We start from the raw sequence: 113,163 nt of genomic DNA on the forward strand, positions 1-113,163 counted from the left end.
AATGTGGGGTTTGTTTTATGAATAAGGTAATGTGGGAGTTTGTTTTATGAATAAGCAAATGTGGGAATTGTGGTTTGGAATGGAAATAAAGATGAGTTTGAAATATATGAAGTAGAAAATAAGGAATATGGGGTTTGGGGTTTCGGGTTTTGGATTCTAGGGATTTAAACATAACACTCGTTAATTCCACGTAAGCTTAAATCGTCGTAAAGTCCTCGTATTCCAACGAGTAAATAACGACGAAGGACTCGTTAATTCCACGTAGGACTAAATCGTCGTAAATACCTTGTAGGATGAATTCGTCGTAAAAACCACGTAGGATGAAATCGTCGTAAATATAACGTAATACAACGAGGAAATAACGACGAAACCTAAAAATAAGTATGGGGTTTGGAATATATGAAGTAGAAAATAAGGAATATGGGGTTTGGGGTTTCGGGTTTGGGGTTTCGGGTTTCGGGTTTGGGTTTCGGGTTTCGGATTTCGGGTTTCGGATTCTAGGGATTTAAACATAACACTCGTTAATTCCACGTAAGCACAAATCGTCGTAAAGTCCTCGTAGTATGAAATCGTCGTAACTACCACGTAAAATGATTTAAACAAAACACTCGTTAATTCCACGTAAGCAGAAATCGTCGTAAAGACCACGTAAACGGATTTATACATAAACCCGTTAATTCCACGTAAGTACAAATCGTCGTAAATATCTCGTAGTGTACAAACTTGAAAAAAAAAGAAAAGGAGAGAAATACCGGATTAACATGTGGCAAGACTTCCAGCAATTATAATACGTAAGTCTCGCCCACATGAATTCTAATATCTTCTCCTTTTCCTATTTTTTTCAAATATTTATAATTTGAATAGGATTTTTTTGAGGATTGTGATTTGAGATAAGGTGTGATTTGGGAGTTTGTGTGTGGTTTGAGAGTGAGAGTTGTGGGTATATTTATAGGAAAGCAAGCCTCGTTAATTCCTCGTAAGGTAAATCGTCGTTAATACCTCGTATAAAAAAACACGGGCCTTTGTGATTCCTCGCAATTTCCTCGTAAAAAAAAGACGGGCCTTTGTAACTGCTCGCTATTTCGTCGTAAACTTACGAGGAATTTGCGACGATATGTAATCTTATATATACACCCGAGCGCTCACTCTTTCTTTCCTCTCTACTTCCTCTCTACTTCCTCTCCATTTCGCAGCAATGGTTAGCCTCTCTGATTCCTCTCTAATTTGGTTAGTTTATGATAGATTAGGTGGTTAGTATAGGGAATTTAGATAGGTTTGCGGATTTTGTGTTGTTTAGTGTTGATTATGTGGATAATGTTGGGAAATATATTGTTGATGTTAATTTTAAAAATTTCATTTTTTTTCCAGGTTCGAAAAGGAAGACTTACTGCCCATTACAGAGAGATCTTCGGTGAGCCGGGTAGTCGTTTAGACCCGGCCTCTTCTTCCGCTCCCAGTTCTTCGGGCCAGGAGACTGTCCCCGAGACTCAGTACACTCAGAGAGTCTCTGGGTCTACTTCTTCTACTGCACCATCGGCTCCTCATGTGCCTCCTCCGATGCCTCCTCCTGTGCCTCCTCCGATGGCACCTCCGATGGCCGCCGATATTCATCCTGATTTGATGGTGCCTCCGAGTGCTCCTTACTCGCAGTACACTGTAGAGGACATTCTCAGTCTGCCAGGCAGAGAAGGTTTACCAGTCATCGACCCAGACCGACCGGACGGAACTTTGTGGTATGTTGCATTAATTTTTTTTTAATTCGTTTAAATTTCTTTTATAACATTAAAAAATAATTTATATTTTAAATTTGTATTTTCCAGGTGGGGGGTTGACGGATGTCTTGCATCGGACGTAACCGACACGATCAAGGGTTACTTCTCCATGCCACATCCAAACTGGAGTAAGACGCCTCACTACGTCAGAAAGACGTGGTTCAAAATTTACGCTGTAAGTTTCTATTAATTAATTATATATACTTTAATTTTTTCATGATTTATATATATACTTTCTAAAAAACTAATTGTTAATTTATTTTTCCAACAGCAAAAATATACTTGGGCCTTGGGGATCACTGAGAGGGTGAGGAAGAAGTTTAACGCGAAGGCGAAAGTTCGCTTGTTGGACACGGTCTCCAACTGGAAGGGTGACTGGATCGTGAAGGGGTATGAGCGTGGCAAACCCGCTGAGCTCACCACGGATGTGTGGGATGGCCTCATCCGTTATTGGCGCCTTCCTGATTCCATTAGAATCGCCCAGGCTTGCTCTAACTCCCGTAACACGGTCGATGAGCACGGGAACGGGCCGATGCTTCACACTACGGGCCAAAAATCCCACGCCGGTGTCCGTTTGGAAATGGTAATTAAATATTTTATTAAATAATTTTTTTAATATATATATTAATTTATTCTAACTTTCTTAACTGTTTTTAGGCCAAAGAGACGAGACATCTCCCTTCTCTTATGGAACTTTACGAGAGGACCCACAAGAACAAGGCGGGCGTATTTGTAGATGGCAAGTCCGAGCAAATCTACAACGACGTAGTTGCTCGGGTTGAAGACCGCCAGACTCAGCTGACCCAGCAGTCTACCGACGGATTACCCGTCACCTTATCCACACTTGACGTGGATAAGATTTACGAGGAGGTAAATTTTCAAAAAAATTAATTTTTTATTATTCATTTAATTTAACTTTAAATTTTTACTTACAATATTTATTTTTTGTTTTTAAGGTTGTCCCTAAAAAAAGGGACGGACGTTGGGTATTGGTTCCGTCAACGATGTTCCGAGAGCGACATCGTCTTATGGTCAGCGACGGGATGATGAAGTCACTGAGCTGCGTAGAGAGTCCGCTCAGCTGCGTAACGAGTTGACCGCGACAAAATCTCGTATGGGTGGAGTCGAGGGTTTCTTGGACGTTATTGCGGCCACAAATCCGGAATGGGAGTCCATGTTGAGGAACATGCGACAACAACATCCCATTCAAGGCGAGTCATCCGACGTACATAACGAGGCGGATGTTACGAGGAGGAGTGATGAATTCTACCGGGCGATGAACGACCCTTAGTTTTTTTTTTGGTTGTTGTATTATATAAATTCAAAACTTATTTATATATAAAATATTTTCATTTTGATTTATTTTTATTTTAAATTTTAATTTATTATTAAATTAAATAATTTTAATTATTTTTTAATTATATTTTTAAATTCTGTAAAAATAATAAAAACGAAGTAAATTCGTAGCTAATGTACGACCTCTTTACGTGGAAACCTTACGAGGAAATGACGAGAAACAATTAACGACTATTTTACGAGGAAACATTTGCGAGGAAATAACGAGGAAAAGTTTACGAGTATTTTACGAGGAAATCGTTTTGTGGTTGTTACGTGTATTTTGCGAGGAAACTCTTTCAAGGTATTTACGTGTAGGTTACGAGGAACTCATTTCGAGGTATTTACGAAGAATTGTAGCGACGTCTTTGCGTGGAATATTGACGTGGTCTTTACGACGAATCGCCCTACTTCGTCTTTACGACGAAATATATTCCTCGCTAAGTTACGACGAATTAGCGAGGAAATATGTGTTACGACGGACGAGTAACGAGCAAACGCGTTTCCTCGCTGCTTTACGACGAAATAACGAGGAAAACCGCCCTCGTTAAGGTGATGTTTTCTTGTAGTGTTGATTCGAAAGTTTACGGATATCCGGAATTTTCGGATCGAATTGAAACGAATAACGAATCGAATCAAATTTAACGGATAAAATGTCCAGCCCGGGACAACGAAGAAAATAAAGCTAAAATATTTTGTCAATAAACCCAAATATCTAATAATTGCTATGTTATTTCAAAAACAAAACAAAAATTCAAATAAAAAGATCAAGAAGACCGAGCACTCGTTCAGACCAAGTCAAACTCAAAAACAAGGTCAACCTCACCAACCAAAACCCTCGCTCACGACGCAACAAGACATAAACTGAGTCTTCTGAAATAAAATTTTGAGAATCCATGGAAAATGACCAAAACATCCTTGTATTAGTACACATTTATTCGACACGCAAGGGTATGTTCGTCATGTAAACACACACCAATTCCTTATAGAGAACAGATCAACTACGCTGCTTCTTGCAGACGATAACGTCAACAAACACCATACCAAACAAACCCCCAATAGTCTCAAAGACATCTCAAAACCCACAGAGAACAAAAAAAAAAACAAGATAACAAAAAGACGTTACCATTCATTGATCTCAGCTCTCTGCAAATGAGTTAATCCTCCATAGGCTGCCATGTTGAAGCAGCCATGGCCACCGCTTCGTCTCCTTCCTCATCTAACCCTGCCTTTCCTCTCCTTGATCCTCCTTCTCCCTTATCATTCCTTTTCTCAATCAGATTCTCCACAAAACATCGAAACCTTCTTCCCAAACGAAACCCTCACCGCTCCGCCTCCCTCTCCGGTTCCTCTGCCGCAGCAAAACCCACAATCACAATCACAATCACCACCATCATCATCATCAGACAGAGAAAAGATCACGAGGGCTATACTAATAACGGCGGCAAGCACCTTACTCGTAGCGGCCGTGTTCTTCCTCTTCGTACATATTTACACCGTGAGGCGGCGCCGACGGAGAGACAGAGTCAACGTCGCGGACACCCTCCCGCCGGCTCCTCCGCTTGCGGAGGCCGCGTTAGCTCGCGAGGGGTTCACGAGATTCGGAGGAAACGTCAAAGGTTTGATCTTGGATGAGAACGGTCTCGATGTGTTGTATTGGAGAAAGTCTCAGAGTCAGAGAGACAACAAAAGCGGAAGTTTTCGGAAAGAGATCGTTCACGGAGACGACGACGAAGAGAAGAATGTGATTTATTCGAAGAACAAGAAGAAGGCGGAGATGCCTCTTCTCAGAGGAAGATCCTCCACTTCTCACAGTGTAGTCCACAATCATCCTCCTCCGGTAAAGTCAGAGTCTTTCGAGTTTGCTAAACCGGATCCACCACCTCCTCCTCCGGTTAAACAGACCGCACCAGCACCTCCTCCTCCTCCCTCTAGGTCTAACGGTCCTTCTCCGCCACCACCTCCGCCGTCCAAGAAGACGGCAGCTCTGTCAAAACCACCGCCGGCTCCTAGAGGATCATCTTCAGGGGAAGGCTCAAGCTCCGAAAATGGCCAGGTCAAGCTGAAGCCTCTTCATTGGGATAAAGTCAACCCTGACCCTGATCATTCCATGGTCTGGGACAAAATCGACCGTGGCTCGTTCAGGTGATGTACCGTAGCCCCCAAGCAACTTCCATCTTTTAGGGCTTTTTACAAACCCTAATGTTTTCAAGTTTTGTTTTGTTTTTTTCCTCAGCTTCGATGCTGATCTAATGGAGGCTCTCTTCGGCTACGTAGCCGTGGGAAAGAAGTCACCGGATCACGAGAAGCCAAGCTCAACCACTCCTTCACAGATCTTCATCCTCGACCCTAGAAAATCTCAAAACACAGCCATAGTGCTCAAGTCCTTAGGTATGACACGTTACGAGCTAGTCGAATCTTTAATGGAAGGAAACGATTTCCATCCCGACACACTCGAGAGGCTCGCGAGGATAGCTCCAACGCAAGAAGAGCAATCAGCGATCCTCCAGTTCGACGGCGACACGACAAAGCTCGCTGACGCTGAGTCCTTCCTGTTCCATCTCCTCAAAGCGGTTCCCAGCGCGTTCACTAGGCTCAACGCGCTGCTCTTCAGAGCTAACTACTATCCAGAGATCGCTAACCATAAAAGCTCTCTCAAGACGTTGGACTCTGCTTGTACGGAGCTTAGGTCGCGTGGCTTGTTCGTCAAGCTTCTCGAAGCGATACTTAAATCCGGAAACAGGATGAATGCTGGAACAGCTAGAGGAGACGCTCAAGCTTTTAATCTCACAGCGCTGTTGAAACTCTCCGACGTGAAGAGCGTCGATGGGAGAACGACGCTGCTTAACTTCGTGGTGGAAGAGGTAGTTAGGTCAGAAGGGAAGCGGTGTTTGATCAACGTCAGAAGAAGCTTAAGCAGAACCAGTAGCAGTTCCATCTCAGAGGTTATATCAAAGGAGGAGCAAGAGAAGGAGTATCTTCGACTCGGTTTGCCTGTTGTCGGAGGGTTAAGCTCTGAGTTCTCAAACGTCAAGAAAGCTGCATCTATAGACTACGACACGGTCTCCGCGACTTGCTTGGCTCTCACGTCAAGAGCTAAAGAAGCGAGACGAGTGTTGTCACAATGCGGAGGAGACAACAGGTTTGTGGAGAAGATGGTTGAGTTTCTCGACGCGGCTGAGGAAGAGGTGAAGGTGGCGAGGGAAGAAGAGAAGAAAGTGATGGAGCTTGTGAAGAGGACAACGGAGTACTACCAAGCGGGAGGGCCTGCGAAGGGGAAGAATCCACTTCATTTGTTTGTTATCGTTAGAGATTTTCTTGCTATGGTTGATAAAGTATGCGTAGAGATCGCGAGGAACTTGCAGAGGAGAGTAACGGGAAGTCCTCAGCAGCAGAGGAACGCTGTTAAGTTTCCTGTTTTGCCTCCGAACTTCATGTCGCATAGGTCGAGAAGTGATTCTGGTGGATCAGATTCTGATATGTGAATGAATGCCTGAGATTTGTTTGGTTTTGTATATAATAGAATCAATTTGGGTGTTGATTATGTTTTTTTTTCATGGAAAAGTTTTTGAAGTGTTGATATGTTAGTTCAGAGTTTTTACATTGCTTATTAATGAAGATTCAGTGTACATTATGTCTTTATGAGCTTCTTCAGGTAGAGCAGGCTGGGTTTGCAGAAGGCTACACAGAGGCATATTACCGCATCCAGCATATACCAGTGGTGACCAATGAGAGTCCTAGAAACAAGAACATAGTTCGTGTTCTTGTCTACTGCTTAAATTTATAGGTGTTTACCAAAAGATAGCTTTAACAGATACCTCTACCACCAACCATAAGAGTCAGACTCTTCAAGCTAGGCTTGCCTTGTTCACATGCGATTGTAGCCATTGGCCAACCATGTCCAGCGTTAGTTATGGACAATGTTTGGCTCAAATTCCTCACAACTTGCTAGGAATTGATAAAAAGATCAAACCAAAGACGGTGGACTCATCCTAAGAAACTGCAGGACTTGAAATTCTAAGTGATATAGATTGTAGAATTATTGAGATTGGTTTGATTCTAAATGATTTGATTTGGTTCAAGATTTTCTCATATTGAGATAAACAACATGATCCAACGTAGTCTATACACATACATATGAATGCAAATTACAACTATTCATCATACCCTCATGGATATTAACATTAGGCTCATTACATGATACTAGAGACTCTTCTATATAACAAAAAAATATAACTTGACTCTTAACCTCAACACTAACGGATCAAACAACATCGGTGGCAAAGATCACATTAAAACCAGAAGGATATAGCTATCACAACATCTTGTCTGAAGAGCCTTTTGGTAAGGTCATAACCTAGAATATATCTCGTTTTTGGAGTAAGCAAATGTGAGGCACGACCAACTCAAGGATGAAATACAACAAGGAACGCAGGTTACATGGCAACTCCAAAACCAACTCCCACTAACCATAGTTTTATCACTAGATTAACTTATACAAGAAATATCTCCTAGACTTCCTTTTACTGTTTCACCAACTCAGTTTCCTTCAAGTGATGTGATAAGGTTTAGCTACCTCGATCTATAGAACTTTGTAAATCTCTTTATAAACTTGAATAAGAAAAGGAATACAACTTTGAGTATGAAATCTACAACACTCTCATGGCGAGAATTGTAGAGATCATCAGTCTCATAGCGACTGTAGAGTATTGACTCATATCGCCAAATACATTTAACATCAAAGCATGAAGAAGATGGAATGAACTTGACAAGTATTTAAAAGTTGAACTTCATCTAACTGCAAAGCCTCTGTGAGATACATAGGGTCTTCTCTTTTATTTAAATCTCATCTCCAACGTTCCCTTCCACGTCAGCATTACTATATTTCCCTCCTATAGTCTTTTTCTTGCGAAAGTAGGTCTTCTGATACTTATCAATACCTCGCCCATCGAAACCGAGCTTGCCCTCAAGCTCGAAAGAATGAAAACACGCAATAAACTCCTTTGATAACATCCAAGAATCGTCCGCAGCATCCTTCCCTTTCCAAGTCACCAACAACTCTAACTCTCTACTCGCCGAATAACGCGTAGCCAACACATCCAATGGTTGCAACGGAGCTTCAGTCTCAGTAGAAAACACCGGTGGTAACACCAACACCTCAACATCAGTCCCCACCGCTTTCTTAAGCTGTGACACATGAAAAACATCATGAATCTTGGACCCCTGAGGCAACTGCAACCGATAAGCTACCTTCCCAATCTTCTCCAAAATTTTGTACGGCCCATAATACTTGGCTGCCAGTTTCGGATAGAAACGATTCGCCACTGACTTCTGTCGATAAGTACGAAGTTTCAGAAACACCAATCTAGCACCTCAAAGGAAACATCTCTACGATGTTTATCCCCATGACCCTTCATGAACTCTTGCGCTCTTTCCAAACACCCCTTCAAGTGACCCAACATCTCATCTCTTAGCTTCAATGACTCTTCCAACTCGAAATTATTAGTTAAGCCCTCCTCAAATGGTAACAAAGCAGGAGGGTCTCGACCATAAACCACTACAAACAGAGAGGTCTTGAGCGAAGTATGGTAACTCGTATTGAACCAAAACTCTGCCCAACACAAGAATTTAGACCACAAACGAGGATGACCCGAAGCAAAGCATCTTAAATATGTCTCCAGACACCTATTTAAGACCTCTGTCTGACCATCTGTTTGTGGGTGAAACGAAGTGTTGTACTTCAACTGCGTACCAGCCAACTTGAAACTCTCCTTCCAAAAAGCGCTTAAGAACACCAGATCTCTATCAGACACAATACTTCACGGAATCCCGTGTAAACGTACAATCTCCTGAACAAATTTCAACGCAACATCCACAGCTGTAAACGGATGTTTCAAGCTAATAAAATGTCCATACTTTCTCAAGCGATCGACGACAACAAGAATAACATTCACTCCTCTAGACAAAGGCAACCCTTCAATAAAGTCCATACTAATATCTTCTCACACTCTATTCGAAATTGGCAATGGTTAAAGTAAACCAGCATGAGACAATGTTGAATGCTTATGCATCTGACAAACTTGGCAAGCTGCAACATAACCCTGCACAAGTTTCTTCAACCCCTCCCATGTAAAAGATTGATGGATTCTCTTAATGGTTTTTAAAACCCCAGAATGACCGCCTATTTTAATGTCATGACACTCTGCCAAGATCAGTGAAATAAACTGCGAGCTTTGTGGAATCACCAACCTCTTCTTCAACCACAACCTCCCATCGCGAACCATCAACTTCCCCTTCACCGAGGTACCCTTTTCTAGCACCTGAGAAATCAACTTCTGAATCCCCGCATCATCAGCTATTTCCTTATACAAGTCATGCCACTGCAAGGTTGTAGGAACTGTTAGAGTCAACACCAAGGAAGCCATCGACATACTCCGAGAAAGGCCATCTGCTAGTTTATTCTCACAACCTGGTTTGTACATAATGTCAAAGTCAAAACCCAAAATCTTGTCAACCACCATTGATACTCCATATTAACTTCTTTCTCATCCAACAAATATTTAATACTGCGTTGATCAGTATGAGCCGTGAAATGTCTCCCCAAAAGATAACGCTTCCACTTCCACACTGCCGTGACAACCGCCATCAATTCCCTCTTATAAGCTGGCTTCAACTGTTCACGCTAAGTTAAGGCATAGCTAAAGAAAGCCACTGGTTTGTTAACTTGTGTTAACATAGCTCCTAAGCCCACACCAGACGCATCAGTCTCCACCACAAAACGTTTCTGAAAATCTGGTAAAGTTAAGACTGGAACGTTAACCATAGCAGACTTCAATTTCTCAAATGAATTCTTAGCCTCCGAACTCCAAGCAAACCGATCCGTCTTCATCAATGATGTGAGAGGCTTAGCCATTAACCCATAACTTTTGACAAACCTCCTGTAATACCCTGTCAAATCGAGAAACCCCCGCAATTGCTTCACAATTTTAGGTGTAGGCCACTTAACCATAGCTTCAGTCTTCGCAGCATTCGTAGCCACCTCTTCTTTGGAAATGATATGACCGAGGTATTCAACTTGAGTAGCCCCAAAAGAACATTTCTTCTGATTGACAAAGAGTGATTGTTCCCGAAGTACTTGTAACACCTTCCTCAAATGCTCTTCATGAGCCTCCAAAGAACTATTATAAACCAAGATATCATCAAAGAAGACAAGAACAAAATCACACAGAAATAGTTTGAAGATCTTGTTCCTAAGAGCTTGAAAAGTGTCAGGGGCATTCGTTACCCCAAATAGCATAACCAGGAATTCGTAATGGCCCTCCACTGTTCGAAACACCGTCTTCTTAATATCATTCGTATTTGATGATACCCAAACCTGAGATCAAGCTTCGAGAAGACTACTGCACCATACAACTCATCAACTAGCTGATTAATAACGGGAATCAGATACTTGTCTTGTATAGTAGACTTGTTCAGAGCTCTATAATCAACACAAAACCGAAAACCACCATCTTTCTTCTTCACCAGTAGAACAGGACTAGAAAAGGGGCTCACACTTGGTCTGATGATACCCACCTCTAACATTTCCTGAACCTTCTTCTCCATAACTACTTTCCTCGCGTGCGGGTATCTATAAGGATGAACCGAAATAGCAGATACTCCGGATGTCAAGTTGATAGCATGCTCCTGCCCTCGTTGAGGAGGTAAAGCAGTAGGTACAGCGAAAACGTCTTCAAATCAACAACGCCGCCATACGAGGTTCCAAACTAGTGGTAACAGGTGGAACCACAACAGACATCAACAACATATCAGAGCCACCAAACGGGTCATAGTAAACTGGTGGTAGGGACTTCAACAAAAGTTTCTTGCAATGAAGTGTTGGATCACCATATAAAGTCACCCGCACACCTTCATAGAAGAAAGAAAACTCTTGCAGCCTCCAATCAACCTCACACTTTCCCAGAGTTGCCAGCCATTGAACTCTCAAAATAACATCCACACTTCCCAACTCCAAGGCTATAAACTCCAAACTAAAAGTGGTTGTATTCAACTGAAACTTCACCGCTGTACATAATCCAGCTGCCTTCACCATCACTCCATTACCTAACAACACATCAACACCACTCGAATCTTCCATCCCAACCTCAATTTACTAGCTACCTCTAGGGAGATGAAATAATGAGAAGCTCCACTATCAATCATAAAGACCAACTCCCTCAGACCAATCCGTCCTCGTAACTTCATAGTCTTCGGAGAGTCAATCCCCAAGAATGAATCCATAGACAAGGTTCTCACTTCACAGCACACATTATGATCCACTTCTTGTAAAACGACATCTTCTTCCTCCATAACTTCCATCTCAATCCCATGCACCACAGTCATCACCCTAATCTCTCTATTAGGACATATATGAGTCCTAAACCAAGGAGCTTTGCATTTGAAACAAATTTGATCTCTTCTCATTGGATCTACCTCAACATCAGTGTATTTCAACCTTGGCCTTTGAACAGACTGTTGATCACCTCCATTCTCTTTACCCCCACTTGAATCACCTCTCTTCTTATCCCAGACTTTACATCCATTGTTATGACGAGCACCACGATGCGTATTAGTGGCTCGAGTAGCACCCACAACTTCATCAGGACCAACCTTGCTCACCACCTTGTAGAAAGCACTCTTCTCCATTCTGAGGCCGGCTGCAATGAAGTTTCCTAGGCCTTGTGGATCCTTCATCTTAATCACTTCCTTCATCTCAGTACTCAAGCCATTATAAAATATCCTCTCCAAATGTCTATCTTCAATGCCTGGTACCTGAGTTGATAACTCCTCAAACTCGCTCACATAATCAGCTACTGATCCCGTCTGTTTGATGGAAAACAATCTTGTGCTTGGTTCCTCATCAATGGATTTTGTAAAACGCAAAACCAATTCTTGTTTGAACTACAACCAATTGCGGAATCCACCACGGCGCAACGCCCAAGCAAACCACTTCTTCACTCGTCCTTCAATGCATAGCGGAATCAGATCTAGTCGTTCATGATCATGAAAGCGACCAACGACAAAGAAGTGTTCAATATCCACTAACCAATCAGATATCTTCGATCCATCACAACTCGGAATCTCGATCTTCTTAAGCATACTATCGCGAGTCATCAGATTCAAATCTCCAGAACGAAAACCAGGTGAGGTATTGTTCCGATTCATCTCCGAGTTACGAATCGGTACCTGAAACGTCGGACTCGAAGACTCTGGAGCTTGCGAACGAAGATCGTCATCGCACTCCTCCACCGGACGCTTATCTAACCTCTTCAAGATCTCCTTCAAGCTATCCTCCACCGTACCAAACCTCATCTCATTCAGCTGATTATGAAATATGATCCGGGACTAATTCCTGAGACATCGACTTTGTTTGCTTAAGACCCCTCGTTAGCATAGCAGGATGTCTTTGTAAGAAAGCGGATTCTTATGACTTACCCTGCTTCACCCTCCCTTCATGATGAGGAACATTATATAGAAAGCGGATTCTTATGACTTACCCTGCTTCACCCTCCCTCCTTTACTATTGCTTCTTTTTCTTTTCTTTCTATAAAATGTTCCTCAGTAGCATTGATTCTTGATAACATAGATATATATATATATATATATATATTGGTGGCTTTTTCTTTCGTTGTTTGAAACATTGTAGTTGATAAAATATACTATCATATATACTTCTGCTTGAGTTTGAAAACTAATTTAGGGTGCTGATTACTCTTCGATGTTTTCCTCATCAAAAATTTGTATGATTCGTTCAAAAACTCCACCTCCTTCCGCATCGAAACATCTTCCTCCGACGAATCTGGCTGATTTGAAACCTCCGATGGTGACGAACTTCGAGAAGGCATCGCGATCGCGATCGACTCAGAACCAGTTTCACCGCACCAATGATAAGGTTTAGCTACCTCAATCTATAGAACTTTGTAAATATCTTTATAAACTTGAATAAGAAAAGGAATACAACTTTGAGTATGAAATCTACAACACTCTCATGGCGAGAATTGCAGAGATCATCAGTCTCATAGCGACTGTAAAGTATTGACTCATATAGCCAAATAAAATTAATATCAGAGCATGAAGAAGATGAAATGAACTTCACAAGTATTTAAAAGCATAACTTCATCTAACTGCAAAGCCTCTGTGAGATATAGAGGGTCTTCTCTTTTATTTAAATCCCATCTCAAACGTTCCCTTCTACGTCAGCATTACTCTGTTTTCTTCCTATAGTCTTCTTCTTGCGAAAGTCTTCTGGTACTTATCATGATGTCATTTGATTGTAATCGTTGGAGCACTTGGTTTTGTTTGAGAAAAAATTAACTTTGTCAACAGAATCTGCCCGGCTGCAACAGCAACAACACAATACGTGTATGTCGTTATGCTAGATTGATTTTTGTAGTTTTGTATCTATCATTTTTGGCTTCTGAACTATTCGGTTTAAAGTCCAATTATGTTTGGCTATCTTTTTTTTTGCTTTCATTTCTTATGCATGTTCATAACGGTTTAATAATATTAATATTTTATATAATTATAAAATATAGAAAATTATATTATTACAGCAAAATATAAAAATTATATTTATAAATCATAGTATTAAGATTTTTTTTTATTTTTTGGGTTCATATATATATATATTAAATTTTATAATATAAATTACTTATTTTATTTTTATTTTACATATTTAAAAAAGAAATTATTCATTTCTGCCACAGCCCGCAACCGTAACGTTAGCTGAACCAGATTTTAGTTTTGAGAAGTTTGGAATCAGCTTTTGTAATTGTTACATAAAACACCAGGAACAACTATTATCTGATAGGGGCAAAACCAGTCAAATCCTTAGCCCACAAAACCTCCAGAAATCTTAGAAAACACCTCAGCCATTTCACACATCTTTCCACACGACATTACGCAAACCAAATGAAGATTCTTGTTGATGATGGGCTTTAGTGTGTGATACATGTAAGGAGTTGATTACACTAAGGGACACTTTTTGACTTTCTATTACATCTAGAGACACTTCTTACATGTGACACACTTTGTTGTGGGCCAACAACAGATTGTGGACAATTTTGCCCTTAATGAAAACGACACTTATGGACACGTAATATGTGGATGGATGATTTGTGAACGGGTGATGTGTGGTTGGGTGATTTGTGGACGGGTGATGTGTGGATGAGTGATGAGTAATGTTTGGAAATGCGATGTTAATGTGTTTATAGTAGATAACGTGGACAAACTCTCGGTTTTGATTTCATAATATTATACAACAATACGTGGACATGGACTCATGTTACTAAAATTATACTACAAAACATGGACACAGACTCTCTTATCAAAACCCTCACCAAAAAAAAGATTTTGTCCATACCTAACTTCTTTTTTTTGATACCACAAATTGTGGACTGATACAAAGCCAATACATATGTTTATGATATAGTTGGTTGTCACTGTACCATTGATTTGCATAGAAACTCCTCTGTTTTTCTTATTCTTATCTCCCGTATGAACCTCCTGAGATTCATTACAAAAGATAATATTGAAGTTCCCATTTTACTAAAAATCCCACTAACCAACTATTTGAACGGTGTTCTCCTTAGATTTAGTACCACCACCAACGAGAGATGAAACATTGGCTTCGTCGTCTCCAACACGAGCACTTGGCTTATTCAGCCCAATTGATAAATTATTTGTAATTAAACTTCAATCAAGATGAGAAAGAGATGATATTGTGAGTATGAGCGGAGTTAAAAATTGAAGAAGCGTTTACCTTCTGTCGGAGAGTAATAGATTTTGCATGTCAGAGATTTTCGATCTAAGGGATATGTGCTTCGTCATGATGTGGATGAATGCAAATTTGATTAGAGTTGAATTTAGATCCCAAGATGATGAATGGAATTGAAGAAATATTGTCTATGTCCACAACTTGTTTATAACTAATTTATAATTATATTAAGATGTCCATGTCCACAACTAATTTATAATTCTGTTATCCACGATTTGGTGTACACGTCCACATTTAGTTTTGTTTACACATTAATATATATAATATATATATGAAAATGAATCTCAAAAGATAGATAATTTTATATATAGTTTATTATGATAATTATTTTTGTTTAATATATTTTAGAACTTGAGATAAAAGTAAATGAAAACATAAAGTACAAAAGGAAAAATAATAAAATGAAATAAGAAGAGGAGAGAGATTTTCTTTAGTTTAGGGTCATAAGAATCTTTTTGACAAAGAAAAGTGTGTTTCAAGTGATAAGTGTATTGTACTGTAATGTAATTGGAACGTGAGAAAGTGTCTCTAGATGTAAAAAAAATTACATGTAAGGTCTTCTGTTAACTAAACCAATATATACGTGACCACTTTGTCTTTGTCTGTGACCGTCCTTCACGTTACCAGGTCTGCAAATTGGCACTCCACAAACATTATGTGCATGTCGTTATATGCTAAACTAATTTATCTAGTTTTGAAAATACGTGAGAAATTTCGAACCGATGTCTTTCCAATCAATTTTTTTTTTCTGTTAAACTATTTTGATCCAACTTACACGCAAGAAAAAAATAACTAACGTGGATTTCACTTCATGATATGAATGGAAATTAGCCATACTGTACCCCAATCTAGAATACATAGACTTCACTTAGCTCTAACTTCTTCCATAAGTCAAGTTGCCTGGGTGACGTAGCTCAAGTTGAAACCCACGTATCTTTATTTATAGGATTTTAAACCTTAAAACCTAAAAACTAAGTATTTAACGAAAAAAATCTTCGTTAGTCGAGTTTTTATATCAGCCCTGTTTTTTTTTGAGACGCGGCAGCAGCGTCAACGTTTCAAAAATTGTAAAGGAAATGACTAATTTTCACGGCATCGTCATTTAATAACAGTCGCTGCCAACTCATGCTAATGCTCTTTCTTCCGCTTTAATGGCCGCCGTAAAAAACAGCGACAAGCCGGCGGCAATTGTTTCGTCTATGAGTTGAATTGCGACGTCTTCAAACGAGCTGTTTTTAATTAGTTGCTGACGTGGCCTTTGATATTTTTTGATCGCACATTGTTGTCTCCGCGTCTAAGAAACGAACAGGGCTATTAAAAATGAAAAAAATCAAAATTTTATAATATTATCTAAAATTAGTAACTTAAATTTTTAAAATTAGCATTTTTATTTTTTTGTAAATATATGAGTTTGATGTGTTTTAACATCAACATTATATATATGTATAAATTAAAAATGTAAAACCAAGAAAATATAAGAAAAATTATCTAAAGATTTATTATTAATTTTTTATTAGATAAGATATAATTTTTATTATATTTTCTTGTTTTTAAATTTTAATATTTTAGTAATTTTATTACAGGTAAATCTTTAGATAATTTTTGTTATATTTTTTCGGTTTTTACCTTTTTAATTTATACATATATAATGTTGATTTTAAAACAAATCAGACTCATATATTTACAGAAAATTTTAAAAATGCTAATTTGAAAATTAAAGTTACTAATTTTAGATAATTTTATTATATTTTGATATTTTGATTTTTAATGGTAAACCTCTCAATTATGTTTACTTAATGTAGAAACTCATAAACTGAAAATTTACCGGTTGTAATAGTAATTATGACATGCGAAAGTTTAATTCATTAAATAAAATTAGTTTGGAAGAGTTTTTCGTTAAATACTTAGTTCAAAGATTTTTACCCAAAATAAACTTATTTATAGGGCCAACCATCCCTCTCACTTTTCTTAAACCAAAACAATTCTTCCTTGAAAAGTTTTCATAAAGACCATGTCTGAATCTCGTGTGCGTTTGCATTTTCTCTTGTTAATCTTGCTCTGTTTTGTCTCCCCTTCAAGCTTCTTCGATTTAAACATGGACTATAGTAGCTATGTTGCTTGTCCTCCCCCGTTGCTTGTCCTCCCCCTCAGATTCAAGCTCTGACTGAGTTCATGAACGAGTTTGATAGTAGCCACTGCAACCTCAGTAATCCCTTTAATGGAGTCTGGTGCGATAACTCGACCAGTGCCGTCACAAAGCTACGACTCAGTGCCTGTCTCAGTGGAACTCTAAAGCCCAACAGTAGCCTATTCAGGTTACATCATCTTCGTTACCTTGACCTCAATCAAAACAACTTCATCTCATCTTCACTTCCTTCTGAATTTGGCAATCTCAACAGGTTAGAGTTCTTATCTCTTTACAATAATGGCTTCGTAGGCCAAGTTCCTTCCTCGTTTAATAACCTAAGCCTTCTTTCCCATTTAGACCTTTCCGAAAATGAGCTCACCGGTAGATTCCCACCTGTAGGGAATCTAACAAAGCTCTCGTATTTATATCTCTATCAGAACCATTTCTCCGGAATTCTGAATCCCAACAGTACTGGCCTGTTTGAATTGCACCACCTCCGTTACCTTTATCTAGCTAGCTTACAACAACTTCAGTTCATCACTCCCTTCTGAGTTTGGAAAACTCAACAAACTTGAGATCTTGTCTCTTTCCACCAATGACTTTGTCGGGCGAGTTCCTCCCACAATTAGTAACCTAACCTCGTTAACCGAATTATACCTTGAACATAACCAGTTCACTGGTAGTTTCCCACTGGTACAAAATCTTACCATGCTTTCATCTATAGACGTCAGTTACAATCACTTCTCTGGAACCATTCCTTCTTCTCTCACCACTATGCCTTTCTTATCAAATCTCAACCTGAGATTAAAAGACATGATGATAGAAGAGGTTACACTCGCTACCAACCTGCTTCGCGGTCAAACCAGGCACACAATTAGGAAGATAGAGGTTGACGTGCAAATGAGATTGTGTTTGCACATGATACCTCATCTCGTACCCAGAGAAGAGAGGGACCTTCCTCTGCCCAACATGACCGTATGGATCCTCTCTCCACTCGTAGAGACATGTCGCATCCTCAGAGGATGGATCATAGTAGGGAGCTATCGAGCGGTAAAATTGTCAGCTCCAGAGAGCCTCATCCTATTCGGGATCTTTCGGTGGGCTATACCTCAAAGGTAAATGACTCCCAATCCTCTCACACTCCCCCATCGCGTCCTATACGAGAACGGATGGACCTTCCAAATGAACCTACCTCTGAAAGAACCCTGTCTACCTCCAGGGAACGTCGCTCAGCCCTGGAAAGGATCGCAGAGCCTGACCTCAGACACCCCCCCCCCCCTCTTTTAAATTCCTCCTTGAGAGCTGGCCACCATATCTCACAAGACACGTCAGCAAGAAAGGTCGCCACTCAGCGAAACACCTATCATGCTCTAGGGGACGTCGGAGGAAGCTCTGCAGTCCCACGTGTTCCAGCCTCGCTCAGACCAGCCTCGCTCAGACTGCAAGAACCACTTACGGAAGTGGAAAATGTTAACATTACTATCCCTCTGGCAATGAGTAAGGCGGTGGGGAAACGCAGAGTGGCCGGAACACCTATAAAGAAGCGTGTTGCTAGAAGTCCTATGCAAACGTTGAAGCTCAGGAAAACCGCTGCCTCTAAATCTTCAACACCCCCCCCCCCCCCCGCAGGAAGTTATGCTTGGATAAGGACTACACTTTGCCTTGTGATAAGGCCCGCTCAGGTGTCATACCTAGGAGTACTACTACGAGGTCACAGCAGAGGAGAAGAACAGAGGGGCAGGATTTTCACCCTCATCCTCCTTCTCTTCCTTAGCTCTCATGAGCTGGAACTGCCAGGGGCTGGGAAACCCCCTGACAGTTCGGCGAGTGAAGGAGATCTGCAAAGATATTTCTCCGGATATCATGTTTCTCATGGAAACAAAACACGATGATGATTATGTGCAGAGTAAATCGCAATCTCTACAGTTTTCGCATTACTCCTCAGTCCCGCCAATTGGACTTTCTGGTGGTTTGTCCCTATTTTGGAAAGATGGAGTCGATCTGAGCATACTTGAGACTTCCCCTAACCTTATTGACACACAAGTCACACACAAGGGAGTTACTACCTTCATCTCTTTTATCTACGGTGCACCTGAAATGGCGAACCGAAGCTCCTTCTGGTCTAAACTCGCGGAGGTTGGTCAGGGAAGAGACTCCTCTTGGCTAATTACCGGCGATTTCAACGACATCCTCAACAATGCAGAGAAAACAGGAGGGCCACTTCGGTGGGAAGGATCTTTTGTAGCCTTACGGTCGTTTGTATCTGAACATGGGCTATGGGATTTAAAACACTCGGGTAATCACTTGTCTTGGCGGGGAACTAGATATACTCATTTTGTAAGGTCAAGACTTGACCGAACTATGGTAAATTGTGCTTGGAATGAAACGTTCCCAATGGGAAGATGTTGTTACTTACGGTTTGAAGGATCTGATCATCGGCCACTTATAACTTATTTTAACAAGACTGGAGGCAGAAAACGTGGGATGTTTCGATTCAATCGAACCCTCACAGAGAACCAAGAAGTAGAGACGGTCGTTCAGGAAGCATGGCATCACTACCCTCTTGACTCAGTTATCTCGAAACTTAATGCATGTCGCCGGAAGATCATCCAATGGGCCATGGACCAAAACCAGAAGAATAACGTGCTTATACGTCAATATCAGGATGCTTTAGAAGTAGCTTTATCGGCTAGCTCCCCCAACAATGAGGATATCAAAGCAATTACCAACTCTCTTCTCACAGCATATAAAGAGGAGGAACTCTTTTGGCAACAACATAGCAGAGTCCAGTGGCTCAAGAGTGGAGATAGAAATACCGGGTTTTTCCATGCTGCAACCCGCCAACGAAGATTAATTAACACTCTCTCGGTCTTAGAGGATGAAAACGATAACGAGGTGTACGAGGAGGATCAAATTTGCGCGGTTATAGCCAGTTACTTCAACAACATCTTCACTTCAAATGGTAACTCGGACTTCAGCAAGTTAACTAGCATCCTCCCAAGGAAGGTTACTCCTGATATGAACCAACAACTGATTAGTATACCGAGTGATTCAGAGATAAAGTCAGCAGCCCTCTCTATTAACGGTGGAAAGGCTCCGGGACCGGATGGTTTCTCTGCAAAGTTCTATCACGCATACTAGCACATCATTGGGCCTGATGTGTGCAGCGATATCAGACAGTTCTTCCTCACGGGTGAACTCCAACCCCAACAAAACGAGACACATGTTCGGTTAATTCCGAAAATTATGGGAGCCAGGAAAGTTTCAGAATATCGGCCCATAGCTTTGTGTAACACCCATTACAAGATTATTGCGAAGATCTTGACGCGCAGGCTGAAACCCCTTCTCCCAGGCCTGATCTCTAAATCCCAATCAGCTTTCGTTGCAGGGAGGGCAATAGGGGATAATGTGCTGATTACCCACGAAACCCTCCACTATCTTCGAACGTCCGAGGCTAAAAAGTATTGCTCTATGGCGGTGAAAACAGATATGAGCAAGGCGTATGACAGGATCGAGTGGGGCTTTCTCCAAGCTGTCTTATCCCAGTTGGGTTTTGATCCGACCTGGGTCTCTTGGATCATGCGCTGCGTTGAATCTGTCTCGTATTCATTCCTCGTCAATGGCTCTCCAATGGGTTCTGTCACTCCATCCCGTGGTATACGGCAAGGAGATCCGCTCTCGCCCTATCTATTTATACTGTGCACTGAGGTACTCTACTCTTTGTGTGAGAAAGCCCAGATAGATGGATCACTTCCCGGCATTCGAGTGGCACGTGGCTGTCCGTCGGTAAATCATTTGCTGTTTGCCGACGATACTATGTTCTTCTGTCGCTCCAGTTCATCCAGCGTGGCCGCTCTACTAAAGATACTTCGAGATTATGAGGAACTGTCGGGACAATGCATTAATTTTGCTAAGTCGTCTATCTCTTTTTCGGCGAGAACTCTCATAGAAGTCAAGACACAGGTGAAAACTACCCTCCAAATTGAAGCTGAAGGTGGTATCGGAAAGTATCTCGGTCTTCCCGAGAACTTTGGGAGGAAGAAGCGGGATATTTTTGCGTCCATCCTGGATCAGATCAAGCAAAAGACACTCAGCTGGACAACCCGCTTCCTTTCTGGTGCAGGTAGACATGTACTTCTGAAAGCAGTTCTTACGTCTATGCCGGCATACACTATGTCTTGCTTCAAACTACATGTGTCCCTATGCAAACAAATTCAATCCCTTCTCACGAGATTCTGGTGGGATGCAAATCCGGAAAAGCGGAAAATGTGCTGGGTAGCTTGGAACACTCTCACTCAACCTAAGTTCGCAGGCGGGCTGGGTTTCCGAGATATAGAGACCTTCAATGACGCCCTTCTCGCCAAGATAGGCTGGCGACTGATCAAGCAACCAGACTCCCTAGTAGCCCAAGTACTTTTGGGTAAGTACTCTCGATACTCCTCCTTCCTTGACAGCAAACCGCCGGCGAGTATGTCACATGGATGGCGCGGGATCTTAGCTGGAAGAGAGATCCTGCGCAAAGGTCTTGGGTGGATAGTGGGCAGTGGAGACAACATCCGAGTATGGACGGACCCTTGGCTTTCATGCTCATCCCCAACGATCCCTATAGGGCCGCCAAACAAAATGGACGCTTCTCTGTTAGTCAGCGACCTGCTTTGCCCTATTTCAAATACTTGGGACAGAGATAAAATTCAGCAGTACTTACCTCAGTATGAAGAACACATCCTCAGCATTATTACAAGTTCTGCGCCTTCCCAAGACTGCATTGCGTGGCTGCTAGACAAATCTTGTGAATATACCACAAAGACGGGGTATGGAGTTGGATTAAAATTATCTTTTGATGAAGCCTCCCCGACTACCTTTGATTGGCTCAAGCATATTTGGAATGTTAAAACATCCCCAAAGATCAAGGACTTTTTATGGAAGGTGGTGAAAAAATCTATCCCAGTTAGCTCAAACTTGACGTCTAGAGGAGTTCCCGCTTTCAACTGCAATATGATCTCCATGTTTTCTTACACTGTCACCTTGCATCCCAAGTTTTGGACTTAGCCCCACTTGTGTCACGACCTTCTAACCTGCTACCCTCCATGGTTTCCCTAATCTCAAATGGGATGATGCTAAAGGTTCTTCCCCCGGTCGGACTGTATGTACCTCTGTGGCCGTGGATCCTATGGAACCTGTGGAAGGCCAGGAACAAGCTCTGTTTCGAGAACAGGACATTTTCCGCTATGGAAATCATTCAGAAGTCTATTGCAGACGCTAAGGAATGGCAACAAGCTCAAGATCATACTGCTATCCCGCCTAATGAACCAGTTGCACTTCCTTCTCGATCCAGTACGATCAGAACCCCTACTGCACTGCCAACCACTGTAATCTGTAACGTTGATGGCGCCTGGGATGCGCGTACAAAGAACTGTGGTGTGGGAGGAGTCTTCTCTGGTTGGTACCCGCGAAAGAAGATAGACCCGATATGCGATTCCCGCAGACTTGTTTCGTCGGCGTTAATGGCTGAGGCCCTCGCCATCCGTTCGGCGGTTATGTATTCCGCCTCGTTGAACATCAAATCCCTGATGATACTGTCAGACTCTCTTACCTTGGTGAAATTGCTGAAGGAAAGAGGATCATTGCCAGCTTTGTTCGGAATTTTGTTCGACATCTATCACTTTAGTTCTTCTTTTGATGTAGTCTCCTTTTCGTTTGTTCCACGTTTAAGTAATGGGCTGGCTGACTCTGTTGCAAAGTCAGCCTTGTCATTGCTGAACTCAAACCCCTCTAATGGGGTGTAAACTCTTTATGATGAATGAATGTGTGTGTGTTTGCCCAAAAAAAAAAAAGAGATTAAACGATCTCATCGGTTCTATTGATTTTCCTAACAACTCCTCTACCCCATCTAGGATCGAGTACTTGTACCTTGGCCATAACCGTAACCATTTTGAAGGAAATATCATTGAGCCTATCTCAAAGCTCATCAACCTCAAGCTTCTTGACCTTTCTTTCCTTAACACAAGTTACCCGATTGATGTAAGCCTCTTCTCCTCGCTATAATCTTTGCTGCACCTTGATCTTTCCGGTAATATCCGGCCAGTTTAGATACAAACTTAGACATCCCAATAAACCTGGAGATATTGTTGTTACAAGGTTGCGGCATCCACGAGTTCCCAAATATCTTAAAGTTCCTTGACAAGTTGGAGAATATAGACATTTCAGGAAATGTAATCAAAGGGAAAGTCCCTGAGTGGTTATGGACGCTTCCTCGTCTAAACACGGTGTTTCTTTCAAACAATTCGTTTCATGGTTTCCAAGGTCCAGTGGATGTTTTGGTCAATTCATCGGTGAAGAATTTATTTGTGGAGCAAAACTATTTTGAAGGAGCAATTCCTATTCTGCCACTCTCCATCAACGTTTTCTCTGCGTTAGACAACAGATTCACAGGGAGCATACCTCTTTCAATTTGCAATTATAGGTCTCTGACGCTTTTGAGGCTACCTCACGGGACCAATTCCTCGATGCTTGAGTAACTTGACGTTTGTGAATCTTCGGAAGAACAACTTGGAAGGAAGTATTCCTGACACCTTTTATATCAGTTCTTCTCTACGATCACTTGATGTTGGACACAATCGATTAACCGGGAAGCTTCCAAGATCTCTTCAGAATTGCTCATCTCTAGAGTTTCTAGTTGTTGACCACAACCGAATCAAAGACAAGTTTCCTTTTTGGCTCAAGGCTTTACCAAACTTGCAAGTCCTTATCCTCAGTTCAAACAAATTCTATGGCTCTATATCTCCTCCTAATCAAGGTCCTCTCGGATTTCCAGAGCTGCGTATATTTGAGATATCTGATAATAAGTTTACTGGAAGCTTGCCACCAACATACTTTGTCAACTGGAAAGCATCATCACTTATGATGAACGAAGATGGTGGTCTATACATGTTATACACGAAAAATACTTATGGGATAATATCCTATATCAATATATAAGCTATAGATTTGCAATACAAAGGTCTATCAATGGAGATATCTTCGTTCATCACTTAGGAGATATCTTCGTTCATCACAAAGGTCTATCAATGCAATACAAAGGTATATCTTCGTTCATCACTTATGATGAACGAAGATGGTGGTCTATACATGTTATACACGAAAAATACTTATGGGATAATATCCTATATCAATATATAAGCTATAGATTTGCAATACAAAGGTCTATCAATGGAGCAACAGAGGGTCCTTACCTCCTACGCTACCATTGATTTTTCCGGGAATAGAATTGAAGGACTGATTCCTGAATCAATTGATCTTTTGAAAGCATTGATTGCACTCAACTTATCTAACAACGTCTTCACAGGCCATATTCCTCTGTCTCTCTCCAATCTTGGCAAGCTCGAGTCACTTGACCTATCAAGCAACCAACTCTCAGGGACTATTCCTAATGGACTTGGGAGCCTCTCGTTTTTGGCGTACATAAACGTGTCTCAGAACATACAAACGAAATCCTATTTCGTTTTCTATAAAGTAAGAAGGGTGACTTTTTTTAAGTCAATTTCATGTGCACCTCTCTTTTTCTACTGAGTAAAATGGCAAAAGCAAGGAAATGGTGAAAGGTTATATTGGGGTTTAGTGATATTCAAAATATTAGATTGATCACACTCGGACAAGAAGAAGCCAACTCCAAGAAACCGTTGATTACTAATAGGATATAGAGATAACTAATATATCCAATGGTCGTTTTGTATAGAAAAAGCTTTGTGATTGGGTCACTTATTAATTTGGAGTTGGTTGTGCCAAGTTTCAAGATACTACAAAATACAGTATTGATCGTAAATGAAAGCTACTCATTCAACAGAACGAAACGGCAACTTATAGTTACAGGAGTAATAAGCAGTGGCTATACTGAGCCTATATAGGCTAATATGCTCTTGGAGTCACAGTAGCATAAGTCATTGCTTCACAGTCGCAATAGTAAAGCCTGTCTCAGTTACCAAAAAAAACTGATTCTGTATACGGAAACGAAGCAGAGGAGTAAGAAAAACATGTTGATTTTTCAAGACTACAAAAATGCAACCGACAGGGAGTTTCACTGAATTCAGAAATTTACTTTAACACTTAAAAAAAAAAAAGATGCCATCATGTTGATAAATGAAAGAAGTAAAAACAAAATTCATTACTTCATTGATAAAACAAAGTCAACTAGGCTTGACTTCTACAAAGAAGGGCAAAAAGCAGAGTATTAAAAACATATCTAAAAAATGAAGGGGCAATTCTATTCTACCACTCTCTATCACCCAATCTGGAAGGAAGTATTCCTATCAAGTTCAATGTTGGTGCCTCGTTTCAGACATTTAAAGTTGGATAACCGGCTAACCGAGATTATTCGAGAAGCTTGAAAGGCCTCTTGTAAAGTGCTTGTTTCTTATCCTTGAAAACAGCAAAAAAAAACAAAATCAATGAAAACAGTCCTGAGTTTTAACTGTGTAAATAAAAACAGATTCCACAAAGACTTGGAATCCTCTGGTTTTTGGAGTAAGAAAATGTGTGAGGCACGACCAACTCAAGGATGAAATGCAACAAGGAACACAGATTACATGGCAAACTAATCTTCCTTTGAACTTCAAAGTCTACATCAAGATGGTTGAGTTTCTTGATGCGGCTGAGGAAGAAGTGAAGGTGGCCAAGAAGAAGAGAAGAAAGTGATGGATGGAGCTTGTGAAGAGGACAACAGACTATGAAGGGGAAGAATCCACTTCATTTGTTTGTCATCGTTAGAGATTTTCTTGCGATGGTTGATAAAGTATGCGTAGAGATCGCGCGAGGAACTTGCAGAGGAGAGCAACGGGAAAGTCGGAACGCGGTTAAGTTGCCTCCGAACTTTATGTCGTATAGATGGAGAAGTGATTCTGGTGGATGATCAGATTCTGCCTGAGATTTGTTTGGTTTTTTTGTATATAATAGAATCAATTTGGGTGTTGGTTATGTTTTTTTCCATGAAAAAAGTTTTTGAAGTGTTGATAATGTTAGTAGCACAGGTTTTTTTTTACATTGATTATCAATGAAGATCCACTGTTCATTAGTCTTTTAGGTGTCTTAGACACAAGAACTTAGTTGGTCTTCTTTGCTACTGCTTAAATCTATAGCTGTTTACCAAAAGATAGATTTAACAAATACCTCTACCATCAACCATAAGAGTCTATAATTACTGTGTCAACACAACAACAAGATTGGTTCAAGATTTGCAACATGATCCAACGTAGTCTATACACATACACATGAATGTAAATTATAACTATTCATAATTCCCACAGGGAGATTTTAACATTAAGGCTTATTACATGCTTACTAGAGAGTCCTCTATATAACAAAAATATAATTCGACTCTGCACCTCGAGACTAATGAAACAAACAACATTGGTGGCAAAGATCACACTAAAACAGGAAGGATATATAGCTATCATAACATCTTTTCTGAAGAGACTTTTGGCAAGATACGTACTGGTTTTGCTTTCGGATTCAGAGACTCCCTCTTTGTCTTGGCATCAACTACTCCACCCTGCTAAAACAAGAAAAGTAATGAGACCAGAATATATATATTTACTGGACTTTAAAAAGTGAAGAAAAAAAAAAAAAAACTATGCAAACCTTTGGGTTCTTCTGCAAGCGTGTCTTGTCTACAGGTCTTGCACCAGAATTGGAAAGCTGAACACCGTGGAAGAAAGCATTAGCACAAGTTCATAGAAGATACTGTTTAGAGTACACACCTCTCATGTTTAGCTTGTTCATGAGAGAGTGAAGTTACCTCTTTTTGTTGTTTCTCAACTGTCACATTGCTTTTCAACCCACGAGATGCAGAATAATCATGACCGCTAGTACTGCTTCTCTTTTCCATGCCACTTGCTTTTGCAGGCCTGTTTAATTTTTTTTAGGACAGAACAGAACTTTACGACTCGAAACAATACAATGATGATGAATTTATGTAACCTAAGCAAGAAACCACAAGTTACATACCTGCCGTTTTCCTTATGCCGTGTAGCCACTGATGGAATACTTGTTGTCTTTGCAGGATTCTGGTATTTAAGTAGCTGATCAGTGAATAATAATCCTTCACAAATTATGAAACGCAATAGCTATACCTGTTTTAGAGCTGGCTTTTGCTCATCCACAGATGCTCCAAGGTCATAACTCTTTTGAAATGACTTAAACGCCCGTTTCACAATGTCTTTATCTCCCATACGCTCCATGATCAACGATTTTCTAGTGCTTGTAAGAGCACTAGGATCAGAGGCAGATGATGGACCAAGACTCATAGACATATGCAATGACTTTGGAGCGGTTTGTTTGTTTCTCAGTAGAGACGAGGGCTTCTCCTTCTTCACAGAAGACTGGGAAGTAGACAATGAAGTGACTTTTGAAGCTGGCTTGTACACTCTTGGAGTTGAAAACCCTGGTGGAGCTTTTGAGACAGGTGCTGCTGGTTTCTTGGTTGGTTTCACCATGTTCTTGATCTCCTTGCTTGGTGGAGTTTTCTTACTTGTTACAATCTTGTTAGTTGCCGGTTTTGTCTTCACCTGATCAGGCTGGAGACAAGAAAGTAATGAAGACATAAGAAGGAAGCTCTCTGTGTTTCAACACATCCGAAGAAAAGAAGACAAGAAAGGTTACCTTGGGAGAATTTCTTGTACGGTTGATCCCCACGTTTCCACCCTTCTTGATTAGTTTTTGAGTTTTCTCTTTCTCCATCTCCTTCATTGGAGTTTCATTCGTATTGGCAGTAGTATCAACGTTCTCTCTCACCTCTGTCTCTTCTTTCTCATCCATTAGTAAAACCTCCTCTTCTGGTTTCTCCAATCTTGGACTATCCAGACTGTTCTTGACTCCTTCTTTCACCTCATCAACCGAGCTTTGACATTCCTTGACAATGATAGTTTCTACATTAACACTCAGCTCCTTCACTTCAGCAGCAATGTCAGTCACATGCTTATCTTCTTCAGTATCAACCACAGACTCTGTCACCGACCCGCCAACTTCGCCTCCCATACTCCATTGATCTGTAACGACCGATCTAAAAGAAGCCTTCTTGTCGTCCATTAGTTTCTCCTGATCCATGATCTCAGCTTTCCTCTCGGCGATCTTCTTGTAATGAGCTTCAAAATAAGCCTTCTTTTGAGCTACGGAACCTGGAGTAGCACACTTTCCAACTTCCTCCAAGTACTTGTTCGGAGAGAAAGCAGAGAACTTCTCCCATGAAAGTGAATCATTCTCAAACCTTCCAAATGAAACCGACACTTGCAGAGTTGGGTTCGATGAAGCCCCCGGTTTATCCTCCATCATGCCATAAAAGCCCTGAAAATCAAGAATCCATATGAGAAAATAAACAATCTTGTCAATAACTTGGAAGATCTGTAGAAAACTAGAGACAACAAGTATACCTTATCGTCAATATTGGCAACACCAACTTGCATATCCCCCATTAATCCTCAGCACAAGAACCTTTATATTCACACAAAATCAACAAGTTTTGTATTAACCACCATAGCCATTTCATTTTTAAGTAAAAGAAGGATCTATTTGCTACTTTCACTTTCTTGTAAGCTCTTTAATGCAATACAAAACCCTCTTGGTGAGTACATCTCAGATTCTTGCGAGAAGTGTACTTAAATGATTGAAATAATTGAAGAAACAAAGAAAGACCACCAAATCTTCTTCTTCAATGATTGAAAGTAGTCAAATCTCACTTTAAAGGAGAGAGAATCTATAAACAAATTTAGATCTACTACAAATCTTACCAGAAGGAAAAAAAAAGTGAAGATAACCCACAAAACAAGATTGTTGTTAGCTCCCAATGATGATCCCACCTTTTTCAGATTTCTGCTTCTAGTGGACACACACACACAAAAGTTGAACACACAGTTTGTCTAAAAGTAAAACACCAATGTTTTTCAAAGCTGAAGACGACTTTGACGAAAAGAGAAAAAGGAAGACCTTTCAAAGATTGAATTATTAAATAACTTTTATCACTCAACTGAAAAAATCTTAAATGCAGATTTAACAAGAGAGAGAGTAAAGCAAAAGGAAGAAGAAGAAGAAGAAGAGATGAGAGATTAGAAGAGTCAGATCGGCAATGAAGACAAGAGTCGGTGGGACCAGTGATTGAAATAAATAAAAAAGTAACGTGGAAGTGATAACTTCAAGGGCGATCTAGATAGAGATCAGAGGCAATGAACACTGTACTACTTAAGTATCCTACTAGTTACGAGTTTTTCCCTTTTTAATCACCAAATTAAAGTTGAACCAAAAAAAAACAAAGCACCAAATTAATTAAAGACAATATTTAATGCTTGCCTCCACTTCTCAGGACACCTGTGAACTTGCGGGGACCACATAGATTCATTTCTTCTCAAGGTCATCGGTGAACCACAACGAAAGTTATGGATACAGAAAACCGTATTTGGGCTTTCAGCCCTGCCAGCCCATTAGTAATCCCATAAAAACGTTGTGTTGTTTATCATCATAATGTACTGCTCATATGGTTTGACAACGAGAACTATTTTTCCTTTAATAAAAAACGAGAACTATATGTACTACATATATGACGATTGCCCGGGAATAATATCCGTAACCTAAAATTCAAATTGAACCCAAACCAAAAAAATCGATCCGGTCCAAAATATTAAAAATACCCGAATGGGTCTTATAGACATATTCAAACCTGAAGTGTTATTAACCGAACTCCAACGGATAATAGAAAAAAACCGAAAACCCAAAATAATATCCAAAGAAATCGATTCGAATATCCAAATTAATATGAAATAAAATTATTTGAAACATAAACATATACTTCAAATATCGATTATTTTTTATATGATATCTACGGATAAGTATTTAAATTTTACATAAATACCTTATATATCCCATTATATATATATATATATATATATATATATATATATATATATTATTTTTTTCTGTTTTATTTTTAAAGTTTAGATTTTACTTTGGGTTATCCAAACCGATCCGATATAACTTGAATCCGAATGATGTATGATTACTTTATAAGTTTTAGGATATGATACAAATTTGAACTGAAACCGATTTGTTATATCCGAACCCGACCCGTACTCACAAATTTACTAGAATGGATCTACAGTGTATTATAATTAGAACCGAAATCCAAAATACCCAACCCAAACACTAATGCCTACTTATTAGTATTGCAAGAATACTTGAATGAAATGTCAAAACCTAAAATAAGATTCCCAACTTTTAAACGCCATTAAATGTAATGACAAACCTAAGCACTGATCATATTCTTCTTCGACATTTCAAACATGTACATTTTAGTGTTTGATTGGTAATCTTTTGTCCCAAAAAACAATCCATATGGTCTGAATGCAAAATCTCAAGAGGCACTTCAAGATGAGTTTTTATTAGGGAACAAGAAGATTGGAAACAAGAAGAGCACCAAAATGAGAAAAGAATCTCCATCAATGGCTTCCATAGCCTCTATATATCTCTCTCCCTCCCTCTCTAACTCGGTTTATACACCAGAAAATCAAAGAATCACCTGAACAAATGTATTGTAGAATCTGTAACGCAGAAGATGTAAAAAATAATGCAACATTTCTTTAACCTCTCACAAAAAGCTTGAATCATCAGCCAACTCTGACAAAGAAGCAAACCCGACCAGAGACTGATCTTTAGCTCTCTCAATCTTATGTTTGTTATACAGATCATATGGCTCCCAAAGATGATCCAACGGACAACCTCTCTTCTCATCAAGTCTCACCCATGGCTTCCCTTTACCACTCCAATGCAGTAAACTCACAGGACCAGGATGTAAGGACCGACAGCTTCCTCGTAGGTTGTCTCCTCCTAGCCCATGCTGGTTCCACCTATGATCAATAGCCTCCACATTCCCTCCGAACACAAGCAGAAACGGCGGCAAAGAACCCAAATCGTAGATTCTCTTTTTCTTCTGCAACTGCATCCATTTCTCTAGCTTCTCCCTGTAGTTCCCTTCTCTCCATCTAACCATATCCATCACCATCACTCCCGTGTTGAAATAGCAAGGCGTCCGACCCGAGATTTGACCCGGTAAAGCCGGGTCCGACCAGAAGTTGGAAGTGAAGTACTGCGTGAAGTTCGCTTGGCAATACTCCGGAGCCCCGATGACACGTGTCCCGGTCAACGTCGTGTTCCAGAGCTTGGTGATGTCGTCGACAACGATCACGTCCGAGTCGAGGTAGATGACTCGGTCAACGCTCCGGTCGAGAATGTCTCCGAGGTAGTTCCGAGCGTAGTTCAACGGATTCTCGAGAGCCTGTCTGATCGAAGTCGATATCAGGTTGATCACCGTGTCTTCCCGGAAAATGTAGACTTTGAAGCTCAGCGACGGGAAGGTCGACCGGACGAGTTGACTCAGCACGCGCGGGTTCGCCGAGTCGAACTCCGCCGCGATGAAGTGGAAGAAGACGTTCTCGGGACACGACGCGTGGCGGAGAACGGAGTGGACTGCGGCGAGTGAGCCGCGGAGGTACTCTGAGTCCAGAGTCATGGCAATGTGGACGAGAGAGGGATCGAAGCTCTCTCTGTTAGCTGACGACGACGCGCACTCCTTGCCATTTCTGTACTCCGGAGCCTCCATGAACGGACCAAGTTTACTAAACTCATTTCTTCCGCCGTCTCCGTTGGTCGTGATCCTCCCCGGACCAGTCCGTATTCCGGCGGCAAACGGTGAGAGAACAATCAAACACAAGACCGCCGCTAAAACGACGGCGTTTGACAGCATTGTGAGAAGAAGAAGAAGAAAACGCGTTTGAGTTCAAAGCTAGTGAAAAAGAGAGATTTGAGCCTTTTTATTTTAATGCTGGTGAATATAAAGATGTAACGTTGGGTAAATAAAGAAAATATATCAAGAATGTTGTTTTGTTTTGTGTCTCTCCACAGAGATGGAGAGATAAGGGAAGGGGAGGAAGGAGAAGAAACATTGATTATAAAAGGCATGTATGACTTTAGATTCTCATGAATTGGTTTCCTTGTTTGGGAGATTGAAATTAACTCTCCATTAAAAGCGCGTGAGACCGCAATGAGGCCAATCCCTAAACTTAAATTACCCATATTAACGAAAAGTTAAAAACAAGATTTCGGTGTGGGTGGCTTGGGTTCGTCTACGGGAGGGTGTATCGTAAGATTCAAAAAAACAACAACGAAAGGTTGGTTTTGGAAACTAGTCTTGACTCTTGACCCATTAAGGCGGTGCCAGCTATGAAGGTCGAGGGAAACAGCTGGACGATGCGCTTTTGTTAAACGGGTCCATAGGACCATATCGGAGAATGGACGGATGAGATTATAAGATCAGAAGTTGAGTGAACTCAACTTGTCACGTGCTCTGCACACATATTTGCTTGTAATAATTCTTATGTCTGCAAATAAATGCTGGTTTGCCAATTGAAATAAGAATAAATCTCTTTTTATTTTGTAAAAAAAAATATATTAGAATTTCGTACTGGCAAGTAATACCTCAGAAAATATATCCCACGAATGTTTTTAGGGGGAAAGAATAAAATATATCTTTTTCTGCTTTATAGAATTCTATAAATATCAGATTTTGTACAGCAAAGCAAGGTATAAAGTTACTAAAAGAATATATTTTGTAATGAATGTTTATGGGAAATCCTTTCACATTACAAAACGGTAAGAGCAAGCATTGGATTTTTGTAAAACCAAACTTCTTCTCATATTCACATATGCCAATCATTTAACGATGATTTTTAAAGCTAATGTATCTTACACAATTTATATAAACGTTGCTAGAAAATGCTACCATTCTGGTTTTATTTCGAATATCATTTGGCTAAATGTTCCCTGTCGGCAAAATTTTCATTAAGGATCTTAAATTATTTATGTTATTGAATTTTATATCTGGCTGTTGGTAGCGACTACTGAGCCGATTACAGCGAATATTCCCATTGGGTAGTGCAGCTCATGGTCGACGTAACATATAATATAAAGAAAGTTTTATTATACAACACCACTTTCTCTGTGATGTGTGCAGCAGACTTTTGATCGGGTATGAGAAGAGAACACGATGAAGATTTCATTTGAACATCTTTGATTTGATATGTTTTTGTTTATTCAATGTGTGTTGGAATGTTTTTGAATCGTTAGACACTGGAACACCAAATAAACTTTTACATACTAATTATTTTTGAGTTAATATAAGTGAGGTTAGGTTAAGAAGAATGAATCAACGTTTCTTATTAGTAGTTACAAGAAATCCAAACTAAATTATATTAAGAAAATGCAGAATTAAAAGAGTTGAGTGCGTCACTGAGTTTACCTGTTCAATAGGGTTTGGTGTGTTTTTTTGTGTGGGGAATGAGAAAGAGACTTGTAGACTTGTAGTGCAAGCATCGATAATTGAACTTAGGTGGTAGGGCATGAGGTTTTATTGCCACCGACGAAGTTGGTTCTTCTCTAATCTATTTTATATTAGTAGTTGTAGGTAACAAATTAAACACGGGTTCTTGATGATTGTGTCCTCACATCAGATGTCGACAATCTTTTCTTTATACAGACAAAGATGATGATAAGATCTTTTCTTAACTGCTCTCTTCTTGCTTCTCTTATCTTTTCTCAGATATATAGAAAGACTGGTATCTTAAGCTTCTTGCTTTAACAATGTTGTTGTATATTAAAAGAGGCAAACAAAGTTAGCATACTGAAGCAATTGCTTTGCACTTTAAACGAAAAGTGAAAACCAGAAAATGGTTTGGTAGAAAGACCCAAGATTTGTCTGTTGCCCTTGGCTTTTATGGATTTATTGAAACTTCAATCTCCTATGGAGCAAGACTTATGCAAGTGTCACTTTGAGCTCTTTTCTGTCTGCTCCAAATGACTGCACATTGCAATGAAAAGAACTGCATAAGTCTCTAGATTCATCTTATATCACAAAACGTGCAAAGAACTACAATGCCCCCACGGGGTTTAAAGAGATAGATGTTTTGTTAAAAGGATGTTAAAGATTGGCAAGTATTAGTACCTCGACTCCACAGTCTTTCACGTACATGTTTGTGAATAGCTCGGATGCTTCTGGAACGGGGGCTCTCCTGAAACAAAGTTAAAACCAAAAGGAATTTTGCATTATTAACAGTTTTAACATATACTATAACAAAGACAAAAACAGCCCATAAGATTACCTTGGCTTGAGCAACGGCGTCATCTACTTCTTTCCTCACCTCTTTCTCTATGTCCTTTTAAGTCAAAGATCAAATTGTCATTTTCAAAGGCAAACAATGATAGGATTGGAGGATGGGATGGGAAGGTACCTTAAGCTCTTTTTCTGTAGCTATGTCATGAGACAACAGCAATTTCCGCACCCTTTCAATTGGATCACGCACCTAAAGGTAAATTTACAGATTAGAAAGTAAAGAAACTTATGAGTTGTGACGTTTTATATTCTAACAAAATGAAACAAAGAAGTAACCTGTCTAACGCCGGAGACTTCGTCACGTGTACGGTAGGTGCTTCCCGGGTCAGACATAGAGTGACCATGGTATCTGTAGGTAATCCATCTCTAAGATCTGCATAATAGGTAATGATGACAATGGTTTTGTTTGGTGTTTGGGTCTTACCAATAAGTAGAAACTGGGCTAATAAGAATCCAATATAAGCTAGAGCAATTGGAGCAACAAAGAGGAATGAAGATTGTGGATTGAGCAAACTTACAATAGGGCCATTCTTGAGCGCATGCTCCTTGGCAAACTTGCACGCCTGCTTCACAGCCAGTACATCCATACCATCCACCTACACAAACCCATAAGATACTCACTCACCAGTAAGCTTTTAAGGTCAACACCAAACAGATTCAAAATCTCGCATAAAAGGTTCCTTCTTTCTCACTCAGTTAGTGTGGAAACACATTAAACAAAGTCAGTTCTCACCTTCAAGCCAGGAACATAGTCTCCACGCTTGAAATAGGCTGGAGACTTAGCAGACCTCCACGTAGCCGTTCCCATTCCATCTACATCATCAAACTCAATCAAAGACTCAAACTTTATCAAAAACAACACCAAGCAAGAGCCAAAAGAAAACTCACAATGGTTATTCTCGCAAACGAGAATCGCAGGCAAGTCCCAAAGAGCGGCAATATTCAAGGCCTCAAACAACTGACCCTGATTAGCAGCACCATCGCCATACAAAACAAACCACACCCCAACGGAATCTGAGCGCCCACCGTAGAAACTCGCGTCCTTCTTATAAAAATGCATCGACCCTCCTTTCCCATTGGAGCAGCCTCTCATCCTCCCCATGAGCTCCGAGAACGCGTCCACGAGCTCTCCTCCGCGCCCCAGGAACGTGCAGTGGTCTCTGTACGACGTGATGATGGCGTCCTTCTTCGTGATCCCCGCCTCCATCCCCACGGCTAGAGCCTCCTGGCCGTCGTACAGGTGGCAGAACCCGCGGATCAGTTTGGACTTGTAGAGAGAGTCCGCGGCGATCTCCATACGCGGAAGAAGGAGAGGATGAGGTCTCCACGGAGCGTGAGGGAGCGTCGCATTGGTGGGCGGTGAAAGAGGCGGCCGTTTCGATTGTGATCGGGGTTGTGTCTGTCGAAACGTAGCGGCGGAGGGAGGGAGGTAAAGCGGTGGTGGATCGGAGAGAGAGTCGTGATAACGCCATTCTCCGATTTGGTTTGGAAAGTTTCCTTCTTTGGAGTTAAAAGGTTGAAACTTTTTGTTGGTAAGTGAAGGATAGTTATACAAAGAAGCATTGGTCTTCTTCTATGACAAAGTCTAACCCTTTTATAGCAGTCAAGTTCTTTTTCTTTTCTTTTGTGAAACTAAACAATAACGCAATCAAATCAAACACTCAATCCAACACCTCGGTTTCATTCCTCTTGAGTACAAAAGATTCATAAATGTAACAAGAAGTTATGTGCTCGTCACAAGACTGTTACAAGATCGATCTTAATTAAGTTAGAATAAGAACAAATCTGTAACTGCAAGTCCAAACTTTGCATCGATTCAAAAGCGTTTTGTTACGAGAATAAATCAAGTTCTTCTCTCTCTTGCACTACACTCCAAATCATACATAACCCTTACATACGTTATTCACTCCTACTTATACCAACATGCCATGTGCTATTGCCTTTCACACATAAGACAGTTCCTCCTCCTTTCCGAACTTTATTTCTTCACTTGCTTTCTTCTAGACTCTTCTGCTCCACAATGAACCAACTCATCATGTGCCAACTGTTTTCTTCTGTTGCTTATTTCAGATGGGCCTTACCTTTCCTCCTATACTGATAGATAACTGGTGGGTGTGTAGCAGCATAGATATCAATACCCCCTCCATTCAAATTAACCTTGTCCTCAAAGGTCAAAGTCAGGAAATTGCCCTTCGATCACCTGTCTCCACTCCCACGAACTGTCAAAAGCCGGTAACCCTTTCCACTTGATCAGTACTTCCTGCTGTCCGGTTACGCGATGCTTTCTGTAGTTAAGCACTGCCTCTGGTTTTGTAATCAAAACTCCCTCATCTGTTAACTAAGGTGGGATGGTAACCGCTTCTACCTCATCTCCCACCATCTTTTTCAGTTGAGATACGTGAAATGTTAGATGAATTTTTGCTTCTGCTGGTAGGTTCAGCCTATAGGCCACCTTGCCCGTAGTAACGAGCTGTCACTTTTTCATCCCCCCTTCTTGCTAGGGAATGTCGGCTGTAGGGTCTCATCTTGAGGAACACCTTGTCTCCCACATCAAACTCCACATCTTTTCTATGACCATCCTCTCAACTTCTTGACTTGTTGAGCCTTATGAAAATGCCCTTTCATCACTTCTAGCATTGCATCTCTCTCCATTAACCTCTCTTCTATATCAGCATTACCGGTTGAGCCGTTTTCGTACTTAAGCAGAGTAGGAGGTTCCCTTCCGTAGAGAGCTTGAAACGGTGTCATCTTGATCGCTGAGTGGTGTGTTGTATTGTAGCTGAGTTCTGCCCATAACAAGTAACCCACCCAAGCCCGCGGTTTGTCACTCGTAAAGCAATGAAGGTATGTCTCTAGTCCTCTGTTGGTGACTTCAGTCTGCCCATCGGATTGGGGGTGATAAGCAGTGCTGAAGCACAACTGCGTTCCCACCAACTTAAATAACTCATTCCAAAACTGACTAGTAAACACCTTATTTCTGTCTGACACAATCGTTCTTGGAAACCCGTGTAGCTTCACTACTTCTTGAGCGAACACCCCTGCTACATCAACCGCCGTGTAAGGATGCTTCAACTTGATGAAGTGAGCATACTTAGTAAGCCGATCGATCACTACCAAAATGGATTTGTACCCCTCTGAACGCGGTAACCCCTCTACGAAATCCATAGCTACATCATCCCACACCTTCTCTGGTACATGCAGAGGTTGTAGCAATCCATTGGGAGCCAGCGTCGAATATTTGTGTCGCTGACACACTTGGTAAGAAGCCACATGCCTTCGTATTTCTGTCATCATTCCCTTCCAATAAAATAACTCTCCAATCCGCTTCTGCGTCCTCAGCACTCCTCCGTGACCTCCAACCTTGCCACTGTGGAACTCCTTCATTATCACTTCCCTCAATGGTGAATCAGCAGGCAACAACAGCTTCCCTTGTCGCAAGAGACGACCCTGAGTAATGGTATAATCTGAGTGCTCTGTTGAATTCAACACCTCTTCTCTTATCTCGCTCAACCTTTGGTCTCGGTCTACTTCACTCGTAATGTCTTCTAACTGAATGGCCTTTGGTACTGACAGTGCCATTAGCTCTGGTACTCCTACTCGCCATGACAGGGCGTCCGCAGCTTTATTCTCCAACCCGGGCCGATACTGTATTTCGAAATCAAACCCAAGCAACTTTGTTAGCCACTTTTGATACTCAAAGTTGACCTCTCTCTGCTCCAACCAGTACTTGAGGCTTTTCTGGTCGGTGCGAACCACGAACCTCCTCCCTACTAGATAGTGTTTCCATTTTTGTATGGCTAACACGATCGCCATCAGCTCTCTCTCTCATACACTGATTTGAGACGCTGTCGATCAGATAGAGCCTGGCTGTAGTAAGCTATAGGGCGCTGGTTCTGCATCAGCACCTCCCCCAGTCCTGCTCCAGAAGCATCTGACTCTTTGACAAACGTAGCTTCGAAGTCTGGCAGTACAAGAACCGGCACCGTAGTCATCGCCGTCTTGAGGTTTTGGAAAGCAAGATTAGCCTCTGCTCCCCAATTGAACTGATCTTTCTTCAATAGAGTCGTTAGGGACCTTGCTATCAGCCCATAGTCCTTAACGAATTTCCTGTAGTAGCCAGTTAACCCCAAGAAGCCTCGCAACTCTTTTATGTTTCTTGGTTCTGGCCACGCTACCATAGCTTCTATCTTTTCACCATCCGTAGATACTCCTTCCTCCGTGATAATATATCCCAAGTATTCTATCTTTTTGCTCCCAAAACTGCACTTCTTGCGGTTAGCATACAATTGGTGTCACTCCAGTTGTGCTAAGACCTCTCTCAGATGGCCGTGATGCTCTTCGTTCTGGCTGTAAACGAGTATGTCATCGAAGAACACCAGCACAAACTTCCTTAGATAGGGCCTGAAGACTTCATTCATTAGCGCTTGGAAGGTTGCTGGCGCGTTTGTCAGTCAAAAGGCATGACTAGGAACTCGTAGTGCCCATCATACGTTCTAAAAGCAGTTTTTGGCACATCCTCGCTTCGAACACGTATTTGATGATACCCTACTCTCAAGTCCAGTTTAGAGAAGACCTTTGCACCTTGCAACTCGTCGAGCAACTGTTCTATCATTGGGATTGGGTATTTGTCTGCTACCGCTGCCTTATTCAAGGCCCTGTAGTCGACACAGAACCTCCAGCTACCGTCTTTCTTGCGCACTAGTAGTACTGGGCTAGAAAATGGGTTGTTGCTCTCCTGAATTAGCTCTGCAGCAAGCATTACTGCTATCTGTCTCTCTATCTCCACTTTCTGAGCGTGTGGGTAGCGGTATGGTCTCACGCTCACTGGGCTCGACCCCGTTGCTAGCGTGATCGCATGCTCTCTTCCCCTCGACGGTGGCAACCCTGTCGGTTCTTGAAACACAGAACCAAACTTGTCTGATATCCAGAGATAGCCTAGTGGAAGCTCCTCCGAGGCTCCTTCCACTTAAGCTTGCATTCCACCATACTCAACAATTAACCCCTCTCATGTCTCCTCCATTGCCTTCCATAAGGCTTTAAGAGATACTTGAGCTGAGAACAAAGTTAGATCTCCTTGGATGGTGATAGTCTCTCTCCTAACTGGAATTTCATCCACTGCAACTTCCAATTATTCCTCGTTTCTCCAAAGGTCTCTAGCCACTGCACTCCTAAGATGATGTCGGCGATTCCTAACTCCAAGGGCAAGAAGTTGGAGTTCACTTCGCAAGTAGGGAGTTTGAGAGTCATTCCTTCGCAAATCCCCTTTCCTCTTACCGTTACTCCCGCGCCCACCATTACTCCAAACCCTTGCGTCGTGCTCACCGTCATTTCCCAACTTATGCACCAAGCTTTCTGATATGAAATTATGCGTGGCTCCACTATCAATCAACACCACCACATCTTCTCCGTTGACGCTTCCTCTCAGATTGATCGTGTGTGGGGATGAGATTCCCACCACGGTGTTCACCGACAGCTCCACCACTTCGGTGTACTTTTCCCTTTCCTCTTCGTCTTTCTCATCATTCTCATTCCTGATGTCTGTTTCTGTTCCATTATCATGGACCACTAAGACCATCAACTACTTTCGCCCACATATATGAGTTCCCGTCCACTTCTCGTCGCACTTATAGCATAACCCCTCGCTTCTCCACTTCGCGTCGGCGTGAGCTTCCGAAACGGGGGTTTCAGTCGCCCATGAGCCGCCGGGGTTTGACTTTTGTTTTTGTGTCCTCTAAACGTCGTCGTTGGAGACTGCGATGAATGAGATTGTGTTTTGGGTTTGTAGCTATTGGGCCCGTGTCCGAGATTCGGCCCACTTGTTCCCTTCTCCAAATTGGGCATTGGGTTTTTAGGGTTTCCTTCTGACGTATTGGTAGCCGGCTTAATCTCTGACGTCGACCATTCCTCCACCGTCTTCCCAAACTCATCATTTTTTTCAGGGTTTTGGGCTCAAACATCTTAACCCCAGCCCTGATTTTTGGTTTCAATCCTACCATAAACGCTAGCTCTAACACCGCCTCTGACAGCTCCGGTGCGTTATTGGCCAATGCGACGAAATCGCGAATGTACTCCTTCACCGTGCCCACCTGTCTCAAGGTGAGCAACCTTTCTCCTGCGGTGGTGTCCTGTATCTCCGAGAACTGCTCCAAGATTCTTTGTTTCATCTGTTCCCAACTGGTAAAAGGGTTCCTCCCCCCCGTCTCCCACCGGTACCACATCAACCCCTCTCCGTCAAAACACATCCGTACGACTTTGACCTTCTGCTCCTCCGTCAGCTCTCCGAGCTCGAATTATTGCTCGACTCGTAAGCCCCAGCTTTCGGCGTTCTCCCCATCAAACACCGGTACCTCCATTCGTCGTTGTATTGACCGGTCCGTCGTTGCAAAAAAGAAGTTTGCGGGGTCGGGTGAGATCGTTTTAGAACCGCGTGGCTCCGATGTCTCTCCCCTTACCACTCTGTTTGCTTCAGGCTCCTTCGTCGTCGACGCTACACCGGTAGTACTCTTTTCTTCGTTACTCGTTATCGCTTCTCCGCCTTTCTCCTTCTCGGCGGGGCTTTCCTCCAACTGTAACATCTTTCCACGCGCCATCGCCATCAACCTTCGTTTCTCCTCTTCCTCTTCAAGGAAACGTTGTTGCATCTGCTCGAGGAAGGAGAAAGTCTCCAACTTCTGCTGCATCGCAACCATGGCCAGCTCCAGGGATTTCACTCTCTCCCCTTCCTGCCTTTGTTCGACCAACATCGTTGTGATCTTCCCCATCTCTTGTTGCATTTGCTCCATCGTCGGATCTACGTCGGTACGCTTTGGTGCCATGGATTCTCCAAGACCAACTGCTCTGATACCACTTTGTTACAAGATCGATCTTAAGTTAAAATAAGAACAAATCTGTAACTGCAAGTCCAAACTTTGTATTGATTCAAAAGCGTTTTGTTACAAGAATAAAGCAAGTTCTTCTCTCTCTTGCACTATACTCCAAATCATACATAACCCTCACATACGTTTATTCACTCCTACTTATAGCTAGAAAGGACATACAGTCACCAACATGCCATGTGCTATTGCCCTTCACACATGAGACAGATCCTCCTCCTCTCCAAGCTTTATTTCTTCACTTGCTTTCTTCTAGACTCTTCTGCTCCACAATGAACCAACTCATCATGGGCCAACTGTTCTCTTCTATTGCTTACTTCAAATGGGCCTTGCCTTTCCTCCTATACTGATAGATAACTGGTGGGTGTGTAGCAGCATAGGTATCAAAGAGTTGAACTCAAAACTTTTTAGAAAAAAAACTATACAAAGCTCTTCTCGTTAGTGTTCTTCACATTTAATATTATGATAATACCTGGTAATGGGCGCCAATGCAAATTCTGGTCTACACCTTGGTCTCCTTTCGGTTAATTGATCACCTTCCTGGGAAACACTGGTCCTCGTGCAATCGGAATCCCTCTATCTACTTCCTTGGGATCTCTTTGGAATGGGGAATCCTGGACTCTGCCTCCAGCCTGTTCAAACAGAATGAAGCTGATAATGGCCTTCCTAATAACCATTTCCCTGACTCATACTCCAGATGCTGCTATCTGGAACACTACCGATTTTGACCCTGTTCAAAATCAGAAATTCTCAGCTAGGAAAGTCTACAATCTCATCAGAGAATCCAAACCTATAGTGCCTTGGAAAAACACAGCCTGGCTGAAAAAAAGTATTCCCAAATTTAAAACACTCTCTTGGCTGTTTGTGCTAGATCGGTGTCCAACTAGAAACATATTGATTAGCTGGGGCCTCCAAACAGATGAAACCTGTCTCTTATGCAATCAAGAGCCAGAATCTCGTGATCATCTCTACTTCTGCTGTGACTACTCTTTCTCAGTTTGGGGTACAATAGCAAGGAATCTCAATCTCGTTTTGTAATCAAACTCTTGGAACGCTACTCTTGAGTCCTTATCCAATCTGTCAGGTGATAGGCATCTTCACCGGCAAGTCTACCGTTCCTTCTGCTATTATTTCCTCTATATCCACTATCATCAAGAACAGAATTTTATCATTGCGTGAAGACAACGGGGGTTTCTCCAGCACCGCCATGCAACTGTGGTTGTCTTCAAGCTGAGAATATCGCCTGCGACCATTGACGTACGAGTTCCTCTCGAGCGTTTTTTCTTAATTCTTCTATTAGGATGGGCTTCTAGACCAACTAATTTCTACCATTTCCTCTTCAACTTGCGTGGACCTCCACCCCATTTTGGACAGTTAAGCTCAATCTGGCCTGCTTTCTTGTGGGTCCACATGGAACAATTACGATTCTACACTAAGATGATTCTTATCATGGGGTTTATTTTGGATTAATTGGGAACGTGTTTGCACTAGAGTCTTTGAAGAAAAACTCTTGCCACCTTTTTAATATATTGCACCAAATTATAGCAAAAAAAAAAAAAAAATTTCCCCAATGGTTATTTTTTTGAAAAACAAAAGAATACAGTTAATGACGGTGCATAGGATATTTCCAAATAAAGGTGGAGAAACGGACTTTCGTTTTGAAACGAAAAGAAAAACAAAAACTCAGACGTTACAGCAAACAAACTAAATAAGAAAAGATTATAAGAAATTTAAATTTCCTTTTAATATAAACTTCGATTATGAGTGACTGAGGCGAAATCCAAATCTGGTAAATAGGAAAAAAAGTGAAACTCAAAACATTCCTTGTGCATGCACCGGTACATTAAAAGGACAGATAAATATGATCCGCCATTGAAGGATGTTAAAAATACATAGCATGAAATATCTGAATATGAAGCATTGGTCATGCTCGGATATATATATGAATACGCAAGTAGATTAGACATATACATATATCAAATTCATTCATGCATGCATATATATAAGCATCTTCCTCATACCTATAAAAAAATCTAATATTTTTAAGACCAAAATCTCTATTATATCAAGAAGACATAACAATCTCTACTTCTTTCTTGTAAAGAGAGAAAAATGTCAAAAGACATGCGTGCACGTACATATATAAATAGGCATTTCTTATTTGATTATTACCAGAGTTGGAGTTGGGTAGTTGATAGTGAGATAGAGGAACTCCACGTTCCATTGATTCTCTGCCAAGTTTTTTTTGGGGTTCTTTAGTAAAAATATTTGACTGATTTGTTGAATGCAGAGAGAAGGTTGATGGCTTAATGGTTTTATAGAGAGATGATACAAATGGCGAAGGAGGCGGTTCTTACGAGGTCTCTATATCTCTCTATCGCCCATTGGCTGATTTTATTGACTAGGGGCCAGTCAAACTAACCCCACTGCTCTTCTCTCATTGGTTTTTAATTTCACTTATCACCAAAGTTAATTTAGGAAAATACTTATCACCGGAGTGTTTGGAAAGCAGTACAACAAGAAGATTTAAGGAAAAAAAAAACTTTGTTTAGAAATAAATTTAAGAGAAAATTACTCAATCTAACTCTCATTTTCAGTTAATTACTAATCTAACTCTCGTCTATCGACATACGTTAACTAAAGGGGTAAAAGACGGATTAACCCTCTATATTGTTATTTATTTCTATTTTTACATTAATAGAATAAGAAAATTAAAAATAAAATACACATTAATAAAATAACAACACACGATAGGTTTGAGTAAAAAAATTAGGGTTTATGGTTCCATTGTCGACGAACGTAGACTGCCTCTGAGGGCTTTCGATTTCTCCGTTCCTCCGACTTGCCTCGTGTTCACCGGCGTGAAGAGCGTCGTTTTGTACAGGGAGAAACACCTTACTCGGAGGAGTCTAGGTTCCGGAGGCTCTTGTCTTCTCCGCTAGTGGAGCTTGTCCGCCGGTTAGATTCACAGTCGTAAGTCTCTGTCCAATATTTATTTCTGGTTTCAGTCTTCCTCTCAGATTTGAATGAATTTCAAAACAATTAATTTTGTTCACAGTCACGGTGGTTTTAGGTTCCGACAAAATTTGAATCAGTTCTAGTTGCTACTGACCACGTTAAACATCAACTCAAGGTCAGTATATGGTTTCAATCTTTGTCCTCAATGTGAAGTCATAAAACAGTATTGATTTAGATTTTTCATTGTTTGTTTGTCAATTTAACATCTATCAGTTCATTTTAGTCAGTGTAACCAACTCTTACATGTTATATAGTGAATATTTATTTGTTATTTATATGCATTTCTCTGTAGTTATTTCATGCTAATGTTACTTTGAACTTTCCATTGCTAGATATGGCCTCAGCTAGCACTACGACTAATTATCCACAACGACTATACAAAAAGGGGAAAACACCTAACCAACAAAAGAGTATGAGTTACTATAGTTATTTGTCAAATTTTCAAATGGTGGAAGTAGGAGTAGGAAACGACGCATGGGATGCACTGAAGAAGTCATCAGTTGGAGATTTTCCTAGACTTTACGAGCTTGATTTCATATGGTCTGCAAAGGTTGTTCATTACCTCTTAACGCATCAGCTGGTAGTTAGAAAGAACTATGAGATATGGTCGTTAATTGATTGGCAGCCGATTCGTCTCTCTTTGTTAGAGTTTGGTGAGATAACTGGTTTGAATTGTGATATGTTTGATGATGGCGACCTTTGCAAAGTTGACCATAAAGAATTTTGGGCAGAATTGAATGTGTGTACAAACTGTTGGTCCTAGTCTGAATGAGTTGCAGTTGGTATTGGGAAGATGCAAGAACTGGAGTCTTGAGAAAAGGATTATGGTAGGACGGTTGTGTATTTTGCATATCGCAATATTTGGCATAGCTCCTACACGTCGGATCCCGTTGGAGTGTGCAAAGCGAGTACTTGATTTTGAAGCTTTCGAGAGATATCCATGGGGTCGAGTTGCATGTAAGAGTTTGATACACTCCATTAAGTGTGTCAGTTATGACGCAAAGAAATCATATACAATGGAAGGATTTGTGTATGTGCTACTCATATGGGGATATGAGGCTGTTACTGGCCTAGGAGAGCAGTACGGAAACAAAATTGTTGGGGCAGAAGTTCCTCTCCTTTCATGGGCTGGATCAAGAAAACGGTTCGTGTCTGACGACTTCATTAGACAAGAAAAAATCAAACACGAAGATAAGGTACCAAATTTGTAATGTTTTATTTCTTGTTTTTGGTGATTTCTTTACTCTTGTTTTTTTTTACTTTTATGTTTGTTTTGACTCTTAAATTGAACGAATCTCACATTCATTTTTTATTTCCAGGTTCGTGTACGGCATTTCTTTTCACACGTTGACGAGAATTTAGTCCCTAAATGGGATGGTGAGCTTGAAGATGAAAATGTGAACCACTTGATCCGTGATATACTTGATGACTGTGTCAATCGTAAAGCATGGGATTTAGTTGAAACTTCTGTTACGAAGAGGACTAAGCGTAAAGAATCTATCCCCATGAATGTTTCAGAGGATTCAGCAAACAAGGATAAGAAGGCTAAACCTATGGAAGATGGTCGGTATAATGTGAGTACAATATTATATTTTGGTATTAAATACTAGTTGGTATGATAAGATTTTCTAAATTCTTCAATGGTTTTAATGTAGGCTGACGGTAATGATACGCCAAGCACTGCGATGTTGACCATGTTGAAGACTCTGACCGAAAAAGTAGACAACATGAACACCAATATGGCTACTAAATTAATGGCTGGTTTGGATGCAGCAATTGGTACGAAGGTTGATGTCATAATTGGTCCCTTAATTGAGAAAGTCGCCATCTTGGAGATGGAAATGCGAAAGATGAAAGGAAAAATGGTACCTGAAGAAACAAAAGAAGCTGCCAACTCCAATGTGAATATCAATGAGGAAGTGACAAGTGATGCTATGGTAAGTTACTTTTAACTTAGTCTTATATTTTTAATTTTGCCTATTAAGATCATATCTAGTTTTCTAGTTTGTCTGAAAATTGTGAGGAGAGTGTAAAAGTCATAGCAATATTTTGTCGTATCTAATTTACATTACGTGCTAGTATTCGTGATTCTATTAAGTTATTGATTAATATTTTTTTTGTGAAGTCTTGGATGGTGGAGATTAAATCCACGTCTCAGGATGGTATACCAGCTCGACATGTTGTTAAGAAAGTGACGAAGACATGCAAAAAAGGTGGAGATATGGGACTTGATAAGAATAATTTGTTTGAGAATAAGGTTTTCAAAACCAAGATACAAGTCCCACATCTACTCGATACTGCCTCTGAGGAAACATGGTCTGATACAAAGCAGCGTGAAAAAATTAGAAAAGTTAGTGATGGCTTAGATGCAATTGCAGCAGCAGCTAGAAAGTTTAATAAGCCTACATCTTCCACGCCTCAGCCGAAGCGCCAAACAAAGTTAGCATCGTCTCAGTTATTTCCATTCATAGGAAATTCTACCGTCAAGCGCATCATCACAGGTGTAATACCATCTGTCTCAGCATATGATCCGTTTGCTGTTGTTGAAGACACTAAAATTCGGAACTTACTACATTTTCTACTGGATGATGAGTATGCTTCTTTTTCTTTTCTCCTGTTGAACAATGTTTCATTACTATTTGTTTTAAGCTATATAATTTTGTTTTAGGGAGGAACCGGACAGAACCTCTGAATGTAGTGTCGAATTTTATAAAGTGCTTATAACTCCAAGAGAAGAGTGGCGTACACCTACATATGGTTGGCTGACTAACTGGGTAAGCATTATTTCTTTACATATGGCTGACTAACTTCAAGCTTTGTTCTTGTTATCTTTTAGAAAATACTGAAAGCATATAGTTATTAGTCTTTTTATTGTTCTTGCTCTAATATATGATTTTGTTTTTAATTATTCTGTTCAGCATATGTGGTCTGCAATGCATATGTTCCATAAGAGATCTCTTTGTGATCCTTCACCGTACCATTCTCAGCGCATTGTGTTTTTGGATCAGTGTGTCGTCATCAAACTTGTCAGTGATTTCAAAGAGTTCAACCCTAAAACGTGGAGTGCAACGGATATATATAAGGGTATTTTCAATGGCACATATCCAGCTGACCGCATCACAAACAAGAAGTGGCTTCAAGATGTTGATCATCTGTATGCATGTCATTTCATAAATGGTAATCACTGGGTTGCTTTAGATATTGACTTGGGGAAGGAAACCATTCACGTGTATGACAGCATTCTTAGCATAGTAGAGGACAATAAAGAAATTCGAAATGTTTGTCGGCCTTTTGCGAAGATGATTCCGACGATTCTGAATGCTATGGTTCCTACTACTCTTCGGAAGAAAAGTGATAAACAATTCGCTGTACGAAGACTGAGAACCGTTCCACAAAATGAAAAACCCGGAGACTGTGGTGTTTATACCATAAAGTACATTGAGTGCTTGGCAATCGGTTGCACATTTGAAGGGTTAAGTGATAAAAACATTCTAGATATTCGAAAGAATCTAGCTGCTGAGATTTATGACGAGGTTGGACAGCCGCAAATAGCTCATTTATTTCCTCATTCACCAATGTAGTATATTAGTATATTTGTGTTAGTTTAGTTTCTCAGTTTTATTAAGGTTAGTAGAGATTTTTTTAGTGAATCCCACTTTGACTCTTTGTTAAATTAAATTTTTTTAGCACTGATATTTTTGTTTTGTTTGGCACTGTACGTATAAAATATGTTTCAGCTATGATTTACGTATTTGGCACTGTTACAGAGTACTGAAACTGAATATTGTAAGTTTGATAACTTTAAATCTGTCGAATGTCTTCCTCTGAAACTAAAGAAACAAAAGTTCAAAATTTTAAAACACTTGCATAAATCAACTAATCACTAGCTACTTTAACCTTACACGTCTTACAATTATGACCATATTGATGACAACGTGAACATGCATGTTCTTTTCTTGGCCTTTTTTTCCCAATAGCTTTCTCCAATGCAGATTTGATTCTCGACTTTTTAGGTCTTCCCGGCTGCGTACTTGCTACCGGAGGCAAACATATCTTCATGGTGACATCTTCTGAAACTGGTGAAACAGCATCTCGAGGCATTATAGAAGTGGAGTATGCATTACATAAATATGACCTATGATAATAGGGATGACAGAGAGAGATGCGAGATGTTTTACGAGACTCCGCTGCAGCAATTGCATGAACACATGGTAACTTCTCGATATCAAAGCGACGACAAGTACATTGTCTCCGTGTCAAATTAACTACATGGAGAGATGATCCACTTGTCACTTGTGAATGATGAAGATCGATTGTTTGTACCGTTAGCGTCTTCGCGTGTGGTACACGTTTCTGTCAAAACAAAAGTTACAACTTCATTACCCAAACTAACTCTTTAAACTGAAAGTAAATAATGGAGAAACTTGAAAATTCTTACCTCCAACATTTTCTCTACCCCACGAGTCAAGGTTGTTTTCATTTTTCCTGCATCAGTCCTTCTATCTGCAAACCACCTCGTCATCATTAACCGGATTGCATCCAAAAGTTTTACAATTGGCAAACTTCTGGAGCTTGATATCACTTTGTTGATTGACTCTGCAATGTTTGTTGTTGTCAAGTTGTATCTATCACCAGGAAAATGCACACGAGCCCACTTTTTTATATCAGCACCTTCCAAATACTTATGTAGTGCTGGATTCAACAACTCGATCTCATGATATATAGTATTGAAATCCGAAATCCTAAAAGCATTTGCAGCTTTTTTAACCAACCGAAATGCATCACCACTTCTGAAACGTAACAATATGTTTTTGTAAAGATGGTATGTGCAGATTCCACGACTAGATTTTGGAAACACCTTTCCAATAGCTTTACCAATAGCTTTATGCCTATCAGATATAAGTGCAAGTTCTTCATCATCTGGAATCACATTGCTAAGCTGTCGGAAGAACCATTCCCAAGAGTTATCATTTTCGGTGTCAACGACTGCAAAAGCAATTGGAAATATTTGAAAATTTCCATCTTGAGCTGTTGCAGTTAGTAGTATTGATGGAAAGAAAACATGAACAGCCTAAGAAGAAGAAGACGGCTTGACGTAATAGGTAACGAACTTGATTAGATTTTGTTTAGATTAGGGTTTGATTCAATTTTATTTCTGGTCTAAATTAAGTTATGACTTGGTTTACACAATTAAATTTTGATTTAAATTAAATTTTGATTTGGTTTAAATTAAGTTACGGTTTGGTTTTCGCATTTAAATTATTGTTTGGTTTAAATTAAATCTGATTTACATGGTTTGTCACGATTTTGGTTAATTGGTTAAAATTATATAAGTCTGTCTTCAAAAAGAAAAAAAATCTGTGGTCAAAAGTAAATAAATCTGTTGAAGTTTGTTAACTAAATCTATTGAAAAGAAATAAATCGGTTGGAAGTCTATCAAAACTAAATAAATTTGTGGGCAAATGAAAACAAATCTATGAAAACAAAAATAAGTTTGTCAAAAATAAATAAATCTGTGTCTAAAGAGCAAATAAATCTATCAAACCTTAAATAAATCTGTCAACTTTAAATAAATCTGTCAACTTTAGATAAGTCTGTATCTATAAGATATAAATCTGTCAAAATTAAATTAATCTATTGCCAAAGAAAAATAAATCTATCAAATAAATCTGTGAAAATCAAATTAAGTCTATCGATTTTAAATAAGTTCGTGGCAATGTAGAAATAAATCTATGGTTAATAAGTCTGTTGCTTCTTGTAACGTGAATCAAATAAATCTATCAAATGGTAAAATTGTAATTATTATTATTTTTTAAAAAAATTAAAAATTATATTAATGGCAGTTTTGTAATTAGCGTTTTACATAACAAAGTCTAAGGGCATTATAGATATCAAAACTAAACCAGTAATTAAAAAAATATTAGAACTAATCTAGTAATAAACTGATAAATTAGGGCTACATTAACTTTTTTCCCTAAATTTAAAGAAAAAGATTATGACTCATTTCTAATAGTTGTTTAAATACTTTCTAACTAGGTAAATACCCGTGCCTTGCACGAGGTGAGATGCTTATATAAAATAATTTTTACACATTTGTTAAACATTAAATGTTACATATTAAAATTTTAGTTGCAACATTTTTTAAAAAAAAACCACAATTCGTATACATTTTGTCCCTCCAAAAACATTAACGGAAAATTAAGGTGAGAAATAGTGGTCTGAACCATCATCACAAGAAATCAGACCAGCGAAGGAACTTTTAATTTATTTCAATGAACAAAACAATTATATCATTATTGTATTTTTTTGAAAAAAATTATAACCTGTTTGTGAAAAGGAAAGAGCTGACGTTTTGGGTTTGCATCTATGATCGAGCAATTTTAATAATCAAATGATGGGTCCACAATATGAGTAGTCGTGTCTAGGTTTAAAAGGGGTCAATATCTATTATGATTTGGATGTTAATGCTATACAAAATTATGATTTGGATGTTAATGGCTTAATGCTATACAAAATTATGATTTGGACATTTCTAATTAGGATCTGAGGAGAAATGTGGAGCCGCCCGATCAGTAATGGCACTCAAGTAAATAAGATACAAAAATTAGGTTACTTTTTAAAATTTTTGCTTCTTTAATAAGCGAGGGATACATTCATAATAATAGGCATGGGGCCAATTGGATATCCAAAAAAATTAGCATCGGTGATATGTATCATTAGAATCAGATAGTTAGGTTTATGATCCGTTCAGATCCAAAAATTTAGAAATCCAGAAATTCGGAGTTCGTTTAGGTATTTGTAGATTATCCAATTCTATTAGTTAATTATATTAAAAATAAAATAAAATAAAATAAAATAAAATAAAATTTAAAAATAATATGTAGTAATAAAAGTTAAATAAACATGACATCATAAAAATAACAAATAATATGATTAACTAGAAGCTAACATTTTAATGCAAATCTCAAATCAAAATCAAAATCAAATAATCCAACATTGACGAGCCAAATAAGAATATTCATATGTTAATATTTGGTGTAACAAAAAAATTAGAGTAGGTGTGTAATAGCTCAAAACTAAAATTTCAAAAACAGCTTAAAATAGTAAAAGAAGCAAATTTATATTAGAAGATTTGTATAAATATAATGACTTGTATATATAATTATATTACATATATATAAATATACAAACTAAATCGAATATTTGACTTTTCAAAAAAAAAAGTAGTTTTATTTATTTATTTTTAAGGATACTACATTTTACTATTTGTTTCGATCAGAAACCTTACAAATATCTAAATTTTTGGAATCAAATGAAAACGAATCACCAATCTAACCAAATTAACAAATAGCATCCCTAACTATAAATCAAGAAGATATTAGTGTAATTGAATGGCAGAGAAAGATTTATGTGCATTTTTTAATTATATGCTTATAATATGATAAAATTTATGTTCTACTATATTTAGTGTTATTAAAAAATATTTTGTATTAAGTCAAATAAAAAATAATATGTAGTACTAAAAATTAAATAAACGTGCCATCATAATAAAATAACAAATGTGGAAGCACCGTGGCCTAGTGGTTAAGGTTTAAAGGCTTCTACGTCCAGTTCTGGGGTTCGAATCCCAAACTATGCAATTTCTTGCAGATTGCATATTATAGGAGGTCCAAGTTTCAATTCCTGGAGAAAGCGATTTATTAAACAATTATGCAAAGTACAGAAAAAAGCATACTAGAAATCTTCAAAATGGTCCAAGTAAATCTGGCCAGGCGTGGATCTTCATTGAACGGCTTACGTGATGCAGTTAGGCATAGATCCTTATAAAGCAGGTAGTATTGTCAGTTGTCGAATCGTCTATGTAATCTTTCTCATAATTGTAATATCATAATAAATCAGCGTTTAAAAAAACAAATAATATGATTAACTAGAAACTAACATTTTACTGAAAAATTATAAAGAAAAATCAAATAATTCAATATTACTGAGCCAAATAAGAATATTCATATGTTAATATTTGGTTTAACACAAAAACTAGAGTGGGTGTGTAATAGCTCAAAACTAAAATTTCGAAAAATAACTTGAAAAGAGTAAAAGAACCAGAATTATATTATCATATATATATAAACTGAATTGTATATTAGGCTTTTCAAAAATAGTATTTGTGATTTGATTTATTTCACAGATATCCAAATTTTTGGATTCAGATGAGAACGAATAAATAATCAAACGGTTTAATGGATAAAATGTCCAGCTCAAAATCAAGAAGATACTAGTGTAATTGAGTGGTGGAGAAAGATGTATGTGTCATTTTCTATTTATTTATTATAATATAATAAAATTATGTTGTATTGTATTGAGTGTTATTTTACTGAATAAGTTATTATTTTATTAAAATGTAATTTTGGTATATCTTTTCAAATATCCTGAGTTGATACACGATGACAATCGATGCAATTATAATAATTATATATTTTCCAGAATATCAAAATATAAATTAACTACATACAAACATAGGCAAATATTTTGTTAAAGAAACACATGAAATATCCAATGCGATAATACAAAACACATGTTGTATTTGAACAATACTGTTAAAGTGATACATTTGTTTCAGCAAGGAAATGAGTTAAGTGCATCCCCAGTTAATTGTTCTACACGCGATACTTTTGTATTTAGTTTGAGAATTGAAATATTGTGCTTGGCTAAACCGAAGTTCATTGCACAATTTGTTGCAAGCATTTTCGCATACATCATGAGGCGCATCTTTGGTCTCTTTCATGCATTGTTCATGACAATTGTTTAGACAATTTGCAGTGTTTGCGTTAGATACGTGTCCCATAAATAATACCAAGAGAAATATGATCATCATGAGAAAACTGCATCTTTTAGCCAAAACTTTCCCCACCATGATTGCAAAATTTGTTAACGCGTTAAAGATTCGTTCTTTTGATTATGATTGGGAATTTGTAACAAGATCGATAGGTTTGAAGAAAGCTTTTGGGCTATTTTAGGTGATTTATATATTAAAATAGTCTATCTAGATTTGTTTTATTGTTTTAGGATTAATTCAAGATCAATACTGTTTCTTGTTTCTTCTTCTTTTTTTTTGGGTAAAAATTTGTTATTTCTTTGTGTTTTGGACAACTTAAATGTGTAAACGCAACTATTATTATTGCAAAACGAGAGCTATAAAAACAATTTTGCATAATCACCTGTAAAACCAAAAAACAAATTACAAGTTTTAATCTATTTTATAAAATAGGGTATAAATATATAAATTTTGCTAGATAGACATCATCTACATCGTTTAAGCATAATTGTGTTTTGGTATCCTAATACCACATAGTCTAGACCATGACATGTTAATTAGATTCATAATCTATACTATTAAAGTAGAATCCTATGAATACTATTAAATCAGAATCCCTCATAGAATTATGCACTTAGTTTTCTTAAAATTTACAATGTGATGCCATTCTTATATTTATAAACAAAAACATTAATTATTTTAAAGATATTTATGGATACTATCTAACTAATTCCCATAATCATTCCATAAAAATATTGCATATATATCTTTGTGTGACCCACATCATTCCATAAAAATATTGCAAATATTGCAAATATTGCCTTCTGCGCGAAGTCTCGATCCCAATGATTTCATCCCTTCTCTCGCACCACAACGGCGGAGCCTGAGGGTTTTTCTTCGTCCACAACGTTCATGTAACCCCTCTTTTGGTTGGGTTTTCCGCCTGTAGAATGCTGACGAGGCTCCTGACGAGTGTCGTTAGTTCGGGCGGGCATTTGCTTTCCTGCCGCTTCTTTCGCCGCCTTCGCTCTGGTGTCTTCTTCCATACGAATGAAGTTGTTGGATCGGGCGATAGCGTGTGGCAGGGATCTCGTCGGGTGTCAGTAGAGGTCAGCTCGGAACGGTGATTTAATATGGAGGGTGTTCATCAACGATTCCATAGCTATGTGGTCTGGTACGTCGACTTTCGAGACGACATATTTAAATTTCTCCATGAAATCCCTCAGGCTCTGTCCATTAGCATGGTTGAGATTCCAGAGATCCGTGGCGGTGGCTTTTTGACGAGTAAACATGATATAATTTTTGAGGAAAGCCGTCGAGAGGTCGTGAAAACTGCTGACGGAGTTCTCTTGGAGGCCGGTGAACCAGTTGAGAGCGATCCCTTCTAGGGTTTCGACGAAAAGCTGACAAAAGCCGGCGTCTTTTTTCTTCTTCAGAGAGGTTCGCGCGTCGCATCGCGATGTTGAAGGACGTGACATGGGCAGAAGGGTCGGAAACGCCGTCGAAGGTCGGAAGACGGAGCTTTTCCATCTTTCGGAGTCGAACCTTCGTTATTTTTTCTGTGAACGGCATCCGGAGAGACTCTGCGAGGACGCGCTCGATCTGAGGAGCGGACGTCGTCAGGTTGTGAATCTTGGAGTTTATATCGAGCACTGATTTTTTTAACGCGGCGAGCTCGTTTATGGTCTGTGCGTCGAAATCTCCAGGGGTTTGAGCCGTATCGCCGTCGTTGACATCTTGGTCTTCAGCGTGCGCCGGTATCGCGCCGATCGCTTTCTCTGTGCTAAACAAATGTCTTTGGTACTGCGCCGTCGAGGCTTCCACGTTCCCAGTGAGAGAGGCTAAGATTTTTGCGAGCGCCGCGATTTGGTCGGTCGCCGCCTTCTGGGCTGCGTCTTGCTGTGCAAGGCGCCCCATGATAGTTTCTATGGAAGCGGGTGGTAGCGGCGCCGGAGTCACGGGAAAGGATGCAGGCGTCGTCTCAGAAGCTTCACGCTCTTCTCCAGAGGAAGAGACGTCGTTGCTCGTCGCCATTTTGTCGACGTTACTTTGCTAATAGCCCCACGGTGGGCGCCAACTGTTTGATCGGGAAACGGTGCTGAATGAGGGAACGTTCGATTTTAGATGTGGGTTAAACAAAGACGTCTTATTGATGGTCGGAAAAGGGTTTCGTCGGTTACAAGGGAAAGAGATGCGCAAGGGAAAGAGTGCCGGAGCTCGAAGAGCTTTACCAGAAAGATACAACACGGCGAGATAATAAAGTTAAACCCTAATCTAGCCGCCAAGTGAGTGTGTGTGATTTCGGATTCTCTCTACGTTGCATCCCTCCTTTCTTTAATAGCCGACTTGGTGCTCTTCCGTGACCTAACCTACGTCGCCTTTGTGGGCTTTTAACTCGTTGGGCCGAGAAGCCCACGTTGCTTAGGAGCCGTTGAGCCGGATGCGTTTAGTCGACATGCGACCGATTAAAAGTACTCTCATAACGCGTCGAGAGATCGGCACTCCGAACCGCCGCGCCGAACTGTTGCTATGCTTTGTATGGGCCGGGCCGTCTGTTATTTGGGCCTTGAGGGGTGGTCGAATCCATCCTCTACAATAGAGAGAGCCGTGTAAGTATGTGGTAAGCTTATCATCGGGAAACACACCGTTTCGGTCGGTCGTTTATGCAGGACAAAACAGTACAAGAACAGCTTTTACTATATAGATATCTATCTAGCTGAATCGTTCGGTATGATTATCTATCCATATATGCATGTGCAATATGTCTGAAATAGCAAAAAATAGGAATCTCTAGTTAGATTGTAGGGTGTGCATTATATGATCGATCATTTGATATGTTATTAAGGAAAAGTATCGCATTTTATATCGTTGACCCGAGCTGTGGTAAGTTCCATATATGTTTTTTTTGTTATAATAGGAGTATATAGTAGGTTAAAAAGGAGTACTGCTTGAAGGCGGGTGACATGTGAATATGTAGTGTCTGGTTTGTATTGTATTCATGTATGTACGGCTGAGTTTTTTTGTCATCTGGGTTACTATTATTCTCTTTTCCCTGAACAATCGCATTCATCAATAAAATCACTGCATGCACTTTACAACAAATTAAAGAATATTTAAACCATACGATTGGTTATATGATTTTGGTACGCTTGTATTTAGCATCCGGATGTTATTGATCAGTTGATTGAATTCGAAATTTAGATGTCAAAGAGCCTAGGAGCTTGGCAATTTAATAATTGTATTTGTTATTGGTAATGCTGTGTTAAATTTGATGATATCTAATATATATATATAAGTTGCAACCTGTCTACTAGCATAGATTTATAAGTTTTTTGCGAGTTCACCCCAAAAGTGAACCACTAAAATAATAGTTAATAAAATTTTGTGATGTCATATTATGTTTGTAAAAAAAAGAAAAAAACATTTAGAAAATAATATTAATTACCAAAAAAAAAAAAAACTTCGACGTTGTTAACGCCGTCAACAAAACTATAAACTCAAACCCTAAGTCCTAATCCCAAAACCTAAGCCTTAAATCTTGGACCCTATATAGGAACCCTAACCCTACACTATAAGAATCCTAAACCCTATGATAGGGTTCTAGGATTCCAAAGAGCCGTCAACAAAACTATAAACTCAAACCCTAAGTCCTAATCTCAAAACCTAAGCATTAAATCTTAGACCCTATATAGGAACCCTAACCCTACACTATAAGAACCCTAAACCCTATGATATGGTTCTAGGATTCCAAAGATTTAGGGTTTAGGGTTTTGATAACGGCTAATGTTTAAGGTTTTGTTGACGGCGTTAATAACATTGAATTTTTTTTTGGCAATTAATACTATTTTATTATTATTTTTTATTTTTCTTTTTACAAACAGAATATAATGTGGCATATTTTTATTGTTTATACATCATTTTAGTCGTGAAACAAGAAAAACTCTAGATTTATACGAGCAGTATTATATTGAGAAAGATAACATACAGATTAAGTATGCACGTACAAAAATCTAAGATCGACTTAAGATTTCTATTCAGGTAATCATGATTATAATGATATGGAAGCTAATATTGCATGCTTGGTATTAAAGAACTCAAACACTAGCAATAATATATCAACTGTCGTATTTTTAGATTATCTATTACTATATGTAAGACCTCAACTATCGCATGTTGATCTTGAGAAAATGTCAATCGATTATTCTATAGGAATATTGATATACCATGGATTTTACCCACTTTCAGCCATGGTATATAAGTGTTTTAGGATATAACTATTATGTTTTGGAGTCTATTTAGAATATTTATAGGTTCAGGAGTGATTTGGAAGAAAGTGATGTTTTTGGAGCATTTTGGAGATAAAAGGAGAAGTTACCCGAGCTGACCATCGAACAAGACCGGGCATCGACAATCAGAGACAATAATCGATCGATCGACAGCGAAGCGCGTAGAAACCGACTTGGTTCCAGCCGACTTAAAGCCCAAGACTTCACTAATTACAAAATTTCCCCTGACGAGGTTTAACCTAAGTATTTATGTGCTCTGCCATTGTTCTAGACAACACACACTGTCCTATTTTCTTACTTTCATACAACAAAATTTAAGGGTTTTTAGTAGATTTGGAGAGAAGATCCAAGACTCCTTCAGAGCTTGTTATTGGAACTCCATTATTTTTATCTATCTATACTATGCAATTTTCTTTATATCTTGTTATGAATTGCTTAACTATGTCTGCGTAGTTCTCTTGTTAGGTTTAGGGTTCAAATAGGTTATGAAGGGTTAGCTCCAAATATAGAATCGCTAAGTTGTGATATTCATAAATAGGATTGCTCTTATTTTTTGTGTTCTAAAGTAGCTAATTAGAACTCTGATATTAGAATAATTAGGCGTAAGCGGCAGCTTGGTCTCTTATCTGAATTAGTCCATATTAAGCTAGGATTGCTAGAAACAGGCGACAACTAATTTAGGAAGCCTAGTAAGCATATTCAACCCATCGTAAAGCTTTCTAGAAGCATCATCGATCGATAATCGAATAGATTAATCGACCGACGTCGTGAAAGGTGTATCGATCAATATTCCAATAGAATCGGCGATCGACACTTTCTCAAGATCAACAGATGACAGTTGAGGTCTTATAGACAATAGATACGCTAAAGAAACGACAGTGGATAGACTATTGCTTGTTTATCTTGAGAAAGTGTAGAACGATGACTCTATGAGAATACTGATCGATATAACTTTCAGCCCGTCAATCGATGCAACTATGCAGTTGTCGATCGATGTTCTTTCTAGCAAGCTTTGCAAGCAGGTTTGAATAGGTTCTCTAATTTTCTAGACCAACTTCTGTGTGTATCTAGTAAATTAGATCATACTAGTTTAGTTTCAGGCAATTAACCAAGCTTCCCCTTGCGCTAGTTAACCTAAGATCTAGGTTTAGGGTAATCAATCCTAGACTTAGCATTAAGAACAATTACCCTAAGGAGTGATTTACTCTCTCAAATAAGAGGTTCAGTTGTAATACTTAGGGGTCGAATCCACAAAGACTATAGGATTACACAATAGATGTGTAGTCTTCGAAGTAAAGCTAGACAATTATGATTAAAGCAGTAAATCGGTTTTGAACAAAGTGATTGTTCGATTGAATGGTTTTAGGTTGTAACTGTTTTGCAAAGGGTTACTTGGGATAATTCTCAGGTATGGCAAGTATGCAAATGTAACTAAATTATTTAGGAATTATAAACTAAATGTTCTCGAACTCAAACTTAAGTATAATCTGTCAACTTCCATTTGTTTAGATTATCTAATGTCTAGATCTCAGATGTCGCTTGTTGATCTTGAGAAAGTGTCGATCGATGACTCTATGAGAATATTGATCGATACACCTTTCATCCCGTCGATCGATGCAACTATGGAGTCGTCGATCGATGTTCCTTCTAGCACGCTTTGCGAGCAGGTTTGAATAGGTTGTCTGATTTTTTAGACCAACTTCCGTGTGTATCTAGTAAATTAGATCATACTAGTTTAGTTTCAGACATTTAACCAAGTTTCCGCTTGCACTAGTTAAACCTAAGATCTAGGTTTAGGGTAATCAATCCTAGACTTAGCATTAAGAACAATTAGATGAAGAACTATTAAAATACCCTAACAGCAATTCATATTAGCAATACATAAATCACCCTTTGAAGAACCCTAATCTAACAATAATACTACTCAGACATATTCATAAGAAACATGGTCATGATGGTCTGAATAATACTTCAAATGAAATGAGTATGAAAAGTAACAAGACAAAGAAAAAAAAAAGGAGCTCAAGATCTTCTATGTTATGAAGTTCATATCTCTCTCTCCTCTCCTAAACTCTGCAAGCTATCAAGTAAGCCTCCTCTTCAAGTGTGTGACGATAGTGGAAGAAGTCTCCAGAAGGCCTGCCTCTAAAATGATACAAAACCCTCATAAATAGCCTAACATGCGGCCACAAACTTATAGTGCAATAACTTGGAATATTGGGTAAAACTTGTTATCCTTAAATGTTGTTCTCGCGGATAGCTCGCCGTCGATCGACATCAATATCTCTCTTTCGATCGATGGTTAAAGTGATATGTCGATCGATGGTTATCTTCAATAATCAATCCGCCTGAGTGATTTCAGCATAATTCTTTAAAAGGTTCCTAAATGCTCCAAAATCACAATTTCCCTCAAATGAGTACCTAAACCTGTAAAAGCTCTGAAAAGACTCCAAATGCATATAAAAAACTCTAAAAACATATATAAATCATGGTTAAAAGTGGGTAAAATCCATGAAATATCGGCATCCCCATACTTATCTTTTTGCTTGTCTTCAAGCAAAACATAGAATTAAATGTCTGAGAAAGGTTTGAAAACAGCAGAGACTCACTTGATTTGGAATTAACTACTCTCGCTTCTGCAATTTATGATAGATGGAAATGAGTCATTACTAACCTCAGATGCTTTCAATGTACTACACACTAGCTTAGCTCATGGATCAGATTCAAGTCTTACCAACGAGACTGTCCACACCATACTGCTCAACACTTTCTTCAGAGGCATCGCGCTGTAATATCAGATGGCTATGGACACAGCTTGTGAAGGAAACTTCAACACTAAGAATCCAGTGTGAGACAATATGATTATGTTAAAATATTGTTTTGATGGGAAATATAATTTTAAGATTTCAGCTGAAAAATACATTATTTTCGTGATTTTGGCGAGAAAATATGATTTTGTGGTTTTGGCGAGAAAACATAATTTTGTGGTTTTGCCGGGAAAAGTTATATGGCTTTAGTGGGAAAAGGATAATTTTCAGTATTAGTGGGAAATGCGTTTTTGCAGTTTTTACAGAAAAATGAGTTCTGTGGTTTTGGCGGGAAAGTGCGTTTTTTTTTGTTTTGGCGGCAAAGTATGTTTTATGATTTTGGTGGGAAAACATTTTTGGTTTCGTCGGAACAATGCGTTTTGTGCGGTTTTGGCAAAAAATGTGTTTTGCGGTTTTGGCGGGAAATTGTGTTTTTTGTGAGAAAATGTATTTTTGCGGTTTCGGCGGAAAGTGCATTTTGTGCGGTTTTTGGCGGAAAATGCGTCGTTGTGGTATAGAGGAAAATGCGTTTTTGCAGTTTTGACGGGAAAGTGTGTTTCTACTGTTTTGCGGAAAATGTATTTTTGGATTTTTGCGGGAAATGCATTTTTGTAGCTTTGACCAAAAAATACATTTTTGTGGTTTTAATGGAAAATGTATTTTTTGTCATTTCAGAGAGAATGCATTTTTGCGGGAATATGCTTTTGCGGTTGTGTGGGATAATGTGGTTTTCGGTTTTGGTGAAAAAAATGCAAATTTGCTTTTTTTTTTTTTGTGGCAAAATGCGTGTTCACAGTTTTGGTGGGAAAATGCGTTTTTATGATTTTGGCGTGAAAATACGTTTTCGCAAATTTGGCAGAAAATATGTTTTTTTTTGTGATTTTAACAGGAAAATGAATTTTTGTGGTTTTACGATTTTGGTAAAAAAAAAAAAAAATTGAACTTGGATATAAGTTTCTGTTAGATTAAAGATATATTCGTCATTTGTTATTTTGGACAGATTTATCTCTATCCATTTAAACTTATCTGTATTAATGTTATCTTAAACCAAAATTTTAAAATTCATTTAGATGATGTCCAATTTAATACTAAAAAAAAAACGAACATTCCCTAATCCTAAGTGAAACTGCAAGAATCAGGTTTAAGAATCTATCTCAGAATAGTTGGTCACGGAATCGTTCCGACAGATGAAAAAGCTGGAAGGATTACATTGTCAAGGTCGAGACGGGGAAGCATGTCTCAATAGCTTTATCTACTCTACACCTTTATCTCTCCGTTTTAGGAAGCGTCCATCTCTAAAGATGGTGAACAAATATCGTTCAAAACATCATGGACCAACGATTGAATCTACTTGAACCATTCAGGTCAACACTAGGATGACCAAGGTGACAACACTAACGTTCTCCAAACACAAAACAATGCAGGAAAGAAGGTATGTGGTAGCCAACAAAAACAAAGAAAGATCATCATCAAGAGAAAATGGACTGATTCACATTTCTGAAGTTAGCATATGAGAACACATGCTAAAACATGTGTTATAAGAATCACACAACCGAAGCAAATTTGAGGGGATGCTAAAACAGGTTATCAGAATCACACAACCAAGGAACAGATGCTAAAACATTAAACATAGTCATAGATACGAGTTTTCAAAACAGGTCAAAAGGTTATTTAGAATACTGAAACTAAGACAAGGCAGGTTTTGTCGTTTGCGGAACACAAATAATCATATGATTCGATTTCCATGTTGTCAAAAGCACTTTTGCCGCTTCAGGCTCGGGCTCAGTGCATCAGTGTCATCAGGCTGAGCGGGGCTAGAGGTGGGATGCGAAGTTGCATGGTTCGGGATGAGAGGGCTCCCACCAAGCTTGAGAGTATCCCAGAACCACACAGATGATGCATCCTTAATTAGAGGCCCTGATGCTTCTCCATTAGGCTGTGCTAGCAGTATATTGTGCCCTTTCTTCTTCAATAGATTAAGAGTAATAGATAACTTACTGTCTCCCGAGATTAGCAGATAGTTTGTAGGGGAAGGAAACTCTTGTGCCCGGGATAACATTCCCTCAGTTATAAAGCTAAAGTCTGCATACTTATCTCCTAAAAACAAAACAAAACAAAAAAGAGAGGAGATAATTAAGTCATGCATCAACACTAAAGAAATCGTAGAGAGAGTTTAAGGGATTCACCGTTTCCAATTACGTGTAGGTACGTGATTCCGCTGCGAGCAATGGAGTTATTGATTTTCCTAGGGGTACGTACGATAACAATCCCCAAAACCGAAGAAACGGATCATACCAAGATAATTCATCTTATTGAGAGCCAATCTTACATTTGTTACGACCCTAGAAATCATCACAATCTTCAGGGATTCCACAACTCCGAACATCCCAAAAGACTGCAATGGGGGCCTTAACGAATTGCTTCTCAGCCAGCAAATCTTCTTTGTCTTCTTCTTCGTCTGATGACAGAGGATCGCCACTCTCTCCGTCACTCTCACCATAATAATCATCATCGTAGTCAACTTCATCATCCGCATCCTCGACAGCCGATGCCGTCGACCTCATAACCTCAGAACCGCCGGTTTCGACCTCGGCCGCGACCAAAGCTTCTTCCTTCTTTCTATCCATCTCCAAACTAGATGAGAGATTAAGCAAACTTAGCTTCGCCGAACAACAATAGCGAGAGACTCGGATGCTTCGAAAGATTTGGGAGATATTTTCAATTTTAGGGTTCTATTTAGAGAGAAAACGATCCCCAATCCAGTTATATAATAGGAAACAGCGACGCCCACAAAAAAGATTTTTTAACTATTTTTGTTTAAATGTTCTAAAATTACAGTTTTGGTTCACAAGTTTCATTTATTTATAAAATAGCTCACAACCAGGTTTTAAACTAGAGAGAGATCATTTTTCTCTTTTTATAGCTATCGCGATCTTGGCTAATTGACTATCTATTCGCTTAATATATTCATTCAGGGTTTCAAATTTTTTCCTCAGCTCGTAGTGAACTAAATCAATCTTTTCACCCAGATTTACACCTATTTTCTGATTTCCAGTAAATGTTTGATTTAACCTAGATTTAATCTTTTCCCTGTACGGGCTGTTCATCGCATCATATCTTCAGGTAAAGCCTAAGATCACTAAACCCAGTGTGCTGATCATGAAGATCCACTGCATATGTGGGTTTTGTTTGTCCTTCCAGATTCGACGGGTTATTATCCTCTATTTTGAAAACTCGGGATTCGTTTTGATCCGTCAAAAGGGAATAAAGCGAGTCTGAGGATTCCCTAATTTCAGCTATATCAGCATTAGGTTTGACTCCATTTCCTTGTTTTTCGCTCATTTTCTCGAAAGCTCTAACGGTAGCTATGTTCTCTATCAGCCTAATCGCATTTTCTGGACTCCTTGTGTTGAAATTTCCCTCGTTGGCTGTATCAAGCGTAGTCTGATAACGAAGATTAACACCTCCGTTGAAGATGCTGATCAGCTGCGGCTCCACGTAGCCGTATGTATTTACTAATAAATTTTATTTTATAATGGATTTGAATGGATTTGTTTGGATTTTTTTTGTTAAAAATATAAGGACTCAAATCCGAGAGAAAACCTCCAGATTTGTAAATACTAATCCGAAAAAATTTAAAAATTTTCATATTTTATTTGGATTTATAAATACTACATGGATTTCTAATCAATCAAAATATGTATACTAGGAAACAGCGACACCAATTTTTAATTATTTTTGTTTAATTGTTCCAAAATTACAGTTTTGGTTTACAAGTTTCATTTATTAAAATAGCTGTTTTAAACCATATATTATGTTTTTTAAACCATATATTATGTTTTCTAAAGAGAGCTTAAACTTTGAGAGAGAGAGAGAGATCTGAACAATTTATGAGAGAAAATCTTGGACTCCCTTTGTTCTCTACTATACTCTATTTTCATATTTATCTTATAAAAATTTACTCTAGATACACATTCTAAGTTTTCAATTATCCACAAAGAAACATATGATCCGGGTCGATTCATTGGATTCTGATTATGGGAATCTCTTAGTTGAGATTTATCATGAGTTTTAGTGAATTTTATTTAGTTTTTGTAACACTTTTGAAATCGGCCAGATTAGGGCCTGATGTGTAGTTTGATGATTAGTTATGGAACTAGCCATGCAATGATAGATCCTTGTGTTAGGTTATTTGATCATATGCTTGTGTGTTGTGTTTGTGGTTCCAGGTACAGACTTGGACCGTGGTAAAGGGAAGGAACTGTGAGGACTCCAGCCGTGGGAAGATGTGTGGTGATTGGGTCATTGTTGATAGATGTGAAATATTGATAACCTATTGTGCTTGTTGTGAACTTATGATAGCCTAGTGTGCAACTTATGTATTAAGAACGAATGGATGTTGTATGGATCTTGTTTAAGTATCTATAAAATAACAATTTGCTTTACTTGAATCTGATTGTCTAGATATGATTGAATGAACCTCAGAACTCTGAAAAATACTTAGAAAAATATTACATATGAAATCGGAAGTAAAGGAATCAAACTGAATGAAATGAATAAGTAAGCCACGGTCTGGTTGGATTGAGGAATCCAGGATCGGATCTTGCAAAGACGGTTTGTATATATCACCAGGAGCTCTTCCTCATCGCAGCAACAATTTCTTTCCTACTTTGCTTTGTAATGCTTTAAACCTTATGCTCCTGTAACACAAAATCAGACAGAACAAAGCAAAAAGTTACAATTTGACATCGTTGTTTCAAATCAAACACTAACTTGTTTTGATCATGGGCTCGAACAAACTTTTTTTAACAAACATCAGGCCTCCATTTAGAGATTGCAAACATTTGATAAGATTCAAATAATTATCGAATTTACTTGATTACAGGCTATGTCCTTTACTCCTTTTGAATATATTACCTATCACGGAAGCGTCTCTTTTGAGTAATTACAGGCTATATCCAAGTCTGTGTCAAATTTATAGGAACTGAGAAGATAAAAAACTGTGGAGGAAGGATGATCGTGGGTAGTGTAGTGCTCTTAGTGGATTTTGTTTATAGAAGCCGTTGCTAAAAATTTTTTCCCTCGCCTACAGTTGTTTTTCAACATTATTTTGTTTTTAAAAAAATTGCAAACATATTTTATGTGTCAGAATTTAATTGGCTAGGTGACTTTTGATTTAGTATATAAGAGATATATATATATTATTAATTTAAACTTTTAGTGTGAGCATATACATACATAAAATTTTCTTAAAAAAATATTATCTTATCCGGTCTAATTTGAAATAAAATATTTTTTTTTAATTAAGCGTGTTTGTTTTATTGAATATTAATTTATAGAATTAATTTATAAAATTTCTACTATACAAACCATTTATTTGTGAAAACTTTATTTGACTTGGAAATATTTAAACTATATAAAATAATTATGTATCATTTTTTTTTAATGAATGTTAAATTTTATTCATAAAAAAAAACCTTGTTACATCAAAGTGTAAACCAAAAGTTTAATCTACTCCAACTCCAACTTTAGAAATGACTTATATCTACATTCTTGTTGCAAACCAAACTTGGAGACTATTTCTTTACCTCTCACCTTTGTTGATCTCAACAAACTTAGCTTGTTCCTTATCCCTTTGTCTATGAACTTCATCAGTCTTGGCATAGGAAGAGGCTGATCTCCATGCCTTATCTTGTTTCTCTCCCTCCACACTGCATGAACACAAGCTTGGAGAGCATATCTCAAACAGAAGAGAGCTTTATTTTCTCTGTTCCCATCCGTCAACAATCTCACAATCTCAGGCCAAATTTTTGTATATTGATCGCGCAAAATCCCTTTTGTGAGTTGCTCCCATATCTGAGCAGAGTATGAGCATTCAAAAAAGAGATGATCACGCGTTTCAGCTGCTTGCTTACACAACACACAAGTTGTGTCCACATTCTGGTTCCATCGATAGACTCTGTCCATGGTAGACATTCTATCTAACATTGCAAGCCAAGTAACAAAAGCAAATTTGGGTGTGGCCTCTGAGAACCAAACACCTTTCGTCCAGAGACACTGTGGTTTTGATTCTCTCAACGTCAACCTCGTTTCCTGCGTCGAGAAAGTGTGTTTATATCCAGCTCCTCTCTTCCACATAGACAGATCTTCTTCATTGTTTCTCATTTTTTTCTCATTGTTCAGCTTCAATAGAGTTATGAACCTCAGCTCGATATCTTCTTCTACGTCTCATAATTAGAACAGCTTCCTCCACACTAGCTTCTCTTCTTATACCCATCTAAATTATACCTCTCTCGCTCCATAGCTCAATTAGAACGCCCTGTTATGACCAATTATCATACCAATAAGAAGTATGTCTGTCATTCCCAATTTCTTTTTTATAGAACTGCTTTGCCACCTCTCTTAACTTCAATAATATCCTCCACATCCAAGATCCACTCTGAGTAATAACCTTCACCTGCCAGAAGCTTCTCCCTTTGAGTAAATAAGCTTTTATCCATCTCCCACACAGCGACTTTCCTGTTAGTATCCTCCAGATAAGCTTCAGACCACAGACCAAATTTACTTCCTTAAGAGCTCTATGTCCTAGACCCCCCTCCCCCTTCATTCTTTGTTTTACATATCGCAGCACAGAGTTGCTCTATTTCCTTCATAAACTTATTTGGGAGTCTGAAAACTGCAGCCCAAAAGTTCACAATGCTCATCAAAACTGACTTTATAAGTTGAAGCCTTCCTGCATATGAGAAGAATCTACAGGTCCAGGTGCTTATTGTGCCTCTGATTTTTTGTACTAATGGCATATAGTCCTGTCTTCTCATTGTCCGAGCCATCAAAGGGAGTCCCAGGTATCTTACTGGAAGAGTACCTTGAGCAAATGGAAAGTTCGACAAAATCCTTCCCTTCTCTACAACAACCTAGAAAACATATTTGTCAAATAGACACTGACACATTTATCCGGAATCTAAGAACCAAATCAAACTAAAAACAAGATTCGGTTTGGGTTGGATATTAGAGTAGGTTTTTTAGAATCAAAAAACCAAAATTGAATCGAAAATATAATGGGTGCATAAATTCCTATATTTAGTTTTATAATAAAAAAAATATTTTAAAATACTCTTTATAACCCAAATTACTCAAAAAAGAATTGCTTGAATATTTTTTAGCCACAACAATATCCTAACAAACAATGGTGTCGTAATTCTTCTCAAACGGAAATTATATATAGTTTAATTTCTGCGCGCAGTGCGGACCGATCGTAGTACTTTATAACATATTATTCTTGTGTTTTGTTCAACGTAGTTAATATATAATGATTTATTTTTTCATAAGTAATTTGTTTCGTCATCAGTTATTAATAAATATCAGTGTATTTTTCAATATTTATATACTAAAACTTGTATTCCGGGGTTCACTCTTCTTAACCTTATGTACTTCATCATCGTCTTCCTCGTCGTCATCTTCATCCACATCTCCATCTGAAACATTCTGCAACAAGAAAGAACTATATATATAAATAATTTGACGTCTGGAAAAAACCCACAAGTTTAAACGAACATGAGTGCTGCTTCACAAACCTTGTCACCACCTGAAGTGTTACCTTTCTTCACAACATGCTCATGCTTTGATTCCTTATACTCTTTGGGAGGTTTGGTTGACATGAGAATACGTTTTTTCAAAAACTCGGGAGATGGGAGTTCCTTTAAGCATTCTCCAAGAGGAGGAGCAAACAACATGTCTCCAAATGTTTCAGTCAGCATCTAGATTAATACAGCAATAAAAGAAAAATAACATTTATCATGAGATAAAAATAAGAATTAAATTAATAGATTAGATTTTAATATTAGATTGTTATTTTCATAGATTGTTTGACGATATTAACCAATTAAACCTGAACATTATATAAGAATGTAACCAAAATATTCTGTGAAGAAAGATAGCATTAGGCCTCTCTCCTCAACTCCCTTCTCTCTCGAAGCACCGAAAGTAGATCTCACCTCTGGTAACCTCTGGCGTGTGCTGCTGTCTCTCTGTATCCGGAGGGTTCTTTTCCTTTTTATTTTGCTCTTTCCGATATGTATGTTACCCTGGTGGTTGAGATACGCTGGTGACGGCGGTTTGGGCGACTCATTGGTGTGGCAGCTGGCAGCTGGAGAGGCGGAGGTACGGTTGGAAGTCAATGTTTAGGACTTGTCAAGCTGGTTCCTTTTTCATCGGTGTCACCTGTTTGGAGAGGTGGAGTGACGGTTCACCTATCCGGTGGTGGAGGGTGGGTTCTTACCTGCGTGTCCCCTCGGTTGTTGTGTCGATTGGTCTCAAGGCTTCACCTTGGTATCTCGGTGGGTCTTATAACCTCTTGGCCACAGTTTAGATTCTCTTCCTCGAAGGTGTACGGCTTCCGGCGGTTCAGCGCTGGTGCGTGGAGATGGAAGGTGTTGTGAGCAGGGTCGTCTATGGCCCTTGTTGTTACAATACCGGCGGTCTCCCTCTCTGTGATCTCCTCTTCAAGACTTTGTTTCTGCATCCAGATTGCGGTTTAGCTCCTATTTTATTTAGTCACCGTAAGTGTGGTATAGAAATTGTCTTTGGTATTCGGAGGTAACAGTAGGCATCCCCTCGCTAAGCTTGGGTTTTGCAAGCCTTGGTGACTTCTATTGGCGTAGCTTCACATCTCAGTATCATGTTGTCTCGCTTTCTTTTGTTGCAGGTCTTGGAGCTCTTTCCGGTTTTGATGCAGTCGCCCCTCGAGCCTGTGTTTCTGTTTTGCTTGCGATCTTGGTTTCTTGGCTACATGCCGGTTCGTTTGGCTTCTTGGCGTGTGGTGGCGAGTTGTGTAGTCGGGTTTCAGTATTTACCTCTGTTTGCGTCTCAAGCCATCTTTTCTCTTTACGAGTTAGACGATTTCATCGAAAACCAGCTACATTGGAAGCGGCACATGAAGACCCCGATATCTGAGGAAAAATGTGAATCTCTCCTTCGCTAGATATATGGGTCAAACGAGGCTAAATATGAGATTTTGAATGAACAAAACTTAGGTTAGCCCCGCTCTTTAGGACCAATCAAAGTTACACATAGATTATTAACTAAAAATATTAAATTAAATAAAAAATAGCTACAAAAAATAAAAACATTAATTTTAACGACGTTAACGCTTCCAGCGAAACCCTAAACCCTAAATCTTAAATTCTAAACTCTATACCCTAAATTCTAAATCCAAATTCAAACCCCTAAACCCAAACCCATACCCTAAACCCTAATCCTAGACCCTAAACCCAAATTATATACCTTAAACCAAAAAAATAGACTATAAACCTAAATCCTATACCCTAAACTCAAGTCTTAAACCCTAAACCCAAACCTTAAACCTTAACCCAAATCCTATAGCATATAAGTTTGGGGTTTGGGTTTAGGGTTTACCGTTTGGGTTTTACGTCTAGGATTTGGGTTTAGGGTATAGGTTTTGAGTTTATGATTTACGGTTTGGGTTTAGGGTTTATCGTTTGGACTTATGGTTAAAGTTTTGGGTTTAGGGTATATAATTTGGGTTTAAGATTTACGGTTTGGGTTTAGGGTCTACGACTTGGGTTTAGGGTATAAATTTTAGGTTTATAGTCTAGTTTTTGGGTTTAGAGTATATAATTTGGGTTTATGGTCTAGGATTAGGGTTTAGGGTATAGGTTTTGGGTTTAGGGTTTTGGATTTGGGTTTAGAATTTAGGGTATAGGGTTTAGAATTTAGGGTATAGGGTTTAGAATTTAAAATTTAGGGTTTAGAGTTTAGCTGGAAGCGTTAGCGTCGTTAAAATTAACGTTTTTATTTTTTGTATCTATTTTTTATTTAATTTAATATCTTTTAATTAATAATCTATATGTCAATTTGATTGGTGGTAAAGGGTGGGCTGAATTTAAAAGTTCACCCTAGAGGGTCAACCTAATTTCTGTACATTTTGAATTGTAATCCGAGCTTTTTTTCCATTCTCGGGTTTATTAATAATATTTAAATTTTTTCTAAAAAAGAAGAAAAGAAAAAGCATTCCATGAAAAATATTTTCAAGTGAATCCGTAAAGGTAATTACTTTCTAAACAGGCCCAGATTTCTAATGGCCTAACTATAACTAAAAACCCGCAGCTCTAAAAGGCAACCCTATTTATCTGTTGACCTCTCATAAGCCGAATTAACGTATCTAACTTCCATCAATCCTTGAAAACAAACCATGACTCCCTACAACTTCGTCGGTAAGATCCGCGGCTTCTTCCTTGTCAAAATAGTTATGCTTTGTCCGTTTTGCTTAATCGTTAGATTTGGGATATAATCTTTAGATCTGATTGTGCTTTGTCCGTTTTTTTTAATGGTTAGATTTAGCAGATGCTCCGACAGCCGTGTTTTGGGTCACTAATTGTTGCCCAGTCCCTGCTGACTTACATTTTATTCATGTACTGCGCAACATTAAACGATGCCTATATGAAAGTTCCTATAATGGTAGGGTTAAATTCATGGTTTATGATAGCACAAGTCCTTCCCTTATCAATGAAAATCCCCCCGTAGAGAATCTGGTGATCACTCGCTTCCCGGAAGGTGTGTATCTTTTAGACCCTTTCTCTACTTCATTGTTCAGTTTTTCTGTAATTTATTGTTCATTTTCAAACCTTTTTTTTTTTTTTTTTTTTAAATATAATTATATTAATAATCCCCTAAAATGGGTTCACCGGAACAATAGATCGCCGTCTCTCCGATATCAAACAGCGACAGACCAAAAAAAGAAAAGAGACAAAACAAGGAACAATACAACAAGCTGTAAAGCTAAAGATTTGCAAAAGCTAAAGAGTAGGGTGGGAAAGAAAGTTCCGGAGGCACTAGTCCTCCTACTCCGACGAACATGAGTATCTCCTCCGAATTGGACCGCATCGTTGACTTCACCGGGTTTGGCATGTCCGAAACCAACCCACGGATCCGTCGCCGATGAAGCTTCTAAGGCTGAGCCACTCCCGGAGGAACCCCGCGGCCACAACACCAGATCCAAAGACCTAGCCTCAAAACTCAACCTTCGCTCCTCTCGTTGACGCCTCGCCGCCTCCATACCTCAGTCAATCGCGCTCCTCGCCGCCTTCATTTTCAAACCTTGTTATTTGATATATGTAGGAGGTGATCCATTTGAGAAGTTTAAGAAGATTTTTGTCGATATCATGGAATGGTCGATTGATAATCCTACTCCTGCCAATATTCTTTACATCTCAGGAGACATGAATACTTATATGACCCGTCTCATCAACCAATTAGGTGTGGTCTGCTACAACACGCTCTTATGCGTACGAGAAAGCCTTACTGCCTTTCCTACTACCGGAGGACGTCCATTCATCACCAGAGATTTTTCATTCGTCAGCAGCGTGTGGTCCTGGTTTGAGCTATCTCATGGAAGACCGCCTTTCTTCAACCGGTTTTCTGATAAGCCGAGTGTTCCCCTTGGCCTTCTTAAAGAAGAAGAAAAGGTCACCAAGGCAAAGGAAGGTGCTCGTGGATCCTGTTAAAAGTGAAGACTGCCTTTCTTCAACCTGTTTTCTAATAGGCTGAGAGTTTCCTTGGTCACCAACGCAAAGAATGGTACTCGTGGATCATGTTAAAAGTGGCTAAAGGAAGATCTATAGAAGAAAAAGCAAATACTCTGGCTTGAGAGAGAAGATTACTAAATAAGTTGGTGTTGTAAAACATTGTCTTTTACTTATCTGAACTTTATGCCTTGGTTTGTATTTAAAACCTATCCATACATTGGATAAGGTATCAAAACATATAATTAAAACAATGTTAATATCATTTGCTTAGCTATCCTTCTTATCTTTTCCAATCCTCTTCTCCAAGCTTACTTCATGTATTTCTATGTATTTTAAATGTTACTAATCTGCCTACAGTGCGAGCATGTATTTTAATATTCTACTAGATGAGTTTGTAATTCCCAACTTTACAGTTTGCAATAATACAATGTTTATAAAGTCCAAACTCATCTACGGATGTGGACAATGAATATAAAGCTTGGTTTCATAAATGGTTTCCAAGAGTTTGGAATAATACAATGTTTATAATATTCTACTAGATGATTACCTGCGCGGGATGAGTTTGTAATTCCCAACTTTACCGTTTGCAATAATACAATGTTTATAAAAATCCAAACTCATCTACGAATGTTGAACAAAACTCAAGAACAATTATTACAGTTTGCAATAATACAATGTTTATAAAGAAGTCCAAACCGTAAAGTTGGGAATTACAAACTCATCTAGTAGAATATTAAAATACATGCTCGCACGGTAGGCAGATTAGAACATTTAAAATACATAGACATACATGAAGTAAGAAAAGAGTAAAATATTAGAATTTGCAAGATAGGCAAGGAGCAAGGCTGTCATGTCCCCGATCCTACGTAGGATCGTCCGGACGGACTCTGGCGCGAGGCAATGCACTGATCAGGTCATCTGGTCTTGAGACAAGTGTGCCATGGTCCAAATTGATGGTTAAGGACGTCAGACAGCTGAGACTTGACCTGGATACGATGGAGACAAGTTATTTAGAGCTGGACGAGTTATCCGGTAGCTGGACGAGGCCCGGGTCAAGCTCAATCAGCTCAATAGAGCGTGGTGTCAGCTCACTCAGTGTTGTTCAGCTCATGGGAGCTGATGGACTAGCTCACTCAGCTGGGGACAGTTGGCAATCAGCTCACCTCAGCTTGGCGGAGTGTTCCGGTCCGGACCAGTGTGGTCGGGTCCGAGCGGTTACCGAGCCGTTGCTTAGATCATTTCAACTTATGCACAACGGAATAATATCTACTTAACCATTGGTCTAAAACCAATATAATACTTGTCTGGTCGAATCATCTCAGCTAATGGTTAGTATACTCAACTACCAGCTAGCTCCAAGGTTGATCCTGAACCCAAATCAAGTCATGCAAATCCGAGGTTCCATTCTCCTAACCATTCTATCTAGATCTATGCAACATTGCTAGATCACACCTTTGCCACATCCACGGAGCTTGCTAGCTCATTGTCCCAGATGATTTAGCTGTTTAGCTAGCTCATCCAGCCCAGGGAGCTGACACACTTTACTTGAGCTCCAACCGAGCTTCTTGCTTGCATCGCGTAGCTGCTAGACACTTTGTCCAGCTTGCTCTCTTCATCTTATTCAATCCTTCTAAGTCCCTTGGTCTATTTCCAGACCTAGACTAAGTTCTCCCATAATTCATTCTGACCTACACTTGGTGAGCTACCTCCAAGCTTCCATGAGCTGACTGAGCCTCACCATTGCATCGTCCAGCTACCATAACACTCGACCAGCTCCTTTGAGCTTGTCTCCGCCTTGTCTTGGCTAAGTTTCAGTTATATGTTGCCCTTAACCATGCTAATGGACCATGCTACGCTTGTCTTTAGGTCATGTGACCTGATTGGTGCGTCTCCTCGCACTAAGGTCTGTCCGGACGAGCCTATCCAGGATCGGGGATGCTACAGGTTCAGACCTGCTGCATATAATTCTGTCTTGGTTTTGTTCATAGTGAGTCCTGACCACCTAGAGAATGCTTCAAATGTCTGAGCAATATGATCCAGAGACTGTTTCTCTCCATCGAAGAAGACCATAATATCATCCGCAAAAGCGAGATGAGTGATATTGGGATCAGTGGTTTTGATCTGGTAAGAGGTCGAAACCAGATTCTCCTTCGTAGTAGATTGTGTAAAGGCTGAGCACGGTTGCAACGAGTTGGCGAGGGATCAAACGACGAAGCTCTTGACGTTCTTCCATTGGTATCGAATCTTGCAGAGAGAAAACAAGAAAAAAGATGATAGTCAACAGAACATTATATAGAGTCAGTGTGTGTGGGTTCCTTTCTTTTTAACTTCTTGTGACCGTGGCTGCTTGGGTTTATCTAACCAAACCATGGTTAAATTTGACAGTGATCCATGGTTTATAATGACGTTAAAGATGGTGACGAACGCAGGACAAACAGTCCGGTTTATGAAATACCGGTTCACTGCCGAACCGGAAAAACACTTGTTAGCCTCATTCATATCTGTTTTAGTTTGTAAAAAAATATCCTAATGAATCTTTTGTCTTGCCAATTGAACTCTTCGTTTGCATATATAAATTAATTCACAAAATATGTTAACATAGAAGTTTGAAAATCAACATTTTTTTAAAGAGGCAACAAATAGATATGTTTAATAAGACATAAATATTCAATATATGAACAGACATGCATGCAGAAAATAATGAAATTGTTATCTTCATTTATACTGACCATACTGGTCAAAAACCGGCATTCCATTCATAGAAGACGAAGATCCACCACCACCACCGGATCCATCTTGACCCGATCCGTTTTGGTAGCACCGACCCGGCGACCCCCACCCATAACCATAGACTGATCCAACATAATGACCAGGGTGTTGGTGGGCCTTGAGGTGGGCCGTGAAAACCAAAACCATTTCCTCCAAAGGCCGGTTTAAACGACGATGACTCACCTCTAAGTGAACACCCACGATCAGTCTCGAACTCACCGTACCGGTTAATGAACAAGTTGAGTGGTCCAACGTAGTCATCGAATCCAAGCTTGCTCATAGCCCAAGTTGAGTGGTCCAACGTAGTCATCAAAATTTTGAAAAAAATAAAAAAAAAAATTCGAAAAAAAGTTCTAGAAAAGAAAAATTTATAAAAAGTTTGAATTTGAAAAAATATAATTCGAAAAAGTTTTTTTTTTAATTTATTTATTTAAATAATAATTTATTATATATATAGATAACAAGGGTATACAAATATTTTTGAAAATTGGTGGTGGTAAAGATGAAAAGTATACTACTAAAGTTAGTATACATAAAACAGTGGTTCTAAAAGAGCAGCAATCTCATATTTGGATTTTCAAAAATTTACTAAGACTGCGGCAAGAGGTTGTTCAGTGGATCAGAGCAATCTACTTTCTGCATCAAACGTCATTCTAGAAGCAACGATATATGTCATGTTGTTTAGTATCTTTACGAGTTGTTGATGATGCTATTCCAACTGATATTTTTGTCGTTTGAAGTATCTGGTAAAGTCCTCGGTCAAGTCTTCATGATAGTAGAGAAGATTCAGGACCTGCATGATATATAAGAGAACCAAGTCAAACCAAGAACAAACAAATTAAACAAAATAAAGAAGTATGAGTGCCACACAAAATGGCTAGAACATACCTTGTTGTACACCTTCCTTTTCGACTTCTTTCCCTCTTCATATTTTTTCATCGTCTTTCGGAAGGACTCAACTACATGAGTATCAAGGCTCCGAAACCTTATCTGCAGATGGAGAATTTGTTATTTTAAATTGCAAAATTAATTAAGAGAAACATCAAAATAGTATTTGTTTTTCATGTACATACCTTAAGCTTGTCCACAAAACTCGTATCATCAAACTCCACACGTTTTCTTTTCTTACTATTAGACTGAGCAGTACCATGATGCTCAGCCTGGGGGGGAGGGATTGTGCTCTTAACCTTGAGAATGATGGTTGTCTTAGCATGATCCGGAAGGAAGACTCTGAAACGACGAAACAGCTTCTTGTGCTCTTTCATGAGTTCCCTCATCCTTGCAGTGGTACTAGGGACATCCTTCCTACAAAGAGATTATTAATATTAATATCAGACCCAATTCACATGTGTGATGGTTGTGTAGATTTTAGAACTGAAATTTAAGATTAAACCGGACATAAGAGAAAAACAATTCATACCCGAGATGAGAATAAGCATGCAAGATCTGTAGAAACTCCTTATATTTTCCAGGTTCATCACAAAATGCTTTTTTCACAGAAGCAATGTATGGATGCGCATCGTCATCTAAGGTTAGCTCCCGCGATACTCTTCTATCAACCATGGTTTGATATTTGCTTAACTGTTTGTTAGCATCGGGAGTGATGATGGTTCTCTCAGCCTCATTAGTGATGGTTCTCTCAGCTTCGGGAGTGATGGTTTTTTCAGCTTTGGGAATGATGGTTTCTTCAGCCTCGGGAGTGATGGTTTCTTCAGCTTTGGGAGGGATGGTTCTCTCAGCCTCGGGACGGGCGATGATGCTCTCAGCCGTGGGAGGGATGATGCTCTTAGCTTCGGGAGTGATGGTTCTCTCAGCCGTGGGAGGGATAATGCTCTTAGCCTCGGGAGGGATGATGATGCTCTCAGCCTCGGGAGAAAGGAAGTTATTAAAATCAAGACGCAGATTAGGGTGATCTTTTAAGAGTTCATCCACAGTTGCTAAGATAGTAGCTTCATCATACCTACAAATTAAAGAGAATAAGGTAACATGATCAGAGAACAATTCATGTTGTGAGTTTCTTGTGTAGATTGAGACTAGAAACAAAAGAGCAAGCCGAATATATTAAGGAGAAAAATTAATAGATAAACCTCCGATGATTTGTGAAATACTTCAACATATCGACAAACACTTGATATTTTTCAGGTTCATCTTTTAATGCTTCCTTCACATTATCAATGTATTGTTTCGCATAACTGAACATTTGATTCTTCGGTTGCACTCTTCCTCCGCCCATGATGTGAATTTTGACCTAATCCAATCATCCAAATAAATCAAGAGAATGTTGTTCATCAAAACAGATTAGATAACACATTGGATCTCTCTAATATCTAGAAACTATTAGCACCTTCTCGTTTAAAAGATTACTCTTAAACATGAGAATCCTTCAAAGAAACATAAACTAATGCGTAAACCTAATCAAAATACTCTTAGTTAGAATCCTGACATGATCTCTTAATCGATAATTGCTGTTCTTTTTCGTAAAACTAATCAAAACCCTAATCAAACGGTGTTGGTGTTATTTACTCTCAACGATAAAGAACTTAGTTCGTCAGACTCAAAGTTAAGCGAACCTATATTGTCAATTTGGAAGAACCATGAAAATTTAATCTCTATACGGGAATTTCACCTAATTTTCAGAGATTTTTCATCCTTAGAAAGATGGAAATCAATAGAGAAACGATTTGAAAAAGAAACGAACCAGAAAAAAACTCGATCGTCTCTCGTGGCCTAATTTAACCTAATCCAGCGAAACACGACAAAACCGAAGAGGAAGAAGGTATGCTTACGGGAATTCGAAGACTACAGCGTCGATGAGCAAGAAGACTTGTCTTAGTTGATTATCGTATGTGACTTGAGCGATTCTCGGAAAGCAATCTGTAATGAGTTTCTTTCTATCCGCTATCGTATTTATACTTTGGGCCTCATCTTATTTTTTTTTTTGACGTAAATTGTATTTGATTAGATTATATAAACTTAAGCAAAAAAATAAGAGGAAAATACCTGAAGCGAAAGGTGCAGAAAAATATTTTATTAGATTGATTAAATATTTTCCTTTAAGCCATACCTTTTTTAAAAAAAGGTTTTCATATTACAATATTTTGATATATTTTTTACAAAAATTAACAGTTGGAAAACATTTTCTTAAAAATGAAAAAACAAACTAAAACTACAGTCCAGTTCACCCAAACCGGGATAGTCTTAATCCTAATTTGATAAACAAAGGGACAAAATGAATAAACCGCCACTGACAAGCCAACCGGAGCCAACACCGAAGTCCGAAGAGGAGATAGGCCAGCTAATAACATCGCTAACTGGAAAACCAAAAAAAAAAAAAAAAACTATTTCCACCAGAAAGCAGAAAAATGAAGAAGAAAATATGAAACGAAAAACCACTACGGAAAGACAACTGAATCCATGAAAACAAGAGAAAAAAGGTCGTGTAAAAATGGGAGGAGTTAACAGATTGGACCAGCTTTGCTGGTTCATAGCCGATGAGTATATAAGCCGACACCACACCCCATAACCAACTCACCTCCAGCACCACCGATGAACCTTAACCCGAGCTCCACTCCACAGCAGTCCTCAAAGCAAGCTGCAAGCTGAAAAGAGAAATCCGCAAACTCGATCCCAACGTCGCGCCTTATCAAAGAGAGATCTCCATCGCCACACTGTTAGACTGGAAACGCTCGATCTGCAGAAGAAGAAAAAACGACGAAGATTTAGGGTAACACAACTCGAATCTGTCCCCTTAATTCTAAGTCGTGAAGCCTGAACAATCGCACCTTCAGGACCACCGTATATTACCAGCCAACGCTTCAGATCTTAAAAGACCATCTTTTGAAGCTCAAGATTGACTAAAAATAACACATGGAAGCAAGAAAAAAGAGAAGAAAACTAATCTTCTCACAACCACGGGTAAGACCCAGTGCCAAAGAGGCAAAAGATATCATAAGAGAGATTTGTTTTGCAGAAGAGATATTTCCGTAATTCTCTCATTCTCTTCTCTCTTTTAATTAGGCCATTCCAATTGTGAAATTAGTGGAAATATTTTTATAAATTTAAGAAAATAATTCAACTATACTTTACTGAATTTTTATCAGAAAATGTTATTCTATGCACTGATTTAGCATAAATATTAAATTATAATTTTAAAATAATTATGATTTGATTAGTATTTAGATTGGACTATAATGAAAACTAATACTGTTAGAGGAGTTTCGTGTTTTTGACATAATTCAAGAGATTTTTGTAAATTTTCAAACATTTTTTTAAGGAATACCATTAAATCTAAAGGTCTCTATATCTAATTACTAACAAATACTCCCTCCGTTTTTGAATAAATGTCACTATGACATTTTTCACACAGATTAAGAAAGTTGATGAAATATATATAAGTTGTTATTAATTACACATCTCTGGCCAGTAGAATTTGAGATAAATAAAATTATTTTAGCTGAAAGTGAATATAATTTTCATTGGAATTGTAAATTGATTTTTTCCGTGTAACAAGAAAAAAAAGTTAGAATGACAAATAGAGGAAGTATAAAACAAAAAATATCCATAACTAATCAAAACTCAAGTGACTCTCTTCGGATTGACCTCAGTTTTTAAAAGCTCTATAAAAATGACATAAACCAGAAGAACGAGTCAAATCATCTTGTTTGTACACATGACATTTAATATAGACACATCTGCAGCATACACTATATTAGAAAAGTTCCAATTAAGAGATTCCTCTTCTTCCTCTCCAAATCCAGCCACTATCGTTTTCATGAGGTTTTGATCTTTATACCGAAGTAAGATTTAAACGGAAAATATGAAGCAAAGGGACCCAACGAGGAAAGCATCCGAAAAAGGGGAAGAAAAATAAGCCGACTTAAAACCAAAAACCTAGCGGTGCATTGAAAATTATGAAAGTTATAGTAAAATGGAAAAACTAAAAAAGGTGTGCGTGAATCCTGGTTCTTTTGCATTTTACATCTCTGCTAGCATACTAAATTGTCGCAATGTCAGCAATACGTGCGTTGTGACGCATAAATTAAGTCATTGCAACACCATTCTCAAATGTTTAGGTAGACAGTGTCTAGTTCATGAGGAGAAGAGGGTGTGTAACTTTTGCTGGAGAAGTTTGTGTTCAGTTTTATTATTATGACATATAATGTACATTTGCTTCTTTTCTAACAAACGAATTGATCGCCTGATCACCACTAATTATTTTCTAGTCTGGATGGGTTGAAACCACTATAAAGTCGTTGATTTCTAATACAATATTCGAATAGCATTTTTAATGTTTGTTGGGTTAAAGATTAAAGAGTTGAGAGGAGGTTGATATATAAAAAAAATGGGAACTACAAAGAGCTTAGAACCATTATTTATAAGGCCGAATGGCTAATGGAGTAAATATAACAAATCATAAACAGATTCGCCTTAGAATACGAATCTAACCCGAACTCGGTTTAGATCCTAAAAAAGATTAGACGGACGTTATACATCAGCGACCCTCTAAGTTGTACCAATCAGCGATCTCTAAGGACCCTGGTAAAAACACATTGAAACCCGAAATCAAGTCTCGGTGTCCTTTAAATAGTTCCTTCACCTCTTCTATGCAACCATTCCTATCAATTCTACAATCACATTACGTTTAAAGTTAATTAGTATTAAGAGAAAACAAAACATATTCCCAAATGGTATAAATACTACACAGATACATACCTTCCAGCATTAAAATTATTCATAATCGCAAGAAAATCGTTATATTTTTCACGATCGTTCTGAATTTTTTTCTTCACAGTCCTAAGATATGCATAGGCATCATCTCTAGTTGCGTTTTGTTTACTTCCTTCTCCAGCCATGGTTTGAACTTTGAAGTTGGTCGAAGGCTTTGAAGCTTCATTTTCCAAACAAAGAGAGTTAACTTTTGTTTCTTTCTTTTGCATTAAAGCAAATTAATTATTACTTTTAAAAAAACTCTAATGTATTATACTCCCTATGTTTCAGTGTCATTTTGACTTTGTGCACACAGATTAAGAAAGCAATTAATTTTGTAAATTTTCTTTAAAAAAAACACAATTACCTATACACCTAACCATATTTCAATCAATAGAAAAATAAATTACTGCATAAAATTAATAAATTTTGCATTGAAAATCGAAACGACACTTATTTTGTAACGAAAAAATATTTCTACAACAACACTTAATATGAAACGGAGGGAGTACTGTCTTTAGAAAAAAATTAGTATCAAGAATCTTAATTCAACATTACTAGAATCAGAGACATCGAAGAAACATCCATATGGCGAACGAGACAGGACCATAATCAACTTCTTGCTGATAAATTTATTTTAAAAAAATCTAACTATGTACGAGGCCATATTATCATTTTTAACAATTAATAACGCAAGAATAAACAACATTGTCAAATTTGAGAGATCATGTAACTTCATCGATCTGTACAAGAAAATTTAATGTAGATTTCTTAGTACACTAGAAACTAACCAATTACGCATGTTTAATAATGACTAACACATTTTGTCAGTTTATGGCTTGTCTATAAGAAACAATACTTTCAAATTTGAGAGATCATGTAATTTCATCGATCTCTACAAGAAAATTTCATGCAAAAATTTCCTAGTACACTGTAAACTATTCCTGGTAAAAATAGAGCTAACGAAATGGAATTGTGAAAATAGTTTGGAGCAAGGAACCAGAAAAATCAACATGAGTACAAGCTTCACCTTTGTAGAACTAGCACATGAATGGTTTTTGAGTTGTACGGACCACTTTATATATAGAGAGATTATTGATTGCTTTTGTTACATTATGGGGCAAGTATTTTGTAATCTATAAAACGTATAAAATGTAGTTGATATCAATTAAAAGTAGACAAAATGTGAAAACGTTTGATGTCATAAAATCTCAAAAATATGATTAACTTAGATATTCAGTATCTATAAGATTTCAGCATGATCCATATATATAAATATTTAGTAAATTTACTAAATTGTCTAAACTTAACCAATATTTTTTTAAGAAATGTATAGAGAAGAATTTTTTTTGTTAGATATTGTAAATCGAATATGTTAAATGTAATACATAATAAATTAGAGACAAAGTTTTAGTTTTAATTTTATATATAGAATAATTGATTTCTTAAAAATTGTTGGTGTTTCCAGATTCCTTCGAAACCTAAAATCAATTTATGAAAATTCTGATTTCAATAATAATACACTATATTGAAAGACAATAAAATAAGGGTAAATCTCTTAAATAGTTTTTTTTTTAGTTTTATTTCATAAATAGTTTCCACGTGACAGTTAAATTTCATTAAAAAGAAATAATAATTATATCTTCAATTATAATTTTAATTAGTCTATATAATATTAAAACATAATTTTTTTTTGAGATCTCACTGATATGCTTTAATATTTACAGGATTTGGTAACTTGTGGTTTCATTAAATTTGTTAGCCTAATATGTGGACTATCTGATTTCATTAAATACATTTCCTCATTTAGTTTAGACTAAATGTGTGGGACACAAAATTTTACAAATTCAAATTTTAATATTATCAAATATGCCACATATTACACTACTATCGTAAACAATAACTACTGGATGATAATCCGCGATGCGTGCGGAGTGAGTTCTTATAATAATATTTGTTTATGAAATGATTTTAACATTTTGCAATACTACGATCTTTATCGATTATAAAATGATGAATACAAATGTTGGTCTCTTAAATATATCATCGTAGTTGAAGAGTTAACGTATTACATCTCATTTTAATTATTTTTAAGATTTCATATGCACAAAATGAAATTAAGTTTTGCGGCTGACACAAATCACCAAAACCAAATAGGCAACATCGATTGTATAATGACGAAAGGGGATTAAGTTTTCTGCTCTCGATTTGTTTACAATTGACTCTCTATAAGTGATTTCATTTTCTACCTCTATAGAATTGTGCTTTCGTACTCGTCTTTGTTTCATTGATATGAGTTAAGTTTCTTTTTTTTTTAACTTTTTTTATGAATTCGGTGAATTACATAAGTGTCAATTAAAAAAATGGACATCTGTAAAAATTAGTTTCACTCCATATACATATCTAAGAATCAAAATTTTGAAAAAATTACCGGCAAACTATATTAACAGCTTAGTGTTCAAATCTAATATATCAAGCTGTTATAGAATATAATTGCAGACCCAAAATATAAATGTTTGTTTAGTATATATTCACCAACTCGGTCTAAAAAATCATCTAATTAGAACAATAAAACAAATTACTTATTTCACCAGTTCAGATAATATCTGAATCCGAACGGGTAATATCCGAACCCGAATAGATATTCAAAGATAACCAAATATAAGTATATTTAACTCTATATTTCTAGTTTATTTCTCTCTTTTTATTCAAAATATTTATATTAATGATTCTTATTGTTCAAAATTAGATAATATACATGTAATTATGGACAAAATCATTTGCTACTCACTTAAAGTACATATCAAGTTCTTGTTTCTTGCATTAACAAAAGTTGCATCTAAAATTTCAAAACAAAAACTAAATTAGTGTCTTTCTATTTTTAAAGTTTTATCTTCAAACCTATTAATAGTTTAATCTTTTAAAAATTAAAAAAAAAAACAGTTAAGTTAAAATATATTTTAAATTCCAAAAACTTAAATAATGAATAATTTTTTTTTTTCAAAATTTAAATATCCGAATCCGACCCAAAATATCCGAACCCGAACATAAAATATCCGAACCCGACTCAAAGTGTAGAAATACCCGAAAGGGTTCTATACCTTTATACTGAAATATCCAATACAAACCCGAACGTGTATCCGAACGTCCACCCCTATGATATATGATCATTTATATCTTGTTTGAACAAAAAAAAGTTAAACCATTGATCAAAAAAAATTCAATGTGGGACTTTTACCATTTTTAGTAATTTATAGTCGTTTTTAAAAATTCAAAATATAACGTATAAGAAAAAAATCTAATTGTTTTTATTATATGCTTAATGTAATTGTTTAATTTCTTTTAATAGCATAAAATCAAACAAAAAAGAGAGAGGTTAGATTTTTTTTATCAAATATATATTATTCATAATCATTAATTATCATATATATATTAACCATATTAGGTAAGTCCGTAGCTTTTATTTAAGGAAAGAAAAAATATTCCTTTGTACACTATTAATTAATTTGATAGTTATTTTAATAAAAAACATAGTATATGTTTATATGGACCAACTTATTTTTTTTAACAATTCTAAGAATCATTCTCATGATAACACGTGACCACGAAAATATGTTATAATGCTCCAGGATTAATATATATTTATGCCACATATTACACTACTGTCGTAAACAATAACTATTAAACCAAATATTGATTTACATCATTATGTACCATATCATGTAAGAAATTGTACATATATATTAACATATAATTCACATGGTAGTGAAATAAAGTTTTCCTGCAATCTCAATTATGAGCATTGATCTTAATTTGAAACTTGTGTATTTAATGTTTTTTAACACGTCAATATTTTATTATGAATATTCTTAAACCAAATTATTTAGTATGTGCTATTTTTTTGTATATGCATCATTACGTATTAATTTTAACATGTTTGTCAATCAATAATACATAATTAATTTCCCTAAATGAATATATGCTTCCATAAAAAACAAATGCGGCAAAACCTCATTAATATGTTTATAGGACTTATCTAAAATTGCAAATGTATATAGAATAACTAGAAATCCTATTATATATTCGTTCTAATATTATATTTCAATAGAATCATGTAACTTAATAAATTTTAATAAACCATTTTAAATCTGTCAAATTTTTGAATATATTACCAAAAATAGTGTCAAATATTATTTAGTGCTACTATTATCTGATAAAATAGCTTCTTATATATAAAAATGTAAATTTTTATTTTTTAAATTGCATTTTCATAAAATCCTGCAACTTAAAAATTTACTAACAAACTTTGAAATCTTCAGAGTTTAGAATATGAATATACTCCTCAAATAAAATAATATTAGATATTTAATAAATCCTAAATTTCCTAAATAAACACAAAAATTGGAATAACATGAATTGAAGATATTAGATACATCAGGATTTTGTAACTATATAATTTAAAATATTAGAAGTAGGTTTTAAGGGTTAAACATCTCAAAATATTTGAAGTTAAAATGAATTGAATTAATTAAACGGGTTTATCTATTTGTATTTTTTCTAAATGTGAGATTGTATTATTTAAAATAAAATATTATTTGAACTAGATTACTTTAAAGGATTTTTTTTTTATAAAATCAATAAATTGTCATAAATTAAGCTATTAAAATTATATCACATAGTTGTTAAGATAAAACTATACATATTAATAAATATAATTTTTATCATTAGTATGAATAAAAATATTATACTTTCTTACAAATTTATAATTAATAATTCATGAGGAGATTTTACAGAACTGTTATAAGTAAAAAAATTAAAATTAAACAATAAATTAAATTCAAATCTACTATAGTTAAAAAAAATTATTCCAAATGATATAAATCAAATCATTTCACAAATATATAAAACGAAAGAAACAAATTTCGTTAATTTTATTAAATTAAAATTCTGCCAAAACATATTTCCGCGCTTTAAAAGTGCAAATAAAAATCTATTTATTTATCAAATACTAAAAAATTAAAAAAATAAAATAAAATTTAAGTTTTCAAACTTTTTTCCATTTTTTCGGAAACGTTTTTCTTAAAAAAGGTTTAAAAATACTTTCATGAATGTGTATGATATATTGTTTTTAAAAGAAATTCCCCAAATTTAGGAATGCATTCATAAACATGAAATTGTATTTCCTTTACTGTAACTTGTATGTAAAGTTTGGAATGTCCGTGCTTCTTGCAGTACTCAATCACCTTGGCGAGGATCTTGCTCGTGACGTTGGGAAGAGGGACTCCGTTGTCGACGCAGTCGTCTTCAACCATGTGGGCTATGGTCTGAGACTCGAGAGCCACCGCCTCGTCGACCTCGAAAGACTCGCCATCGGAGCTCTTCAACACGATCTTCTTCGTCGACATGTTTGTGAGAAAACGCGAGAGGAGATTTGAGAGAAGCGATGAAGTGGAGGAGATAAGGAGATCCCTAATTTTTCTTTATAAGTGGGTCGATTGTTACAAAGTCATCGCGAGATTAGGAATAAAAGGAAATCTTTTATTTGTTTCCAATTATAAAATTAGGAAATATAGAAAAAAATCCTAATTAGTTGCTCAAAAAAAGAAAATAATCCTAATTTCATTAATCTTAACTTTTTAAGTTAATTTTGATACGATTAATTCGTTATTTGGACTTTGGATATTTTGAAAAATGAAGAGAGAAATGCATATATTGTTATGTTAAAAACCAACTTCCGAGAAGAACCAAAGTAGTCTCGATTACACGTTTGTCCCCGTACATACAGTTACACAAGGTGTGGTAAACATGTGAGTAAGCTGAAGTAGATGCTCGGTAATAAACCCGATCTCTTTTCATGGAAAAGAATCATGGTAAGCTGAAGTAGATGCTCAATAGAGGAGGATGATGGTACCGGTAACAGAATCAGTGAACCCACCAAACTATTCATCCTTAAAGAGTGGTATAACAATGCTCGCATAGTACTGATCCGAAGGAACCCCTTGGAAATCAAAATTACTAAACCCGTAAGTAGTTGACTCGTTGTGTGGTAGATTCTTAATTATTTGTTACGAGTTCTAAGCTAAGAACCAGGAGCTGCGCCCTTGCTATTGAATCTGCTCTCACTCCATTTACAAGTTTACTTTATTTTTTTGATCAACTACTTCATTTAGATAATTGAAGAAGTTCACCAGATAGAGATTCAGTCCACATGTGAGCCCAATACAGATAGATGAGTTCTGAGAGTTGTCTTGGCCAAAGAGTCAGCCCTTCCATTCTCATCCCTTGGAATGAAATAAACTGAAATGTCGATAAGCAGAGAAGAAAGACTCTTGATGTCTTCCACGACGCCAATTTCCTTGTGGAAGAGCTTATCATTGATTACTCTAGCTAGAGTTTGGTTGTCGATACTAAGCTTGATGTTGGTGATATCAAGGCTGGCTGCCGCTTGGAGAACCGATTTAACGGCCAGAGCTTCCGCCATTAAATGCGAACTAACAAAATTGTGGTGGCTTGATCCTATTATCTCAGTTTTTGTCAACGGATCTATGAAGATCCGAGCCAAACCTGCATGTTGTGAGGCCCGATCCCAAGCCGCATACGTGTAGCAGCGTGTCTCGGTCTCACTCCGGTGCAGTCTGGATCTAATGCTGTCTGATCTCCTTCCAGGTGTGTGTTTAGGTTGAGAAGTTTTGATTTGTTGAGCCATTGTCCATTCTCTTGCTAGCTGTATTCCCTTCGTTGCAGTGTCCTTGCTTGAGATATACCGTCGTTCGAAGGTTATTTGGTTTCTGGTGGTCCAAATGACCCAGCAAACCCATGGGAAGAGTGTTAGATTACAGCTATGTGAACGGTTGCTGGAAGAGGGATCTCTTGCCACACCTGTTTTGCAAAGTCGCAACTGAAGAACAGGTGAGTAGCTGTCTCTACTTCTCCACAATGAGGGCAATTAACAAGTTTACTTCATTTCGTACAATAAATACGGAAAATCATTTGAGCCCAAAGGAGTTACACATACTATCAAGATGGTTAAGATACAGAAATATCATTAGCAGCTTCGGTTGATAAGAAAAATATGTAACACCAATATTTTTTCCTATACATTCTTACGTTAAGTTCATTTTTGTATGGAGGTACCAACTGATGGTGGTGCTTGTAAACTCATAGCAATAGTATAGAAACATGTGGGTTTGTTTGTAAACTCATATCAATAGTATAGAAACATGTGGTTTTATCACTATACTACGTTTTTGTCTTTGTTTGTTAGGTGGTAACTAAAAATAGTATTGAGTACACACATAATGAATGTCAGCATGTTTTACGAAGATAACATGAGTTCCATAATTCTGATAAGGAATACAAAAGGAATAATGCTTTTAATATAATTACTATTGAATTTTAAGAATAGGTAGTCACTTTACACCAGAGAAAAAATAAGGTCTTTAAAATTGGATATATGATGATTTATCTTGCAACGATTGGAGCGAATGGATCTACTAGATTAGTTATGTATAGTACGTTATAAGTTGATATTCCAAAGAAGACAGATGAAACAATAAGAAAATGTTACTTTATTTAGAGGGAATACAATTTTCAAATAATACAAACAAAACATGATGAAATATAATCAATCATTACGAAGTGACAATAGTCTTTCAGATAAACTGATTAACAAATTTGTCAATCAACAATGAGACTAAAACTTTGTACGTTTTTTCTGTGGGATGATAACTGTCCCAAAATACATGGCTAGACACGTCAGGACATACTGAAGATGTGATCTTATTGCAGAGGACAGCAACTTCTACGGCTCCTGTTCCACAGCATCCTTTGTTAGATACTCCAAATCCTACAATAACCCAAATCATAACTATAATTTTAGGGTATTTTTCATAATAAAGTAAATTTAAATATAAATTTTAGGGTATTACCGTATTTTGTAGGATTCTGGATGATATCATAAAGAGGGTCATAGATATTAATGTAGACCGGTTTACTATCCGGTAGAGTTTTAAGCAGGTAATCCAATTTTGTGGAGATCTTTGAATTAAAAAGCTTTGCTGCGTCATTGTAATACTCAGCACACTCTCTCAAAAGACCTCCTCCTAAGGTTCTCTGTGATGGGATACAACCAAGTGGTGGTGCACCAAACACAGCTATTCTTCTTACTCCATATCCGTATAGTTTCTGTTATCATAATTAATGAATAGGTAATATTAAATTTATAAACGTTAGAAAACTCAACACACACATAGTTGCCTATTCTATCAGAGATGAGAAGGATAAAAGATGTGACACATCAACGATCAGTCTATACATGGTACTCCAGTTATTAATGCCTTAAAAGTGATGTATCACGGAATAATATAAACTATTTAGTCGGTATTTTATTTTTGATATATGATTGTCCTCCATCGAAATCAAAATGTGTGGACCTCTGAAAAGTAAATCAAAAGCGTTATGAAAGGTTGATAATCTGGTAGATTTTTACTACTTTTAGCATATTTATACGCTTTTTTGGCTCAGCCAGTAAACTGTAAATGTTTTTTTTTTAACTCTTTCAATCATACTTACCTAGAGAGATAAAAGTATACTACTATTGTGGAATATGATATATATATATATATACAGATTTTTCTAAATTATGGGAGAAGCTTACATTCACAAAATCGGAGGCAGAGTTGGCCATAAGAGTAGTGTACGAATCGACGTCATAGTGAGGTCTTGCATGAAGATCATAGTAAGTATTGGCGATGTCGTCGCTTCCTGCGACCAATAAGAACAAGCTGTTGGCTAATATGAAGTTTTTTCTTTCTTCCCCAACTAAATTCTTCACTTTTTCTATGTACTCCTCAAAATATTCCAACTGCTTTTGTAATGATATTGCTGCCTAATATCATCAACAAACACAAGTGCGACCAAGTTAAATCGGTAAATATCAAATCAAATATGTCCATATGTTATAGGAGTACAGTTGGTTAAAAAGAACTTATGATCGCCATATTACTTATATATTTATTATTACCACGAGTTTGGGTGTTATAGGATCATAACTAGAACCTCCCGACGCAAATGATACACCGGTTAAAAGATCTTTAGGCGTTAGATTTGGATCGAGATATGCGGGTACAACTGATTTTATCCCCACTTCCTCAGCTGCAAATAAGAAGAGAAACATTAAAGACATATAGCGTCATTTTCAACGTTTTAAAATCAGTATTATCGTGGAACACTAACTTTCCTGACATGTGTTATGCATATCGAGTCAATGTTACTAGCCTTGTCTTTAACTACCATCCAAAAAATGGAACAAAAAACAAATGATTGCTCAAATAATTTGCCGTCGTCACTAACTTCACTTGTGTCCTAAAACCTAAAGGTACTAGAGCTGAAAAGGGTAAAGTCATTAAAAAAAACAAGAGAATGGACCTAGCAAATCGGCAGGAACTCGTCCGTCGCAGAATCTCCCGGTCGGAACTCCGCCTTGGAAATTGATACCGTAAGGTTGAAAATCGCACTTAACAACGGTTTTGACATTGTTGTTATTTCCAGTGTCAACAATGGAGTCTCCGAAAGCTATTAGCGCTGGAATCTTCAAGTTTGGCGGCAGCTTGATGGCGACGACTGTCTCAGTGAGAAAGAGAATGGACAACAAACATAGTTTCAATGAAGAACAAGAACTAGACCGGCTTGTATTGTCTTTCATGTTTGCTTTCTTGTAATGAAAAAATATAAAAAGCTTTTAGAAAAGATAAATTTTCTTGGAAGCCCTTACAATAACCAAGACAAACAAGGAACCATGTTTGCTCTCATGTTTGATATCACGCTTATTTATAAACAAACACATGTAGATGTATATGTATATTTATTGCATTGTGTGGTGAAGATGTCGTGGACCTGTGGTAGACTTCGGACAATATATACTTAACCAGTTGACTGAAACATTTCTAGATATAGATAATGTATTACAACAAGTTTAAGCGTAGAAAACAACTAAGATACTGTACTAATCTCAACTCTCAACCACATCAGTTTTAATTTTAATAACTAACGACATAAATCTAAAAGTGCGTATGTCGAAACACGTATTGCCAGCAGAGTGTGACAACAAGCATGTATATTACTATATCAGTGCGTATGTCTGTCAACTCTAATTAGTCGGGGATTATGTAATACTTTCAGTTAGCCCTGGGCATTCGGGTATTCGGTTCGGTTTCGGGTATATCGGATAAACCATTCTTATACCCAATGGGTACTTAATAGATTTCGGTTCGGTTTCGGTCGGTTTCGGTTCGGTTTCGGGTACCCATTTAATAAATGAATCAAATATACATATACAAAATATATGAGTTAATATGTTAATCTAAGTGGTCTAGTGGTTACACACTTGCATATTTGTCAATCCAACTAGAATTCGAGTCAATAAAGTGCTAGTTTTATAAGTATTTATTGAATTTTAATATAAAAATACCATATATATATATATATGTATAATATAAGAGAGTACATAAAAGATAACATGGTTTGGTGATAACAATGTTCTCACTCTTCATGTTCGAGTGGGGTTAATGACATTTTACCTTATATTAGAAAGTGAATACTTGTTTTTCGGATATTCGGGTAACCGTTCGGTTTTCGGTTCGGTTCCAGTTATTCGGATATAGAAATTTAAGAACCATTCGGATATTTGAGAGTTTCAGTTCGGTTTCGGTTTCAGGTAATTTGATTCGGTTCCGGTTCAGTTTTTCGGTTCCGGTTTTTTTGCGTAGGGCTACTTTCAGTCTTTCAGGTGATATCCTCATAGAGAATTAAATACTCTTTGCTTTGTGTCAAAGCATAACGCTTTAAATGAAAATTCAAAATTTACTACGTATAAATCGTCTATACTGATCATATATGGTGTGGATAGCACAATCTTTTGTGGAATCTTTTATAAAAACCGTTCATCGTGTTTTCATATAGCATACCACCAGAAGAAAAATAATAATAGTTGAGGACTAAGTTTACAGCAAAAGGTCGGACATTTGGGTTGCTTCCTTTTTCAATTTATTTGGTTTATAAAATGCTAATTTTTTCATTCAAACTATAAAATTCCATCGTATAGAATTTTTTTGTAAATTTATTTTATTTTATTTTGTAAAATTAGTAGCATTATAATATCTGATTAATCTTATGTTAATAAAAATATACATATATCATTCATATATTATTTTGGATAAATATTATTCATATAATATAATTTAAGTTTTAAATGGGTTTGATTATTCTTTTCGATCAGTGCTTGGTTGAATTTAGTTTAGGATTATTTCGAAGATGTATTTATATACGTGTAGTAATGTTTTATAAACTTTATTTTAATTAGGCTTGGTTAAGTTTTATTTAAATTTCCAAATCTAATTACTTTTAAATGCAATACTTAAAGTATTGTCAAATTAGGATAAGCCAACCCAATCCATAGCTTATCTATACTATTATTTATGAAGTGATTTGGCTTATTTGTCATTTTCTCCATGATTTTTGTTAATTTGCTTATTTGTCATATTTTTCATGATTTTAGGAGAAATCATTAGTTTAACTAATATTATTATTAATTTCTTTTTTTTTGATATCTATATATTTATCATGATATCTAAAATCATGATAAACATGAACCTATTTTACCGATATATATACTAATATTTTTAAAAAATATATTTTAATATATAATAAACATGATATTGAGGACATTTAATTAAGAAATAGATATTAATAATATATACCGATAATATCATTATTACTTTTCTCTCATTTATAATTTTAATGACTAATATTTTAGCTAATAGCTAATTTTCCTGATTTTTACTGAAAATATTGATCAAATACATATTATTATAAAATTTATATATAAGTATACTAATATATCTGAATTAATCAGTTTATTTAGTTAATTTGCTTGTTTTTCATCTTTTCCATAGTTATATGATAAATCATTAGTTTAATTAATATTATTATTTAATTTATTTATTTTGACATCTATATTTATCATGATATTTAAAAAAATTAATAAACATTAACATATTTTACCAATATATATACTAATATTTTATCATGATTAATAAATAGATATTAACAATATCTACCGATAATATCATTATTATTATTTTCTCATTTTATAATTTTAATGACTAATATTATAGCCAATTTCTCTATTTTTACTGAAAATATTGATCAAATACGTATTATTATAAAATTTATATATAAGTATACTAATATATCCGAATTAATCGGTTTCTTTTGTTCATTCGGTTTGATCCCTTAATATATTGAACCATATTCATATACTGATGTTTTCTAAACATAACATCCTCGGTACTTCCAAATCCAGACTATTTTCTCTATTTCGGTTTGGTTCGGTTTTGAATTGTTTGGTTTTACCAGATTGAACACTCCTAAACTATTGTTATTTGTTAATGTTTTATATTTGTAATTTTTTATAATCCTTATAGTACCACATGATTTCTTTTCAGTCCAAATACAATATGTGTTAATTTCACATACAAAATTTCCTAATTTAGTTATTACTACAAAAAAGATTTTGATCCAAAATCTACATCACATAAATAAAAATATGAAACAAAATAATACAATTTAATAAATTGATTACCAATATGAATATTGAAATTTTATAATTTATAATAATTTAAACTTTGTATCTAATTTAATTATTATTATTTTATTAAAAAAATAGAATTAAATATTGTTAGATGTATTGATATATTAATCCGCACAAGGTGCGGAACATCAACTAGTAGAATATAATTTGACATAATATGAATATTTTCATATTTAGATATATTTGTTAGTATTTATATGTAAATAAGATTTATAATTTTTGATGATAATAATAATATTTGTAGATTTTTAATATTTTTTATAGAATGCTTATTAATAAATATATTAAATAATTGATTGTTAGATAATATTAAAAATTAGCATAAAATTTCTGTAATAGTAAATGATTCAATAAAATTATTATTGACTATATTCAAATGTTTACATTGACTTATACTTCTATTATATTCATAAAGTTGCCTTTACCAATCATTAATGAATTTGTATTAGTTTTAAAAAGTCTAATATGATTTGTATTGTAAATCGGTGTAGTAAAAAACATAAAATATATGTTATCAAACATTTGCTTAAGACATCTAAAAATTTTAGACCGGTTGATGGTTCCAACTGAATTTCTTTTGATTAATGTATCAAATCAACAAATTGTACCGTCATAAAGATCCATGTACGTAAATATTAGAATTTCGCAATCCAAATATATTATATAATCTCATACGATAACTAGGCTACGTTGAAATGCTAAGAACATATTACCTAAGGAATTTCATAATTAAAATCTTTGAGCATGTGATCTAATTAAATTGTTACCAAACTACAACTTTGTAGGTCATCATAGTTAATGCATCAAGACTTCTAGAGCCCATCAAGCTAAACAATATATAAGATATTGTTGGTATCATTTTTGGTCAATATTCTACTTTTTAGAGTTCTTTTAAATCGACTCAACTACGCAACATGCGTAAATACGAATAACTGAAAAATGGAACAAAGGCGTAGGGTAGATATGTGGATCACACCCAACAGGTGATTGATACTACCACAGAATTGGGTGTGAAGAGGGTAGCTTTCTCTATATTTACACGTAATATAAAAGGTCCAAAGAGACATAAAGAAGAAAATATTGTGAAATATATTAATGGAAAAATGTTTATCGAGAAAAACTTGCTGTCCAAATGTAAAAGTAATAGTTATGGATTATAAATAGCAAGCCCGAGATCAAGTACTATCCGAAAAATCAAGCTAATTAAGAGTAAGATACATTGACAAGGCTACTTAATTTAATGATTTACACAGCAGAATAGCTCCCAACTGCTATCTAACATTATTGTTGCTTTTTTTTTGATCAAATCTAACATTATTGTTGCTATCATAAATTATACGCGTAGAAAAAGAAAGCAAATAAATTGTACATGCGTACATTAGGGTTTTCCTTTTAATTAAGAGTAAGGTCATTTACAGTGTTTTCTTGTTGAAAACGAATATCATTATAAGATTCAAAGATAAATTTAGATTATATATTCTAATTTTTAACAGAAAACTAATAAACTGCGAATTATAGTGATTATAGCTGAACTGGGAGAAGTTATTTTGATATTCAAAAGTTATTTCCACCAGAAAAGCTTACAAACTAACGCAATTAATCCAATAGCTATACGTTATGGGGTCATCTTATACTAGTCTATGGTATCCATATACCGTAGAAGATAGGCCCCGTAATGCAGTTGCAACAATCTAACAATACTAAAAGGGGAATATAGTGCAAAGATAAGCATGCCACGTCATTTAAAAAAATCATCCAATCAAAAAGTTTATAATCGCCACACGTCATTGCTGCTGAGTTAGATTGGGCTTCTGTGTGAATTTTCTTAAAATTTCCATGCGGCCCACCTCAGTCCATGCCGATAAACGTGTTCCATCTTCAAGCATCGAGAGAAGTAGTCTCTCTCTACACCCCACTCTTCCACTTCATCTTTTCAAATGCCAGATTTTTTCTTCCGTTACTTTCTCAATCAATGTTCTTAAATGTTTTGTTCCACCTCCCCTTAGTACTGCTTTATATCTAAACCTAAATCCACCCTAAATCAAAACCTATTACGAAGAAGCTATTTTCATGGCTATGAAATCCACCGCAAAATCTCAGCTCTTCACTGGAAAATCTAGAGTCACCGTCTATTTCAAAGGCTATGGCGGAAGTGACATAAACCGTGGATCAGATGCGGAGGAATAGGTGGTTGTCAGGGAGAAGCGACTACTACATGTGTGGTGAGCCAGGTTACATGGTCAGAGACTGTTTGGAGGACACGGAGGCGGTGGAGGCGGTGGTGGCTACGGTTGATGGACAGGAGGAGGTGGTGGCCACGAGGTGGAGTCAGGTACGAAGGTGGTCAGTATCAACAAAAATTTGAAGGTACTCTCAGTAATATTGCAAATTATGATTGGTTAAGACCAACTGAATTAGACATCGTTCACCCTTTAGCCAGTTTCAAATCGGACCATACGTGTATGATAGATCTTTTGCATACGATTTAGCATTTTCTTGAACTGTGACTACCATTTCTTTCATTAAGATATCTTCACCTCAGATACAAACTATATCTTTGGTTTGTTCTGTGATAACCTCAGGGTCCTCTATACGATAAGCCCTTGAAGCTACAAAGGTTCTCGCTGATGATTATCGACGCAATGGCACTGCTTTTTATCTTTGGGTAATTATTTTTCTTCTTCTGCTCTTTATCCGTACATTCTCTTGATATCTAAGCAAGTCACCTACCTTGCTTTTTGTTCTCTGTTTCAGGCAGTTATATTTCTGTGTGTTCTGTCGTCGTTGCTTTTTAATGCAATATAAGAGTCTGAGTGAAACACAAGACCCACCAATGTCCCTGTGTTTTTTTTTCTGTCTTAAAAAATGGAGAAATTACTGCCCGCTGATATTCTTATCAGGCGCAATGACAGAGATTGTGGTAAGAACCAACTACTCCCTTCAATCTGGTTTCTGATTGCCAGAAGACTATGGCTCTGACTTCTCTGATCATTTTACGAGATTGTAGTTTCCATCATTCAGGTGTTTTCGAGACCTATAGAGGTTTACTGGTGGATCAGTTCGACTCCAAAAATGAACTTATAACATCTTCCTTTATTCCAGGGTAAATACCACTCGCTTGCTTTTGAAAATTTATTTTTCTCTACACACTACAAGATACACACTACAAGAAAACAGCAAGGATTCTGAGGGAAAAAATCGTTGGAATTTCGTCGGAATATCGCTATTCCGACGACATACCGACGAAACAAGTCCTCGGAAATAATTCCTCGGAATTTCTTCTTTCCTCGGAAATCCCTCGGAAATTTCCGACGGAATTCCGAGGAACCAAATTTCCGAGGAAATTCCGAGGAAATTCCGAGGATCACTAGTTTGTCGGAAATCTCCTCGGAATATACCGAGGGAGAACTTCGTCGGGATATTTCCTCGGAATTCATCGATCGATGCGTTTTTGGACATATATACATCGATCGATCGGAATATACCGAGGGACATGTTCCTCGGAATATTCCGAGGAAAGATGTCCCTCGGTATATTCCGAACGTTTTTTTATAAACAGATCGATCGATGGACTTATGTCCAAAAACGCATCGATCGATCGAGTAAAAAATGTAATGAATTTCCTCGAATTAAAAAATAAATTTTTGAAATTTAAGATCGAAAATATAAAATTAAAATTAAAATTGAAATCATATTAATTAATATTCAAAGTTTCACAAATAAAAATAAAACATTCCGAGTTTTTGGAAAAAAAAAAACTACGGGTCTGGCACGTCCGGGAACACCTCGTTCGGGTACATCCTTTGCATCATCTCCATCATTTGCTGGTTCAGCCTCCTATGTGCCTCATAGCCCGCCTGTTGAGCCGCCATCTGGGTCTCCAACAAAGATATGCGATCATCCTTGTCCTTCAACTGAGCCGTAAGTACTTCTGGATCAACAAAGGGCGGTGGTGCAGAAGAAGGAGGAACCGACCGGGTGCGACGACCCAAACCGACCAAACGTCCCTTCTTCTTTGGAACTGACTGAATAGAAAATAGCCAAATTTACAAATTTAAACCAAGAAATAAATGAATTGAACTTTAAAAAAAAAAGAACTTACGGATTCAACGATTTCGTTGATTCGAAACCGGGACAAGTTGGTCGAAGCCGTCGAAGCGTCATCCTCGGTTTGAAGCTGAGACACTTCGTCTATCACCTGAGTTTGGACCAGGTCGAACACGTCCCTCACAAGACCGTCATCAATCTGGCCGGTCTTCTTGTTGGTATACGCCCTCCTCATTAGGGCGAGATCATCAACCGGCTCGCCATCATTTTCTTCCGCCTTGAAAAAAAACATAAATTAAAGAAACATTAGAAATTAGAAGAAATGCACAATAAATTAAAATTCTGAAACTCAAATAATTGAAGAAAAGACGGTTGAACTTACCATGCGATCTCCCAGAGTGACAATAGATTGAGCACCCAAGTTATGCTTGTAGATGCCCTTCCCTTTACGGTCGCTCCTTCGGTTGGTGGAGTTGGTAGAAGAAGTTTCTTTCGTCTCTTCCTTATCCCAATGCGCACACAACTCCTTCCAGACCGTGTCGTTCATCGACTTTGGGACCTTTTAATAAAAATAAAAATAAAATAGTTTAATAAATTAAAAAATAGTTTAATAAATTAAAAAATTGTTTAATAAATTAAATCGAACCTTATTGATTTCCCACTCCTTCTTCCACTCGTGGATCTGCTTCTCATAGTTGTCCATAACTTTATGGACGAAGTGGTGATAGATAAAGAGCGTCTCATCGGAATTCCAGTTGAACTCTTGCTGAAAAAAAAACACAATTAGTAGAAAATTTATATTAAAGATTAAAAATATAAGTAAAAAATTAGAATACTTACCGCAAACTGACGAAACCACAGAACCTGCTTGTCGGTAGGGAAGTGAGTGAAAGTCGGATGTCCCCTGTCGAGTGCCGAGTACATCATACGGTTGATCCATGCGCTGATCCCGTTCCCGGATCGGTTGAACCTAATAAAAAGAACAAACGGTTAATAATGAATCCAAATTTAAAGAAAAAAAAATGTTTAATTACCATGTTTGACCCCGTCCATGTGGATACGGAGTGAGATACGGAAGATGGTCACGACCGGGCTATTGAACCAACTCCGCAACACTCATCACTCCCGGAGGACCCGGAGGAACAGGAGCGGATGCAGCAGCGGGAGCGAGAGGAGCAGGAGCGGGTGCAGCAGAGGGAGATGTATGGTTGGAGCTGTGGGGCGAAGGGGAATCCTGAAAATGGCTGGAATCCCGAGACTGGCTCCCCGTACCACCACGACCACGACGCTGTCGAAGCCGGGTCTGATCATCATGAGACCTGTAAATTAAAAAAATATATTTAATAAATAGAGAAATATATAAATTAATTAAAAAAAAAATCTCAAATAATTTAATCACAAAAAAAGATTTATATATATTAAAAATATTTAATAAATATATAAAAATAGTTCTAATAAACAAAAAATAGTTTTAATAAATAAAAAATAGATTAATAATTACAAAAAATAGTTTTAATAATATATATATATATATATATATATATTAAAATATTTATAAATCCCAAATAATAGTTTTTAATCACAAAAAAAGTTTTATAGATATTTAAAATGTTTTGTAAAATCCAAAAAATCAAATTTATATACAAAAAAGATTTTTTAAAATCCAAAAATCGAATTTATATAGAAAAATCGTTTTGTAAAATACAAAAATCGATTTTATATACAAAAATAGAATTTATAAATACAAAAAAATAAAAAAATTCTAAAAAAATTCTAAATCAATTCAACAAAACAAATTATTCAACCAAATCACAATTCTAAACCTATTATACAACCAAATCACAATCCTAACCAATCACCCTAACAATAATCTATCAAAACTACACAAAAACCTAACAAATAGAACCTAAGAGAGTGGGATAGGGTCCTTACATGATTTGTGTAAGAGAAGGGGGAGATCGCCGGAGATATCGTCGGATTTCAGGGGGAAATCGCCGGAGAGAAGAGAGGAGTCGCGCAGAGGAAGAAGAGAGAAATGGGGAAGAAGAAGGGGCTCGTGGTTATAAAACCTAGGGTCCGACGGACATTTTCCGTCGGAATTCTAATTTCAATTTTCGCAAAATATTTGCCCGGTAAAATGAAAATATTCCGAGGAAATTCTGACGGATACATAAATATCCATTGGAATTCCCTCGGAATATTCCGAGGAAATACCGAGGAACTAGTGTTTGGGGTTTCAAAACATCAATTTTTTTTGCCGTATTTCATTTCTTATACAATTGTAATGCATACCATTGAGGATTCTTTGTATAGATGAGCATAAACCATGAAATAACAAATTCAAAACTAATTGAAAGTATTCCCTTTACCGTTCACTAAAAGGTATAAGTGTTTCTCTTATGTTGTGGGATTTCGTTCATACAATCGGAAAAGTGTTAATTATACGGTAAGGAACAAATTTTTGACTTCATAATGAACGTAAGACACTTAATAAGGGTTATATAGGTGTTATTCAAACCGCAAAACGTTGTTTTCGGTTTAAAAACCCTATTTCCTCGGAATTTCCTCGGATTATATATATCCAAAAACGCATTGATCGATCACTAAGATGGAACAAAGCGTAACAATGTGATCGATCGATTGGACTATCCCATCGATCGATCGAGAATCTCAAGCTTTCCTCGGAATGTCTTCGGAAAATCTCGTGCGTTTTTTTTAAACGGATCGATCGATGTGTATATATACAAAAACGCATCGATCGATCACTAAGATGGACCAAAGCGTAACAATGTGATCGATCGATTGGATTATCCCATCGATCGATCGAGAATCTCAAACGTTCCTCGGAATGTCCTCGGAAAATCGTGTAAGTTTTTTTATAAACGGATCGATCGATGGATATATATCCGAAAACGCATCGATCGATCACTAAGATGGACCAAAGCGTAACAATGTGATCGATCGATTAGATTATCCCATCGATGGATCGAAAAAAATCTCCGGAGCCTTTTTATAAACGCATCGATCGATTCCGTATTTGTTCAAAAATGCATCGATCGATGCGTGTGCGGGAGACATAATTATAAGGCAAAACCCAAACTTTTTGGATCAAAACCTCAGAACTCTCATCCCCTCCGATTTCCCCTATAATTCGCCCCCCCCCTTTTTCTCTCTCTATAATCATCCGATTTGAACAATTTTGGGCTCTATTCCCCTTGATTTTTCGAGCTCTACCTGATTCCTACACTCGTTTTCACCCTAAGACAGGTATACACCGCGAATCTCCACCTTCTGAAATCGTGTTCTTGAGGAATTTTTTGGGTTTTGTGAATTTCTTATTTCCGTGTTGATTCCTTGATCAGATATGCATGAAACAGATGTTTAAACATGGAATAGAACACAATTGTCTGTGATCAACGAGTTTGGAACAGGATTTGAGATGATTTAGGGATTGAGAATTTTTTCAATTTGGTTTTTTTTATCACAACTCGATTTCGCCTTTCATTTTCATGTTGCTTTGAGTTCTTAATTGATTATAACCATGTTGAGAGCAATGATTCTATTTTGTAGAGAATGAAGCGCACGAAAACATCAGCAAAGAAGAACACACAAGAAGAGGGTTCGTCTCAGCGAGAGAATCAAAGGCCAAAGAAGTGGGATAAGTCTGATACCACCCACTACAACAACATGAAGAAGGTAGCCGTTCCGGCTACACAACTAGCATGTCCTGAGACGATGACAATATTGGGAATCAAATCAGACATTGAAGGGCTGTTCCAGAACATGGGTCTAGGCCAACTATGCAACCTCAACGAACCCACTTATCCGGAGTTGGTACGCCAGTTCATAGCATCCGCATACGTCAGCCGTCCCGATGATAGCCATCAGGAAGGTTTTCTGGCATTCGTAGTGCAGAAAGTATACTTTGAGGTATCTTTCACAGACCTCTGCGGACTATTTGGAATGAGTCACTACAAAAAAAATCCACATTGATAGCATATTGTTATAGCACGTTTTACTGAACTGCTATCATAAATGAATTTAAAATTTTCGTACTATATAATAGCATTAGATAAACATTATTGTAAAATTTCGCTAAAAAACCAAAATTTGAGTTTTGGAACCTTATTTTTCAACGAGAGGGAACTAAAAATCAGTTTGGAGTAAACGCTTAGAAAAAAATTGACAAACTACTTTCATCTTTTTTTTCAATTACTTTCCCCAAACAGTCGATATCTTTTTCTCTTCTCTGGCTTTCTCACCCAAACCTTGAAACTCTATCTCTATGTTTTATTTATTCTTTCCTCTTCTTCTTAGTTTTTGATTTCAACTGCTGATGTTGGAAAAGTGACAACGATTCGCTTTTCTTCTTCTCTTAGTTTGCAATTTCTTGGTTTAGCAGCTGCGTCGGGTCTGAAATTTCCGGTGGAATATGGGATCGTGTTGGAACAGCAATTGAAGAAAGAAGAAGATGAACTCAGGAAGAATAAGAGAGAAACGTCAATCTCTTCCAGGTTTGTAACCCAAATCTGATAAAAAAATATTTGTACCGACGAATTGATTCATTGAATTAAACTCAAAGTCGTTTTGTCTCCACAGAGACCGGAACCCTGACTCCGGCATTCCCGGCGATTTGAAATCCGACTCCGACAGCTCACCAGACCGCGACTCTAGGTAAGCATCCTTCTCTATCTGTTCCATCCTATTTTCATCTCTAGCTAGTCTCTGTTCATCTTCTTATCTCTCTTCTTGGTGCATCAAACAAGATTTGTATGGAGATTCATTAGGACGATGTCACATTTCATTGTGTGTGTTTAGCCACACTAGACCCATAAATCCTTTCATATTGTTGAGAAAAAAAATTCCCTTTTGATGAATCTCTGCAATTTTTTAGTATTTGGGATAATCTTGGATTGGTGTAGAGTTCTCAATAGCTAGAAAAAGATCCCTTTTGACGATGCTAATGGCGGATTAAGCTCTGTCTTTCTTATATGGAGATTTTGAACATCCAATCGTCCCTTCTTTGTTCTGTTTCTGTAATGAGGATTCAAGTTTTATGTTTCAGTTCTTTGTGTTAGGTATAATCCTATGTTCAGGCAAGGAGCAGGATAGATTAGCTGAAGGGTTGGGTCACAGTGTAGCTAAGGTTATCGTTTGATATTTTCTAACGTAGATATAAGGTTCGAACTTAGAAGAATATGTTACAAATAAAGAGCGCTAATCGTGATCATTTTTCTGCAGGTACGGAAACTATCCACCTGAAGCAACTTGTGGATATAGTTGCAAGCATAAGAAAAAATTGGAGGAGGATCCTTCTGCTTTTGCATTTGATGAAGTTTATGATGACATGAAACACAGAGACATTGTTCCTAAACTGCAAGATCGTCAAGACCTCAAGGTAAATGTTAAACCTTCTTTTTTTAGTGTATCAGTTGATATCCTATTACTCATTTAATTCATGGAGACTTGAAGCTTGTCTGTAAATGTAAATTTGTGTTTGACTAGCTTTTCTCGGCTTTTAGGGATATTAGATTTTTCATGATGATGGATTAGTTTTGCTTCATGATGATAGATTAGTTTTGCTTTGTGATGAACTTTAGTGTTGTATGATCAAGAGTTAACCAAAATAAGTTTTGATTGTGATAAGTAGTTGACATGTGTTGCAGGATCTGGTAAAGGGGTTTCAGACACTCCCGTGACGCTCCATATTGCGAATGCAGAGCTTGCTCCAACTCACCCAATCTGTCTAGGTCTGGCACTGAACTGATGAGTTATGTGCAGGCTCCAAAAACTTCACAAGATAAAATGGCTACTGAGCTTCAAGACAAATAGAAAATACTTGCAAATCAGATGATCAAAATGCAAAGTTTTGTCTATTGTTTTTGATTCGTTGTTGATCCTTACCTGTAACATTGTTTTAAGACTGCTATGTTTTTATAAATCAATTTGTAGTTTATAAATTATGGAATATATATTTTACCAATTAAAAGGAGAATTAACAAAGGAGTGATATTTATGTTTAAAAATTAAATTATATTTTATATTTATAACGTTCCTATTAAATAAATTAAAGATTTTCATATAATTATAGGGTTTGGAGTATAGTGTCTCGGGGTTTAATTAGATTTAAGACCAAACTTTTAGATTAAATTTAAAATTTGAAATTAACTAATGAAAAGAGTTTTAAAATTTTTAGTTATAGTTTATGGTATATGATAAATTTGGGATATGATATATATAAGTATAATTTATGGTTTGAGGTTTAAAATTAATATTTGAAATTAAATTTATAAAAATATAAATTTTGAATGAAACTTAAAATCAAAGATTAAAATAAGAAAATATTTAAGTTTTGAGGACTGTGTTTAAGTTTTAGTTTTTAGGGTTTAAACCCTAATCCCTAAATATAAACTTTAAAACTTCATTTTTTCATAATATAACTATAATCTTAAATTTAAATTCATAATTTAATTATTTTAAAATACAATATATAATTTAAATTCTAAACTTCATACACTAAACCATAAATCTACACCCTAAATCTAATCTCTAAACCCCAAAATTAAACTCTACATACAAAGTCATAAATTTAATATTTTCAATTTAGTAATTCACACAACATCAAAACTCAAATACAAAAATATAGATTTCAAGTTTTAAATTATAATATCAAATTAATTAAAGTTTAGCTAATTTAATAATAACTATAAATAAATAAAAAGATAATATGTATTGTTTTTTTGAGCCATTGATTGATTTAGATCAAAGGTCCAAAATCATTCTTTCAGCTATCCTCGTCCTTTTTTTCTATTGGTTTGGCATGGATCACCTTTTCCACCCTTGGATAATATTGAATCAACGTTCAAGATTAATTGTACTTTTACATTTGTTTTTTAATTATTTTTGAGATCTGAGATCTCGTGTTTGAGAAGAGAGAGAGAGTTACAGAAGCGAAAGAGACAGAGAGAGATGGAGTTCGAGATGGTAGAGTTGTGTCGGAGAAGACATGGGAAGGGGCTCGATTCCGTCGCACTCCCTTCGATTCCGTCGCAGTCTTCACAACCACCACCATGGTCACCTCTTTCTCTCTCTCTGTCTCTCTCTCTGTTTTGATTATGTTTTTCTTTGTGGGCAGAGCTGGTGGTCGTGAGCAGAGGAGACAATACGGTGGTACCCAGGACTGGTATGTCTCTGGTCAAGATCTGCGTTGGCTTCACCTCCTCACCACCACCACAGGTAAACTCACTTCACCTTCCTCTTATATGTTCTCTTGTCATCTTCTTATAAATTTGTGATTGATTTTTATTTTGTTTACAGATTTGTTAAGGAGCAGGGAAGTAAAATCAGTGGTGTGACATAGCGGCGACTTCGGTCAAGCGTGATGCAGCAGTGGTGCAAGCCGGTGGTGGGGTGGTGGTCGTGCGGTGGAGATGCGGCGGGGACTGAAGAAGATCGTCCGATTGTAGTTTGGTGGGTGTATAAGTGTATTAGGTTTAGTTAGGGTTAATTACTAAACCAATTTGTAACTGTAAACCAATGTAATTGTAAACCAAAATTCAATTTATAAAAATACCAATTTATTATTTTTAGTCAACTTAACCGATTTAATTATAAATTAGTTCTAATTTATGTTTTAAAAAGAAATTAAATATATATTCCGGATAATTTATATATATATATATATATATATAATTCAATGTCACTGAAAATGTATTATCAAGATTCATAGATAAATGCTATTATAATCTTCGTTCTATAATAGCAAACTATAAATGTTATGGTAAAAGGTAATAACATCATAGGAGTATTGCTATGATATGTGTATATTTCATAGCATTCCAAAAAAATGCTATCGTAGAAGGGGTACCTATGATGGCTGCCGTATACGTAGCATTTATGAATTCGCTATCAAACATCTAATATAGCATATTTTCAGCGCTAACAATGTACATATTTCTTGTAGTGAGTGCAGGGGAGAGGACATCTGGTCTTTATTGGACTTCAGAGCTGTTGAACTTCTGGGAAACAATTGGCACAGGGGTTTATAGATCTTCTCAGGCAAAGGAGTCACTTATCTGGAGCCCAGTACTGAGATATGCCACACGCCTCATTGGCTCATTGCTATACGGGAAAACCACAGCCGCATCAGTCACGCAATGGGAGTTGTGCCTCCTGTACCAAGGTGTGAGGCATTTGCTACCGGCATTTGGAAACTCTACATTCCCACCTGCTACTGCCTTCAACATGGAAGCGGTGCTGGCCGCAAACTTAGCAGGATACAAGGGGAAAGTAACCAACTCCAAGAGCAATGCATGTGGATTTGGTGCAGTGATTACTCGGATCCTTACACATGTGGGTGTAGACTGCGAGAACCATCAGGTAGCACTGGACAGATCGAACAACATTGCTTGGAACTACCTGGATGTCATTTCTCTAGTAAGTAAGGAGTTCATAGCTGGTCCCCACTCGAGGATCGATCGGGATGGTCCTTACGTCTACGTATTCCAGGACCGAGCGAAGAAAATACTCTACTGCCATCTGCCTCAGATCGGCCTGACTGCTCTACTTTCAGAGGCTGCAGTTGAGTTCCTACCCCCTGCTACCGCACTAGTAGACAAGCCATCCTTCTTCACGCCAAAATATCAGACCAAAGGCAAGGCCGTGGTTGATGAAGAAGGAGAAGATGAGGCTGCACAAGCCATTCCAGATGATTCACAACCCCATCAGCTACTCCCATCAGACTCCAGCCAGTACAAGCTGCAAGAGCTTCCACCGAACGCCACTTCGCGCCAGCAACAACATTGGAGAGATCAGAGCATAAAGACAAACAACGACATGCTACACAAGATTTGGGCTGCCATTTCACGTATCAGGCCGTGTCGTTGCCAAAAGGATGATGTAGTTCATCGGGACAACTCTCCATCCAGCTCTGGTTCGGGTTCGAGTGGTACACACAGGGTAAGAAAGAGGTCCAAGAGACCCACAGATGCAGGAACATCTGGAGCAGGAGACGAGGAGTAGGAGCTATCACCGGCCAGTACTGCCATTTGATTTCCGACCGCGCTATTTTATTTTCTTTTCTATTCTAACGTTTTATGGTCTTATTTTCTGTTAATTTTGAACTTAGTTTTTTTTTTTATTTTTTTTCTTAATTATGAGTTCGTATTTCTTTTACATGATTTCTTCGTTTTATTTGGTTGTGTTTTGAGTAGTTTTTAATTCGTATTCAGCTTTGCCTTGCTAGATAAACCAAATAACTAATATCCGAGGAAAGAGGGTATATCAAGTGTTCCTCGGAATTTCCTCGGTATTTCTTTAAAAAAAAAAAAAAAATCAATGGTAGTCTGTTTCCGAGTCATCATCACCAGATGAATCTGAATCTGGATCTTGGTGAAACTCTCCAATCACTGGTTCATCCTCTACGTGAACGACGGCTTCCTCTCAAAAGTCGGTTAAATCGACTACAAGGCCAACTCCAGCTAAATCTTCTGCTGCACTTAAGTTGCCGGATGTGCTTGGTTGTAGTGGGTCTTCCAGCTCAGAACTTCCCTGAACTCGGCCTCTCGGGTTGAGTCTTGTAACAGTAACCCATGGATCATCTCTGTTCCTTACCCGGGGGTACTTGATATAACAAACCTGTAATATTTAGAAAAATTATAAATTAATACACATGATGATGAATCATTCTGAATAATTAACATTTAATTACCTGATCGGCCTGAGAAGCAAGAATGAAAGGATCATAATATTGCAGCTTTCGCCTCGAATTTACTGATGTAACACCAAATGCATCTGTTCTCACACCTCGATCTGGAGTGTTGTCGTGCCAATCACAATAGAAAACAGTACAGCGCAATCCAACCATGCCCAAATACTTGATTTCTAAAATCTCATGTATGTGTCCGTAGTATACATCATCTCCTGATGCAGAACAAATGCCAGCATCATAAGTCGTACTCGAACGTCTCCTCTTCTGAGTTGTGAATGCATATCCTCGAGTACAAAATCTCGGATATGACTTCACAACAAAGTTTGGTCCAACGACCATCTCACGTATCCAATCGTCAAATGTTTCACCTCTGGCCAAACCAGCAGACACCTATTAATAGCACATATATATATATATCATATCAATAAATGTGAATTAGTATAAATATGTGATAAAATATATTTTAATTTGTTTAAAGCACTCACATAAGTAAACATCCAACCAGTAAATTCTCTCTGCTTCATTTCTTCTAGTTCGTCCTCTGTGGCGTTTCTATACTCGAACCGCTTTTCTGCCATGAAAATCTTGTATATGATGACAATAATGTAATTAATTAAGATTTAAATTTCAACTTGTTAAAATAAAAATTTGTAAGCTCATTTATTTACCTCTCATATTGAAGAACGTCTTTGCAATTGGTGAGCAAATATGTTTGCAAATGACTGCGCTCCTGCTCAGTAAGTCGACGGTCCTTTGGTTTTCCGCTAAGTCTTCCAACGTCAGTGAAAATGTCTGGAACCGTAACATGATATGTTGCCCATTCGCCTCTATCATCATGCCGAGCAGGTCTTCTGTTTTTGGTCTGAACTTCTGCTGGAAAGTAGTACTCGACAAAGTTTGAAGTTTCTTCATTGATCATCTGTGCGACTATAGAACCTTCCACCCTACTTAAATTTTTCACCATCTTCTTCAAATGGAACATATACCGCTCATACAGATACATCCATCTATACTGCACATGACCACCAAGTTCCAATTCTCTTGCCAGGTGAATAACAAGATGCTCCATAACATCAAAAAATGAGGGAGGAAATATCTTCTCAAGGTTGCACTGAATCACGGCTATGTTAGTCTTCAAATTTTCAATACCTTCAAGAGTCATTTCGTGGTAATAGTTCCTTGAAGGCGAACGGAAGGAGGCGCTGCATCATTACATGGCAATCGTGGCTTTTCAAGCCAGTAAACTTTCCTTCCTTTCTGTCGATATAGTTACGCAAATTTGATGCGTAACCGTCTGGAAATTCCACATCGTTTGAAATCCAATCAAAGAACGCATCTTTTCCCTCTGCATCAAGTCGGTATATGGGAAAAGGAGCCCTACCATTCTCATCAACAAGAAGTTCTGAACGAGCACATATATCGACTAAATCCAGTCTTGACTTCAAATTATCCTTTGCTTTACCTTGAACATTAAGGATCGTGTTCATGAGATTGTCAAAAAAGTTCTTCTCAATATGCATGACATCTAAATTATGCCTTAGCAGATGATCCTCCCAGTATGGCAGATCCCAGAAAATATTTTTTTTGTGCCAGTTATGTAGTTCTCCAACAGCATCTACCGGAAAACGCTCATGTCCACCGACGTCTGGCGTCCTTTCTGCACCAAAATCTCTTAGTTGTATCTTCAAATCTTTCCCACAAATTTCCGGAGGTGGACTGTCAAACACCCTCTTGTTCTTCGTAAACAAATTCCTACTCCTACGATATGGATGATCAGGTGGTAGGAATCTCCTGTGACAGTCAAACCAACACGTTTTCCTTCCGTGTTTTAGTTGGAAAGCATCAGTGTTATCTTGACAATATGGACATGATAGCCTTCCATGCGTTGTCCATCCAGACAACATACCATATGCTGGAAAATCACTTATTGTCCACATTAGTACTGCCCGCATTTGAAAGTTTTCTTTACACGAAACATCGTATGTTTCAGCACCTTGAGCCCATAGTTGTTGCAACTCATATATTAGTGGCTGAAGAAACACATCAAGTGATCTCTTAGGATGCTCTGGTCCGGGAACGAGAATCGAGAGAAACAAAAACTCTCGTCGCAAGCACAAGTTTGGGGGTAAGTTGTATGGTGTAAGAATGACGGGCCATAGAGAATACTGTCTTCCACTCTTGCCAAACGGACTGAAACCATCAGTACATAATCCAAGGTAGACATTTCTTCTCTCATACGCAAAGTCGGGATACTTTGATTGGAAATGCTTCCACGCTTTTGCATCTGAAGGATGTCTGATCTCACCATCTGTTGAGTGCTCCGCATGCCATCTCATTGGTTGCGCTGTGCGTTCAGACAGATACAACCTCTGCAACCTTTCCGTCAAAGGTAAATACCACATCCTTTTATATGGCACTGGAACTCTTCCACTCGTATCTTTATAACGAGGTTTTCCACAAAATTTGCATGTAACCCGCTGTTCATCCGCCCTCCAATAAATCATGCAGTTGTCGCTGCATACATCTATTACCTGATACGATAAACCAAGACCAGCTACGAGTTTCTGAACCTCGTAGTATGAACCAGGAGCTACATTATCCTCGGGTAGAATACCTTTTACAAAATCAGCAATCGCATCCACACAGTCTTCAGCCAAATTATAATCTGTTTTAATGCCCATCAATCTTGTAGCAGATGATAAAGCTGAATGACCATCTCTGCAACCTTCGTACAATGGTTGCTTTCCAGCATCCAACATATCATAAAATCTCCTAGCTTCTGCATTGGGTAAATCTTCCCCTCTAAAATGATCATTTACCATCTGCTCAGTACCTACACCATAATCTACATCCGTTCTAATTGGTTCTTCTAATCTAACCGCTGGCTGAGGTTCGCTAGTACTACCATGTTCATAATCAGTTTCCCCATGATGATACCAAATTTTGTAACTTCGTGTAAACCCACTCAAATATAGATGAGTCCAAACATCCCACTCTTTAATAACCTTTCTATTTTTACAATTAGAGCAAGGACATCTTAACATACCTGTTTTTGCTTCCGGTTGTCGGTGAACTAACCCCATGAATTCGGTTATACCTCGTTGGTATTCTTCCGTAAGCAATCTCGTGTTCGGATTCAAATGAGGTCGATCGATCCAAGAACGAAAATAATTTGAAGAAGACATATTTTTTATAAATCAAATTCGTGTGTAAATAGAGTAAGAGGGAGGATGAAGATATGGAGTGAATGAAGAGGAAGAGGAGTGCTTGTATTTATAGTTTAAATCCTGCCGACAGACCGAGGAAATTCCGACGGAATTCCGACGGAAAAGGCTAGTTCGTCGGAATTTCCTCGGAATTTTGTAAAATCCCCCAACGGCTCTCCAACGGCTATAATATTTCCTCGGAATTCATCGGTTTTTTCCGAGGAACACATATTTCCTCGGAATTTCCTCGGAATATTCCGACGGAATGATGTTTCCTCGGAATTCCGTCGGTATATTCCGAGGAAATTCCGAGGAAACACAAAATTTGGTTTCCTCGGAATTTCCTCGGAAATTCCTCGGGATATTCCGAAGATTTCTTTTTTCCGTCGGAATGTCCGTCAGAATATGGTTGTTTTCTTGTAGTGACAAAACAAAACTCTCTCATGATATGTGTTCCGGTTTTAATTCTAATATCATATATGAAAAGTGTGAGTATGATTAGTGATGACGAGATTAAAACTATTGCAGGACTCATTTTAGAAAGAAATCGGAAGCTCAAAACTCTGGTAGGTATACACGATACTTCTATCTATCTTTCAGATCAGCGTTGGAAAAATGATACACTTTACTGCAGATAAGATCATTGGCTGGAGCAGAAATACATTGAAAGAATTGTTGCGAAATTTAGATCACATGGACGACGACTCAAGAAATGGTTTTCATATAACTCTGAAGAAATCTAAGCAGATTAACATGGAGAGTGATAAAGAAACCAGATGGTGTTATGAATTCACCATGCAAAAACCAGGTTTAGTTTGGATATCCGAAATTTCTTGACGCAAATCTTTTAGAAGGCCATACCAGCAGTAGCAGCGAAACACTATAAATATTAACGTTGATTCTTGGTGGTTTCAAGAGACAAGGGACTTTGAAGAGTTTTAGTGCTCTATGTAGCCATGATCTAAAACTTTATTTTTGATTAAATGAAACGTGTTTCCAAAGTTGATGTTGATAGATTTCTTTCTTGACATGTCATGATTTCTTAAAATGTTCAACTCCTGGATAATTTGAACTTTATAATGAGCAGTATTTCAATGTCCAAGCTTGCGATGTGTCAATTATGTACAACTGAATCACTTTAAATCGTCTTTCAATCGTTTGTGTTCAAATTAATATTCAAACTCTTTCGTTTGATATGAAAAGTAAGTCTAGATTCGATGATCGACTTCATTAGTATATATACGCATACTATAAACACATGGGGACTAATTACTTGGCATAGAAGAATATGTTGATAACTTATCAAATTCTTGAACTTCTATTACAATAAAGTTGACAAGTCTCACTTCTAATGCCTCCACCTCAGCCTTGCATATCTGAAAACGCGACACATGTCATCTATTAAAATTATCTATCTCCGTGTTTTTTTTTAAAACAGAAACCATTGATCTGTTTGGGCTTCGCAGATATGTTTGTGTTTGGGCCTTTCCAAAACTGATTCATTTGGCCCGTTTCCTTTAGGGTTTTCTCTTCTCCGTGCTCGATCAATCACCACTCCTAGCTGTTCTTCCTTTGTTCTTCTTCTCACGGCGGCAATTTTCTTCTATAACGGCTGGCGTTTCTGTTTCTCATCCATTTAATCACAACATTAACACCAGCCCCACTACTCTCTCCACTTTCCGTCAATTAAACATGATAATTTTCATGAAAGCTAACCTTTTGGAGCTGTATATACTATAAATATGTTTCTTCTTTGCGAAAATTCCAAACAGCTAAAAAAAATCTAAAACTCCGCTATTTACAAGTGATGGATCGTTTATGTCTATTAGCTTTGTTTGGATGTTTTACTTGATTTTAGGTGATGCAAGTGATGGACGATACCCTTTACCAGGTTCTAGAGTTGCGTCAACACCTGCTAAACCAAGAAGGCAAGAACTCTAGACTCCACCGGGGAGCTCACTAGCCACCACGGCTAGGAAACATACTAATATAAAAACCAGCTGTCATAAAAAAACAAGTTCAGTTCCATCGGATACAAATCAAACATAAGAAAAACTTGCATGTTTTGGTCTTTTTATTCATATTTGAAGCTGCAAGAAGAATAAGGATATGGAAGAGGAGATGAACAAGAGAATAATGGGTGGGGAGGCTTTGACAGGAGAGGATGGTAACAAATCAAGTTGGCATCTTTCAGTATTTACAATAACAGCAGACGTGATTCAAGCAACTCTTGAATGTGAAATGGATGGGTATGTATCAAAACCCTTTGCAGCAGAGCAGCTATACCGAGAACTTTCTATCTTTTTCAATGACTTCAGATACAGAATCATAAGGGCTTGAAGAAGAAGGCTGAAGGAACACAAAACTCGCGTCTCCTTTGCATCTTGAATTAGTAGTAAGCCTATATATATGTATCTTCCCATCTAAACTAATCACACTTTCTCGATTGCCAGTAATGTCTCTGAACTTTTTTTTAGGAAAGTAAAAAAACAGATTGATAATTGCAAAAGAGTGTATATAGGAAGGCATGTGTGACCATATTGTGGCCAGGCCAAGAAGTTAGAGTAGTAGCAGGAATCGATGTATATATTTTGGGTTGCTTTGTATACCTATATATTATTTTGGCTGACTCTCGCTATGTTCTGTTAGCATCATACCTATATATATGATTTATGGTTAATGTCACTGAGAAGCAAAAATAAATGGGGGGAGGAAACTTTGCTGTGACAATATTGGATTGAAAAAGGTCCATTGATTGTGTAAGTTCATAGACTAATGAACTTTGCTCTTATCAAATGGCAGCCACTACTAGAGAATTATCCCCAAACCTTCATGTATTTATTTAATTATCCATACGCACACATATAACAAAAAAAAAAAAAATCCAATTTTACATATATTTTTCCTAAATCTACACATCAGTATTTTTTAATATAACACATCTTCCCATGAAAATCATTAATAAGTTGGAAGGAAATATTTGGAGCTAAAATCATGAAGACTATATTTATCTACTGCAATATCATAAAACGAAATATAGAAAAACTCAAAGGAAATAAGATATTACATTTTTAAATATAAAATAAATTACATTTTCAAATAAAGTATTATTTTTTGTACTGAAATACAAAATTAAAACATCATACAATAATTTCAAACATTTAATTTTAGTATCTATTAAATCACTTACTCTTCACAACAATATAATGACGATGGGTAAAAATAACAGTCTATATACAAAAATATTTCTCAATCCAATAAAATTATTTAATTTTATCGAAATAAGTAGTTTTAAGCAATAAAAAATATAACCAGAGAAAAATAAAATTAATTGAAAAGTACATCTAAAGCATTAATAAGACTTATAAAAACAATAATTCAGTGTTTACTTATTTTAAAAATATAAATCAACGACATATATTTCTAAGTTATATCTACGGAAATACATCCAATAACAAAAATTCTACAATAAACGTATCTAAGAAATAT

General features: G+C 37.3%; 11 protein-coding genes, 5 long non-coding RNA genes and 1 pseudogene across 29 annotated transcripts; 9 read left to right on the top strand and 8 right to left on the bottom strand.

Annotated features, from left to right (window-relative positions):
* Nucleotides 1-4,074: 4,074 nt before the first annotated feature.
* Nucleotides 4,075-6,747, top strand: LOC106397083 (formin-like protein 4). The gene is made up of 2 exons (XM_013837635.3): nt 4,075-5,252; nt 5,344-6,747. The coding sequence occupies exons 1-2, from the start codon at nt 4,285-4,287 to the stop codon at nt 6,590-6,592; spliced, it is 2,217 nt and encodes a 738-aa protein (XP_013693089.3). The 5' UTR covers nt 4,075-4,284; the 3' UTR covers nt 6,593-6,747.
* Nucleotides 6,748-22,137: 15,390 nt separating this feature from the next.
* On the top strand, nt 22,138-22,836 carry LOC125587109. Its single transcript, XM_048757255.1, has one exon. It carries the CDS (start codon nt 22,138-22,140, stop codon nt 22,834-22,836), a length of 699 nt encoding a protein of 232 aa, XP_048613212.1.
* Nucleotides 22,837-22,888: 52 nt separating this feature from the next.
* Nucleotides 22,889-26,086, top strand: LOC106427687. Its single transcript, XR_007324185.1, has 2 exons — nt 22,889-24,050; nt 24,252-26,086. It is a non-coding gene; the product is annotated as an uncharacterized LOC106427687 (long non-coding RNA).
* Nucleotides 26,087-26,285: 199 nt separating this feature from the next.
* On the bottom strand, nt 26,286-29,236 carry LOC106401484 (protein WVD2-like 7). Of its 6 annotated transcripts, XM_048759012.1 has the most exons (9): nt 28,934-29,150; nt 28,828-28,856; nt 28,471-28,531; nt 27,704-28,384; nt 27,175-27,618; nt 27,050-27,108; nt 26,841-26,949; nt 26,684-26,740; nt 26,286-26,597 (listed from the first exon to the last, which is right to left on the bottom strand). In XM_048759012.1, exons 3-9 carry the CDS (start codon nt 28,510-28,512, stop codon nt 26,496-26,498), a joined length of 1,494 nt encoding a protein of 497 aa, XP_048614969.1. In that variant the 5' UTR covers nt 28,513-28,531; nt 28,828-28,856; nt 28,934-29,150; the 3' UTR covers nt 26,286-26,495. The 6 variants fall into 6 exon arrangements, with proteins under 6 accessions (XP_048614969.1, XP_048614972.1, XP_048614968.1 ...); XM_048759015.1 differs by having other exon boundaries at nt 26,286-26,594; nt 28,623-29,236; XM_048759011.1 differs by having other exon boundaries at nt 28,623-29,152.
* Nucleotides 29,237-30,445: 1,209 nt separating this feature from the next.
* Nucleotides 30,446-32,073, bottom strand: LOC106402025 (probable galacturonosyltransferase-like 8). Its single transcript, XM_013842657.3, has one exon. The coding sequence runs from the start codon at nt 31,827-31,829 to the stop codon at nt 30,675-30,677; it is 1,155 nt and encodes a 384-aa protein (XP_013698111.2). The 5' UTR covers nt 31,830-32,073; the 3' UTR covers nt 30,446-30,674.
* A 1,820-nt stretch (nt 32,074-33,893) lies between these two features.
* On the bottom strand, nt 33,894-35,910 carry LOC106397410 (annotated as a pseudogene).
* Nucleotides 35,911-39,397: 3,487 nt separating this feature from the next.
* LOC125587811 lies at nt 39,398-48,194 on the top strand. The gene has a single exon (XM_048759016.1). It carries the CDS (start codon nt 47,062-47,064, stop codon nt 47,719-47,721), a length of 660 nt encoding a protein of 219 aa, XP_048614973.1. The 5' UTR covers nt 39,398-47,061; the 3' UTR covers nt 47,722-48,194.
* Nucleotides 44,586-46,832, top strand: LOC111206181. The gene is made up of 6 exons (XM_048757256.1): nt 44,586-44,720; nt 44,920-45,336; nt 45,460-45,714; nt 45,796-46,077; nt 46,266-46,766; nt 46,809-46,832. The coding sequence occupies exons 1-6, from the start codon at nt 44,586-44,588 to the stop codon at nt 46,830-46,832; spliced, it is 1,614 nt and encodes a 537-aa protein (XP_048613213.1).
* A 13,322-nt stretch (nt 48,195-61,516) lies between the features above and the next one.
* LOC106399458 lies at nt 61,517-62,819 on the bottom strand. Its single transcript, XR_007324186.1, has 2 exons — nt 62,232-62,819; nt 61,517-62,142 (listed from the first exon to the last, which is right to left on the bottom strand). It is a non-coding gene; the product is annotated as an uncharacterized LOC106399458 (long non-coding RNA).
* A 137-nt stretch (nt 62,820-62,956) lies between these two features.
* LOC125587812 lies at nt 62,957-64,490 on the top strand. The gene is made up of 3 exons (XR_007324187.1): nt 62,957-63,356; nt 63,427-63,549; nt 64,275-64,490. It is a non-coding gene; the product is annotated as an uncharacterized LOC125587812 (long non-coding RNA).
* Nucleotides 64,491-65,556: 1,066 nt separating this feature from the next.
* LOC106398775 lies at nt 65,557-66,210 on the bottom strand. The gene has a single exon (XM_013839284.2). The coding sequence runs from the start codon at nt 66,208-66,210 to the stop codon at nt 65,557-65,559; it is 654 nt and encodes a 217-aa protein (XP_013694738.2).
* A 3,711-nt stretch (nt 66,211-69,921) lies between these two features.
* Nucleotides 69,922-71,850, top strand: LOC106399402. 6 transcript variants are annotated; one of them, XM_013839889.3, is made up of 3 exons: nt 69,922-70,277; nt 70,399-70,521; nt 71,278-71,850. In XM_013839889.3, the coding sequence occupies exons 1-3, from the start codon at nt 70,256-70,258 to the stop codon at nt 71,565-71,567; spliced, it is 435 nt and encodes a 144-aa protein (XP_013695343.2). In that variant the 5' UTR covers nt 69,922-70,255; the 3' UTR covers nt 71,568-71,850. The 6 variants fall into 6 exon arrangements, 5 of the variants coding, with proteins under 5 accessions (XP_013695343.2, XP_048614977.1, XP_048614976.1 ...); XM_048759020.1 differs by having other exon boundaries at nt 69,923-70,277; nt 70,399-70,617; nt 71,320-71,850; XM_048759019.1 differs by having other exon boundaries at nt 69,924-70,277; nt 70,399-70,617.
* A 2,977-nt stretch (nt 71,851-74,827) lies between these two features.
* On the bottom strand, nt 74,828-78,643 carry LOC106399978 (paired amphipathic helix protein pst1-like). Of its 2 annotated transcripts, XM_013840407.3 has the most exons (6): nt 77,144-78,642; nt 76,445-76,605; nt 75,778-76,317; nt 75,431-75,662; nt 75,246-75,347; nt 74,828-75,150 (listed from the first exon to the last, which is right to left on the bottom strand). In XM_013840407.3, the coding sequence occupies exons 2-6, from the start codon at nt 76,588-76,590 to the stop codon at nt 75,067-75,069; spliced, it is 1,104 nt and encodes a 367-aa protein (XP_013695861.2). In that variant the 5' UTR covers nt 76,591-76,605; nt 77,144-78,642; the 3' UTR covers nt 74,828-75,066. The 2 variants fall into 2 exon arrangements, with proteins under 2 accessions (XP_013695861.2, XP_048614978.1); XM_048759021.1 differs by having other exon boundaries at nt 76,445-78,643.
* Nucleotides 78,644-79,671: 1,028 nt separating this feature from the next.
* On the bottom strand, nt 79,672-80,241 carry LOC125587813. Its single transcript, XR_007324189.1, has 2 exons — nt 80,070-80,241; nt 79,672-79,981 (listed from the first exon to the last, which is right to left on the bottom strand). It is a non-coding gene; the product is annotated as an uncharacterized LOC125587813 (long non-coding RNA).
* A 7,375-nt stretch (nt 80,242-87,616) lies between these two features.
* LOC106424964 (GDSL esterase/lipase EXL3-like) lies at nt 87,617-89,890 on the bottom strand. 2 transcript variants are annotated; one of them, XM_013865705.2, is made up of 5 exons: nt 89,490-89,890; nt 89,086-89,216; nt 88,720-88,950; nt 87,992-88,247; nt 87,617-87,909 (listed from the first exon to the last, which is right to left on the bottom strand). In XM_013865705.2, the coding sequence occupies exons 1-5, from the start codon at nt 89,764-89,766 to the stop codon at nt 87,716-87,718; spliced, it is 1,089 nt and encodes a 362-aa protein (XP_013721159.2). In that variant the 5' UTR covers nt 89,767-89,890; the 3' UTR covers nt 87,617-87,715. The 2 variants fall into 2 exon arrangements, with proteins under 2 accessions (XP_013721159.2, XP_022560328.2); XM_022704607.2 differs by having other exon boundaries at nt 87,617-87,873; nt 89,490-89,886.
* Nucleotides 89,891-94,541: 4,651 nt separating this feature from the next.
* LOC125587814 lies at nt 94,542-102,729 on the top strand. Of its 2 annotated transcripts, none has more exons than XM_048759022.1 (8): nt 94,542-95,079; nt 95,295-95,377; nt 95,467-95,632; nt 95,734-95,815; nt 101,139-101,273; nt 101,359-101,433; nt 102,001-102,157; nt 102,410-102,729. In XM_048759022.1, exons 3-8 carry the CDS (start codon nt 95,578-95,580, stop codon nt 102,524-102,526), a joined length of 621 nt encoding a protein of 206 aa, XP_048614979.1. In that variant the 5' UTR covers nt 94,542-95,079; nt 95,295-95,377; nt 95,467-95,577; the 3' UTR covers nt 102,527-102,729. The 2 variants fall into 2 exon arrangements, with proteins under 2 accessions (XP_048614979.1, XP_048614980.1); XM_048759023.1 differs by having other exon boundaries at nt 94,569-95,079; nt 102,426-102,729.
* An 871-nt stretch (nt 102,730-103,600) lies between these two features.
* Nucleotides 103,601-104,342, top strand: LOC125587655. Its single transcript, XR_007323933.1, has 2 exons — nt 103,601-103,995; nt 104,077-104,342. It is a non-coding gene; the product is annotated as an uncharacterized LOC125587655 (long non-coding RNA).
* Nucleotides 104,343-113,163: the final 8,821 nt, after the last annotated feature.

Source organism: Brassica napus, chromosome C5 (genome assembly GCF_020379485.1).
Source record: "Brassica napus cultivar Da-Ae chromosome C5, Da-Ae, whole genome shotgun sequence".
Lineage (NCBI taxonomy): Eukaryota > Viridiplantae > Streptophyta > Magnoliopsida > Brassicales > Brassicaceae > Brassica > Brassica napus.

Excerpts from the sequence above, each read along its gene's own strand:
- LOC106399402 (XM_048759017.1), top strand. The coding sequence starts at position 70,256 with ATGACTCCCTACAACTTCGTCG. Across the intron at positions 70,278-70,398 it reads GACTCCCTACAACTTCGTCG|ATTTAGCAGATGCTCCGACA; the intron begins GTAAGATCCGCG and ends TTTAATGGTTAG. Across the intron at positions 70,618-71,181 it reads GATCACTCGCTTCCCGGAAG|GAGGTGATCCATTTGAGAAG; the intron begins GTGTGTATCTTT and ends TGATATATGTAG.
- LOC106399978 (XM_048759021.1), bottom strand. The coding sequence starts at position 76,590 with ATGGGCGGAGGAAGAGTGCAACCGAAGAATCAAATGTTCAGTTATGCG. Across the intron at positions 75,663-75,777 it reads CATGCTTATTCTCATCTCGG|GAAGGATGTCCCTAGTACCA; the intron begins GTATGAATTGTT and ends ATCTCTTTGTAG. Across the intron at positions 75,151-75,245 it reads AAAGGAAGGTGTACAACAAG|GTCCTGAATCTTCTCTACTA; the intron begins GTATGTTCTAGC and ends TATATCATGCAG.
- LOC125587811 (XM_048759016.1), top strand. The coding sequence starts at position 47,062 with ATGTGGTCTGCAATGCATATGTTCCATAAGAGATCTCTTTGTGATCCT.
- LOC106398775 (XM_013839284.2), bottom strand. The coding sequence starts at position 66,210 with ATGAGAAACAATGAAGAAGATCTGTCTATGTGGAAGAGAGGAGCTGGA.
- LOC125587814 (XM_048759022.1), top strand. The coding sequence starts at position 95,578 with ATGGAGAAATTACTGCCCGCTGATATTCTTATCAGGCGCAATGACAGA. Across the intron at positions 95,633-95,733 it reads GCGCAATGACAGAGATTGTG|GTGTTTTCGAGACCTATAGA; the intron begins GTAAGAACCAAC and ends TCCATCATTCAG. Across the intron at positions 101,434-102,000 it reads TCACCAGACCGCGACTCTAG|GTACGGAAACTATCCACCTG; the intron begins GTAAGCATCCTT and ends ATTTTTCTGCAG.
- LOC106401484 (XM_048759011.1), bottom strand. The coding sequence starts at position 28,512 with ATGGGGGATATGCAAGTTGGTGTTGCCAATATTGACGATAAG. Across the intron at positions 26,741-26,840 it reads TTGAGAAACAACAAAAAGAG|CTTTCCAATTCTGGTGCAAG; the intron begins GTAACTTCACTC and ends CACGGTGTTCAG. Across the intron at positions 26,598-26,683 it reads GCTTGCAGAAGAACCCAAAG|CAGGGTGGAGTAGTTGATGC; the intron begins GTTTGCATAGTT and ends TTCTTGTTTTAG.
- LOC111206181 (XM_048757256.1), top strand. The coding sequence starts at position 44,586 with ATGGTGGAAGTAGGAGTAGGAAACGACGCATGGGATGCACTGAAGAAG. Across the intron at positions 44,721-44,919 it reads ACCTCTTAACGCATCAGCTG|TTGGTATTGGGAAGATGCAA; the intron begins GTAGTTAGAAAG and ends AATGAGTTGCAG. Across the intron at positions 45,337-45,459 it reads AAATCAAACACGAAGATAAG|GTTCGTGTACGGCATTTCTT; the intron begins GTACCAAATTTG and ends TTTTATTTCCAG.
- LOC106402025 (XM_013842657.3), bottom strand. The coding sequence starts at position 31,829 with ATGCTGTCAAACGCCGTCGTTTTAGCGGCGGTCTTGTGTTTGATTGTT.
- LOC106397083 (XM_013837635.3), top strand. The coding sequence starts at position 4,285 with ATGTTGAAGCAGCCATGGCCACCGCTTCGTCTCCTTCCTCATCTAACC. Across the intron at positions 5,253-5,343 it reads ATCGACCGTGGCTCGTTCAG|CTTCGATGCTGATCTAATGG; the intron begins GTGATGTACCGT and ends TTTTTTCCTCAG.
- LOC125587109 (XM_048757255.1), top strand. The coding sequence starts at position 22,138 with ATGGTTTCCCTAATCTCAAATGGGATGATGCTAAAGGTTCTTCCCCCG.
- LOC106424964 (XM_013865705.2), bottom strand. The coding sequence starts at position 89,766 with ATGAAAGACAATACAAGCCGGTCTAGTTCTTGTTCTTCATTGAAACTA. Across the intron at positions 88,951-89,085 it reads CTATAACACCCAAACTCGTG|GCAGCAATATCATTACAAAA; the intron begins GTAATAATAAAT and ends TGATGATATTAG. Across the intron at positions 88,248-88,719 it reads CTGCCTCCGATTTTGTGAAT|AAACTATACGGATATGGAGT; the intron begins GTAAGCTTCTCC and ends TTATGATAACAG.